Source organism: Canis lupus, chromosome 23 (genome assembly GCF_011100685.1).
Source record: "Canis lupus familiaris isolate Mischka breed German Shepherd chromosome 23, alternate assembly UU_Cfam_GSD_1.0, whole genome shotgun sequence".
In the NCBI taxonomy this organism is placed as follows: domain Eukaryota; kingdom Metazoa; phylum Chordata; class Mammalia; order Carnivora; family Canidae; genus Canis; species Canis lupus.
In genome coordinates this window covers 36,023,721-36,152,599 of record NC_049244.1, presented here as the reverse complement: position 1 = coordinate 36,152,599, position 128,879 = coordinate 36,023,721, and the positions used below count along the sequence as shown (strand labels likewise).

Here is a 128,879-nt window from a genome sequence, read left to right as displayed (position 1 = left end):
CTCTGGAGAGGAGGAGAGCCTCCTGAGGAGCTGCAGGCCCATCTCCTGGGGCAGACCAGGAACAAGTGCAGGGGCAAGTGAAGTGAACTCTTTGTCCTCAGCTCCCCTGGAGCTTCTTCAGGAGCCTCAGTTCCTCTTGTGATGCCCCCTGATTCCTGGTCTTGCCCTAGCCCACCACAGCCTCAAATCACCCTCTCCTTTGTTCTTCAAGAAAACCTTTGTGAATGAGATCCATCTGAAAGCCCATTGGGGACTAGCTATAAAGCCTGCTGTCCATGGCAGGGGTTCTAATAATAGGTAACTTCTGAGCCTTGGTTTTGCAAAGTGTATTCCAGGGGATGTTAGCCAACCACCACCACCTCCACCCATGATTCTGTGAAAAGGTTCCTGGTCAAATGAACTTTGGAAATGCTGAGAACTATATCGCCTTCTTAGAAATGCATAACAACAACAACAATAAAAAATAAAATAAAAAAAGAAATGCATAAAAAGAATTCCTGTTTTTAAAGCTCTGAAAAGTCCTGCAGCAAAGAAGCTGGACCTTAAACCCTGGGACCCTTTTACCCACAGCATTTCACTCCGGCACAGTGTTTTGGGAACGCTGACTTGTTGCCATACGTGTGCAGAGCATTTTTTCAATTACAGATAACAAACAATATAATTTAAAACTCCCATTTCCGAGCGGGATTTCTCGGTATATTTTTTCCACAAATGAAGAGTAACTGAATGGATTAGTTTACATGTGGCGTGCAAGACTGATAGTGACTATATTCATTCTACTGATCCTTCTTTTTCAACGAAGATGCACCTGTACTCAGAGGCTATTGAATTTGAGGTGCTCATTTCCAAACCCAGCAGATATTCTGGGCCAGGGCCTGTCTCCCGGGCCTGCACTCAGTGTGGGTGTGATGGGGCAAGTCGCCTGCTTCATATTTCTGTTCCCTCGGCCTATTTCAAGGCTAAGCCATGACAGGAATGTTACCCCCCAGCATGGACGAGGCTGTTTGGGAGCAGAATGGAAGAAAACTGATCTTACACAGAGGAGGGGTGGAGTTGCTGGGAAAGACTCTCAGAACCTCAGAAGGCAGCTTCTAGAGGTGTCATGAGAGAGGGCTGGCTAAGCTGTGAAGCGGGGAGGGGGCTGATCTTGAAACTTAAGGAAAGCTTGCCCTGTGAGAAATCCCAGTTCATAAATGGGAAGCATCGTGCAGTCACTCCAGCGGGGGCTTTGGCCTCAGTCCTTGGTTCAAATCCTGCTCCACCACACCCCAGCTGTGCGACTGCGCAGCCTCTATTTCTTCTTCTGCAGAGTGAGGAATGAGGGCTGTGAACCCGCGTCACAAGGAGTAGCTAGATGGAGCAGGATCTTAGCACAGGGCCTAACACCATAGGCAGTACTCGTTCTCCTCCCTAATTCCACGTATTTATACCTGCGTGTATGACGAGGTAATGATCCCTTCATTAAAACTCTTGCTTTCTAAGAGCTTGAACACTGACATCCCTCACACAGCCCTCAGATTTGAAGATCACAGGAGGACTGATTAAAAAATACAGATTCCCGGCCCCTCCCCCTTCAAGATTCTGGCTCCGAGGCCATGGGCAGGGCCAAGGAATCTGTATCGTTACAAGGTCCCCGGGTGAGTCACCTGCAGGTGTTTGGCAGGCACAGTGACAAGCCCTGCTTCTTTCATTTGAAGCAGGATCCATTTTAAATGTGTGTTCACCCACGTAGCCACACCTGCACACTCTCATGCAAAGCCCAATCCATCTCCACAGGTGGTCAAAGTGCAGGCGAACCACCTACACATCTCTCTGTGAGGCTGTGTTGGCCCATGCGTGCTGAGCCATGTAAGAGAGGTGTCATGTTCTCTGGAGCAGCTTCGTGGCAGCAGAGGCATTTGGGCTAAAAGATGGTAGGGAGTGAAGTGGGGGCGGGGGGGGGAGCATAACAGAGAAGTGACTGCCATGAGCAAAGGCGCTAGGCAGAAAATGGTACAGAAGGTTGGAGAAAGTGCCTGCTGACAGTGGAAGGAGGAGGCCAGGGAGGGAAGGTTGCTAGCTCAGACTAGAGTCTGTTGTGAATGCCTGGAAGGGCCCCAGCAAGAGGATCATGGGAGCCAGTGCAGGTTTCTGAGCACAGAGTGATGTGGCCTGAGACATGGGCCAGGGAAAAATTCAACAATACAGCTATTGTTGGCAGGACAGATGGAGGTGGGGAGGAGGACGCAGGTTCACCTGTTCAGAGGCTATTGTAATAAGGAGTTCTGGGGAGAAGCAGTGAGGGATGCGTGTCAGGGCCAGCGAGTGGCCATGGGATGGAAGGGGAGAATGTGAGAGGCACTTAAATTTAGGAGACCTTGCACTAGACAATGGTCGCGTGACACTCACAGAGGAGGTGAGGCAACAAAGATGGAAGTTTGGGGAAATGGGGGAAGGATGATCCTCAGCAGGGCTGGATGGAAGATTGTGGATTTGGCTTAGGCCTGTTGCATGTGAGGTGGCAATGCAATGACAGCCAAGGCCAGCAGGCCCTCTCCCCAGTTGCCCGCTGCCACCCTGCAATGGCTCGATGTTATCCGCTTCGTGAACCTACTAGCCCCCAGGTGCTGGGGAGGGAGGAAGGCCTGGGCTGGGGCTGGGACTTAAGGAGCACCAGGCTGCCACAGAAGCTTTTGAAGCAGGGAGTGCTGGTGCCCCCAGGAGGGAGGGGAGGGGAGGGGAGGGGAGGGGGTTCTCTCTAGTTTATCCTCCACCCCACACACTCCCCAAAGCACAGGAAGGTCTACATAAGTACAGCTAGGCAAGTCAACACAGAGGAAGCGTACTTCCCGCCACTCATGAGGCCAGGCCTGGGTCTTGAATCAAAGAGAGGATAATAGGCCTTTTGTCAAGTACCTCCTCTGTCCTGGAGCTCTTTCCAGTCTATGATGGAGAAACCCTTTATACACATGAGGAAACTGAGGTTTAGACCTGGTCAAACACTCAGCCAACCCCCTAGGGCTGGTATGAGCCCAGGAAGACTGAACCCGGGGAGGTCTGTCTCCAGAGTCTGAGACCTTCCAGCCAGGAGGTGGTTCCTGGTAGGGACCAGTGGCCCTCCCCATTCCTGGATGTCCAAACCTACCCAGCAGCCCCCAGACACCCAGTATATTTGGGAAACCTCTAATGCCATTTCTTCCCAGTCATCTGAAATCAGGCTTCATTTTTTTTTCTCAATTCAGCATTCACCCTAAGTTTCTCCCACTGCAGAGTGGATGTCACTGGAGGTGACTTGTTCCCATCCTCCCTGGCTGGGTGTGGGGCAGGGTGGTTAGTCCCATCTTTGTACAGAGCAGGACAGAACTGATGGACAGAGCAGACCTCCCAGCGCCAAATCTCCCTCTTGAACAAGCTCTTTTCACTCACAATTTGTGATTGATTAGAAATGCAGAAGTCGGGGTATTTAATTTTGGCTCACTGGGATGACACTTGTTATGTAAATGGACCCAACTGGAAGCTGGGGCTTGAGAAGATGAAATAGAATTGAACTGGACACAATTTGCAAGAACTTTAAAGATCTGGGTATAGATTTTCTGGGGTTGGCCCTCACTTTAGCTGTCTCCTCGTGCTTCTGGATCACTAAGGGTTTGGAGGGTGAGGGGGAAGCACTAGCAAGACCTGGGAAGGTGAACAAAAACCCCACCTTCTTTAGGATGTGACAACAGAAAATGCACTCGGCCAATCAGAGCTCCTGTCAAGGCTGAGGACACGGAATGCATCAGTCTGCTCCTGTCTGGAAACAACCGTGCTAGACATTTCATACGGAGGGAATTCAGTCCAGGGAACTGCTTATGCAGAAGCTGGGAGAGCCCAGAAGCCTGGTAGGGGATGGGGAAGCAACTTGGAGCTCAGCAACAGCAGGAAGCCGCCTGTACCACCTGGGATTCGGGAAGGACAATGGTGTTATCAGAAGCCAGGAGCCCGGATGGCCAGGTAGGGCGGGACCATGGCAGGAGATGCTATCAGAGGAGATGCAGGCCCCAAACAACCCCAAAATAGAAGAGGGAGGATGAGACAGAGAAGCACCCTGGCTCCTCCTTTCTTCCCACTTTCTGACCTCCGTCAGTGTTCCCACGGGTAGAAACTAGCTCGAGTCCTGCTGCCAGGGAGGCTGGGAAATGTTCCCTGCAGTGCAGCAGAACAGAGAAGGGTGAGGAGGGTGTCCCATAGCAATCGGGCCCTGAGGGGCACTCAGTCCCTGTGCTCCAGGAGCTCCTGGTCACACTCATATGGTTGCAAGGATGCATGAGAGTGAGAGTGCAGAGACTGAGGAAGCCCAGAGGAGGGCCCAACGGCAAGGTCTCCTGACCTCAGTGTGAAAGGCTGAATCTAAATTTGGAAAGGCTGGCTCTGAAGTGAAGGGAAGGGAGGGGGTCACCCTGAGCCAGCCCCCCTTGTACCCCACGGTGTACCAGGTGTACCTTTCCACAAGTGCCTTAGTTGCCTTCATCTCTAACCCAACCTTACACGGTAGTACCACCTCATCTTCACACATGAGGAAACTGAGTCTTGGTAGAATAGGGAGGCCGAACAGGTCTGGGGGGACAGCCAGGCCATGGCAGGGCCAGTGCTCGGGGCGCCTCGCAGAGCCCTGTCTCTTCCAGGCGCTCCCACTGCAAGTGGGTGCCTTCCTCCGCTCCTCCAGCCCTTGGGCAAATGTGGCCTCTTCCAGATGCAGACAAACCTGAATCCCAATCTTAACGGACAATGAAGTTAATAAAAGAAAGTGCTAATTGAATTGGAACAGAACAGACTATTTGATTAGTTTTAATTACTTTTAACTCCTATTAAGTGTTTAAAAGGTCAATGGAAATGTTTTCTTTTATTAAGGTTTATTGTTTTAAGCTTCAAAAGCAGTGAAAACCTCTCTAAAACTTCTCGATCCTTGGCTAACCACAAGCCCACAGGCTGGAGCACCGGGCACTTGCTCTCACCTGCCCATAGTTGGGTGTGCTTGGGTGTGAGTGTGTCTGGGTGAGTGTGTGGGTGACTCTGAACCTCCACTTCACAATAGTTTTGTGCCTTCAATTATTTAATAATTGTAATTCTTGTTCTTTGCTGTTCCCATCCTCCTAGATCACCAACTCCTCAGGGCAGAGGCGGTTCTGGGTTTTGTCCTGCTCATAGCATCTGATGCCTGCTGGTGCCTCTGACACACAGTCAGACAGGAAGTATTTATGGGACACACATCAGTACCAGTGCCTGTGATAGATGCCAGGCATTTTTCTTCATTGACCTATGCATTCAAGGAGCATTCATTGATCATCTACTATCTACGCACCAGGTCCAGTGGCCTGGCATTGAAGAGAGAGTGGTAAGCAAAGCAGGCATGCTCCTCCTCCTCACAAATTTGTTTCTGAGCCTCACAGCCTTGTAAGGCCTGTATTATTACCCTCATTTTGTAAATGAGGTTCCAAAAGAGTGACAGGGATATCTAAAAGCAGAACTGATACGTCCAGGACTCTACTCTTTTTCCCCAGCCCGACACTGCATAGGGCCGGAGGCAGAGTGAGAACCCATGAATTAACTAGAAAACCCAGACCTTGCTGCTTCATGTGTTTCTCATGATAAAAGAAGAAAATAAAAGGCCCTGTAACCCAGGAGCCACAGATAAACAGGATCCTGTCTCACCAAAGCCCTTAACACAGTGCCTGGCATGTAGCAGTCCACAGTAAAGACTGGCCAAAATGACAGTCTATGATTACTTTTTTTTCAAACCAAAATGGGATCATTTTGCCCCCTAGGGATATTTGGCAATGTCTAGAGACATTTTTGGTTTGGTAACTAGGGGTGGGGTGCTAGTGATGGTCGGAAACCAGAGGGGCTGCTAAATGACCTACAACACACAGGACAGCCCCACAACAAAGGGTAACCCAGCCCCAAATGTCAGTGGTGCAGAAGGTAGGAAACTCATCTAGTGGGAACTTTTCTTGTGTCATTAACATTTTCAGTGGATACAGAGCAATTGATGACATAGTTGATGATCTAGAATAAATTAGAAGACTCTTTTCTTCTTGTGACCCAAGTATAGGATTGATTTGCTTTACCCTGCCCCCCTGCCTTCCAGACTTCAGAAGATTTTCATTTGCCTGTGAGGTTTCCTTCATAGATCAGCTATGAGGTGTTGCCATATTGACTCATTCCACATCCCTCCCCATCACACTAGTTCTCTCAGGAAGCATGGAAGAGTTGGACAAAGCCTACATCTTTACAGAAAAAGTCAAAATTCCAGAGATTTAGTGAATATTTTTAAGTGATCATCCTCTCAAAGTTCCTTCTCTCTCCACCACAAGCCTGGAGTCTTCTTATGACCTTTGGGGAATGTTAACGCACTTCAGTAATGGGAGCCCTGGAAGCCAGTGCCATGTGACATGAGCCCAGCCAGATTAGAGCTACTTCAAGTCCTTTTAGACCTAAGGAACAACGGCCTTGTTGGAAATATCAGGATAATTAGGAAATAATTAGGGATAATTAGGGAAAAAAATGCAAAGTAAAAAAATAATTGTTTGGAATCTTTTATTTCTGTTCTCTTATTCTACTTAATAAGGTCACACTGTACCTTTTCTCTACAATGTGAGGATATAGAGGACCTACAAGAATCAAGGCTATTCCTTATTACTCCATCTTGACCAGAAGTGGATGTCCCAAGTTTATTGTTTGTGCCAGTTACACCTCCATAAACCCTTTTTCTTTTTTTTTTTTAAGTCAAGACTCCATAGTGGGAACCTGATTATAACTCAATAAAACTCATATATAACTGGACACATGAGGGGCCTTAGTAGTTATCCGAGCTGTTACTCAGCCACAGTACTCCTATTATGTTCCAGAGCTTTCTCCACTCCTCTGGCTCCCACATTTATTGCAGACACAGAAATTCTAAAAGGCAGGAAAAACCCCAGGGTCCCCAGATATCCCTGATGGGGCTTCTCCACGTTTGGGAGACTCCCTATGAAAAAGATTAGAGGGAGCCCTGGCAAAGAGCAGCAGATGCTGATGCCACTTGTGACATGTTGGCCTGGAGGGTGGGTATTTCAATGGCTAGAGGAGCCCATGGACTCTTCCTGGCACCTAGGAAGGGAAGCCTCCTTGTCAAAGGCACGAGGGTAGGATGGATATTCCTTGGCTCTAGTTCTCTCATTAAAATAGAATAAGAATGAGAAAAAGTCCACTTCTTCCTACAACCCCTTCAGGAGAAAATTAAGCCCTACCTGCCAACAAGTGGACTCTACTTCCTTGGCTCCTTTGAAAGCCAGATTGTCTGAAGTCCTGTTTCCAATCTCTTATTTTGTACCAAACATCAGCAGGGAAACTTAGAAGGAACCACATCTTCCAATGGACAAACACTTGCCTTAGGAGTCAACATTCTAGCAGGCAGCCGCTGGGCCCGTCTGCCCAGATCTGCTCAGATGGCCTTTGCCAAGGAGGGGAGCTGCCCCAGACTCTCTGCCCAGAAATGTCCTTTCTCTCTCCCTTCTCCTTGTCCCCTGCCTGTCACACCCACACTGGAAGGATATTGTCATTAGCTGATAGTAAGTAATCTTGGTACAAAGGGCACTAGAGGTGGGAAGGCAAAACATGAAAAAGCACAGCTTGTGGGTAGGAAGCAGGGATGGTGGCAGGGAAAAGCTGGGAGCCAGAGAGCAGTCAGTTGGCAGCTAAGAGCTGGGGGTGGGGAGGAGTCAAGCACCAAAGTCCTAGGATGCACAGGTTATGGAATTCTCTCTGAGAGAGTTGTTACATACCAGTAGTACACACAACAACCTTGCTCTCGGGCCATAGGATTCCAGACCATAAACAAGTGCTGAGTGGGCAGGGAAGGTAAAGAAAGTCCTGCTGCTGTTCCACCACCTGTGTGACCTTGTATTAACTTATTAACCCCTCGGAGCCCTTTTCTGGCAAGTAGGTAGACAAATCCTTGCTCACCTCTCAAGTTTGCCATGGATGTTTATAAACCTAGAGGACATCACAAGTCCTGAAAACCTGAGAATGCTTCCCGAATGCCAGTGTGAGGTATTTATTTGTTAGAAGATGTTAAGAAGTTGCTCGCCTATACCCAACCCATAGGTCCCCCCTGCCCCCTTTCCAAATGAGTCTCAGATTTGTTCTGGGATCTACCCATCTCTGGAGAGAAACTATTATTGGTTTGGGGCACCCTACATTGCCCAGTCAGGCTAAATGGAAAGGTTTACATTTCATAGTCAGGGGAGACTGAGCACTGACCCCCACCCTCATGAGGAGGCAGGTACTTGTCGGTTCCCCTGGCAACCATCTTGAGACTCTGAAGGAAACCATCTTAGGAGGACGTCCATGCAAGGATGGCAAAGCTGAGACATAAAGACAGCCTGCATTCTTGATAACATCATTGCACCACCAGTAGTCTCTCACCAGAGCCTGCCTTACCTTTGGACTTCTAGAAGGATAAGAAACACACCTGTTCGGGGGGTGGGAGTGAATGGGTGACAGGCACTGGGGGTTATTCTGTATGTTAGTAAATTGAACACCAATAAAAATACATTAAAAAAAAAAAAAAGAAACACACCTGTTGCTTGCAGCTTAAAGTGTCTTAACTGCCCATGGTGAGTTACCAGCTCACTTGGCTCTCTTACCAGCCACTGAATCCATCATGGAAGCTGCCACATTTGTCCTGATACACTAGGAAGCAAGACATACATACAAACAATGTCCTCTCACCACCCCAGGATCAACGGACACTCTCCAGCCCGGCTGTCATTATGTTGGATTCTTTCCAACATTTCCTACTGGCATCCAGAAATTCAAAAAGAGGACAGAGCCAGAGTACTCTTATTCCTCCTCTTCATTTTCATGGTATCTGGTTTCACGGGCTGACTCGCATGCCCACCCAGGGGCCATCTCTAGGGCATAGAAGAACCTTGGTTTTGGTCCTGAAATGCTGCCTCAAATCTGTTTCCATTCTGCTCCTGAGTCTTCCCTACACATGGACTGAACCCTGGGCCCTAGCCCATGCAAGACCTCAGAGCCTTCCCTGAGGGACAGAGTCCTCAGTTGGCCTGCTCACTTTGCCTCCGCTCAGACTTCTGCCCAGGCCCCCAGTGATTCAAAGGGACCCTCTGTCATGCAGGAAGCCCTGCCTATCTTCTGTGGTCAGCAGCAAACACTGAAGGGCTTCAAGTAGTACAAGAGATATGCCATAAAGCTCCATTTTTAGAAAGACTCTACTGGAGGCTGTGTGGAGAGTGGGCCCAGTCAGTCGGAGCCTTGGCTCCAGATTCTAGAGTCTGCACAAGACTGAGGGGTTGATGCATCCTCTCTGAGGTCCCAGCTTTGACAGTGAGCCACCATTTTGAAAGAAATTATAAGTATATAGTAACAAAGATTACCATTTTGGAGTATTTAGCAATGCTAGGCCCCTCTCATGCATTGGCTTATTTAGTCTTCATAGTAACTCAATAGGATAGGTACTGTTTTTCTCCCCATTTTACAGACAAGGCATCCTGACACTAAGTAACCTAAGTCCCCCTAGCTGAGAAGCAACAGAACCCACAGTAAACCCAGGTCCAAAAGCCCACCTTTCTCAGAAGTAAGTGCTGGTCCATGTCCTATAATATGACCATTATGAACACTACACTGTGCGGGAGAGCAGAAGTGCTGACTAGTGGGGCTTTCTCAGGAACTCCATGTCAAACAAGCTTGCATTTGTTCAGTGCTCACCGAGTGCAAAGCTATCCCTGTACTCTGGGATCTGAGCTGCCACCCAAGGTAAAAGAGGCCTATCCACGAGGAGGTCTCAGTGGCCTTCAAATTCTGATTCCCCTTGGGCCCTTCTTTCTGAACTCAGGGCAATGAAAAGGATACATGTGGGAACCATAGGTCCCCTTGTATTCAAGTCTGTGCTCTTTTTTCTGGGTGGGCAGTGGGCGGGGGTGCGGGGGGAGGGGAGGACGGGAGGACCGTAGACGTCATGATGTCAAAGAAAACTGAGGTCCTTATGTGACCTAGAGACAGTCCCTGGGAGGGCTTGGAGATCAGTCCATGAGACCAGATGCCATGAAAACAAATGGGAGGAAGAAGAGCATTCTGGTTCTGTCCCCTTCTTGCATTTCTGGAAGCCAGTAGGAAATGTTGGAAAAGAATCCAGCTGGACTTTGATCAGTCATGTTGAATCTCTAGATTCTGAGATTTTGCTCACATTCAGTTGTCTTTCATTTTGGCCCACACTGCTTTGGAAAGAGACCTTTAACTGATTGCACAATGCCTCTAATCAGCCAGTCTTCCCAGTCCTGCCCTGCATCACCACCCCCCACAACAATATTTCCTCAGATGCAAAGTTCAGACAGGCCACCCTCCAGCCTGAGAAATCACTGGAAAGGGAGTCTCGCCAAGCCGCCAGTTCCCAACCACAACCTTTCCCCTCCCTGGTTTCAATGTTGTTAATTAAGAAAGCAGACTGGGCTGGGTGTGAGGGAGACTATTATGCCTGCCTCTCCAAAGCAATGGCACCACTGTGAGAACCAGTTGGCATGGCGACTGAGCCAGGAGGACCCTTTCAAAATGGGCAATTTAATTTAAAATGATCATTGCGTTTTTCACTAAATGTCACATTCCCATAATTGTGAGGACAGCTAATTGGGCAGTTAATTGTTTGGAATCTTTTATTTCTGTTCTCTTATTCTACTTAATGTGTGAGCATGCATGCACACACATGCACACACACACACACACTTGTCTCTCTCTCTCTCTCTCTCACTCACAATATGGGGCAATTTACTAATCCCATGGCTACCAATGACGAAAATTATGAATAACTTGGTCTCAATGCTTGAATGTTTAGTGGTTGTGGATTAATTAGCGTCATCACTTCCTAACTGTGTTCAACCCAACACATAGCCCCTGGAAGCTCCCTCAGTCCTCTCCCTCCCACACGTGAGGGTCAAGTGAGGGTCAAGTAGTCCCATGCAAGTGCATGCCCGCTCTGCAGGTAAGATTTACATGATGAGGGGTTTCTGACTTGGGAAAGTTATGACATGGATCCTCATGCATTTTTCAATTCTGAAGCCCCTGGCTTAAGCACACACCTAGGTTCACTTGTATATCCATCTTTCCTAAACTTTAACCTCAGTATAAAATACAGACCTTGTCATCTGAGGCAGAAATTGCCTGGAATGCATGCAGATGTGTTATTTGCTCTGATTAATCCTGAATTCCATGGCCACATGCTTGATGTAGGAACTGGAACTCAGCTCTTTGATTTCACTGCTTTGACATGCTAGTTGCCATAAAATATTTTCTGTTTTAAACATTTTTTCCAAAACCAGGATCTAGTGAGCAATCCCATTTTGCTGGCTTCCTGTATTAAGCTGACTTCAGAGCGAATGTTTTCGCTGCACCCTAGGACAGTCTGTCCCTCTAAAGACAACATGTAAGCCTGGTTAACTCATCTTAATTATTTTTAAAATCCAAATTACTGTTCTGAATAAACTAGAAGTAACCAAATGTACTCCACTTGTGTGTCAGCCCAGGGCAACAGGCTGACTCTGCTGTTTAATTGAGCCGAAAGCCAGAGATGAAAAGCTGGAGACCCAGGGCCCCTCACCCTGCAGGGGGTGATGGAAACCTTATGTCCATCTCAGATGCCATTTTGACCTTTCGTTACTGATTGCAAGCCTTTTGAGCGCAAAGCCTTCCCTTTTGTTCTGATTTCCTGACAACTGTTTAATCATGTTCTATTCATAGATATTACAGTAAAATTCTCTTGTTTCCCACATATCAAAGAAGAGAACGCACAGGGAAGTCAAGTTCTGGAAACAAATAATTGAGTTGTAAGACTCCCACCAGTAGTGAAATCCGAAAAGTATATTGAAGGCTAGATTGCAGGTATAGACTAGAGGGCAGGGAGGGTGTTTATCCTTACATAAACATTTCCAAATAAATTGGCCCTCAATCCAAGATCCAATCATCAATAAAATGGAACATCTCATTTTAACAGCACCATGAAAAAACTTTCAAAAGGGAAATGGAAATGTATGGAGTAGCTTTCACATATATTCTTTTATCTGATGCCTACAATGACCATATAAGATAGGTTCCATTAACCCCATTTTATACAAGGAAACTGAGGATGGAGGGGAGAAATAAGATTGCCTGGCCAATAAGTTGGGGGTTCTCACTCTTTCATGGCTCCATTCTGCTTTCCAAAGCAATTTTTCTGCCACAAGTCTGGTGCTCCAGCAGGTATCTACTCAGCTGGTCATGGGGAACTCCAGGTCAAGCAGCTAATGCTAAGACACCCCAAGGGCCTGGGGCTGCAGAACCATCCAGAGGCCAGGCCAGCTACTCGTTACAAAGCAAATGTGACCTGGCCACATTCTATCTGGTCTATTTCCTCCCAGAGTACTTCAGGTAACTTGAAAGGCCCCTGAGCTCAAGAAAAGCAAAAGAGGGTATAGTTTAAAAAAAATAATAAAATAAAATCAATACATGTATTATGTGAAAGGAAAAGGTAAACTCAATAAAGAAAAGTGCAGAGAACAGGGAAAAATTAGAAATCCCACCGTGAGACATGAAAGCTATTGATAACATCTTGGGAAAACACCCTTGTGGGCACTTTTATGAACAGAAGCCCATGATCACAGGTTTGCAGAGCATCAAAGAGATTTTCCTTTATGTGTTGCTCCATAACCTAATTATTTTTACTCAGAAATAGGAAACATGGATCTCAGTCTCAATTCTCAACACTCCATGCAAATTCTATGGTATCAATTTCTACCATTTACTTAACCAATTTATGACTATATGAATCATTTTTGTTTACTCTTATAAACAGTAGTAGAACAAATATCCCTATTATATATGTTGTTTTGTTTGTTTGGGGCAGTTCTTTGATTTTTGCCTTGAGCATGAATTCCCCAAAGTAGAGAGTTAATCAGAAATCTAAGCCTTTTCTTTCTTTTCTTTTTCTTCCATTCCTATAAAAATCTGGTGAACAGCCAGCTGGACAGAAACAGCTGCCTCAAAATGACCAGAGGGAATTTTCTTTCATTTCTTGGGTTTTCTTCTAGCTAAGATTCTTCATCTATCCTTTGCCTTCTACATATTGCTTGCTTTCATACTTGTGATGCATTCTTTTTTTATTTTGCTCATTATAATGGAGGTAACTCTGAAAAGGCTTTCTTTATGAACTCTCACCTTCCATACCCAAAGCCATTTTTCTTCTCTAAGTTCCAGAGGCTAGGGTGATGCAAGTCTCTCCACTTTTTTATATCCTGATGGTGCAGTAGGGAGGAGAATTCATGTAGAAGTCATGTGGAACCCAGAGCCCATGTGGACTTTGGCTCTCTCTCTGCGGGGATTTTATTAAAGCCAGAGGCAGCTCCCAGAGTTGTTACAGCGGTATCCCTATTCAGAAAGGAGCCCATGAAATGGTGAGTCCAACTGTCAGTGAGACTCTAGAGTTGTTAGGGACTTCTGCTTGAGGGGTTTTTTGTTTGTTTTTCTAGTTTTGTCTTCGTGTTTGTTTGTTTTTAGTCTTCTACAGAATATCTGTTCATTACCTCAGTCTAGCATCGCCAGATTTAATCAAAATAATAATAACAATACAATACCAGGACTCCCAGTCAAATCTGAATTTCAGCAAATCAGTTTTAGTATAGGTATATCCTCCATATTGCATGGGGTGTGCACTAAAGAATTATTTATCATTTATCTGAAATTCAAATGTAACTAAGTATCCTGTATTTAAGCTGGCAGTCCTCCCTTAGTTCCTCTTGCTCTAGTCTGGGGCATAGTTTTGTGAGTTCTCGGAATTTTTTTCACTCACTTCCATCTGAGTGGCTTATGGGGAAAGTTTACAAGTCATGACACATCTAGCCAGACTTCTCAGTCTCATTTCCTGACCACTGTGTTTTGAACTGTATGGCACAAAGTTGCATCCTTTTCCTTGACTGGCTGCCACTAGGAGTGTCTGTTCCCTTGTTTGCTTTTGTTTTTGTTTTTGTTTTGGCAGAAGGAAGCTTGCTTTAGTTTTGTGATTCTTTCATTAACTATTCCAGGATGGTGAGTTAGTGATCCCACTTTATTCTCTCTCTAGAGCTCAGGAATTGCATTCTTACTTGAAGCTTTTGAAAAACATAAAGATAGATCTAATCTATACCACTAGTAAATCTCCTTGGAAGTTTCTTTTCTCTCTTGCCTAATTCTCTTACACTCTACTTGCTCTGAAGCCCCTCACCAGCCAAAAGGTCCTCAAAATTATGTCTCTCTACCTTCAGCCTTCTCAACCTTTTTTTTTCTCTCTCCTCTCTTCTTTCTCTGAACGCTTTATTCTGCAGACTGACCTCCTCCCCCAGAGGCCAAGTTCTCCCTCTCTTTCTTCCCCCCCCCCCATTGTCTTCTTTTGTCCTTCTCTACCCAATTAGTTCTACAGAAACAGTTTCAAACTCTCCTGGAGTGGAGGTGGGGTGGAGAAGGATTGAGGTAGGGACAGACTGGAGCCAAGTAGAGAATTAAGAGGAAGGGAGGGTATTCTCTTTGGTGGGCTGGGAAATGGGAATGGCTGAATATTTCCATGCCAACAATGGATATCCCATGATATAATTCAGTGGTGGACTTTACAGTTTAGTGATTCAGAGAGTCAGAGAGTCTGACCTTGCCCAAGGTCACATAGCTAGCTGGGGATACAGTTAAAGCTCAATCTTTGGATCCCAAAGCCTGGGCACTTTCTAGCTCATGGAACTGCTTGTCTCACATTTTAGGTGTATTTGAGGTAGAGATATTAGTACAACATTCCTTACCCGCAGGCGTAGTAGTGGTCATGGCAATTGACTCCCCAACACCTGGTCCACCACTTTTTTGGTTTGCTAGGGCTGCCATGACAAAGCACCACAAAGCAGGAGGCCTAAACAAAAGAAATGTATTGTCTCAAGTTCTAGAATGTAGGAGTCTCACATCAAGGTGTCTGCACGGTCAGTCCTTCTAAGGGTTGTAGGAAGAATCTGTTCCCTGCCTGTCTCTTAGATTCTGGTAGTTTGCTGGTGATTTTTTTGGCATCCCTTGGCTTCTGCTGCATCACCCCGGTCTCTGCCTTCAGCTTCACATGGCATTCACCATGTGTCCCTTTTTATAAGGACACCATTCGTATTGGACTAGGGGCCCTCCCTACTCCAAAAAGACCTCATCTTAACTAATTATGTCTCTGGTGACCCTATTTCCAAGTAAAGTCACATTCTGAAGTAATGGAAGTTAGGGCTTGAACAAGGAAATTTGATGGGCGGGGAGTGGGGACAATTCAACCAATAACAACACTCAAAGGTTGTTATAAACCAATTATTTTCTTCCCACCTTGTGGGTATGGGTTTAGAAGTGGCTGTATAGTTTAGGAATAGCCCATGAGATGAGGGGAAACCTTCCAGAATCTTGTAGGAAAGGCTTCTGGGTTCCTAAATAAAGATCCCAAGAATAGGCCCCTTCCTTGCAGTGTTGACAAGTCTTGAGTGTGACATCTAGGACTGCTGCATTCATAATACCCCTATCCTGGAGGCAAACCAACACATAGGGGCATGCAAACAGAATCGAAGAGCAGCCACATGACCCTGATGAACTGTTCCCAGATGTACCCACCTGCGGAATTCTTGTCATGTGAACGAATACATTTTCCTATTTCTAAAATCCATTTTAGTCAGGATTTTCTACTGCTGACAGCATCCTAAATGATACCAACTAAGATGGCACTACCAAGTATATATAGTATAAATGCTGTTCAAAATTCATTCACTTGCCAGCTTTGAAATGATGCAAATTGTGATGATATATTTATTCGGGGGGATTTGTATTATTTCAAACTTGATGCATAAAGTAAGACCACTTAATATATTGTATGACGCTATTTTAAATTCTCTATGCTCAAATTTGCAAAAAAAAAAAAAACAAAAAACAAAAAAAAGTACAACTGTTCTCAAACTTGAGCAGGCATCAGAATCACCTAGAGGGCTTATTAAAACAGCTCACTGGGCCTTTCTCTAGAGTTTCTGATTCAGAAGATCTGAGGTGAAGTCTGGAAATTTGCATTTCTAACTAGTTCTCAGATACTGCTGGTCAGGGTGCCACACTCTGAGAGCTACTGGCCTAGTAAAATAAACTAAGTTGTATCCAAAACACTCTGGGATATGTGATCTTTTCCTGTGCATGAGGTCCTAAAAACAACTGTAAGAATAATCATTATTTATGGAGCATCCACCATGTACAGAGCACTGCACTGGATGTTTTGCATTCCTGCTTATCCCCTTCCCCCATGACTCCACCAGGTAGGTTTATTAATCTCATTATTCAGATGAGAAAGTAAGAAACACAGAAGCTAAGTCACTTGTCTGAAGGAGAAGAACTGGGGTTTGAACCCAGGCCTAGGTGACTACATGGCTTGGGGGCTCTTTGCTTTTCGTTTTTTTTTTTTTTTGGAGTTTTTTTAGATTTTATTTATTTATTCATGAGAGACACAGAGAGGGAGGCAGAGGAAGAAGCAGGCTCCCCACAGGGAGCCCAATGCAAGACTGGATCCCAGGACCCCAGGATCATGACCTGAGCCAAAGGCAGACGTTTAACTGCTGAGCCAGCCAGGCATCCCCACTACATGGTTTTTTAACAAAGTATGTGACCATCAGAGACAAAATACTGGCCTACCTACAGCTCAGGGCTGATGCAGCTGGCCAATCTGGAAGCTACTATGTAGCAGGGCTTGAAGACAAGGGACTTGTCTGGTGGGATCAATCACCTTCAGCCCAGGGAACTCAATGGCTCTCATTTGGCTCTTTTCTCTGAGGCCACTCAGCACCTTAATTGAAGGATGGCTTCTCAGAGGCTGAGGTCACAAGCTCAATGGTGGTGTCTACCATTTACTCTTCATGCAGTGGGTGCTGCTGAGCTATGGGGGGCAGGAGCTGTATTGAACCTGTGCAACCAGTGACACCTCCTGAGCTAGCCTCACCCCTCACTTCCACAGGAGTAAGGGCTGGTGCCTCATTTTTCACTGCAGTGATCAGACTCAGTGCTGGAATCTACCGAGTCTGCTGTGCCAAGGAAGAGAACAGGCCAGCACCTCTGGTTTAGAACACTCAGTGACCCTGTTCTGAGAAATGATCTTCCTCCAAGAAAGGACAGTGCCTCCACCCACCTCATAACACTTTGCTGGATAGAGAGCTGAGCAGGAGGGGAAATAGGAACCACTCTGAACTTACCATCCTTCTCTAGACTCTAGACTGACTCTTCCCAAAGGCCCCCTTTCCACTCACAGCTGAACCACAAGCCCAGGCCCAACACCAAAAGAATCTCGCTGTTCCCTGAGACTTTCATAAGCAACTGCTTCTTGAGCTCTGCCGTTTCTTCATTCCTGGTCTAGAACCCTTAGAGTGAAGGAGCTGAAACTGGAGCCCAGAGCAATCACCTGGCCTAAGCCCTTCATTCTGAAGAAGACGTCCAGAGAAGGAAGGTGACTTGCCCAGGTCACGTAGGATGTCAGTGGCCAAGGTGTGCTGAACTGAGGGCTGGTGCTGGGGTGAAGCTGGCCAAAAGACACATTTTGACCCACCTTAGACACATTTGTGCTTACATTTCTTATATAAAAGCAGCAGAGAGAAGGGGCAAGACACATATCAATGAGAGGCAAAGGGAAAGAAACCAAGAGGGAAGGAAATTAATCTTCAAAGAGCTATGCTTCTATTCTGAGTATGAGACACTTTACCTATAACTCTAACTTCCAACTTTCCTTGGGAGTAGATTTTTAATCCCTGTTTTACAGATGAAAAAAAAAAAAAAAAAAAAACAAGGCCCAGAGAGGTTAAATGACATGCCCAATGGCACACAGCTCATCCCTAGCAGACCTAAGATGTGAAGCCAAGCCTCTGTTCATACTTGATGTTCATACTTTGTCTCTAATACCCCTGGCCCAGGGTCCCACAAGGTCAGGTCAAGGTTATAGCACCCACCTTCTTTTTTTTTTCTTTTAAGATTTTTTTTATTATTATTCATAGAGACACAGAGAGAGAGAGAGGCAGAGACACAGGCAGAGGGAGAGAAGCAGGCTCCATGCAGGGAGCCTGATGTGGGACTCGATCCAAGGTCTCCAGGATCATACCCTGGGCTGCAGGCGGCGCTAAACCGCTGCGCCACCGGGGCTGCCCAGCACCCACCTTCTAACATGTATACCACCCTGGGGATCTCTGCAAGTCAAGTCACCTCCACATCACCACTAGATTATCTTTCCCAGAACACCTCTTATGTGCCAAAATGCCATATAAGTGCAGTTACGTAATTATGTGTCTACCTTCTTTCACTTCACATGTTTTTGGGATTCACCCATGTTTTCCATATTTATTCCTTTTTTAATTGCAGCATAGCAGTGCATTATGTGGACATACCATAGTGTTTCATCCACTCACCAGCTAATAGGCATTTGGATTGCTGCTAGCTTGGGGCTATTATGAGTGAAGCTCAATGAACATTCACATACAAGCCTCTATGGAAACATATGCTTTCATTTCTCTTGGGTAAATACTTAGGGGTAGAATTTCCAGAATTTTGGGCAGCCCAGGTGGCTCAGTGGTTTAGCGCCACCTTTGGCCCAGGGTGTCATCCTGGAGACCCGGGTTCGAGTCCCATGTTGGGCTCCCTGTGTGGAGCCTGCTTCTCCCTCTGCCTGTCTCTCTCTCTGCATCTGTCATGAGTAAATAAATAAAATCTTTTAAGGGATCCCTGGGTGGCGCAGCGGTTTGGCGGGCAGGCGCCATCCTGGAGACCCGGGATCGAGTCCCACATGGGGCTCCCTGTGTGGGGCCTGCTTCTCCCTCTGCCTGTGTCTCTGCCTCTCTCTCTCTCTCTCTCTGTGTGACTATCATGAATAAATAAATAAAATCTTTAAAAAAAAATTTCCAGGAGTTCTGTTAAGTGTATGTTTCAGTTTATAAAAAATTGCCAACTGTTTTCCAAAGTAACCTTACTGTTTTGCATCAGCAGTGTATAAAGGTTTTAGTTGCTCCATATCCTTACCAACCAGCTCTTGGTACTGTCTCTTTAATTTTGGTCATCTAGTGGGCATGTGGTAGCAGCTCATTGTGTTTTTGACTGATGATGTTGAGCATCTTTTCATGTGCTTATTTGCCATCTGCTTAGCTTCTTTAGTAAAGTGTTCAAGTCTTTTGCCCATTTTTTTAAAGATTCCTTTATTTGAGAGAGAGAGAGAGAGAACGAGCAGGGGCAGGGGAAGAGGGAGAGAATCTCATGCAGAGTCCGCCCCTGAGCACAGAGTCTGACACAGGGCTCGATCCCATGACTCTGAGATCATGACCTGAGCCAAAACCAGGAGTTGGATGCTCAAGTGACTAGACTACCTAGGTGCCCCTCTTTTGTCCATTTTTTAAATTGGGTTGTTTATCTTCTCATTATTGAGTTGTAAGAAATCTGCCATGTATTCTAAATATAAGTCCTTTGTTAGACATGTGTTTTAAAAGCATTTTCTACCAATCAGGGGCTTGCTGTTTTACTTTTTTAATGGTGGCTTTTGAAGACACTGTCTTTTGATGAAGTCCAATTTAATACTTTTTCTTTTATGACTCATGCTTTTTGTGTCCTATTTAAGAAATCTTTGCCTAACCAAAGATTACTAAGGTTTTATTCTATATTTTCTTCTAGAAGATTTTTAGTTGGCTCTTACATTTAAGTCTATGATCTATTCAATTCCAATTCCTTTCGTGTAGCATCACATTAACAGTCAAGAATCATGTTTTTGCATAAAGATACCCAATTGTCAGCCCTCCTATTATCGAGGCTTCTGTATTCAAAAAAAAGAAAAAGCAGCAGCAGCAGCTATGTCAAACCAGAATTTTAAAATATTGTCAGATACTTTAAATGTTCGCATTTAATAAGCTAATCCCCCTAACCCAAAGGTACACTGTTTTGAAGGCACAGTGATTGCATACATAATCCCATTTGCTCAAATGATCTTGAGGTCCCTAAAGACAGACCCCTTTGCTATCTCGTCCCCAGTCCTGCTTTTATCAGCCAACATCTGATTCTCAGGGCCTGAGCTATCATCTTCACATTCCCTGCATACCCCTGGAGGACTGGACAGCCTGCAAAGCCTCACAAAATGGCCCTAACACAACAGCTGCTGTTTATGGTGGGTCTTACACTCTCCACTGTTGGTGGTGATACCCATACCCATATGATATGACATGCACAAATGGAACCCTTGGTTCTCGAAACAAATAATACATTACTATCCTCATTTTACAGTTGTGGAAACTGAGGCTCAGAAGTGTTATGTTCCTTAGCCTAGGTCACTGACCAAACAGCAGAGTAGCTGGGGTTTAAGACTAGATATGCAGAGACCAGAACTCTACTCCTCATTGCAACCATCTCTCCACAGATCCAGGCTTGATACCGGATCCTGTTAATGTGAGTTCCTGAATCCCTGGTTATGCGATCATTTCAGCAGGATGGAACTTACTTTTGTCATTTTAATGGGAATAGAAGGGAAGAGATGTTTTCTTAATAAACGGAGGATATAAAACAAGATTATAGGAGTAGTTTATCTTCAGGCTCTATTTTGAAAAAATTCAAGCATACAGAATACTGAAAGAGGAACACTGCTGTATTATACACCGACATTTGACAACTGGTAACATTTTGCCACATTTGCTTTACTCTGTGAATGTTTCTTTAGAATTATTTGAAATAAGGTACAGGTATCAAGACATTTCACCCCTAATACTTCAGTGCCTATAGAATGATACTACCATTATTACACCTAAGAGAAGTAATAATTTCCTGGTGTCTAATATCCAGTCCAAATTCAAATTTCAAGTGTCTCCAAATGATTTTCACAAACTTTTAACGTCAAGACCCCCATCGGAGATTGACACATTGTATTGGCTCTTATGTCTCTTTAGCTTCTTTTAAACTACAAAACTCCCACCACTTCTGTGTTATGACACTGCCTTTGTAAAAAATCCAGGCCAGGGATGCCTGGGTGGCTCAGTGGTTGACTGTTTGCCTTCGGTTCAGGTCGTAATCCTGGGGTCCTTGGATAGAGTCCTGCATCAGGTTCCCCGCATGGAGCCTGCTTCTCCCTCTGCCTGTGTCTCTGCCTCTCTCTGTGTGTCTCTCATGAATAAATAAATAAAAATCTTAAAAAAAAAAAAAGATTCCAAGCCAATTTTCTGGTAGAGCATCCACATTCTGGATATGTCTTGAAGTTTCCTAATGATATCCTTTTACTTATTCCTCTCTCTGTAGAGGAAACCATTCTCTACCTAACTGTCCTGGCGCCTTTTAACAAGCCTTGTTTGCATTCATTACTGTGGGAAGGAGAAATAAGTTGTGCCTACACTTTGGTAAAAAGCTCTGGATGACCACACTAGCTGAAAAGTGAGATGCTTTACTTTTAACAGTAGTAAAACTACAGCAGTAATCATAACCTAAAGATTTACCTTCCCAAACTAATCCTGACTGCCTGTAAGGGTGTTGGTGGCAGAGAGGTGACACAGAAGGCCACCCCTCCAAGACACGTGTCAGAAGCCTGGCCTCCCGCCCCACTTCCAGTGACTGGATGAGCCCCAGGAATCAGAGGGGGAAGGAAGGGTGGGGTTATGGGAATTTCATGGTAAACAAAGACCGAGAAGTGTGGAGAGACAGCCTGGTGCCTTGGCAGAGAGCAGGATAGGCATTCAAGAGAACTGGCTTCTAAGTCCAGCCAGCCCTAACAGTGGTTTGCCTCCTTGGACCTCATCCCCAGGGTACAATGGGGATAGTCTATGCCCAGGTGGTCTCTACAGTTACCAGATACGACCTCCTGGGAGGGTTCGAACAAGGATGGGGCATGTGACAAGACACACAGCCAAACTGAAGGCAACCCCCATGGCCAACACTGGAACAAATTGATAAATAAATAAACAAACATTGGATCATTATCCATAAAATAAAGTAAATATCCATGATTCCATACCAATAAACATTTTAATTGCATAAATAAATAAATGGGGAAGAAGGGACAGCCCTTCCTTGCAGAAGAATTCCAATAAATAAATGCAAAAGAAAGGAGGAAGATTTAAAAAAAAAATCACCATTCGGCAAACACTATAGTAATAATTATGGGCCAATCTACCAATGATGCTCAAATTAGTGTGGGAAAGTTTGAGGAGAAAGAGTATTTGCATAGTCTCCCTCAAGACATTTATTAATTTTAAAGGGAGAAATAACAATTTTACAGTGGAGAAACTCAGCAGACACCACCTTAACCAAGTGATCAAGGTTAATTATCACCAATAATAAGACATATTGACATCATGTACCCCCCGATATATATGCTGAGAAGGTCACATCACTCTGTGGTATTCCTGAAAAAAATCCATAACCTCAATCTAATAGTGAAAAACATCCAACAAACCCCAACTGACAGATATTCTACAATATAAGTGACCGGTATTTTTTCAAAATGGCAAGGTCACCAAAGACAAGGAAAGACTGAGGAACTGTCACAGATTGGAGGAGACTGGGAAGGCGTAGCAAGTAAATGCAATATGAGAGCCACATAAGTGGAAGAACTGGTGAAACTCAAATTAGGCCTATAGTTGCGTTCATGATAATTCACAGCACAGATAGTTACATTAACAGTGCCAACATTAATTTCATGGTTTTTATCACTGCACTATGTAAGATGTTAACATTCAGGATAAGCTGAGAAATAGGTACCCTTTTTTTTTTTTTTTTTTTTTGCAACTTTTCTGTAAGTCAAAATTCATTTCAAAATAAAAAGTAGGGGCACCTGGGTGGCTCAGTGGTTGAGCATCTGTCTTCAGCTCAAGTCATGATCCCGGGGTCCTGGGATGGAGTCCTGCATCAGGCTCCCTGAGGAGCCTGTGCTTATGTTTCTGCCTCTCTCTGTGTGTCTTTCATGAATAAATAAATTAATTAATTAATTAATTAAATAGTAAAAATCGAAAACAAAAATACCTGTATACGTAAATGAAGTAAGATGTCCCCTAGCCACTGTGGTCTCAGGGATCCTGCCTTCAACATTTTCCTCTTCAGTTGTCAAGATGTTGGAAATCCCACCATTCAGCATGCATTACTTTCAATGAAGGTTTTATGTTCCCACAGGTCCAGATAGTCATGCAACAGATGTTTATAGAGCACTTCCTATGTTCAGGCACCTCCTAAGTACTAGGGATAAAACAGATAACACTGCTGTCCCCTTGGAGCTTATATTCAGCCATTAGCATCACACTATGAATTAGTTGGGTTGCTCCATTTCCTATAGCGGCCAGAGGACTAAGGAGGGGTGAATCTGAGTACATAACAAAGAGGAGGCTATGCTTAGAGCATGGAGCAGGTGCCACGTGGAGAAGATCAGGCCTGCACAAGGGCTTCCAGAAGGTCCAGGGTCTGAGCATGGCACCAAGATAAGCAGGATAGGGTCCTGGGAGGCGATATAGCCCCTGCATTGGCTGTGAATACTGGCTAAGAACTAAACACAGGTGGGATCTGAATTGAACCTGCAATGATCATAGTAACCAACACTTGGAGAACTCTGACCATGTGGTGCATACTAATTTCATCACTCTCAAGGTGGTGACTCATTTGTCCCTCACAGCAGCCCTATCAGGTAAGGTGCTATTACTATCTTCTTTTACAGATAAAGAAACTGAGGCATTGAGGGTTTTTTTTTAAAGATTTATTTAGAGAGAAACAGAGAGAATGAGCAGGAGGGGCAGAGGGAGAGGGAGAGAGAATCTCAAGCAGACTCCAAGCACTGAGCACAAAGCCGGACACTGGGCTTGAGAAGACCCTGAGATCATGATCTGAGCTGAAATCAAGAGCTGGGCACTTAACTGATTGAGCCAGCAAGGCACCCCAAGGAGGCACTGAGCGTGTAAGATGCTTTCCCAGGTTTGTACAGCTGGTATGCACTAGAGCTGAGCCATGCACCAGGGCACCTTGGCTCCTGAGTCTGTGTACTTAACACCCACACTCTCGGGCTTCTCCTGGAGCCAAGGGAGAGCACCACAGAGCCAGGACCAAGGCCACCTTTGGGTCTAAACAAACCTTGACTCTCGTTTTCTATGAGTGCCTACTATGTGTCAGGCACGACGCTCAGTGATTTCCACATCTCAGTCACATGAAATTTATGCTTCTAAGGTACTATCATTCCCTTTTAAAGATGAGGAAGCTGAGACTTGGAGAGGTTAAGTATTTTGCCCAAGGTCACATAATTCTGGCAATAGCAAAGCCAGGGTTGAGCCAATTTGTGGAAAGCTTTGGACTTGGCTCCTGTCAGTCTCACCCCTGGCCAAGCACTAAATAAGGCTCCCCCCTCTCCCACTTTCTCACCTTCATCTCTCTCTCCCTCCCTGTCTCCCTTTCTCTCACACTAAATTTAATTATTTAATGCCCATAATATATATCTTGAGTATGGCATTTTGCAGCACTGAGCTTTAAACAGTGCATGTTTAAATACATTTAATCCAATGAATATTTCAAGGTAATTAATCTCCACAGGGTGAGAGAATGCTCAGGTTTCCCAGCACATCATAATACATCTGAATCAGCTGAGGAAATGATTTGCACACTCTGCAGTAGGTTGAGAAAGAAAGATTCGCTTAGACTTTTAGAGCTGACTCCCTGGTGGGAAATGCTGCGCTGAGAAGAATTGAGACACCACCTAGTGGCCGAAAGTATTTATGCAAGGAGAGACTATGGCCACCCCATGAAGGGCAAGATACGTGTTTCTTTTGGATTTGGAGGAAGGGGTGCCCTGCAGATGTGTGTAGTGTGTGCAAAACATATATACATATACACACATATATACGATTTTATGTATAAAATGCACACCACTATTTTTATGAGGATCATAGAAGAGTAAGAATAAGTGGATGACATGGGGATATACCCAAATGCCCCTGCCTGGACCCTCTAACCCTTCTATGAGGTGTTGAAATGACTGTGGAAGGATTCGTTTAAGGCCATGGGGCTCCATGGAGTTAATAGACCTTCAATGATTTCTAATCCATGACATGACGTTCATAGTAGTAATAGCTGCCATTAACTGAAGGTTTATGGCTGTGACCAGGGGTATATATAAGTATGTTATGTGCCAGAGGGAGATCGATCGATTTAATCCTCTTGTCGGTTTTAGGAGAATTATCATCATCCCATATTGCAGATAAGGAGACCGAGGCTCAAAACTGAAGCGCCTTAGGGAACAAACCAGAGGGGGAGTCGGGGGGAATGGGTGAAATAGGTGATGGGGATTAAGGAGAGCACTTGAGATGAGCACCGGGTGTTGTTTGGAAGTGCTGAATCACTGTATTGTACACTTGAAACTAATATGACACTAATTGGGTATGTTAACTAACTGAAATTTAAATGAAAACTTAAAAAGCCAAACAAAACAAAACCCTAAAGCAAACCTGCCCAAGTTTGGCAGCTTGCCAAAGATGGGCCTACTGACTCTTGAATCCATATTATTAGCCTTCATACAACACTCTTTTGTGTCACATAGTACACTGCAGGGAGCTTACGCTAGCAGCATCAAATCCACCAATGCTTATGATGTATCCACTTGATGCAAGCTACCATGCTGGTACTGTTGCAGGAACATACACGCAAACAAAATATGAAGCCTATGCTCAGGAATGAAATAGTTTTATTGGATAAGGTAATGTACAAAGGCTTAAAAAGTCAAGCAACAGCAAAAACAAAAACAAAAAACAATAAAAACAATATTTAAGCTGACAGAGCAACCTTAGAAGACATTAAGATAATACTTGTTTAATTGCCAACTACTAGTATTGACAAGAATTGCCATGGGGGAGTCCAGTTCATGAGATACGATGGGTAGGGGAGTTGAAAGCCGGATAGGAGTTAGGTGGGCCAGAGAGGCAGGTAATAGTTTCCTGGGGGGAGGCCATGAAACATGGTAAAGTAGGGACCCCTGGGTGGCTCAGAAGCTAAGCACCTGCCTTTGGCTCAGGTCGTGATCCTGGGGTCTTGGGACCGAGTCCCACATCAGGCTCCCCACGGGGAGCCTGTTTCTCCCTCTGCCTATGTCTCTGCCTCTGTGTGTGTGTGTCTCTCACGAATAAATAAATAAAATCTTTAAAAAAAAAAAAAAAAGAAACATGGTAAAGTAGCCACAAACACTGGCCTGGGAACCTGGAGCCCAGAGACTCAGTTACTGGCTTACTGGGCATGTTTACACAAGCAACCCTTCCCTCTTTGCAATTCACTCCCTTCTTTTGTAAATGAAGGGAGCTGGACCCTCTAGGAACCTCATTGGTCTAACATCCCATCATTCTGTAAGTCTAGAAATGTGAACAGATTCAGTCCTTAAAGGACTGCAGTGTGTTGGGGAGTTTTATTGGTGGTGGAATTGGTTGAGCTCTCACTTCACCTGCTTATCACCTGGAAGAAGAGGCAAGTCTTCCCACTTACACATGTAAACGTGCCATGGACTCCCCTTCATGGCCAATGGCAGTACACCCTCTGGGGTGGCCTGGAGAACCAAAGGCATGTGACCACCATTACTCCAAGGGTGGTTATGGCATTTCATAAATAGATGTATTTATGGTGTCACAACTTGGTACATTACACAGGTCACTGTGTAATAGAAGGAATGCAACACAGTATGGATGGGAACCCCCCTACCCCCATCCTGACAAGTAGAGCCAATTGGTTACTTTCCCATGAATGATCTGCAGTTCCCAAAGCACACATGCCAACTTCTATTTCTATACCTTTGAACATGCTGCTCTTCTCGAAACAAACACACACTCATACTCATCCACACATTTCTGTGCATATATACCATTATTCACAATATTCACTGTCATTTATTCAATTTTTACCAATGGGTATAAATTCCAGGCCACAGCTCAGAGGCTTAAGAAATGTGGTCTTTATTTTTGTAAAATCCAAAATACATTCTAGTCTGAGCTCCTATTCTACTAAGTGAAAAACCAGTTTGGAGGGTCTATCCAGCCTCTTGATTGCATCTAGATGTGGTGGCAGAATGAGGAGGATTCATGTAATACCTTTGATATTTCCTGTCCTTGCTGGGTGAGAGGTCCCCCGATCTGTCTGTCCAGGAAAGGGACACAGGTTCCTTTCACTCTTGAGCTGTCAGGTCTATTTGGGACTTCTGTGGTCTTTCTCCCAGGGACACATCAAAAAGTTCAGAAGAGAAAGGATCTTTTTTTCTTAGGACTTCTTCCCAACCCCTCCCTTTCCCTAGGAATCCTTCCTAATTTTAGAAGCTTTCAGATGGTTTCATAACACAAGAGCTCAGTCCAGTCACAAGAAGACACCAGACAGGTCGGTAATGAGAAACATTCAGCAAAACAACTAGTCTTTGGCAATGTCAAAGTTGTGAAAGACAAGTAAAGACTGAGTAACAGTTGGGCTGGTCACCAAACATGGGTAAATGATAACGAAATGCAATGTAGGATCCTGAGTGGGACACTGGAACACCAAGAAAAATCGAACATTAATGGAAAAACTGGTGAGGTTTGGAGTCTTGAATTTGGTTAATGATATTGATGATAATGATACCAATATGAATTTCCTAGTTCTGATATTATACTATGTTTATATATGATGTTAACAATTGGGAGTGTATATGTGAAGGATATATGGAAACTCTGTTCTATTTTGCAATTTTTCTTTAAGTCTAAAAGTAGTTCAAAATAAAAAGTTCGATAAATACTTGTTTAAACGCCTAGGACAATAGTTCACAACACAAGTTGTGTTATAAATAATAAAATACATTATTTGAACAAAGTATTGATATTCTTAATTGAATTTTTAATTATGATATCATTGTGAATTCATATGCAGTTGTAAGAAAGAATACAGAGATCTCATATACACTTTGACAGTTTTCCCAATGGTTATATCTTGCAAGACTATAGTGTAATATCACAACTAGGATATTAGCATTGATACAGTCAAGATACAGGACTTCACCACACCCAAACATTCATGATGCTGCCCTTTTAGCCACATCTACTTCCCTCTCAAGTAGATGTGGCATCTTGCCCTTGGCATCCTTAACCCCTTAACCCCTGGCAACTACTACTTTATTCTCCGTTTCTATAATCTTGTCATTTAATCCATGCATGCTGTATGAAGTCAAACAGTCTGTAACCTTTTGGAATTGGCTTTTTTCACTCAGCATCATCCTCTGAAGATTCATCCAGGTTGTCACATATATCAATTGTTCATCCTTTTTCAGTATTGAATAGTATTCCGCGGTGTATGTGCACCACAAATTCTTTAGCCATTCACCTGTCGAAGGACAACGGGATGGTTTCCAGTTTGGGCTATTACAAATAAAGCTGCTGTAAACATTTGTGTACAGACTTTTTTTTGTAGATATAAATTTCGTTTTCTAGGATAGAAGCCTAGTACAATGGCTAAGTTGTATAGTAGATGCAAGTTCCATTTTTTTTTTTTTTTTGAGAAATTGCCAAACCATTTTCCTAAGTGGTCTTTCTATTTTACATTCCCACCAGCAATGTATGAGTAGTCTATTTGTCCTGCATTCTCATCAGCATTTTAGCCATTCTGATTAGCGCACAGTGATCTCATGTGGTTTTAATTTGCATTTCCCTAATGTCTAATGATGAACATCTTTTTATGTGTTTATTTACTTTCTGTATATTCTTTTTGGTGAAATCTCCATGCTGTTTGCTCATGTTATAATTGAACTGTTTGTTTTACTGTTCAGTTTCGAGCAATCTTTATAAATCCTAGATAGTAGTCCTTTGTCAGATAATGTGATATATGAATATTTCTCCCAGTCTGTAGCTTGTCTTTTTTATTCTCTTATAGGGTTTTTCAGAGACCGAAAGTTTTCAGTTTTGATAAAGTCCCATTTGTCAACTTTTTCCTTTCATGGATTATGCTTTTGGTGTCAAGTCTAAGAATTCTTTGCCTACCTCTAGGTATGAAGGTTTTCTCCTATTTTTTCTGTAAAAACTACAGTTTTATGTTTTACTTTTAAGTCCATGATATACTTTGACTTTATTTTTTTAAAAAGAATGAGACTTAGAGTGAGGTTCTCTTCATTTTCTCCCATAAATATCCAACTGCTCCAGTATCATTTGCATTTCTTCTGTAGAATTATTCTTGCACTTTTATTACAATCAGATATATTTGTGTGCATCTATTTCTGGGTTCTCTATGCTGTTCCATTGACCTATGGGGATATCTCTCTTCCAATACCACAGTCTTTATTACTATAGCTATATATCAAGCTTCAACATGAAATATCTTATGTATGGATGAATTACATGTGCCATAATATATAATTATAATGAGGATTTTTGTGTCTCTAAGTTCATGAGGGATATTAGTCTATAGGGTGAGGGTTTTTTTTGTTTTTGTTTAGTTTTGGTATTAGGGTAATACTAGCTTTATAAAGTGAAGTGGAAAGTCTTCTCTTCTTTTTCCTAGAAGAGATTATGTAGCATTATTAATTCCTTTCTAAATATTTGATAGAACTTTCCAGTGAAACCATTTGGGCCTAGAGATTTCCTTTATGGGAGTTTCAAAACTATGAACTCAATTTCCTTAATAGTCATAAAGCTATTCAAATAGTCTATTCCATATTAGTTGCGAGACATGGTAATTTGTGTTTCTTTTAGAAATTGATCATTTCACCTAAGTGGTCATATTTATGCAGTTTTTTGTAATATTCTTTATTATCCTTTTGATTTCTGAAAAGTCTGTAATGATAGCCCCTGTTCATTTTTAATATTGGTAATTTGTGTCCACCCTCTTTTCTGTAAGTCTTACTAGAGATTTGTCTATTTTATTGAAATTTTCTAAGAATTAGCCCTTTATTTCTTTAATTTTTCTCTAGTATTTTTCTGTTTCAAATTCACAATCAGTTTTTACAGAACAGATTTTTTTTTTTGCCTTTCTGCTTGTTTTGGATTTATAATGTTCTTCATTTTCTAGGTTCTTGAGGTGAGAGCTTATATTATTGATTTGAGACTTTTCCCCTTTGCTAATGTAGGCATTTGGTGCTATAAATTTCCCTGTCAGCAATGCTTCCAAATTTTTGATACATTTTTTAATTTTCATTCCATTCAATGGATTTCTTTTCCCTTGAAACTTCCGTTGTGACTCATTGATTATTTGGATGTGTACTGTTTAGTTTTCAAGTGTTTGGAGATTTTCCTGTTATCTTTCAGTTATTGATTTCTAGTTTGATTCAATTGTTATCAGAGAACACACTGTATTATTTCAAATTCTTTTATATTTTTTTTAAAATTTATTCTATGGCCCAATATGCAGTTTATCTTGGTATATATTTTGTGGACATTTGGAAAGAATATGTATTCTAGAGTTGTTTGGTGGCATGGTCCATATTGATTAGATCCTGTTTGTTGTTGGTGGTGTTGAGTTCAGAGCTCTTTTATGGCCTTGGTGACATTCTGTCTAGTTGCTTCATCAATTATTGAGAAAGGGGTGTTGAAGTCTCCAACTATAATTGTGGATTTGTCTTATTCTCCTTTTAGTTCTATCACTTTTTGCTTCACATGTTGTGGCTCTATTTTTGGTGTATACCTATGTAGGATTGCTCTTTTTAGTGGATTGATCCTGTTAGCATCATATAATGTCTGTCTATCTCTGGAAATTTTCTTTGCTCTGGTCTATTTATCTGAAATAATATAACTACCTCTGCTTTCTTTTGACTTATGTGTATATAATATCCTTTTACTTTCAATCTGCCTATATCGTTTGAAATGAGTTTCTTCTAGATAACATATACTGGGTCAGTTTTTAACCCACTCTGCCAATCCTTGTCTTTTAATTCGTGTATTTAGATCATTTATATTTAATGTAACTATCTTTCCAATTTTAAGTTTGCCATTTTATTTTTTGTTTTCTGTTTGTTCTGTTTTTCACTTTTCTGTTTCCTTTTCCCTGCCTTCCTGTGGGTTAATTGAACTTTTTTAAGAATTCCATTTTGAGGGTGCCTGGCTGGCTCAGGCAGTAGAGCATGCAGCTCTTGATTTCAGGGTCATGAGTTCAAACCCCACTTTGAGCATACAGCTTACTTTGAAAAAAAAAAAAAAAAGGAATTTCATTTTGATTTAGCCATAATGATGGTTTTTTTTTTTTTTTATTTCCAAACTGTAGAATTTTATTTCTGTTCTTGAGAATTTCCTTGGCAATATTCCCCATATAATGCTGGAGAGAGTGCAAATTAAATATGCTTATATTGTTCCTAAACATTCATACTTCACCATTAAGTGGGAATTTATTTATGAGTTTTTTCATAGGTGCTCTTAAGTAGGTCTCAGAAATTTTTATTTACTAAAAACTTATTTGAGGTTTTTATCACAAACAGATTTTGGATTTGACAAATGTTTTCCTGGGTCTATAGAAATGATATTTTGGTTCTTTATTCTACTGTGTATTGCACTGATTGATTTTGGATATTAAGCAATCATTGCATTTATGAAATAATCCCACTTGGTCATAGTCTAATCATTTTTATATGTTGCTCAAATCAGGTTTGCTAGTATATTTTGAGGATTTCTGTATCGATATTCATTAGTTATATTGGTCCATAATCTTCTTTACTTGTGATAGTTTTCCCTGGCTTTGATATTAAGATAATGCTGGCCAAATTGGATGAATTAGCAAATATTTCCTTTTTCATTTTTTTTTCAAGGTGTCAGTGAAATTTTCATTTTCTTCTCATTAGATATTTGGTAAAATTTACCAGTTAAATTGTTTGGTCCAGGACTTATCTTTATGGAAAGATTTTTTAATTATTATTATTGAAGTATAGTTGATATGCAATGTCACATTAGTTTCAGGTGTACAAAATAGTGATTTGAAAACTCTGTTCATTATGGTATGCTCACCACAAGTGTAGCTACCATCTGTCACCATACAGCACTATTGCAATGCCATTTACTATATTCTCTATGCTGTACTTTTCATTCCAGTGACTCATACATTTGAGAAGCTTTTATCTCCCACTAGCCATCACCCATTTTGCCCATCCCTTACTTGCCTTCCCTTGAGTTGTTTCTATGTCTTAGCTATTATAAATAATATGGCAATAAACAGAGGTGCATATATCTTTTCATTTTCTTTGGTTAAATAGCCATTAGTGGATTGCTGGATCATGTAGTATTTCTATTTTTAATTTTGTGAGGAACCTCCATACCATTCTCCATAGTGGTTGCATCATTTTACATTCCTACCAACAGAGCATGAGGGTTCCTTTTTCTTTACACTCTCATCAACATTTGTTATTTCTTGACCTTATGATATTAGTCATTCTGAAAGGTGTGAGGTGATATCTCATGGTGGTTTTGATTTGTATTTCCCTGAAAACTTGTGATGATGAGCATCCTTTCATGTGTCTGTTGGCCATCTGTATGTCTTTGAAAAAAATGTCTGTTCAGGTCCTCCACTAATTTTTAATCAGATTATTTGTTTCTTTGGTGTTGAACTTTGTAAGTTCTTTATACACATTAGATATTAACCTCTTATCAGATATATTATATGCAAATATCTTCTCCCATTGAGTAGGTTGCTTTTTCATCTTGTTATGTTTCCTTTGCTGTGCAAAAGATTGTTTTATTTTGATGTAGTCTCAAAAGTATTTTTGCTTTTGTTTCCCTTGTATAAGGAGACATATCTAGAAAAATATTGCTATGATTGATGTCAAAGGGATTACTGCCTATGTTTTCTTCTAGGAGTTTTATGCTTTCACAGTTAGGTCTTTAATCCATTTTGAGCTTATCTTTGTGCATGGCATAAAAAATGGTTTGCTTTCATTCTTTTTGCAAATAGCTGTCCAGTTTTCCCAGAACCATTTATTGAAGCAGCTGTCTTTTCCCCTCATTGTATATTCCCACCTTCTTTGTCATAGATTAATTGACCAAATTAGCTGGCTCTCTATTATGTCACACCAATCTATGTGTCTATTTTTGTGCAAGTATCATACAATTTTGATTACTATAGCTTTGTAGTATATCTTGAAATCTGGCGGTACGATACTTCCAGCTTTGTTCTTTATCAAGGTTGCTATAGCTTCTATTATGTTTTTTTAGTATATCTCCTTGTATAGCTTTTTTAGTGGTTAATCTAGGTGTTATGCTATAAAAACATAACACCATGATCAACTGATATCACTTTACCAGTTCATGTGAAGTATAGAAACTTTATCTCCCTTCACATATTTTTACCCTCTCCCACCTATGATAAAGTTGCCTTAAATATTTCCTCCACATACATTTAGAACTATATAAGTGGTATAATTTTTACTTTAATTATCAAACATAATACAGAAAATATAGGAGAAAAGGAAAGTCTATTGTATTTACTCATATTTTTGCTTACCATGCTTTTTCACCCACTTCCTGATGTTTCACCTTTCCTTCTTTTATCATTGCCTTTCTGTTGTGAGAAATTCCTTTAGTCATTCTTATAGAGTAGGTCTGTTGGTGACAAATTTTCTAATTTTCCTTGTTCTGAGAATGTCTTGATTTTTCTCTTCAATTCTGAAGGTTATTTTTGCTAGATATAGGATTTGGAGTTGATAGTCTTTCTTTCAGCATATGAAAAATGTGCCTTCATTACCTCCATGGTTTCTGATGAGAAATCTGTCATTGAAATTTCTTTCCAGGGATGCCTGAGTGGCTCAGTGGTTGAGGGTCTGCCTTCAGCTCAAGGCATGATCCTGGAATCCAGGATCAAATCCCACATTGGGCTCCCTGCAAGGAGCCTGCTTCTCCCTCTGCCCATGTCTCTGCCTCGCTCTTTCTTTGTGTCTCTTGTGAATAAATAAATAAAATCTTTTTTAAAAAATTGTCTTTCCGCATAAGTATCATTTCTCTCTTACTGGTCTCAATTTTTTTTTCTTTGTCTTTAATTTTCCAAAGTTTGACTATAATGTACTCTTGGTATGGATTTCTTTTGGTCTATCATGTTGGGAGTTCTCTCAGCATCTCAAATCCGTTTATGTTTTATGTCTTTTGGCAAATTTGAGCCGTTGCCAGTCGTCATTTCTTTAAATTCTTTATCAGTCTCGTTCTGTTTTTCCTCTCCTTCCATAGGTGGGAGAGGGTAAAACAGAACAGGACACTGATGATGTGAATATTCTTCTTTTATTTCTTTGCTGAGACTTTCTTTTTACTTTTTACTTTTCATTTATTTCCAGTATGTTCATAATTGCTCATGAAACATTTTTATCATGGCTGCTTAAACTCTTTGTCACATAATTTCAACATTTCAGGCATCTTTGTGTTGACATCTATTGTCTTTTCCTTCATTTTGAAATGTTCCTTGTTCATAGTATGACAAGTGATTTCTTTTTTTATAAATAATTTTTATTTATTTTATTTTTTTAAGATTTTATTTATTTATTCATGAGATACACAGAGAGAGAGAGGCAGAGACATAGGCAGAGGGAGAAGCAGGCTCCCAGAGGGGAGACTGATGTGGGACTTGATCCCAGGACCCCAGGATCACACCCTGAGCTGAAGGCAGACACTCAATCACTAAGCACCCAGGTTCCATGATGAGTGATTTTCAATTGAAATATGGACACTTTGGGTAGTAAATTTGACTCTTGATCTTATTTGAACCTTTTGTCTTAGCTGACTTCCTCTAATACTTCTCTAGTGGTGGGGGTCAGAGGGAGAAGGGAATCTCATTATTGCCAGATACCACTAGAAGCCTGGTTCCCCACTTAACCTCCACTGATATCTGAAAGCAGGGTGGGAGGAGGTCCTTGTTACTGTTAGGTAGAGGTAGGAGTTCTAGTTTGCCTCTAGGCCTCTTCTAATACCTCTCTTGCTGGGAGGGGTAGGAGTGTCTCATTGGTATTCCCTACATGGCCTCCAATAAATTCATAAGGACGGAAGAGAGGGTGGCTTCCTTATTGCTAACTCTCCACTAGGCCTCCTCTGCTACCACCCCAGTGGGTAGGAGGAGTACTTCATTACTGATAGATCAAGGTGGAAGCCCAGGCTTCCATATGGTCTCTGCTGACACTGTGGAAGGGTGAGCCTCCTTATTATCCAGTGAGGATAAAGGTTCTAGCTCTCTACTGACCTTCTTTTGACACCACTTTAGCGAGAGAGTTGGGACATCTCATTACAGCTTGATGAAGGTGAAAGTCTAGAGAATCTACTTCATTTTTAAAGGGCATATTCAATATGCTTCCATGTTGAAAACTTCAAAAAATTGTAAGTTTAAAGAAAGTTAAACTTAACATCTACTCATGAAAGATATAATGTTTGAGGTGAAATGGTGTAATGGGGTGAAAGAATATTTTATCTTTAACCAAAGGGGGTATGAATGAATTGAAACAGATTGAAAAGCATGGTATCAGGAAGGGAGCACCTTGGGCACTCATAAGAGACACGATCTGTATCAGTCATGGTTCTTTAGAGAAACAAAACCAATAGGAGAGGGAGAGTGAGAAAGAGAGAGAGATAAAGAGATTTATTATAGGGAATTGGCTCATTTGATTATGGAGGCTGAGAAGGTCCCACAACCAGCCATCTGCAAGCCAGAGACCCAAGAAAGCCAGTGGTGTGATTTAATCCAAGTCCAAAGGCCTAAGAACCAGGGGAACTGATGGTGTAAGTCTCAGCCTGAGGGAGAAGAAGATGGATGTCTCTGCCCAAGCAGTCAGGCAGAAAGCAAATTTTCTTTTCCTCCACTTTTTTGTTTTATTCAGACTCAACAGATTGGATGGTACCCACCCATGTTGGTAAGGGAAATCTGTTTTACTTGATCCAATTCAAATGCTAATCTTATCTGGAAAAACCCTGTCTGGAGACACCCCCAGAAATAACATTTAGCCAAATAGCTGGGTATCTGTGATCTCATCAAGTTGACAGATAAAATGAATCATCACACTATCCAATACCCTGAAAGCTATTGGAATGCTAATAGCCACATACAGAGATGGGCTAGCCATCCTTTTTGTCAGGTTCGACTCATCTATGGAAAAAGTCCTGTTTAGAGTCAAGTTGCAAGGTCTAGAGTCAAGTTGCAAGCAGTCAGTAGTTTGGTAACAGTGTTATCTTTTCCTAAAGTGCAAGTTGCAAGGTGTCAGGAGTTTGGTGTCAGTGTTGTCTTTTCCTAAAGTGCAAGGGAGATTCATAGGGAGAGGGGGAAAGGGAGACAAATGCTGCCAACGACAGCCAGGGCTAGCTGACTTGCCTGGGCGTGTTTTCCCGCAGGGTCACTTGGCATACAGAGTAGTCAAGCTCAGGTAATTTGAGGAAAAGATCTTCCACTCCACATGATTGCTAATTGCCCAAGGAGCAAAGCACAGTAGAAATAACAGGGAGATATGAAACTCCAAATGTTGGTGATAACTGTTTTTAACCTTTCCTAAAGGAACATTAAGGAGGCTTTAATACTCTGGTAGGGGGAACACCAATGTGTGAAAAACGAAACAGCAGTTGCTGACAGAGTCACTTTCCACCTGAAGGAGCTGTGCCAGAATCAATTTCTAATAGGAGGGAAGGGTAATGAGAGTGCATTGTGGATTACAGTCACATTCTACATCACATTCTACATCTCTAAAAGCTTCTCTGGACAGATTGTAAATTACACTGACCTTAAAGAAAATGTTCACACTAAGGTTTTGGTTTTTATGAACATTCCACCTGGACAGTCTGACCTGGCTTTGGATAAAATAAGAAATGACCCAAGAAACCAACTGTACCACATAGAGTCAAGGGTCAGACCTAGTTTTATGATTGACTCTGGTTGTTTTGTTTTGTTTTTTTTTCTTGCTACCCATACATCTAGGGAGAAGGCAGTATTACTTCTATAAATGGTAACCTAACTGAAGGCCAATTTGGAATGGTTATTTGCTATTCCAAACTTGCTTTGGCTATTGTTAAAATCACTGTGATATTTGGAGGCTTTCTTTCAGGTTTCAAAAATTACTGTTGCGACCGTCATACCATCTTTTGTTTGTGGACAGGGTATTGAATACCACACTAAGCAGGGCTCTTTGTTGAAAACAATTCTAGGCATGTATCAGAAGTACATTGGCCAGGAAAGAAGGTCTAAACCACAACAGAATCTGTTTGCTCAACACAGTACCATAGCCTCTGCAGGTGCCATGATTATTAGGCCTCTGCATCCTCTCCATGGGCTCTGCTGCACTGGTCATGCCCTCTATGCTACTGGACTCCACCATGAATTATCACCAGCTGACCAGCCTCTCAAGATTTGGCATAGACAGGAGCACTGTATAAGTTGTACATGGCCATGCTTGAGCTCAGGCTGTCAGGGGATGGGGAATTCTCTCAAATAGAAAAGGTATACAGACAGCCAAAACAATGCCCACTGTACATGAGTTAGGGAAAAAAATGAAAGTAACTACTCCCATGTGGTATCCAAATTTAAATATATATATACACACACACACACATATATTAATATATACTATATCATATAATACCATATGTGTATATGAGTATTTTTTGGAAGTCAATCAACAAATATATACATATGGTAGGTTTGGATGTCCCAGCAAAGATCTTATTTTCAACTCTTCAGTAATAGAAGACTAGCTGGAAATCCTTTTTTCCCCCAAGCTTTCACTCCTTTTTATTGAGGTATAATTTATATACATTATATTAGTTTCAGGTGTATAACATAATGATACAATATCCATATATATTGTGAAATGATCACCACAGTAAGTCTAGTTAACATCCATTACTATACATAGTTACAGAATTTTTTCTTGTGATGAGAACTTTTAAGATCTACTTCCTTAGTAACTTTCAAATATATAATAGAGTATTATTAACTCTGGTCATGATGATACACATTAGAACCCCAAAATTTACTTATTTTATAACTGTAAGTTTGTACCTTTTTTTTTTTTTTAAAGATTTTATTTATTTATTCATAGAGACACAGCTAGAGAGAGAGTGGCAAAGACACAGGCAGAGGGAGAAGCAGGCTCCATGCAAGGAGCCCGACGTGGGACTCGATCCCGGGTCCCCAAGATCACACCCTGGGCTGCAGGCAGTGCTAAACCGCTGCGCCACTGGGGCTGCCCAAGTTTGTACCTTTTGATCCCCTTCACCATTTCTACACCCCACCCCATTCCCTGCCTCTGACAACCACCAATCTGTTCTCTGTATCTATGAGATTGAGCTGCTTTTTTTTTTTAATTCAACCTATAAGTGAGATCATATGGTATTTGTCTTTCTCTGACTTATTTCACTTAGCATAATCCTTTCAAGGTGCATCCATGCATACATGTTTTTTTTTTTTAAGATTTTATTTATTTATTCATGACAGACACAGAGAGAGAGGCAGAGACACAGGCAGAGGGAGAAGCAGGCTCCATGCAGGGAGCCTGACATGGGACTCGATCCTGGGGCTCCAGGATCACGCCCTGGGCCAAAGGCAGGCACTAAACCGCTGAGCCACCTGGGCTGCCCATACGTGTTATCGTAAATGGCAAGATTTTATTCTTTTTATGGTTGAATAATATTTCATTTTATATATACACACACATACACACCACAATCTTTTCATCCATTCATTTATTGTTGGACATTTGGGTTGTTTCCTTACCTTGGCTATTGTAAATAATGCTGCAATGAACATGGGGATGCATACATCTTTTTGAGTTAGTGTTTTCATTTTCTTTTTTTTTTTTTTAATTTTTTTTAACTTTTATTTATTTATGATAGTCACAGAGAGAGAGAGAGAGGCAGAGACACAGGCAGAGGGAGAAGCAGGCTCCATGCACCGGGAGCCCGACGTGGGATTCGATCCTGGGTCTCCAGGATCGTGCCCCGGGCCAAAGGCAGGCGCCAAACCGCTGCGCCACCCAGGGATCCCAGTGTTTTCATTTTCTTTGGATAAATACTCAGCAGTGGAATTGCTGGATCATATGGTATTTATATTTTTAATTTTTTGAGGAATCTTCATACTATTTTCTATAGTGGCTTCACCAAACTATGTTCCCACCAATAATGCAAAGGGTTTCTTTTTCTCCACATCCTCACCAATGCTGATAGTTTAATAATAGCCATTCTAAGAGGTGGAAGGTGGCATCTCATTATAGTTTTTGTTTGTGATGATTAGTAATGCTGAGCATCTTTTCATGTACCTGCTGGTCATCTGCATGTTGTCTTTGGAAAACTGGCTATTCATATCCTCTGCCCATTTTTAAATTGGATTGGGTTTTTTGTTTTTGTTTTGCTATTAAGTGGTATGGTTTGTTTATATATTTTGGATATTAACCTCTAATCGGATAGACGATTTGCAAATATTTTCTCCCATTTGGTAAGTTAACCTTTCAGTTTGTTGATGGTTTCCTTTGCTGTGCAGAAGGTTTTCAGTAGGATATAGTCCCACTTGTTCATTTTTGCTTTTGTTGCCTTTGCTTTTGGAGTCAAATCCAAAAAATTATCACCAAGATCAATGTCAAAGAGGTTATAGCCTGTGTTTTCTTCTAGGAGTTTCACGATTTCAGGTCTTACATTCAAGTCTTGAATCCATTTTGAATTATTTTGTGTGTGTGGTATAAGATGGTGGTCCAGTTTCATGGTTTTGCATGTGACCAGTTTGCTCAACAGCATTTATTAAAGAGATTGCCCTTTCTCCATTGTATGTTCTTGGCTCCTTTTTCATAAATTAATGTGTGGGTTTATTTCTGGGATTTCTATCCTGTTCCATTGATCTATGGCTCTGTTTTTATGCTAATACCATACTATTTTGATTAGTATAGCTTTGTAATATAGTTTCAAATTAAGAAATGTGATGCTTCAGCTTTGTTCTTCTTTCTCAATATTGCTTTGGTTAGTCAGGGTCTTTTGTTGTTCCATGAAAATTTTTGGATTATTCTATTTCTGTGAAAAGTGACACTGGAATTTTGATAGGGATTGCACTGAGCCTATAGATTGTTTTGGGTATTCTGGACATTTTGACAATATTAATTCTTCCAAATCATGAACACAGAATATCTTTCCATTTATTTGTGTCTTCTTCAATTTCTCTCACCAATGTCTTATAGTTTTCAGTGTGTAGGTCTTCCATCTTCTTGATTAAATTTATCCCTATGTATTTTATTCTTTTTGATGCAACTGTAGGTGGGATTGTTTCCTTAACTTCTCTTTGAATTTGTTATTACTGTATAGAAATGCAGATTTCTGTATATTGATTTTATTATATCCTTAGAAATCTTTACATGGGATTTGCCCTGGGTCCAGTGACAAGCCCCAGTGATTTGTATAATTTTTCCTGCTCTCACATCTCAACCCATCCTCCACCCCACTTTCTCTTGGCCCTTTTATTAAACATTTGCTTCTGAGCTAGGTGCTATAGAGGGATACAATATGGGCAGAAGGAAAGATAATTAATATTTACTGAGTGTTCACTTATTATTAAGAGTTCTAAGAACCTCATCAACTTAACATTATCCTTATAACAGGTAGGAATGTTACCTTACTGTATCCACCTGGTTTGGGGCCCAGCTCTACCACATATTGTGTGACCTTAAGCAAGTTATGTAGCCTTTGTGACTGCCAGATTTTTCACTTACAAAATAGAGTTGCTCTCAGAGTTGTTGGATGGAAGGCATCAAATTCTCTGTGATAGATGGTCAACTGTGAAATAATCTGGCTCATTCTTAAGTGTCTCCTTCTCCAGGAAGGCTTTTTAATCTCCCAAAGCTGATGGTATGCCACCTCCATCTTTTGTCTTAGTGCTCCTTTTGTCTTTGGTTTTCACTTTCTTCCTGGAGCTCAATGCAGGTAGTGAAGCCTATTGGACATCAAGGATCTTTACTGTATCAGTAGCAGCACCTAATAACCCAACATAGCCATTTTTCCCTTTGATCAGTGTTTCCTGGATTAGCTCTAGATAATAGATGGATCGTATTTAGAGGTGTGATATAGGAAATTACCTAGACTCATTCACTGAGGGAATGGTTCTCATCATGGGAGATACAGAGGAACTCGAGGGTTTTGAAGAAATAGCAGATTCACTTCTGGTTTGTGTTCTTTCCAGGAGAAAGAGAGAGGTACTGCTAGTATTATTTAAGCTATCTTTATTTCTGAGCCCAAATACCTGAATTTGCATAAATTGAAGTGTATGATGCAATTCCACTAGGTAGTTACAGGCTAACGAACTTACCCCATCATAGCTCTTTGGTGAATCTCACTGAGGGTGGGTACCATACGCCCTAACTTTTCAGTGAATTGCAAATGAGATCATTAGGGGATAAGACAAATGGAATATATCTGATCCGTGGAAAACATTCTAATGCTGCATTAAAATATTAAGAGCTCTATTCACAATGATCTTGACTGTTGGAAGATGTGGCTACATTTCTGGTGTTTCTGCCTACTTTCCTAATGCTGAAAGCAAAATTTATGTTCCTCCTTATCCAGGCAATGTGCCTGGTGGCAATGTGCATTTGCATTTCTCCTTGGCATCCCATGAATGCTCTCTTACCACTGCCATTGGCCCCAGCTTCTCATGGGAACATATCTTTCCATTCCAAGGGTGTAAGTGCTGCAGACACCTGCAGAATGATCGTTATATTGTGTCATTGATTGTTCACTTGTTTGACCATGTGGCTATAGGCGCTAAGATATTTGGCTAGGTCCCTGCTCCTTTTGCTGCAAATGGAATTTACAGTGCATCCAATCTTCCTGTTTTTGTTTTTTTTTTAAGCAGGCAAAATAATTTTATAAAGCCCCTTTGAAGAGAACTCACCCTGGAGATGTTTGTGAGGACAATGTTTTTATTGTATTATAATAAACTTAAGCAACTTTAGGGTAGGGATGGTGTCTTTTTTTATCTAGCTCTAGAACTCTTCATAATTCCAAATATATAAAAGATCATCAGGAAATGTTTGTTGAATTTAATTGCAATGTCTACATCATAGACTTGGAGCTTGGGTTTTAACATAGATTCCATTAAGTGTTGAAATTGTATGAAAAAGTATATGTGTATGTACTTTTTTTTTGCCCTTGAGAGATCCAAGATCCTGCTTTAACCTGGGAATACTGGTGACTGATGTGAATCTTTCTCTCATATTCTCCAGGTAAAGGAGATAGCAGTGGTGGAGAGAATGGAAGGAGAATTTGAGACAGATGATTGAACAGAGCCTGTAGAAGAGTCAAAGCTGAGAGATGCTGAGAGAAAATAGGCATATGAAGAAATATGAGGGAAATTCTTGCCAAATATGTCAATATGTTACCCTGTCACATCATGCATAGATGAGGTCAATTTTCAGAGGCTCTGGGAAAGGCTCTGTCTCACCACCTTTAAAAATGTAGCTTTGGATGTGATGTGATGATCACTGGGTGTTATACACAACTGATGAATTACTGAAATTTAAAAAAGGAAAAATAAAATAAAATTGCCCTCCTGTCAAAAAAACGTAGCTTTGGGGGGCACCTGGGTGGCTCAGTCAGTTGAGCGTCTGTGGACTCTTGATTTCCACTCAGGTCATGATCTCAGAATCATGAGATCAAGCCCTGATTCAAGTTCTGCACGAGCAGGGAACCTGCTTAGGATTCTCTCTCTCCCTCTACCTCTCCCCAAACCTCCCTCTACCCATCCCCACTCACACGCACACGCACACTCTCTGTCTAAAAAAAATTAAAATGGAAGAAAGAAAGAAAGAAAGAAAGAAAGAAAGAAGAAAGAAAAAGAAAGAAAGGAAGAAAGAAGAAAGAAAAGAAAGAAAGAAAGAAAGAAAGAAAGAAAGAAAGAAAGAAAGAAAGAAAGAAAGAAAGAAAGAAAGAAAGAAAGAAAGAGAAAGAAAGGTAGGTTGGCTTTGGTTGCTTTGGTGTTACTGTCTATATAGGTTTCAGGTAATAGCGAGCTAGGTTATTCAGATCAGCACTCTTACTGAGAACACAAACAAAAAATACTGCTCAAATGGATTTAAACAAACACTACAACCTTAAAATAGCTAAAGACCTGAAAACACAATAAGGTATTTTCATGTCAATATCTGTTCAATAGCATCCAGGCCAATATCTGGATGTTACCAAACAGTGAGAAGACTACTGGATAATCAAAACCCCTAAGAGTGTCTGCCAACACTGCTGTGGCCACTAGGGACTGGATGGATACCAGGTAAGACCTAGGGCCCTGCAGCAACTGGAGAGTATTGTAGGACAACTACCCCAAATTAATACATATGCAGATTAAGGATAAACCACATCTCAATCTGCTTCCCCTGCCCCTCAACCTCAGGAGGCTGCAGAAAAGCTTGCCTTGGCAATTAATAAGACAGGAGAATTTAAAAAGAAAAGGAACAAAAAGTCTTCGAGAAGTTATGGCCACAGACCACCCTCCTGTGGGTTTGTACAGTGTGGACACTCAGCCTGGATAAGCCAGAGACTCTGAAGCCATGAATTTTGTGTGAAGAGATCTCAGTTGTTATTGCTCCCAGGTGCCTGGTGAAACCAATATAAAGGTTCTAGGGGTGGAGGAGAGGCATATCCAAACTAGACTTCAGAGTACCCCCATAAATAATTTAGGATAGTGACCAGGTAATTCTCCAATCAAAGGTAACCAAGCAACTAAGGAATGAAGAAACAGCAAAACAAAAGAGAAGAAATAGACAATACAGAATTCAGCTGTTAGACTCAGGTTTAAAAACAATTATACCTATATGTTTCTGGAAATAAATAACAACCTTGAAATTAACTATAAGGAGGCAATAAAAAGTGACACCCCATATCTGAAAAAGAACCAAACTAAAAAAGATAGTAATTGAAATGAAAAACTCAATGATCACATTTGAAACATATTGACAATATAAGGGAGAAATAATGAACTGGAAGGTCAAGCAGAAGACCTTATATGGAAGGCAGTACTGAAAGAATGAAAAAGAAATCCATAAAAGCATATAGCAGACGTGGAGAATATGGTACAAAGTTCGAATGCTGCCATGCCAGGAACAGATGAAAGAGAAACTAGCATAGAAATTGAGAATTTCTCAGAACTGAGGAGAGATGCCTATTCACAGATTTAAGAAACTCAATGGATTCCAAGCAGAATAGAACAAAACCCATGCCTAGACAACTCATAATGAAACTGCAGAAAACCAAGACATAGAGAAAATCTGAAAGCAACCAGAGAAAGAAGTTATCTTCAAAAGAGCAACTGAAAAAAAAAAAAAAAAAAAGAGCAACTGATAATGGACTTTTCTTAAACAGCATATCAGAAAAGGGTAGATTGATCCAGTTTTGATGTGCTCAAGGAAAATTAGTGCTACTTGGAATTCAACCACCATTCAAAAGTGAATTTGATCCCTTTTCTTAGCCTATGGTCTCTTCTAAAATTCCTGGACACTCTGGGAGGGGCATGAAAACCTGTGTTGATCCATTGCACTTTAAAGTGAAGGACTAGGAGAGAAGTTTGTCAGACTGGTGTTTGAGAAAGTTACAGAACAAGGTCTGTAGTGGCCCACAGACTTGATGGAAAAGCAAGAAGGGGTACCTGAGAGGTTGAAAACAGCTATCAAAGATCAACCAAGCTTGCCTTATAATTTGCCCTACCATGAATTTAGCTTGTTGGTGGAAAACCACTCTTTCTCCTTTCAGTGATTCCTCATTTACTGATGCATCAAGGACCAGTTCTTTACCTTATCCTTACCTTACAGGCAGGATTGATACTTAAAATATGTGACAGGACTCAAAAGCACTGGTGCTCATCAAACAGAAAAGATTCCCAATATCAGACCAGGTGGTGGCTGTTGCACAAGACCAGGGTTCTGGTGCCCCCTGTGGTACAAGTTGTTACCCCTTAAGTGGCTAGAACATGGAGAAGCCCAAAGGAGGGGCCTGATGAGCTATGGCAGTGGAAACATTCAAAGTAGCAGCTCTCTAGCAACTGTACTTTAACACACGTATTGGGAGTACTAATACGTACCAGCTGAATACAAGCCCTGCTTACACCCCTTCCACTGGGCTACCATAAGCAGACCTTCCTCCCTCTTGATCCCTGCCTCATCTTACCCCCTTGCACAATTTATTTAAAAAAAAAAAAAACCTTTATTTTGAGAGAGAGAGACAGAGAGCATGAGCAGGAGGAGGGACAGAGGGACAAGCAGACTCCCCACTGAGGGAGCCTGATGCAGGGAGCCTGATGCAGGGTTCAATCCCAGGAACCTGGGATTATGGCCTGAGCAGACATCAGATGCTTAACCGACTGAGCCACCAAGCCCACCCTCCTCGCACGTTTAAATCTTCCAACACAGCTGCTGCTTGTCTAGTTCTATCAGGAATACATCTTAACAAAAAATCTATAGTATAACTTCCTTTGGCAAAGCCTGGTTCTTACGTTCCTTGGAACACTCAAACAGGAATTTCATATCTCTTTTGGCAAACTGTTCATTCCTGATATAACTATATCATTTTGTTGCACCTTAAATGGGCTTTATAAAATGAAAATCCAGGCTTATGCAGAAAATAAGAGGTATTTCTTTGCTTTATAGTCAGATTCAAAATAAGTTTCCCTTAAATGACAAGCTCCTTTGCTATATATTTGCATACAAATCTTATTACACGGTATGTTTATAACAGAAAAAAGTTAGAAAATATAAACCACCTGTAATATATATGTATGTGTGCAAATAAAATGTATATATGATCCAATTAGCTAACATTCACTTTATATATAAACTTTTTCAAGATAAAGTTATATCTGCATTCTTTGCCTGTGTAAGATATGCCAAGGCATAGCCATATTTAAGCAAAAGAAAAAATTTCTTCTTCCTAGCAACAGTACCTTTATTTGGATTTTAGTGATGGATCAAGCACTATCAATGTGAAGTTGTTTTGACATCAAATGAAAAGTCCTGTAGTAGTGCAGCTCAATATGATTTGGATTATCATCTTCAGGTACAAAAGCATATCAGGAGCTCAGAGCCCAAGGACTTCATTTTTTAAAACTTGGGCTTGAACTACATTTGAATTCAAATTCAGTAATGCCCTTAGATCAACTTGAGCTGACAAATTCTTTAGAAGAAAGTGGAATAAGGCAATTTGATGGAAATTATACTGTGCAGTGCCTTGTCACTCCAGATATTTCACTTTTACATTAAATTTTTTTCAATTAATTTAAAGGTAACTGCTACATGCCAGATATCCAGGCTATTTGTCATTATTATTCATTTATTTATATGCAGCACTGTCACTGTAAGTGGACATAATTCTTAAGGAAACATAATTGCTCTAAACCTATCAACGTGCTTATGTAAAACTTTGTAAAATCTTTTCTCTGGAAAGAAAGTTAAGCATCGGTTGTCAGAAAATGTTCACCAAGGACCTCTGCATACAATGTACACTTGGGCTTCTGCCCCTGGTCCCCTCACATGCATCAGGTTCCTTGCCCTAAGCCCTAGGACCCTCAGGTTTGTGTAGTATTGTTTAAAGGATAATGAACTTTCACCCAAAATTTGCTGATCAAAGATGGCTTCCAGAGAAAAAGAGCGATGCATGCTGTGAAATATGTGGGTAGAACTGCAGCATTGACATACGAAGTGAAAACAAAAGTCTACTAATACATGCTACATCCCTTTGCCCTCTTTATTTGACAAGCACACAGAATCACACTCAAAAGTTGAAAGAAACTTGGGGTAGGAAGGGATTTCAGAGTCATCTTGTCCAACATTTTTTTTGCAGGTAATGTAACTGAGACCAGGAAAAGTCACCCCACAAGACAACCCTGAGACAGAGAAGTCCCCAGAGCCTGTTAGTCAAGACCTAACATGGTGGTCTTAGCACTCCACCTGTGAAGAGTGGGGTATGGAATGCTCTGGCATGTGGAACACTATGGAGTTTACTAAATGACAAATTCCCAGAATTCTACTACTATACTTTCAATGTCTAGCAATTCCAATCTGTGCCATCACTTCCTCTAGTCTGTTCAAAGCTCACTTTAAACCCTGCCTCCTCTAAAAATTTGTATTAAACATGAAGTTAATGCAGTCTTTTAAATGGCAAAATTTATACCCATACCAAAAACGGGACTAAAAATTTAGATTTTTATGCCTTCAGGTAAACAAAAGTGAACATTCTCTCATCCTAAGCCCCACATCACATGTAATAAATTTATTTTAACAACTTTTAAATTCTTAGAAGGTAATCAGATGAAATGCACAGCACACTGTAGTTAATCAAATGCTTTCGCAATCAAAGCTTTTGCCTCTAGTGTCGGCATCCAAAAGCTTCATTCTTGGAAGACAGCTCAGTGGTTCTTCAACTCAATTTAGTCTGCTCATGGTTGGTATGTGATTATGTGGTCAAAACTCTCCTTATTCATTTCATGTAGAAATCTAGCTGATAACCTTAACATTTCCTCTAATAGGGAAAGTTACTGACATGAAATGATGAATCAGTAATGGAGCATGAAGATTACCCTACTTAACATTCTTCAATGGTTCCCTAGAGCCTTCTTGATAAAGTCCAGACTCCTTAAATTGGCAATCATGGACCTGCAAGATCTGAGCTTCACCTATCTTTCTACTCCCATTCTCAGTCCTCCCCCTTCTTACTACCTGCCCCAGACATACTAAACCACTTTTAGTTCTCTGGAAAAATCAAAGTTCTCTCTCTTCCCTTCATTTAAAATGCTCTGCATATGTCCTTTTGACATTTGTCTGGCTAGTTCCTTCTCACACTTCAAAGGTCTGTTTACTTGCATACACCCATTTAGAGTGTTATTATGAAGTAATGTCAACTACACCCTAAATACAGAAACAATCGATTCACTTTCAGCGAGACATCAACATTTGCCTTTCCATACTACTCTTTCGATAAAATAGATTATTCTTACTTCCACTTCCTTATCATCCAATCATTTCTTAATCCCTTGCAAACCTGCTTCCCTTAGCATTACTTAACTGAAAACACTTTTTTGAAGGCTGCTAGTGTCCTCATAATCATTTAATTCATTGGCAAGAGGTTTTTTTCCAAATACTAAACCTCTTTAAGTTTTCTAAAGCCATCTAAACTGCTGTTCACTTTATTAGTCTCCTCTCTTTTCCTTTTAGGCATACAGTTTTCCTAGATGTCTTATTCTGTTTCTTCTCTGTGTCATTTACTAGCTCCATTTCTCCTCTAATTAGAGGTGTTCCTCTAGGTTCATTAGATTCAAAACATTAGCATTAGGATGCCTCCCAACCCCTTAACTCATAACAAATGCAAATCATTTGTGTATCTTGTTCATTATAGCTTCTTAGTGAAAAAAAGGAAGAAAAAACAGTCCAGTAAAAAAAAAAAAAAAAAAAAGCATTTGTTTTGGAGATAAACTTGGATTCACATTCCAAGTCTGTCATTCATTCTTGAGCACTGGGGCATGGAGATTACTTAAGCAATTGGACCTCAGTTTCTCATCTATAAATTGGAGAAAATAATGTCTTTTAGTGTGGCTGTAGGAATTGCAGTAAGCAAAGTGCATATTCCAATGCTAGGTACACGATGGGCGCTCAAAATATATTCATAATTAATGTAATTTCCACACTTCCCTTAAACTTGTGCAGTATTTCACTGTCCCAATCCATTTCCTCATACACCTTAACAAAAGGTAAACCTTACAGAGTGCAGATATGAACAGGGTTTTTTTCTGGCCAGATGGTTCCAAATTGCTTACTAAATCAAAGCCCAATGCCTCCCTACTTAAGAATATTCATGTTCTAGCTCCATCCTTCCTCTCTAGCCTTCTCCCTCAATGCCCTTCTAAACATGCAAACTGGACTTTTTTGTGGTTCTCAAACATGTCACATACTCTTTACCTTAAAGTCCTGCTCAAGTTATGCCTCCTTTAGGAAACTGATACCCCTGGCTGAAAACTTTATTCTCATTATACTTGATTAGTACAGGGTACTCCTATTCGGTATGATCTCCCTTTGAAGAGACAAACTAGGTTATGATTCATTTGCCTACTCACGACTTTGCTAAGTGATCTCACACACACAGAGGGGAGGAAGGAGGGAGAGAGAGAGAGAGAGGGAGGCAGGCTTATTTATTTTTTAAAATATCAACTAGACTTTTCCTCAAGGAATTATTTTCATTTCCTCAATTGTTTATGAAGGGGTGGGAATCGAATAGGGAGAACAAGGTGTATACAGAGTACTGAAGGAGGCATTGCTGGCTGAACTACCATTTGGAATTCTCCCCCACAGCAGAAAAAAGGCAGGGTTGAAACAGTCATCCTAGAAACTGACCAGGTAAGACTTTAAGATCTGTTGATCAATTGCAATCAACCTCTTGGGAAACCCCTTACCAATTTGCTAGGCTTGTCCATATTTCTTTTCTTCCCCAGAGCTATTTTCCTAACCTTCCAGGCTCCTCTAAACTACAGAGTAAACAAAAGATTTTAAACCTGCAGTTGAAAACATAGAATATACACATATATATTTAATGTTATTTTATGCATTAGTTCATATGTGACAATTTTCTTTAAAATGTAATTTCTTTCAACCAAATCCAAGACTAAATTTTTATAGGTATAATTTTCAGGCAGCACCTGGTATAGTGCTTTGGGTATAGTACAAATTCAGTATATAATGGTTGAAAGAAAAATGAATTTATAGTATACAACAACTGCAGTGGGAAAAATGAGAAAAGATATAGTCAGAGTGAGTATGACACTTGGGGGCTCAACCCTCATCAATATCAGCTCAATAGGTCCTGGGTGCCTACTGGTATATAAGGATTTAAGTATCCCCCAACAGAGTGCCTTGAGAATAGAGATGATGTCATTTTATTTTGCATTACTTGGTAATGTACCAAGTCTGAAGATACTTTCCTCAACTGCGAGAGTACCCAGGAATCAGAAATATTGGTAGTTCCATGATTCAAACAAATTAGGTATGCCCTATATTTGTAAAATTTACAATTACAACTCCTGTGATCCTCAATCACTCCACGGAGTAAGCAAAGTATTCAATTATTAGTCTCAATTTACATTTTTAAAAAGATTTTGTTTATTTATTCATGAGAGAGAGAGAGAGAGAGACGCAGAGACACAGGCAGAGGGAGAAGCAGGCTCCCCATGGGGAACCTGATGTGAGACTGGATCCCAGGACCCAGGGATCACGCCCTGAGCCCAAGGCAAATGCTCAACCACTGAGCCACCCAGGCGTCCCTCAATATACACTTCATAAGATAAAACTGCTGCCCTCAAAATCCAGTTCCAGGTCTGCTCTTCTACTATTAAATACCACAGAAACACAGAATAGTAGAAATGGAAAGATCTTTAGAAATCACCCAACCTCATTTTTTTTAAATATGAGGAAGATGGGGATCCCTGGGTGGCTCGGCGGTTTGGCGCCTGCCTTCTGCCCAGGGTGTGATCCTGGAGTCCCGGGATCCAGTCCCGCGTCAGGCTCCTTGCATGGAGCCTGCTTCTCCAACTGAGCTACCCAGGTGCCCCCAGGGCCCTTCTTTGAGCCTTCGTTTTCTTATTAGCATCATAGAGAGAATTCAGATTTGATGTGGGGATTTGAAACTAGTTTGGCACAGAGCCAAAGATCCATAAATATTTGTTAAGTAAGTGAATGAGACCGGCGATGCTCAGTAAGTGATCACTTGGCGGGGTAGTCCTCATCTCCCGCGGCGGGCGGGGCTCCAGGCTGAAGGCTCTCGGCCTCCTTCCAACTCACAGGCCTGAAGCCCGAGCCGGGCCAGTTCTTCCCTGCCTCCCTCGGTGCTCCGGTGCTCCACAGCCTTCGCTCCGCAGCCTCCACAGCTCGGGTGCTCCAGGCCTCGCACAGAGCTCGCTGGGCCTCGTTCTCTAGCCCATGCGAGTACTGAGGCCTCGGAGCCTTGCTTCACCTCCCCTCATCCCTCCTCCCTGCATCTCTCCTCTCTCCACCATCCCTCCCCTCTCCATCATCCCTCCCCTCCCCATCCTCCCTATCATCCCTCTCCTCCCCGTCATCCCTCCTCTCCCCGTCATCCCTCCTCTCTCCGTCATCCCTCCCCTCCCCGTCATCCCTCCCCTCCCCATCCTCCCTCTTCTCCCCATCCTCCCTCTTCTCCCCCCATCCCTCCCCCCACCCCGAGCCCGACCGCGCTCCTCAAGCCACAACTCCACCAAGGGGGCCCTCCCCCCACCGCCGTCGGCGTCCAAGGGGACCAAGCATTTCGTTTTTCTCATCCTTTTTTCCTCCTTAGTTTTCCAGTTTTCTTCCACTTTCGGGAGCCGCAAGCCATTCCGCTCGGCGGTAAAGCCCACGCCCCACCTTCTTTAGCTGCCGGGGCGGGGAGAGGCGGGGAGGGGCGGGGGGGGGCGGGGCAAGCTCCCGGCGGCTTAGATGGCCGCGTCGCCTAGGAAACTGGGGAGGGCGTCGGAATACGGCGGGCCGTGTCGTGTCTGCGCAGGCGCCCCGGCCCCGGCCCCGGCCCCGCCCCGGCCCCGGCCTGCACTCTCGCGAGAACTGCCTCCCGGAAGTTCCACGTCAGTCAGTCGGCTGGGCTGCGGGTCGCTGGGTCTCTCGGGGTGTGTGTCGCCGGTGGCAAGCAAGTAAGGGCTCCCGGGCTCGCACCGACGGAGCGATGGTAGGTCCAGACCCTGCCGGAGGGAGCGGGGCCTGGTTGTGTGAGGCCCGCTCTTGGGCCTCTCCCCTGGGGGCCGCGGTAAGCAGCGGCCCCGGCTCCTGCTTGGGCCGCCCGCCGCCTCAGGCCTGGTGGGCTCCTGGTCCGGTTTGAGTTCTGTTGAGCGAGGCGGTGTGGAGAGGCGGTGCCTGGGCTTGGCCAGACCTAACTCATTCTGCTCTTAGAGCAGGGGCAGCCGATTTTACACTCCTGTTGGGCTTGTCCCTGCTCCCGCGGTGTGTGCTCCCCGCACGCTGCGGCCTTAGAGCAGAGAAGCTCCCCCTCTCAAATGAGGTGACATGTACGTGGAGTCAGAAGTGCAATTTCAGATGCTTTGGGAATCCCACATTAAGTTTCTAGGGGCCCAAGGAAGGGCTAGGATGCTGCTTCTAAAACTGACGTGCTTTTCTTTTTTTCAAAGATTTTATTTTTTATTCGTGAGAGACACAGGCAGAGGGAGAAGCAGGCTCCACGCAGGGAGCCCGACGTGGGACTCGATCCCGGGTCTCCAGGGTCACGCCCCGGGCCGAAGGCCGGTGCTAAACCGCTGGGCCACCCGGGCTGCCCTTGACGTTTTTTTCTGCATTTGCAAATATAGGGGCTGATAAGAATGGCAGTCGCGACAGGCAACACTTTTTTTTATTATCATTCTCACCTCCCTCCGCCTCCCCCAAATACCCTAAAGTTCTTTTGCTCGAGTGTTATAATAATAATTTTTAAAAAATACAATAGTATGAGAATATCCTTTATGAGGAAAAAATAATGTAAGAAAGTCAGGATTTTATGTTTAAACGTTTTCCCGCCCACTCCTTCTTTTTTACTTGTTAGGAAGCGTAGGTTCAAAGATTTTGGAGCTGGAAGACCTTCCGGGATGAGTAAGTCCCAAGTTCTGAATGTAGTCGTCTCAAACTTTTTAAGGCAGAGGTGGAATTAACAACCGAGGTTGAGTCCTTGGGGGAAACTGGTAAAAGTTATGGATACTTCTAGAAAAACGAGCAGAGAAGCACACAGTGTCGCAGGAACTTGGGTGGGTTCGCTCACAGGCACCACACCTTCCCTCCCATGAAGAAGTTCATGGGTAAGGATGTTGAGCTCCTCAGCAGGATCTAGGGTCTCTTAGTTGTACATCTCATGTTACCAGTGTTCTTTTCTGGTCTGGGATCTGTTGTGCTCTGAGTAATGGACATTTCGTAATGAAATGTCCTTCATTCTTTAATGCATTTAAGATTTTTTTGTATAAGATACAAAACATGAATTTACTTATTCACTTCTTTACCACACAGTGTCTACTGTGTGTCTGTGCACTTTGCTAAACATTTGCTTCCTAATTCTTAACAGCTGGGAGAATGAGTTATAAATAATGTTTATAGAGTGATTTTGATAGGCCAGGCACTATTGTAACTGCTTAACTTTTTTTTTTTTAAGATTTTATTTATTTATTCATGAGAGACACACAGAGAGAGAGAGAGAGAGGCAGAAGTACAGGCAGAGGGAGAAGCAGGCTCCATGCAGGGAGCCCAACGTGGGACTCGACCCCAGGACTCCAGGATCACACCCTGGCAGAAGGCAGGCGCCAAACCGCTGAGCCACCCAGGCATCCCATAACTGCTTAACTTTGAATTTAATTCTCATAACACTGGAACGTACATACAAATATTACCCCTCTTTTACTTATGTTGAATCTCAGAGAAGTTAGGTAACCTTGTCCAATATTGCATACTTAAAATGGGTGGTGGAACTGAAATTTGAATTCAGCATAATTCTGTAGACCTCAGTTACACCATCTGTCCTTAAACCCCCATATCCAAATATATAAGATGCTGTGGAGATAAAGACACGAGTAAGCAGTGACCCTGCCCTGAAGGAGCATCTACTCTATAAAGCAAAAAGAGACAATTATACAAATATGAGGAGTTAAAATTCACTTCTTTAAGATCCCTTAGGAAAAAAAAAAAAAAAGATCCCTTAGGAAAAGATAGTTCTGGCTAGGGTAATCCAAAAGATGATATTGGTGGCAGTGGCATTGAAGCTGAAACCTAAATGCCCCCAGCTTTTGGAAGATGAAGGAAGACATTTAGAATTAAGGGTACAATATAAATAATCTCACTCATAGTTGTATTCCAGAGGTGTCCTATACAATGTCTCATTCAAAGTAATCACACGTTGGGAGAAATATAGCAAAAGATCTTGGCTGTGCTTTTTAAAACTGGGATTTGTGAATTGAGGGTATTTGGAGCTACACTAGAATTGCTTAGTCTCCCAGCTCACCTTTCCATAGCATCACTTTTACTTAGTAATCATTAAACATCCATATGGTAAGTGATAGATTTTCTCATTTGCCAGAGGAAAAAAGATGAGATGTGTTGACCTTTTTGAAAGCTCCCACTGTGGTCCCTGGCACACAAAAGACACTTCATGTTTGTTCATGCTAAAGAGACCAGTTATAGGAGTTGAAATTTGTCATGCAAAATTAAGGATGAAGTAAAAGGCCCTGCTTCCCTGAATGGTCAAGGAATGTGACGATGATCGTTTGAAAGTAGGAAGTTTGAGGGGCGCCTGGGTGGCTCAGTTCATGATCCTGGGATTGAGCCCTGCATTGGGCTCTCTGCTCAATGGAGAGTGTGTTTCTTGTTTCTCCCTTTTCTTCTGCCTGCCCCTCTGCCTACTATGCTGTCTCTCTCTCTCTTTCTCTCTGTCAAATAAGTAAATGAAATCTTAAAAAAAAAAGAAAGAAAAGAAAAGAAAGTAAAGACTTTGGGATGGAGAGGAAGGCATGGCAGTAGAAATGTGGTTTTTTTTTTTTTTTTTTTTTTTGATAATTATAGAGAAGAACCAAAGATCTTTGATCTTTTAAAGTCAAGAGACCTAGGTTATTGTTAAAAGCAGAGGAGGCATGTATAGCAGTAATAACAAGGTTGAAAGTAGTAAATGAATAAAAACCTTGTGAGATGTTTGCTTTGTCTCAGGATATTTTACATGTTTTATATACATATATATGCATATAATACACATTATTTGCATATGTATTATTATATACACAGTGGAAAAAGATAAAAAAAAGCCTTGTGAAGTGTTTGCTTTGTCTCAGGAAATTATCTCTGCTGAAATTATTTAGTAATCTTCATCTTGTGTTGAAAAGTAACCTTAAATTTCTATTCCATTCATGATCATAATGGAAGATCACAAAAATAAAAGATCCAGTGGTAACTTGTCAAATAAACTTTTAAGTTGTATTTAAAACCTTTTCAAAGGGGAAACATAGTTTAAATCCATTTTACCCAGTCTCTGTCCAAGAGGAAATTAAGACTACTGAACTAAGGCATAATTTTTTATAATGAATTGGCTTTTCTCCAATTCATTGGTATGCTTGGGAGAATTGAGAAAATACTTATTCACGTCATTTTCTTGTCTGTTTAGATGAATCCAGGTTGAAAACTCCTCTTTTAAACGATTAGCATTGTCTGACTGGAGAGTTGTTTTTTTTTTTTTTAATTTTTAAAAAGATTTTATTTTTTTCATGAGAGATACAGAGAGAGAGGCATAGGCGGAGGGGGAAGTAGGCTTTGCTCTCCCTGGGGAGTCCGATGGGAAACTGGATCCTGGGACTCCGAGATCACTCCCTGATCCGAAGGCAGACGCTTAACCACTAAGCCACTCAGGCGTCCCTGGAGAGTATTTTAATTTTTGTTTAAAATTGTTCTAATTAAAGATGTCTGGATGGCTCAGTGGTTGAGCGTCTGCTTTGGCTCAGGGCATGATCCCAGAGTCCCAGGATTGAGTCCCACATCGGGCTCCCTGTATGGAGCTTTCTTCTCCCTCTCCTGCCTGTGTCTCTGCCTCTCTCTCTCTCCGTGTCTCTCATGAGTAAATAATATCTTCTAAAAAATTAAAAAATAAAATTGTTCTGATTAGAATTAGGTTCTGATATTAGATTACTAAGTAACTAGTTAGATTCCAGTAAAGTTACATTAGGTTCCTGTAACTTAAATCCATTAAAATGCTGTAAACATTCCCTTTTGTCTACAAAGACCTTCATGGACATGGATATAACCTGTATTGATCACACATCACATTCACCTACCATTTACTAATATTATTGCCAAAATACTTTTCTCCAAAGAAATCAATTTTTTTATTGAGGTGTAATTGACATGATGTTATATTAATAATGATTTAGTATTTGTAAATATTGTGAAAGGATCACAACAGTAAGTCTAGTTAACATCTATCACCATACATCGTTACAGTAATTTTTTTCTTGCATAACTTATAAGATCTACTCTTAGCAACTTTCAAATATGCAACACAGTATTAACTATACATTATATCCCCCATGACTTAATTATTTTATTGCTGGAAGTTTGTACCCTTTGACCTCTTTAATCCATTTTGCCCAGCCCCTGCTCCTGACAACCACCAGTCTGTTTTCTGCATGTATGAGCTTGAGCTGTTTTAAGATTCTACACATAAGTGAGGTCATGCAGTATTTGTCTTTCTCCAACTTATTTCACTTAGCATAATACCATCAAGGTCCATTCATGTTGTCACAAGTAGTAAGTTCATTCTTTTTTATGTCTGAATAATATTCATGTATGTGTGAGTATTTTTGTGATCTTCCACAATGATCATGAATGGAATAGAAATTTAAGGTTACTTTTCAACACAAGATGAAGATTACTAAATAATTTCAGCAGAGATAATTTCCTGAGACAAAGCAAACACTTCACAAGGCTTTTTTTTATCTTTTTCCACTGTGTATATAATAATACATATGCAAATAATGTGTATTATATGCATATATATGTATATAAAACATGTACAATGAAATATTGTGTAAAATGTATAATATGTATAATATACATTTTCTTTATGCATACATCTATCAGTGGACCTTTAGGTTGTTTTGATGTCTTGGCTATTGTCAATAATGCTGCAGTGATCATGGAGGTGCATATATCTTTTCAAGTTGTTGCTTTTGTTTTTCTTCAGATAAATACCCAGAAGTGGAATTGCTAGATTATATGCTAGTTCTGTTTTTAATTTTGAGGGGAACCTTCACACTGTTTTCTATAGTGGCTGCACCAATTTACATTCTAAACAATAGTGCACAAGGGTTCCCTTTTCTCCACATCCTCACTTGTTACTTCCTGTATTTATTTATTTATTTATTTGAAGATTTTATTTATTCACAAGAGAGACACACAGAGAGAGAGAGGGAGGCAGAGACAGGCAGAGGGAGAAGCAGGCTCCATGCAGGGAGCCTGACATGGGACTCGATCCTGGGTCCCCAGGATCATGCCCTGGGCTGAAGGCAGTGCTAAACTGCTGCGCCACCTGGGCTGCCCCCTGTCTTTTTAATAATAGCCATTCTAACAGGTGTGAGGTGATATCTCGTTGCGGTTTTGATTTGTGATGATTAGTGACATTGAACATTTTTCATCTATCTATTGGTCATCTGTAATCTTCTTTGAGAAAATGTCTGTTGAGAACTTCTGCCTATTTTTAAAATTGGATTAATTTCTTTTGCTATTGAGTTGTATGGGTTTTTTATATATTTTGAATATTATATATATATTTATATATTATACATTTTGAATATTAATTCCTTATCCAGATAGATGTTTTGCAGATATTTTCTCCCATTCAGTAGTTGCCTTTTCATTTTGTTGATAGTTTCCTTTTCTGTACAGAAGCTTTTTATTTGATGTAGACCCACTTGGTAATTGTCTTTACTTTTGGTGTCAATTCCAAAAACTCATCAAGACCAGTGTCAGTGAGTTTATTGCCTATGTTTTCTTTTAGGAGTTTTATGGTTTCAGGTTTTACATTCAAGTCTTTAATCCATTTTGAATTAATTTTTGTATAATTAACTATGGTGTAAGATAGTGGTCCAGTTTCATTGTCTTTCTGTCTTTTCTTTTTCTTTTTTCTTTTTGTTTTAGAGAAGGAGAGGGGTGGAAAGAGGGGAAAAGGGAGAGAGAATCTTAAGCAGGCTCCACACCCAGTACAAAGCCCAAGAAAGAGCTTGATCGGACAACCATGAGATCATGACTTGAGCTAAAATCAAGAGTCAAGACACTTAACTGAGCTGCCCAGGCACCCCTCATTTGCATATCATTGTCCAGTTGCCCAACACCATTTATTGAAAAGACCATCTGCTCCTCACTGTATATTCTTGGCTCCTTTTTTGTAGGCTAACTGACCATATATGCATGGGTTTATTTCTGGGTTTTCTATTGTGTTTCATTGATCTGTGTGTTTTTATGCCAATACCATACTGTTTTGTTTGATATTATAGTTTAGGATTACTAAGACTTCATGAATAACACGTCTTCAGAATATTTTCTCATAGGGCACTAATGACACGGACAGAACATTGTGATTTAGAAGATATTTTTTATTTAGTGACTAGATACTCTATAAACCAAGGATTCTCAAAGTGTGATCTCTAGTCTCCTAGGAGTCCCCCATACTGTTCCAGGAAGTGCGCTGTGTCGATCATTTGCACTGTTGCTGTAAAAGTAATGGAATGTAAAACAACTGCTGGTGGAAGGTCACCAGGTTGTACTGATGATATATTCTTTATTACCACACAATTTTTTTTAAAGCCAGTCTCACTTAAGAATGTCATTTGTGAAGCAGGAAAAAATATTAGTTTTATTACATCTCGATACTTGAGTATACATCTTTTAAATATTCTATGTAATGACAGAAGTATGCACAAAATACTTTTGTTGCAAGCTTACATGAAACGGTGACAAACTATGTTTATTTAGCAGACATTTTCTAAAAACTGAAAGAAGCTATCTGGTGCCTGACAGTATTTGTTTTCGATAATAAAATTGGTGCTTTTAAGTGAAAATTAGGATTTTAGAAAACTTCTGTCATTGAACTAGATAGATTTCTAATACTTGAAGACTTAGCAGTTGAGGTAGCTGGTGATATTAATGAATATGACTTTTTGCCACCATGTAATGAAATGTGTCAAATTTTGGAAATTCTGCTTTAGTCAGTAAACCAAAATTTTCCAGATGACCAATGCATGATGTTACAAAAGATGGTGAGTGAAAGATCCATTCAAAATACATAATAGACCAATATGTAACAAAGTACAAAAAGTTCATTTATGTAGTTTCAGATTTTACATTGCAGCTAAACTTTAAAAAACTACCACTTGTCAAGTTTTGGTGTGTATGAAAGAATAATATTCACAGCTATTTGAAAAAAGTTATTAAAATATTTTTCTCTTTCCAACTACCTGTGAGGCCAAGTTTGTTGTTTTTTTTTTTTTTTTTTTATGTACATTAACCAGAAAAACATCACAACATATTGAAGGCCAAAGCAGATATGAGAAACCAGCTATCTCCTATTAAGACAGAATGTGAAAGAGTTTTGCAAAAAATGTGAAACAGAGGGGTGCCTGGGTGGCTCAGTCTATTGGGCAACTGCCTTTGGCTCAGGTCATGGTCCTGGGATCTAGCCCTACATCAGGCTCCTTGCTTCGTAGAGAGCCTGCTTTTCCCTCTCCCTCTGCCTGCTGCTCCCCTGCTTGTGCTCTCTCTTCTCTGTCAAATGAGTAAAATCTTAAAAAAAAAAAAAAAAAAAAAAAGTGTTGCCACTCTTCTCACTAAATTTCTTTTGAAAATTTACTTATTTTTCATAAAATATTATTTAAGTCCACGTATAATGGGCTTATTTTTGTTATTTGAAGATGAATTAATACATAAATATTTTAAAGTCATTTCAGTTTTAATGTTTCACATTATAAATATCAATAAATATAACCTACATAAGCAAAAGCTTTTTAGGAAATTTTTTTGAGTGGAAAGTTTTGGTCCTGAGACCAAAAAGTTGGACAACCACTACTGTAAATTTAAATTTAAATACTCCTCTGGAGGGTATTATGCTGAGTGAAGTAAGTCAGTCGGAGAAGGACAAACATTATATGTTCTCATTCATGTGGGGAATATAAATAATAGTGAAAGGGAATATAAGGGAAGGGAGAAGAAATGTGTGGGAAATATCAGAAAGGGAGACAGAATGTAAAGACTGCGAACTCTGGGAAATGAACTAGGGGTGGTAGAAAGGGAGAAGGGCAGGGGGGGTGGGAGTGAATGGGTGACGGGCATTGGGGGTTATTCTGTATGTTGGTAAATTGAACACCAATAAAAAATAAATTTAAAAAAATTAAATAAATAAATTTAAATACTCCTATGTTTGTATGAGTGAAGTAGGTGCCTTAGGCTTGAAATTATGTCTACAGGTTAGCAAAGTAAAAACTGAATTGTTTTGTAGGCCTGTTAATGCATTGTTTTTTGTTAAGATCTCAAACATGTTTTATTTGGCGTAGCAATTTAATGTTATGAGGGTTTTTTATGTTGTTTCTCCTTAGCCTCTGCGACTTGATATAAAGAGAAAGTTAACTGCTCGATCGGATCGAGTTAAGAGTGTGGATTTGCATCCTACAGAGCCATGGATGTTGGCAAGTCTTTACAATGGCAGTGTGTGCGTTTGGAATCATGAAACACAGGTAGGACTTTTTAAGGACTTTTTAGAAACAATGTGTTAGACTGTGTTTATAATGAAAGAGAAGACACAGAGTCCGGTAGATATGCAGATTGCTTTCTTACTTGGTCCAAAACATTTTCAGTAAAGAGGAACTAACATTTATGGGGTTATAGCTTGTGGTGGGAGAAAACATTTGGGTCTTGCTATGTACAATAATTAAATGTTAAATTCTGATATAGGTAGTGTTACTCTTTCTTTGAAGTGAAGGAAACTGCCACCAATATAAGGTCACTTGCTCTAGATAAAGTATTTAATAGTACTTAATTTTTCATTCAGTGAATATTCTAATGGACTTAGGAATGGGATTTTTAATTTTATTTATTTTTTCCCAAGTGCTTGATAGGATGATATGTAGATAACTTTCAACCAACCATACAAATTATAGAGTATGTCAGAGAAATATTTGTAGTCACCTTTTGATTATACATACAAGAATGTGCTTTCTACAGATTATCTGTCTTAAATGCTTGTTTTGTTCTTTTCACCTGAGTAATTTATCCTTCAAATTGGTTTATCTCATATTTTACGGTTTTTCTTGATGGTTCTTAATCTTTTTTCCTTCAAAATACAGAACGTATAGTCAACACTATTCCATACAGTTACATGTCTATTTACACAATCAATATCTTCAACATCAGGGTTAAGTTCTTAATATCCAGACAAAATTCACATTGAGTAATTTAAGATGGCAAAAATAGGCTTAGGGAACCAAGGTCAGGAATAAACCTAAAAACAACCTTATAGTCTTAGGTCACTATAATGGCACCGAATGCACACTACACCAGGACTGCATCAGTGACATTTTATACACATTAACTCTTTGTTCTCTGGTTTATGCCAGTGCTGATAACATTGTCTGACACATAAGGCAATTATTTTTTGAGCTAATGAATAATATTCCATTTATCACTGTTGGACTGTATCAGGATTTCTGACCTCTGCAGTTTCACATCTTCATCTTATGAATCCATTTGTCTTAATGCAGATAGTATGCATTAATATGCATGCTAACTCCTCTTTTTTTTTTTTTTTTTTGGATCTACTTCTGCTTTCACAGGTTTAAAATCTTTGTGCTTTTATGCTTAACAGATACGTTGATGCCTTCTCCAACTCCCACCACACGGCCTAATTCTTCCTAGGGATCTCTTCTATCAACTCCATTTAGCCATTTCTCAGCACTACCATTTCACTATAGTATACTCTAAATCCCAGCTGTAGTTGCCTTACCTTTCTATGGGTTTTTCGTAACATAACTCTATTTTATCTGGTTTATCCACTTTGCCTGGTGTTTCTCTTTTGTTCCCTCCTGTGCCCTCTGGCAGGGCCATCTGCTTCTACTTTTATAATATATCTTGTTGGTGACTTCTAATTCTTTCTTTCCCTCAAGAATGGAGGTCCTGGGATGGACGGGGATTATCCTAGTCTAATTTTCCACTGTTTTTCCAACTGCATATCTGACAGCCAGACTTAGAGTAGATATTGAGTAAGTCTTTATTGAATCTTTGTTCTATTTTTGGTTCTCCCTCTTTTTTTCTCTCCATTTATCACCAACAGAAGTTACTTGCCATTCATGTATATTGAGAACAAAATTCTCAAAAAAGGCAAAAAGTTTTTGAAAGTAATTCAAATGTACTTGAATTTCAAATAAGTCTTCGAAGTGTGAGTTCAATGGTGAAAAATCAGTATGTTAGAATTTGAGGCCATTCTGCTAATTACATGATGTGGGCAAGCCTCTTAACCATGTTAAGGATCAGTTTACTTATTTAAAATGAAGATGGTATTGTTGCCTCCCTATATCATGAGATTGTCAAAAGGATTAAATCAAACTAGATAATATTAGGAGATCTATAAGGTACCATACAAGTGTTAGTCATTATCTTTCTAACTTAAGTGCATGCTGAGTGTGTAGCATTTCCTCCTCTTTAGATTGTTTAGCTTCTAGAATGTGGAGACATCTATCATGTCATTTCTATCAGCCACAGTACTTAACATGGACCTGAACTCTGTTCTGCAGCTGCTTTATTTGTACTGCTCAGCAGCCCACTGGATTTGTTGGCCCCTCAAGAGCTTTCATGGATTTGTCTGTCATCCTATAGATTGTTTGTTCTGTTTTCAGTGTCTGTATTGTAGTCAGCTGGGAGTGGTCTTATAAGTCGAGCTGATGTGCCCATTTATTCTGTTTGTGTGAAAAATCTCTTGAGGCCTGGCTTCAGAAACCACAGTAGGCTCAGCGGTTCTTATGAACCAGTCCCTTCTTTTTTTTTTTCTTTCTTTTATACCTTTTTTTTTTTTTTTTTTTTTTTTTTTTAGTATGGTTGACATACAATATAACATAGTTTCAGGTGTAAGTTTCTTTTATTTAGTGCATGTGGTTAATCGGTTAGTAAGATTGTGCTGTTTATCATTATTCTCTGGTACAAAAAGAGATTGCAAAATGATAGTTTGATTTTCAGAATTTTAAAAAAATAAGGCATCAAAGTGGGAGGACAAAGAGATGCATTTATCTGTTCTTCCTAGGATGGTCTCCTAGTTTTCTACTTTTATCCTGTATGTATTATTATTCCATTCTGAGCACCTTGAAGAGACATCTAAAATCACTGTGTTTCATGCTTCACTAAAGAGAGGTAAATAGGATTTATATGGAAACATATTGCTAAAGTGTACAAAAAATTGTATCTTGTTTGTGAGTTAATAGGTTTAGTTTTAAAAAGAAAAAAACTAAGAACCAATTCATTCAACAGATAGTTATTACAAATCAGTTGTTTGCCGGATACTGTTCTAGGCTTTGGGAACGCGGTGAACAAGATTCTTGCCTTTGGGGAGCTTAGCAGGAAAGATTGACATTAAACACAGAGTCATGAAGGTACTATATTATGGAAGGGGAGTATAAGGTTCTGTGCACCCAGGCTTATCAGTCAGAGAGAACAGGAGGAGCAAAGGTAAGGCTGGGAGTAGCCAAAGGTGAGGCTAGAGAGATAGGAAGGGCAGGCTGGAGCACAGAGGATCTGGAATTCCATCTTGTGGACATTTGCTGTCATTTATCCTTTATAATACTTTAATTTTGAAACTAGTAAAGAAAAGATAATCATCTTTTTTTCATTTGGTGGTTGAGCTTTCATGCTTCAGCCTGAGAATAGTTTTAAATTAGGAGTGACCTAAATAATTGGATGTTTTAAATATAAAACAATGGATTTTTCAGTTATTTTCTCATAACTAAAAGTGTATATTCTTATTAAATTTTAAAGACATTGGTGAAAACATTTGAAGTGTGTGATCTTCCTGTTCGAGCTGCAAAGTTTGTTGCAAGAAAGAATTGGGTTGTGACAGGAGCAGGTAAGTAATTATATGAATTTCTAATCCTTTCTTAATTGGTCAGTGATTATGTGAATAATTTTGATTCTTGATTTGCTAATTAGTGTACTGTTTTGAGGCATGTACTTAATACCTGGAGCCCCTAATACACTTGTTTTTCAAGATTTATTTATTTATTTTTAAAGAGAACGAGGGAGAGGGAGCCGAGGGAGGTGGGGTGGAGGGGGAGAGCTAGAGAAGGAGGCTCCTCACTGAGCAGGCCCGAGGCCGGGGTTGATCCCAGGACCTTGAGGTCATGACCTGAGCGGAAATCAAGAGTCAGACACTTAACCCACTGAGCCACCCAGGTACCCCTACATATTTTGCATAGTTTACTTCATAACAATAATAATGATTTCTAAATTTCCATTTCTAGGATGACATGCAGATTAGAGTGTTCAATTACAATACTTTGGAGAGAGTTCATATGTTTGAAGCACACTCAGACTATATTCGTTGTATTGCTGTTCATCCAACCCAGCCTTTCATTCTGACTAGCAGCGGTAAGAGAGGACTCCTTTTGGTCATGTGCATCTCTTTGAGTAATTAATTTTCATTCAGTGAGACATGCAATTTTTTCACTGCTGTTACATTTAGAGTTCTAATTCCAAGCAGCCTTTAAACTATTTAAATCCATTAACGTGCTATCAGTGCCGCTTGCTTTTGTATTTAATGAAATATCAACTCTACTTAGGATTTGTGTAGCAATTGCTCTGGTTCCTGTCAGGGAAGGCCTGAAGGTCTAGATGATTAAACATCTGCTGAACAGAAAGCTAATTTACATGCTGGTGGGTGAGTTTTTGCCAGATTGCCATATACCCTCGTCAGTTTTATCTTCATATTCAGACTGGTTTGCTCTCAGTATTAAATCTAAAACAGTAGACTTTTGGAGGCTAATTAAAACAAATTGCACTGATTTGGTAATGCTCTTTGAAACATTTTTAGGTTAAAACTGAGAAGTAATTCAAAGCTTTTTTTCACCATTCTTAGAAGAATGTTTATTCCCTAGTCACTGCCATCATTATTCAGTCATAATTAGATTCTAATCAAACTTGTATTACTCTTCTGTCATTCTGTAAAGCCCAGAGTCTTTCTAAATTTTTTCGTGAAAATTTTTTTTTTTTTTTAATTTTTATTTATTTATGATAGTCACAGAGAGAGAGAGAGAGGCGCAGAGACACAGGCAGAGGGAGAAGCAGGCTCCATGCACCGGGAGCCCGACGTGGGATTCGATCCCGGGTCTCCAGGATTGCGCCCTGGGCCAAAGGCAGGCGCCAAACCGCTGCGCCACCCAGGGATCCCTGAAATTTTTGTTTGTTAGTAGTTTTTCTCTCTTATCGCCACTCTTCCATAGAGAATTAAGTTTATTTATAGGATAAATAAGGATTTTGAAAAATGTGTTCAGTTCTGATTCTGTTTCTTTAAATCATGGAATGTATGATTTCTCTTAGATTTCCTGCCTTAAAAGGAACAAAGACTGCATCTTCTGAATGAAAGAAATATAAATTGCAACTAACTTGAGACTTTCTTTTGGCCTAGATGACATGCTTATTAAGCTCTGGGACTGGGATAAAAAATGGTCCTGCTCACAAGTGTTTGAAGGACACACTCATTATGTCATGCAGATTGTGATCAATCCCAAAGATAACAATCAGTTTGCCAGTGCATCTTTGGACAGGACCATCAAGGTAGGGTGTCTTATTATTTATATCCATTATGATGGTGAAATATCATTGTTTTAGGTATTGTGTTCCTGGCTGTGCCAGAAAATTATTCCTGCTTAGAAGTTTCTCTCAAGAGCTCATATTGAAGTCAAAATAGGAACTTCTCACTTTGGTCCGGAGGGACATAATTCTGTTTAGAAAAATATTATGACAACTTGTGCTCAGTGGGAGGAGTGTTTTTCCATGTCAAAGCAATCTATTATAAAACTTGTAAACCATTGCAAACCTAGAATAAGAAATATGCCAGTATCTCTTATTTCCTATTTCTTCTCCTTTTCGTGTATTCTGTTTCCTATTTCCTTTCAGTGTATTTGTTGTTGACCTCAGCTGAGTATTAATCTATTTTACTTTAAAATTTCATCTGCCTCCATTCTCTTTTTCTTATTTCTCCCTACTGCTGCCAAGTCTTTCTAAAACATGGGTTTGACCTTTCTGCTCCCAATCTAAGGATAAAGTCCCAGTACCTTAATGTGGAATACAAGGGTTTCCAGACTAGCCACAGCTAATATTATGAGACATCTCCTATAACCCTGACCTACCCACCATTTTCTAGAGAACTTTATTCAGCTGTTACCTCTACTTATGATACTCTTTATTTTTCCCTTTTGACTTTTTTTCCTCTGGAGAACTACTCATCTTTCAAGGCTTAGCACCGTTATTTACTCTGAGAGGCTCTCTTCAGACTTCCATTACATCCCCAGACAGAGCCAGCCATGCTCATCCCATTCCTTCCATTCCTTTTTGTTTCTATTATGGCCCTTATTTTGAATGATAACTAATGTGTCTTCAGAAATCTTTATCCTCCAAAATGTTGATGTTTGGGGTAGGAACTGGTATCACCCCCACTCCCTCAAACAGACACTCAGTAGCCAGCAACACAGTGCTTTGCTTGTACCAGACACTTAATACATGTTGCATGAGAGTAGTCATACTCCTTTTTCCATTACAGTATTTAAAATCTCTATATGCATAGATTTAAAATGATAATTGCATTAATTTTTGCTTTCATGTGTGCATGTATGTTTATATCTACGTAACATTTTTATTAATTTTCCTTTAACTTAGGTAAAATATTATGTTATTTGATGATAATTTATTATTAAATGATATCTGTCCAAATATCTTAGGGTTTTGACCTTTTTCCCCCTTTTGCTGGATTGTCCTTGTTTTTGACATAGGTTGGAAACTTTGAGAAATTAGTTTCAAATTTTCTTCAATAAAAGGTATATCTTGAGAACATAAACTGTCTTATCTTTGGTTCTAACAAAGTTTATTAAATGTATTCAGTGGTAAACATTTGTTTACGCATCTTTTATACCTCCTAGAGGGCCACTTATGTAGGAGGCTCTCAGTAATTATTTGTAAAGATAAAGCTCAATAGTAGTGCTATGGTAATGTTTGACTACTTTTCCATACTCTAAATTTTTTAGTTAAGTGGTAATTTTCTCTTTTTAATAAACCTTACTAAATTAAATCCACTTTTACTATCTTTATATTGAAATTCTCATAAAAACCACATCTTACCTTTAAAGAATTGTTCTTCAGACACAGCCTGTGGATTACTGGGGTATCTGTTAAAAAAAAAAAAATCTAGATTCCTGAAGAATCTGTAGGGATAGGGAAAAACTCTCTAGGGATAAAGCCTGGAAATTGGCATTTTCAGAGAACACTGTAGTTATTCTGCCCCCCCTGGAAATTCAAGTAAGGTGAGAAAGAATGGAAACAAATGGATGAAAAAAAATACATACATTCTTTAGTTTTTAGTTTTCCTCTCCTGGGCTTTGACACTTTATCTAATGTATTAGAAGTGTGGTGGAACTGCCTTCTGAAAAGCAAGGCCTCTTATTGACTGGCAGATGCTGTTGCTCTCTAAAGGTTTGGCAATTGGGTTCTTCCTCACCAAACTTCACTCTGGAAGGACATGAGAAAGGCGTGAATTGCATCGATTACTACAGTGGTGGTGATAAACCATACCTCATTTCAGGTGCAGATGACCGTCTTGTTAAAATATGGGACTATCAGGTACAGTTTTTTCATAATCTTGCTTTGCTGTATATTAGACATGGATTTCACTGTTTTCTTCAGAACGCTTAAAACTTTATTATTGAACTCCATTCATAGTAATAATGCTTCAGTATGTGCATCTAAATAGTGGTCTCAGAGTTCTCCATAAAAATGAAAACAAATACCTATCGAGATTTTAAAATAAAATGCCATTATGTTTACTTTTCATTCAACAGTAGAAATTATAATCATTTTGGTTAAAATGAAGTATTACATCCTCTAGTATCCTCACTGGTAGACTTCTGTTCATATTTGAAAACTAGCAGATCAACAAATAATACTATGACATAGCCATGGTATAGCCAGTTGTCACATAGGCTTTGTAAACCTAATTACGACTTCTTGTTACTATGCTTTTTATCTCTAAGAGACAGATTTTCTGTTTCTTAGATCAAAATTTCCATAAACAGTTATTAATAAAATGAGGCTTAGAAAGCCAGTGTTACTCAGCACCTTATTCAGATTTGTGTTTAAGTACAGAATAAAAATATTAAAGATATTATCTTAGAAGTTGCGGGGGGCGGAGGATATTCAGATGAAAATCAGATCTCTTCTTTAAATGTGATAGTTGCAATTACATTTCCCTATATTGTCAAAGAATTAGAAAAAAATATGCACATAAGATAATTGTGTTTCAAAAATTTCTATATATAAAAACTATTTAAATTGTCACAACCATTATCACTTATGTATCTGTGCACTGGAAAAATTAAGGATGAGTTATTTTTCATTAAAAAAATAGATATATTTAAAATATTTTTTTTTTTCTGTGTCTTGATTACAGAATAAGACATGTGTACAGACACTGGAGGGACATGCTCAAAATGTGTCTTGTGCCAGTTTTCATCCTGAGTTGCCAATCATCATCACAGGTTCAGAAGACGGTAAGTTAGAAATGTACGTTTGTTCCTGTGCTTATAATTACTAAGTGCATGGTTTTTGTTTTTTTTTTTTTTAAGATTTTATTTTATTTTTTTATTTATTCATGAGAGACAGAGAGAGAGGCCAAGTTACAGGTAGAGGGAGAAGCAGGCTCCACGCGGGGAGCCTGATGTGGGACTTGATCCCAGGACTCCAGGACCAGGGCCCTGGGCTGAAGGCAGGCGCTAAACTGCTGAGCCACCCAGGGATCCCTAAGTGCGTGTTTAAGCCAGGTAGTGCCCTGCATTGTAACTGGATGTTTCTGATAACTTCACTGTTTTTTATTAGAGAATACTTGAGCTTTAGGAGAGTGAAGGGACATTGTTGTCTTCACTCTCCTCCTCCTCCTAGTGTGTTTTGGCTCTCTTACTTAAGTAAAAGGATGCCCAGAAGTCCTAAAGAAAAACTGTGAAAAAGCCTGTCAGTACTTTGGAGTCTAAAAACCTGGGATCAAATTCAGGTGCTGCCACTTCATAGATAGTGGTTTGAGTAGATTATGAAATGAGAACAGACATATCTGCCCCATAGGATTATAGTGAAAAGAAAAGATCACATGTGTGTAAAGCATCTGCAGGTATATAGTAGGCAGTGTACCTAGGAAATTCATTATTTTACATGGAAAATCACATTTCTTAGTTTCTTAAAATTTTCTTCACTTATTTATGTTGCTTTATAAAATCACCTACAGACTAGACTATAGGTCAAAAAATTAAGCTACCAGGAAACTAATAAAGACTTCCCTGTGGCCGGTTCACCCAACACAGTTCATTGTTAGATGTTCAGATTAAAAGGGAGCATTCACATTGTTCTTTTTAGGAACCGTGCGTATTTGGCATTCCAGCACGTACCGCCTTGAGAGCACATTGAATTATGGAATGGAGAGGGTGTGGTGTGTGGCCAGTCTGAGAGGGTCCAACAATGTTGCTTTGGGCTATGATGAAGGGAGCATCATTGTGAAGGTAATCTCTAATTATACTCTCTGAATAAATGAACATAGTGGAAGAAGTTTTCCTTGTATTTTAGTACAATCATCTTCTAAGCCACCACTTTTATTAAACTGGCTCTTCTTTCATTAAGCATAAGAGAGTAAGTACTGGAGATTTATTTATTTATTTATTTTTTAATTTTTAAGGTATTTATTTATTTATGATAGTCACAGAGAGAGAGAGAGAGAGGCAGAGACACAGGCAGAGGGAGAAGCAGGCTCCATGCACCGGGAGCCCGACGTGGGATTCGATCCCGGGTCTCCAGGATCGCGCCCTGGGCCAAAGGCAGGCGCCAAACCGCTGCGCCATCCAGGGATCCCAGTACTGGAGATTTAAAGTGGAAAAAAGAAGCCTTCTGTTAAGTGAAAATAGAAATGTTTATTTTGTGGTTTTATCATTCTTCCAGCTTGGTCGGGAGGAACCTGCCATGTCCATGGATGCCAATGGAAAGATAATTTGGGCCAAGCATTCAGAAGTCCAGCAGGCCAACCTAAAAGCAATGGGAGATGCTGAAATTAAAGATGGAGAAAGACTGCCATTAGCAGTCAAGGACATGGGCAGTTGTGAAATATATCCCCAGACTATTCAGCACAATCCTAATGGACGGTAAGCCATAACCGGAATCTCCCTCTGAGCTTCTGTGTATGTTAGAGCAGTGTTTGCATATCCATAGTGTATACCACTCTTACTCTGTGGTGGGCATTCCTGATGAGCTTTGCCCTACCTAGCCTAACAATCCTCAACCCTCAACCCAGTTGGCAGGGAGCATGTCCATCGATCAAGTTGGCATGCAGGATGTAAGCATATTTACCTTCCTGGCTCTGTCCCACCACACAATTTTGAACAGTTAAATACTTTGTATTTATTCATTTTAAATGTGTGGGGTTTGTGTCTTTGTGCTCCTTCAAGGGCAGATACCATGTCTTCTCCTGAGACTCCTTAGGTGCTCTAAAAATTTGCTAACTTAGGAAGAAAAGCTGACTCTGAAGTATGTGTCCTTTGAAAAAATTGAGGGAATGGTAATAATTCTGCTTCTTATCTATACTTGAACCATCATTTTCATTTCTTATGATTTAGAAAGCACCGAACATCTTGTAAAAGAGTTTGAAGCATAGGTTTAAACCTGTGCGCCTTTAAAAGTTACTTTACAATAGATCTGGGTGTCTTATAATTCTGTGCTGGGTATTGAAAAAGATGAACTGTAAACCAAGTGTGCTGCCTTGTTCAGTAAATGGTATCCATCGTTACTTGTAATATAATTTTCTTAGGAAGATGAAAAACGCATTAAATTTTTTTCCCTTGATATCATAAAAAACACTTTTTTTTGTTCTAAGTTTTGCATTTTACCATTGGCAGTCTAATAGCAGCTAATACAATATTTTACAGAGAGTTTTATATCTTGAGAAAATTTCACTTGACTATATACAATATTCTATTTTCACTAATTAAATGTTAAAATATTCTGTTTATTTTGATGAACTTAACAGTCATTAAAAATGAGTATTTTTATTCATTCCAGTGATATGCTTTAAAATTAAGATAATCTTGCAACAAAGTAGCACCTTCTTATGGTATAAATGTAATGAATAAAGTGCTACTCATCTTGGTGCTCAACAAATATCAGTTGAGGGGTGACTGGGTGGCTCGGTCAGTTAAGTGTCTGACTTTGGACTTTGGCTCAGGTCACGATCTCAGGGTTGTGAGACTGGGCCCAAGTCGGGCTCTATATTGGGCATGGAGTCTGCTGAAGATTCTCCCTCTCCTGCCCTCCTGCCTCCCACCCCCAAATCTGCTGAATTATTAGAATCCTGGCCCCTGTGCATCTCCAGCCATTCTTTCTGCCTCAAGTCTCTTTTGTCTATATGAGAAGGCCACTGCAAGAAAGTTTTTAGCAAAACCTCATCTTCATAGTATGTTTTTGGATAGAATATGTATGGGTAGCTCTGTATTTGAAGAAATGCATAACTTTAAAAGATACCAGATTCAATAATAACAGTCAGCTGAAGTAGCATTTGTTATTAGAAGTATTTTATTATGAAGATGAAGCATTGTTTCATAACTTCCACATGTCACTGATCCTACTTCTCTCCCTGTCTTCCATAATTTGCAGGTTTGTTGTGGTGTGTGGCGATGGTGAGTATATTATCTACACAGCAATGGCGTTGAGAAACAAGAGCTTTGGATCTGCCCAGGAGTTTGCATGGGCCCATGATTCTTCAGAGTAAGTTTTGGCTTGGGGCTGTCCAGCTGGCACTGATTGCAGATGGGTGATTTGTGTGCGGCTATATGAAACATGTTCCAAAGCCTCGGTGTTGGCTATGCTTTTCCGTGTTCAAGGACAATTCTCATCAGAGCTGCCTTTGCCCTTTCTGTATTTGGTATTCAGCAAGCTCACTCAAGCTCATCTAATAATCCCATTAAACTGGGGGCCCAGCACCAGTTTCCTTAATAGAGCCTGTGGCAGGGCTTGGTGCTTCTGGGCTCAAGACAAAGTAGTCTCTCCTTGTGACCTGGCATCCTCAGGTACTGACTGTTAGGGTCCAGAGCTAGTTGGGAGAGACTACAATCTGATGTCATCTTGATGAGAACTTCATTGAATCTTTTTTCTGTGATGTTATCCAACCGCTGTTCTTAAAACAAATTCTGCCTGAATTTAGAGTACTTATAAAATATTCCCATTAAAAGCAGGAAAAATCTCTGAATTATCACACTAGGTACTAGTTATTTATAATTCTTTTTTTTTTTTTTTTTTTTTTATTTATGATAGTCACACACAGAGAGAGAGAGAGAGAGAGAGAGAGAGAGAGAGAGGCAGAAACACAGGCAGAAGGAGAAGCAGGCTCCATGCAGGGAGCCCAACGTGGGACTCGATCCCTGGTCCAGGATTTGGCCCAGGCTGAAGGCAGCGCTAAACCGCTGAGCCAACTGGGCCACCCGTGGCTTTGTTTTTTTCTGACGACACAACTGAATTACATCTTCAGTTTTCTTAGCTTTGTTTCCTCCATATTTTGTATTGCCCCTGTCCTCAACACCAAGTAACCTGAGCCTTAGTTTTACATATGAAGATATGTGTTTTTAAATTTTTTAACAATAAGATATACTGAGAAGTATGAATTTATTGTGCTCTTTTCATCAATTTCCTAAATATATTCATACACGCACAGTCCCATATACTAAAATGTACTTTGTTATCATCTTTAAAAAAAAATACTTACAGTTCATGGATTGCTTTATCTCTCTTTATATATCTCTTTTTTTTAAGGTTTATTTATTTATTTATTTATTTATGATAGACATAGAGAGAGGGAGAGAGAGGCAGAGACACAGGAGGAGGGAGAAGCAGGCTCCATGCCAGGAGCCTGACATGGGACTCGATCCCGGGACCCCAGGATCGTGCCCTGGGCCAGGCAGGCGCCCTCGGCCAGACAGGCGCCAAACCGCTGAGCCACCAGGGATCCCCTCTGTTTTGATAGTTTGCTTTTTGCCTTTTTTTTTTTTTTTTTAATTAGCTTTATCCAGCCAAGGCCCTACTTAACATCTTTCCTCTCTTGATAGGAATGCTTATCAGATCACTTCCTTCAGTACTCTTGAATATCCAGCAACAGCCACAGCCCCATCCCCTCTTTTCAAGAGGCTGGAATATACACACTGTTCTAAGTTGCCAAAAATGTCTACACCACTTATAAAAATTTTTCTTTATTTTTTAAGTCACCTTTATTGAGGTATAATTTATACAAAATTAAATGCACTATTTTAAATGTACATTTCAGTGAATTTAGACAAATGTATATAATCTAACCACCAGCACAATGAAAACAGAACATTTCTATCATTCCCAAATAATCCCCTTGTTTTCCCTTAACAGTCATTTCCCTGGCCCCAGGAAACACTGATTTGCTTTTTGTCACCATGTGGATTAGATTTGTCTTTTGTTTCATATAAATGGAATCATACAGTATCCACTCTTACATTTGGCTTCTTTTGCTCAGCATAATGTTTTTGAGATTCATCCAGGTTGTTGCATGAATTGGTTCCCATTTTTGCAGTGTTCCATTGCAGGAATATACCAGTTTAATCACTCACTTAGCGAGTGATGTTGGGTCTTAGTTTCTGAAATAGTCTGTATACCCTAATAATGTGTGTATTAGTGTAAAACCCATAATCATTACTCAAATATATCTGAAAAAATTTCTAACATTTGATGGAAGTATGATTGGGTATATAATATGCTATGTTTTTCTTCCTTTCTCCCTAAGATACGCAATAAGAGAGAGCAACAGTGTTGTAAAGATATTTAAGAACTTTAAGGAAAAAAAATCATTTAAACCAGATTTTGGAGCTGAAAGTGAGTGCTATTTATATATGACACATTTTTGAAGCTTTGCAATGGCTCAGAAACAGCTAAACAAAAGTCTTTTTTCTTTTCAGGTATCTATGGAGGCTTCTTATTGGGAGTCAGATCTGTAAATGGCTTAGCTTTCTATGACTGGGACAATACAGAACTCATACGCAGAATTGAAATTCAGCCCAAACACGTGAGTTTTCCCTCAGTTGTTACTTCTGGAACGTGTAGCTTTGTGAGGAGCTCTGGGTCCCTGAGGCAAAGAAATGTCCTTATACCCAGCTGTCCTGGTTCCATTGTGTTGGACTCAGTACCATTTACTTCAAAATTGCTTAGAAAATCAGAATTGTGGTATATGAATGAGGTAGTAGACAGTGGGTATTTTGAAAAGCATCAAAAGTTATACAAATGCCAAGTGCCATTCATATTTTAAATGGATTTGACAGTATAAAAAGCATGCTTTAAAGATAAGAAGTCAGGGAGCTCTTGACTTGGAAAGGCCTAGGAGCTCCCGTACCATTCAGGAAGCCTTTTCATACTTTACCTGATGATGGCTGTTTAAACTTCAGGTAAATGTCTCCAGTGGCAAAGTTTTCTGGAACTACCTGCTTCTTTGACACCTTTCATTGTCAGACAAAAATCTTTGGAGACAAATCCACCTCCCTAGGGTTCTGGTTGTGTCTTTTATAGCCTGCATTCTGAGTGGGCACTAGCACCCTGGTGGGGAAAAATTGGTTCTTGAGGGTGAAGAAAATTTGCACTTTATCTATAAAGGGTAGATACTTAGATGTATATATATGTTATGTGTGTGTATATATATATATACACACCATGTATGTATGTATATGCATTATATATGTATAAGCATATATAGTATCCGTGGTATTTTGTAGGGGGAGGTGAGGGAAAAAAATGTCTAAAAAGATTCCTGGGTATGTGGGTGAAGGTGATAATGGAAAAAAAAAAGGCTGAAAAACACTTTTTTAGAGCAATAGGGAATGGGCTGCTGCTTCTAAATGACAGCGTGTCCAGTGCTTCCTAACAGCTTTCCTTCCTGTCTCCCCTTGGTCTTTCCATTTCTCAGCTAAATAGCAAGGCACTATAAGAAAAATAAATAAATAAACAAACAAACAAACAAATAAATAAATAAATAGCAAGGCACTGCCCCATCTACCCTCCAAATATGGATATACACATGTACGTATATGTATATATGTGGTATATGTATCTGTACATATATGTACACACCATGCACTATATAAACTTGTCAAATGCGTATTTATTATCCTGATGTAAGAAAAACAAATCTTGTTAGAAACTAAGTGTATGCAGTTAGTCATACCACACAGAAATCCGAAACTGTCCGTGTGTCTGCTTGCCATGTTACAGATTTTCTGGTCTGACTCTGGAGAGCTGGTCTGTATTGCCACCGAGGAGTCATTTTTTATCTTGAAGTATCTGTCTGAAAAAGTCTTGGCTGCACAGGAAACACATGAGGGAGTTACTGAAGATGGCATTGAAGACGCCTTTGAGGTAATTCACCAACACAACTTTAGCTTTGTTTTTAAGTGATTTATATTTGTATAAACTTCACTGAGTTTGATATTTTATTAAGTTTTGGAGAAAGTGAACATATAAGGAATTCCAGTGAAATGTGAAAATTAAAGTCTTGACTCAAAGATCAGAGTTTGAAAGTATGTATGTTTAAAAGAAATTTGTACTTTGATTTTAGAAAATCATTAGATTCACTTTGATATCTTTCAGTAAGGAAATTAGAAGGTGTTTTGGTCTTAAGACAGTTCACCCAGAGTGATTTAAATGAGCTCTCAAATGGTAAAATTAAGTCATCTATTGTGGAGATGGTCCTGGAAGATTTTATGAAATACTTCCTTTTCCAGTTTCATGTGTGTGAGTTTAGATCACAGCTCTGATGCAGCAGTGAGATTCTGCGTTACAAATACTCATCCAGGAATCTGTTTTTAAATGGAGAAAGAAGATAGAAATTCCAAGAAAATATTTTCTTTCTTGAAGTAGGATTTTACTTTGCGTCCTTACTGTACCTTATCACCCCAGTCATACTCAGTTTTTATGATTGACAGGACTTCTAATTCTCAATAAGGTAATAATAGACTATTTTTCTCTCTGCAGGTTCTTGGTGAGATTCAGGAAATTGTGAAAACAGGGCTGTGGGTAGGCGATTGCTTCATTTACACAAGTTCTGTGAACAGATTAAATTATTATGTTGGAGGAGAAATAGTCACCATTGCCCACTTGGACAGGTAACTGAATATTGTTTTACTTTTGTGTCAAGCATTCTAAATCCAGAATTATGTTTTTTAAACAAAATCTATTGCTGGTTTGTAGCAGTGATAGGCTTGATTTTTCAGTGTGTAGCAGTTTTAGTAGGTTGGCTCTTGTTTATCAAAATTGCATCAGTCGAAGTGAAAAGATTCTGAGCAAGAGGCAGGTTGTGTGTGTGTGTGCGTGTGTGTGTGTGTGTGTGTGTGTATCATTCTACTGATTTGGGCCTACTCCTAATTAGTTTCTGTGTCTGTTACAGGACAATGTATCTCCTGGGCTATATTCCTAAAGACAACAGGCTTTATCTGGGTGATAAAGAACTGAACATTGTTAGCTATTCTCTGCTGGTTTCCGTGCTGGAATACCAGACAGCTGTCATGAGAAGGGACTTTAGCATGGCTGATAAGGTTCTTCCTACCATTCCAAAAGAACAGAGGACCAGAGTTGCACACTTTCTGGAAAAGCAAGTAAGAGGGATTTTTTTTTGTTGTTTGCTGGTTTTCTTTTTGGGTGTTTTTTTGTTTTTTTTTGTTTTTTTTTAAAGATTTTATTTATTTATACGTGAAAGACACAGAGAGAGAGGGAGAGGGGGCAGTTTGTGTAGTCTGGGAAGTTAAAACATTTTAAACATAATGATACAGCCTTCCTGGAGATCCAGCTGGACAGAACTTGGATAGCTGTCCAGCAACTCCCTCTTGGCCACCCCATAACCGAGCATTCTTCCTCATTCCAGGGGAGTCTCTTGAAGTCTCAGCTTGGTCTAATGCACCACATCCATAGAGCTGATGAACTTGCCCACAGTGCATACTCCCATCAGTACTCCTTGTCTTAGGGGAGAAGCTAATTTGATAATTACAGTAGTTGGTTTAAAAGCCTGTTTTGATGACTCTGTGGAATATGGAAGACAGTTTTAGATTTCCTGCCCTTTGATGAATCAAGTAGACATAAGACCAGCAGTCAAGTCCTGTAACCATACCCTATCAGTGTCAGGACCTGCAAGCAAAACGTTTGCTAAATGACCCACAGATTAGGAAAAATTGGAAGGAAGCTTTTACATTTAACTGCTTTTCTTTGAGGGACTGGATTACATGATCTCTGAGCCCAGCTTAGTGAGTAGGTTGTGAACAGCTAGGTCTACACCACTGAGCCTCTCTTTGTTCACTCAGCTTTCCAGAATCTTTGTCTTTTTGACATTTGCTTGCTTTTGCATTTTTAATTTACTAGTTTTACATGAGTTTGTTCAGCATCAGTCACCTTCCAGTGCTTAGAAAATAGCATTGCGGGACTGCATTTTGTCTGCTGGTTTGTTCTTAGCAATTAATTTAATGATTCCTTCGTTTTTCTGTCTTCTCATTAAAGAGTATTATTTATTATGTTTAGGCAGTGGGGTTTGTGTGTTAGCAAGGTAGCCTTAGTTCAAGAGAGAGCTAAATGGCTGACTTGCTGTGTGTGGTATACACATATAGACTGCACACACAGTTACATATGTTCTCTGTTTAGGGCTTCAAGCAGCAAGCTCTTACAGTATCCACAGATCCGGAGCATCGCTTTGAACTTGCTCTACAGCTTGGAGAACTGAAAATCGCATACCAATTAGCAGTAGAAGCAGAGGTATGTACTAAGTCATGATTTTCTGTAATTGATTCAAAGGTTAGTAGCTACTTCTTTGTGTTTAGTTTAAGTTCTCTTGTTAAATTTTTCTGAAATGCAAATTAGTAAATCTCTTTGGATGATTGCCTCTATTTGTTCACTTAAAAAATGCATTTTGTTAGTCTTTACATGAATGAATTTTATTGGAGATCTATTTTTAGCATTGTGAATTTGTTTAAGAAAAAGTGTTTTCAGTAGCTTATAGGAGATCTGTTTTGTAAAAGAAGATGTAAGATATTAGATATTGTAGTCTGGGAACTTAGAGTACAGACAGACAAAGCAGTAATTTGCCATTATCCCAAACTAGTGAGAAAGTTGTTGGTTTTAAAGATTTTAATATTTTGACACAATTTAATGATTTTAATGAACTGCTATGTATTAAGGGCCCCCAATTGTGGTTTAAGTCTAGCATTTATTGGTAAATTCATTTCAGATGTGCTAAATAAATTTCAACTACATTGAGATCATCCAAATGTGTAGCATTTTGATTTTTGAGAAGCTACAAATAACAGATAACATCATTGTTAAATATTTAAGAATATAAAAAACAATGCTCTAGACTTTCCAGAAATGGTACTAAATCACTCATTAAAATAACTGCAATCTAATTACCTTAAAACTCCAATTAGATAGTATTACTTTTAGTTTTACTGTGTAATTACAAAATTATAATGGGTTGATGATTATTCATGCATCATTAAAATTGATTTGTTTGAATTCATTTTGTATATGCGAATAACTTCCATTTTCTCATTATACATTTTGTCATTCCATTCTTACTTTGATTGATAGAACCAGCTTAATAAGCACAGCTCAGTATATGTATGAAATATCTCCCATTGGCAGCCCAGTAATAGGTTAACAGAAGACTGTTATGTTGAAAATTCAAATGTTTATTTCCATAGATGTTTTAACTTGGAAACTCTTTTTTTACAGTCAGAACAAAAGTGGAAACAACTTGCCGAACTTGCCATTAGTAAATGTCAGTTTGGCCTTGCCCAGGAGTGCCTGCACCATGCACAGGATTATGGAGGCCTGTTGCTCTTGGCCACTGCCTCTGGAAATGCTAGTATGGTGAACAAACTAGCAGAGGGTGCAGAGAGAGATGGCAAGAATAACGTGGCATTCATGAGCTACTTTTTACAGGGCAAGTAAGTATTAATCCAAGGTCTAAGAGTGGTGGGCATAGTAATTTAAAGCACTGGTTTCTGCAGTGACTATGAGGGTGGTTTACAGAGGAAGAATGAACCCTGGAGAGAGAACGGACAGGCACCTGGCCTAGCCCTGGCTAGTAGGGGTAGTCCTAGGAAGGACAGTGCTACCGTGGTGGTGTCCACCTTCAGCAAGGGATGCTCTTGACACATTTGGTCGAAATAAGCAAAATGTGCTGTTTAAGGAGGCTTGGACTGAGAGAAATGTTAAACACCTTTCTCAAAAGCCTGGCCTCTCCCTGGCTGAGCCATTTTATTTTACCACAGCAGGAAGCTATTGTGCTGTTCCTGTAGTACCCAAATGGCCAATAGTTTTACCCAAATTGGGTAATTCTGACCTGTCCATGGCAAGAATAAAGGGGGTTGAGGATGTCAGGTACTTCTAGAATTGAGTCCAGTTGTAAAGCATAAAAATACCATATACTTCTCAAAGTCTAGCAGTTAGTGCAAACCAAATCATCTCATCATTAGTTGACCATATTATGAAATAAAACACAAAATATTCAGTAACCTTGCCCTCCATAGTGACTTTTTTAAACCTCACACTTTATTATCAAAGCTTAGTGTATCCCAATGTGTTTTTATAATATATGTATTTATAAATTTGTATACCTGTAGGAATAGGTCCATAATTCAAAAACCAAAAACTGTCCTGAAAATAGTTTCCTATAATTTATTTGATGGCAAAACCTTAACTCTGAAGTATATTATTTTATGCTTTTATGCTACTTGTTCTTATTATCACATTTAGTATTCATGTGTTATTGCAGAATGTTGTTTGACTTTCATTTGATGCCGAGGTTATTAGGTAATATATATGTAGTGTATTACATTTCTAAAAGCCAAAAAACCCCTTTTCCCCCCCCAAAACCTGTGACTTCTACACATTGTCTACTTTACCAAACTTCGAAAAAAATTGAAATTAAAAAAGTAGACACTAGGACATTTTCCTGCTAGAGACCACTGGATTGTCCAGCACAGCCCACGTTGGAGACACTGCCCTCAATGTTCCCACTTGTGAAACCAAGTTTCTGCTCCTGTATCTCCTGAAAGCCTTTGAAAATGTGCTTGTCTAAGCTGCCTTAGCTGGCCTTGAAAAGCCCCCTTAGATTCTTCTTAGGAGTTGTTAAAACAGGTTGTCGAGAGAGCGAAAATGGTCACAAATCTGTCCTACCCTTCATGCTCTTGGAGTCCATTGATTATGTAAACACACTGATGATAAGTACATGACTCAGTGACAGAAATGAGGTGTGAGGTATATGTGTGGAAGTTGGGGAGAGAATGCTGACCTTGCAACACTACATTTGTCTCTTCTTGGTAATAGTGCCTCTCCTTTTTCATCTTTAGGCTAGATGCCTGCCTGGAACTCTTGATTAGAACAGGTCGATTGCCTGAAGCCGCCTTCCTAGCCCGGACTTACTTACCCAGTCAGGTTTCAAGGTACAGACTTTTAATTTTAGGAACAAATGTTTCAGATAAAAACTAGAGCACGCTTACTCAAGTTTCCCTTTGGTTCCTTGATCTGTACAATAGGGTGGTGAAACTCTGGAGAGAAAATCTTTCAAAAGTCAATCAGAAAGCAGCAGAATCCCTTGCAGATCCAACAGAATATGAAAACCTTTTTCCTGGATTAAAAGAAGCCTTTGTTGTAGAAGAATGGGTGAAGGAAACACATGCTGATCTGTGGCCAGCCAAGCAGTACCCACTTGTCACGGTGAGTCGCCAGGGAGCAGACCTCATTTAGTGTGACTAGAGTGTAGAAGTGTGTTCATACTTTACATACTTTATTGTTGGATTGAGAGCTGATAATTGAGATTTGGATCAAATTCATAAATGAATTATGACTTCAGAATATTTCATTATTACTTTATTCTGATAGCCAAATGAAGAAAGAAATGTTATGGAAGAGGCAAAAGGCTTTCAGCCCTCAAGATCTGCAGCTCAACAGGTCAGAATACTGCCTGAGATAATCTGGTTAAGATTTGTTCATTTTAAGTGTCATCTCCTATTTCCTAATCCTGAACAGCCTTCCACTGGGGGAAAATTACCTGAACAAATTCTCCATTTTTATATATGTATCTCCACTTGGCCTTTCAGGAACTTGATGGGAAACCTGCTTCTCCTACTCCAGTAATTGTCACCTCCCACACAGCCAACAAAGAAGAAAAGGTACAGACACCATACCCAGACTTTGCATGGGAACCCCAGGTGCACTCCTTTCTCCCCATGAACGGCTGCAGGATGGGCAGGCCTCTGCATTTCAAGTGACGTAATCACTTTCAGAGCAGGGGCTCTGAAATGAGAGAATGTCCCTTTTGACTATTGCTTTGGTTCTCTTTGGATCATGAATCAGAGGTAGCTTCAAAAGTTTATCAGAGATAACAAAGTGCTATATAACTCTTTTCTTTGCAGAGTTTAGTCGAACTGGAAGTAGATCTGGATAATTTAGAATTAGAAGATATTGACACAACAGACATCAACCTGGATGAAGATATTTTGGATGATTGAGTGTAATGTTTCTTGAGAACCCCACTACACAGATCATTATGATGGACAGGTATCGATCGCCACCCTGACCACAGTGCTTTAGACTCTTGAGAACCTCCTTAGATTTTATATGGAAAGGCTGTTTGTGGCCCACTGGGAGCACACTGCTCTTCTCATCTTAGGAGTCATTTATGTGCAGCATCTAAATCATTGTTTCCTCATTAAGTAAACCAAGTGTGGGCTTTGATTTTTTTTTCATACTGTCATTAGACTGTTATCTCATAAAATCTTTTGAATTAACAAAAATACTTGAAAGTTTCCTTTCTAAATAATGAAAATAAGCTCCTTGTTTTAGAAGGCTGAACCAAACTACACCTCACCTAGGGATCAGCCCACATTCTCTTAACCCTTTTTCTTGATCATGTTCCCACCAAGTTGGTATGCTTGGGTTTTTATGCCTCAACCCTAATTTTGTCTTGTAGTTAATTATCTGTTTCTCAAATCAGGATCTGAAACCCAGCTCCTCTGACCTCTTTAAGCTGGGCTCTGTTTAAACTGTTTAGTGATATAGAGAGATAGAAGTGCTTTTTTGTTGTTTACACTGCACATGATTAGAGAAATTCTAACCAGACACTCAAATATACTTCTCAATTATCATCCCCTCATAACCTAGGAAAATGAGTGGAGTATCAAAGATTTCTTTGTATTTCAGTAGAGGCACTGTTAAAAACATCAACAGAGAAAGCGAGTTACAATTAGTAAAATGAAATTTATTTTAAAAATGTTTTCAGGAAGCTGCAGAATGGCTAATGACGGTTTCTTGATAAGCCTGTAGTGTTAATTCTATATATGCTCCTTTCTGTGCTTCTGTTTTTGCAAAGACCTGTTTAAAAAAAAAAAAAAAAAAAAAAAAAAACTCTTTTAAGCAACATACACTAAAGTTTCCCATTCCTGCATTAGCAAAGGTCCAGTTTAAAAAGTCTTCCAAGGTTCACAATTGTTTTTCTGACTATGAAACAATAAGCCTACTACTACATGGACCAGACAAGCTACAGTAATTCTAAACACCAGAAGAATCCTGATATGGCTGCCATCTCCCTTAGCTTGTTTCCAGAAAAAAATTAAAACCTGACATTGTACTTCTTGCCAGATCATCAAGATAAATTTAGAGGATGAAAGTCAGCAAACTAATTTTTCACTTTAAAGAATATTTTCCCAAATATCACAGAAAACCAGAATTAGTACCACAGTTTCTCTCTGCTCCTCCTAGGGGGTGGGCTCATCACTGGTCATTTGTATCCTTAGAAATGTTTTTGCAGTATGCATAAAATAAGATTGGGAGAGAAGCCAGACCCACAAAACTATGTCTGTTCTGAGCATTAGGCAAAAATTATACAATGACATATATGTAGTAAACCCGTGGTTCTGCGAGGTATGCAGTTCAAGATGATAATGCAACCAAGGCTTAGTAATATACAAGCACCACCTTCTCCCATTCAGGACAGGAATGTGATCAGGAACATGGGCTGCCTTGTACTCCACCCTGCCCTCTGGTGACCTGATCACAAGGGAGCTGCTGCTCTACTATCTGAACTGCTTGGACTCCAGCTGCAGCTCCCACACCCCCATCCCATCTGTTTCTATTATCAGATGAAGAAATATGGGGCTCTAGTTACTATTTTAAGATCACAGATTTTCTGTATGTGTCAATCTGTTTAGTTACCATTAAATATGACCCACTTCAGAATCTTCCCAACTCCATTATCACCACAAAACAGCCAGTGTGGGAAAAATCCCTTTACCTTAATTAAATGTAATCCCTCAGCAGCCTGCTCCTTGGCCTCCTGAGCAGACTGGCCATCTGGATGGAGGATGTGATATAGCTGGACCAAGCTGGTGGCATCATCGACTCTAGAGTGAAAGGGTTTACTGCTATCAGTGGGTTTTCTTCATTTGCTTCACAGTCCTATAAATGTGTGCCAACTTTAAGTTACACTTGAGACTTTCCTCAGGCCAGAAATTTTTTAAGCCTTTAGTTTGATATTTTCAAACTTATTTTCAAAGGCATTTTCAGTAAACTGGCCAGTTTAATCTTTATATGTACTCTAAGGTAGGCAGGGCAGGAATCTGTACAGGCAGTGCCCAATTTATGAACCTGAATATAGTCTAAATGTGACTATATTCTTTTGGAAATGGAGCATCATTTCTCATAGAAACAGCATTCTTAATGGTAGATGGGTGGGTGCCAGGCCAACCCACCTCACCAGCAAATAATGTAATCTAACTCTGAGGGCAGGAATATCACCTTCATCCCACATAAGCTGGTGTGCAGGGGATGCTCAAAGCCACTAGCCTTCAAGTTCATTAGCATTGACCTCTCCTAACAAATTTTCATTAAGACTCCAAATTAATGAATAAATGCCTCTATGAAATGCCTGAGAATCCAAGGAAAGACTCCCAGGCCCCAGTCTATTCATAGAAACCCACTGGTTATAAAAATGAGTGTCCTAGTGAAGCAAATCTAAAATTTTGCTTCCTGCATCAGAAGCAATGTCAGGTTCTGCTTCAGCAATCTAGAATTCAGTTCTTCTGGCTTGTACTTACCTTTCTAGAAACTCTAAACAATTTTAATTAGCATAAGAATCTCCTTCACCTTCCCCCAAACCAATCACTATCTTCTCACATAGTCAACACTTGCCTGCCATCTGCCATCTCAAAGCTGAGGGGTAAATAAACTTTCTAAAATGCTTGTGCTTTTGAGGTTGTGATATGTATACTGAGTTTACTGGCTTCCAGTTGGGGTTGGAGCGGTGAAGATATCCTAATTCAGTGTTCCCCCAGCTAACTCACTAATTTTCCCCGTTTTCCTATTATATCTGCGCTGGGGGATAAAGAGTGGCCTGAGAGTGTGGAAAGAGATAAATAATTTTTCAAGCCATGGTGACCTGAGAGAAATCCTCTAGGCTTATCCCAAGGTCTGTCCACTCTCAAGGCCATCTTCTGGGAGAACTGAGAAACCAGCGCTGTTCATATAGTAAAATGTTTCAGGTAAAAAAAAAAAAAAAAAATATTCATTACAAATGCACTGTGCTTGTTATAATCTAACAGATTCTAATAAACATGGCAGCAAAATTCCCCAAATGATAACATTCTCTTTGGAGCGTAGGCATGTGGTCCTGTAAAGAGCTTAACTGGGTTTCTAGATTTAGATTCCTCTTTAGGGCTTCATTACATTCATGCTAAAGTATAATGCCTGCATCTTACTGAACAAGTTAGCTTAAAATCCAGCCTGTATTTGAAAATAAGAGCAAATCAATTTACATGTTCAAAAAAATTTTTAAAGACTCTCAAAACCAATAGTGGGACTTGAGTCTGAAATAAACTGCAGAATCCCGGTTCTGCCTTGGGTTCCATTCAGGAGGACGTGCACCCTCTACTGTCTAGTCTGGGGTTTGCAGCATGCTGTCCTGGGCAGAAAGCCCACAGGAATGGTTAAGTACTCAAAACTCACTCCCAGTATACAAGTAAACTGCTTCAGATGTAAAAGCTCATATGTGGTAATGAGTATTACTATAATAGCCTATATTAGTACACTTTAATAAAGAACTTTAATGTTCAATTACACATTTCTTACTCTAATTATCTACAAAAATATTACATGTCTTTATAATAAAATAATTTCAGAATGATTTGATCCAAAAAACTTCATAAGAAAATTCATTCACAGATGTCACTGCCGACTCACTTGAAAGTAGATCCCTTTTGAGTATCATCGTGAGTGCCAACCAGCCCCCTATTTATGTGGGATGAAGGTCTATTTCTGCCCACTGAATTGGATTATACTACACTTGCTGAAGTGGGCTGGCCTGAAGACATCTACCATTAAGAATGCTGCTTCTAGGCCGACCTCGTGGCGCAACGGTAGCGCGTCTGACTCCAAGAATGCTGCTTCTATGAGAAATGGTGCTGTTTCCAAATATGGGCTGTATTTCTTAGATTAATACCTATGGAACGGAACCTTCTATTTCCAAATGCCTTAGGACCTTTATGTGAATGGCTTTGATTAGATGACAGGGAGGATAAGCTGAGTCACAGCCCCCTATAGTCTGAAGGCAGCCATAATCACTAAACCCTCTTGCAGTTCAGACTTCTGAGTCAGTCAAGGACTTTCCATAGAAAGTTGACTTCCTTAGAGCTGTGCTGGTTTCTTTTCCTTGTCATTTTGGCATTTCTAATCCAACTGATACTCAAAAACAATTTTCTTTTCAGTTTCATCACAAGCTGTAAAATACACTATTGTTTCAGATAGAAACCCGGGAAGCACACCAGTTAAAATACAGTAGACGTTCCATGATTCATGCGACTTTGGAAAAAAAAATTGTAATTCTGTCAGTGCCTTAAAAATCTTGCAAAAGCAAGGAATATCAAAAACTAGTGTTTTCATAAATAATGACTTTTACTGAAAAGCCCCAGTTCCACTGGAAAACAAGCACCTGCCAGGGCTTATGTCTTACGTTGCCCATTTAATTCCCTTTGAGCGTCTGGAAAGTTCACGGATACCAAGGAACACCAGTGAGGCCAAGGTAAGTCAGTATTCAAGATCTATAATACAGAGCCACAGCCACTTACTCTTAAAGAATCTAGCCCTGTTTAACACAGAAGCAAAGGCTGAGAAAACTGGGTTACGCTGGAAGAACAAACACATAAATAAGTGAAGGGTATTTATCACTGGACAATACCCTGTCATCACTGGGAGAAAATAGCTTAAATACAGATTTACTGTAATAGTAAGAATTTCTTTTACTTACTAAGATCATACTTACAGATCTCTCTGAATCTGGTCAATCAGTAAACCATCAATCTTTTTCTTATTTACAAAATACCAAGCCATTCCACCAAAGTGTCTTGTTGAACGTAAAAGGTCATACTTCCCATGTTTATCTATGTCTTCGTAGGTCTGATGATGAATCTACCCACATAAAATGCAATTTTTTTCATAAACATGAAAATAAAAAGTGAGCATTACTGGATACACAATTATTTGACTAAGTGTTGCCCAAGAAAGTATCACTAAACCAGATCTACGTATACCTGCTTCTACTCTCTTTAACCAACAGGTATGGTTTAGATCAGCCCTCTACTGTAGAAGTGTGTGCAGCCTGGAACAAGTCTGCTGCACATTTACAGTCAAACCAATTACTTTTCAGCAGCCAAGCACTATTATGCAGCACCTATTACATATATGTAGACCACTAGAAATAATGGATCACCATTATCTTGGTCATTAGAGGATTTTAAAAAATCAGTATTTTTTCACTCCTCCCTTTTCTCCCTATCCCATCAATTACCCCGTTCCACCTTATTAACTAACGTTCCTTCAGTTCTTCCAGATTGATCTTGCAAACTGAGGACTAAGATAAGGGCATTCCTGTGTTCAAAAGGTTTCAAAGGCCTGACTGAAGTCCAGATTCTTGAGCCTTGCATCTGAAGTCACCTGTCACATGGCCCCATTTACTTTTCTAGCTTAACCTTGAACACCTCCCATACATTTATATTGCATGTAAAAGCAAACCAGATAACTGGCCATTTGCAAGCACACTTTGTTTCCTCTCCCTGCCTGAAACACCTCTTCTCACCCAACTTCACAATGTTCCTTGCCCTTCTAGAACCCTGTTCAAGACCCATATGAAACCTACACTGAGAGCACTTTCTAATCTTCTCTTAGCACCTAACATCTTAAACCTAAGGTGATAGTTATCTGCATACTTATCTAGCACCCTTCTCAATCATTTCTGGACTGCAAGCTTTGATAGTACATCCTATGCTAGTTCATGTCATCACCTATGCTATCCACAATACTATCTTATACATAGAGAGCACTACATGATTACTTATTAAATTGAATTGTAAAACAGATTTTGGCAAATTTTAGTAAATGACTGTTCCTGTATGATAAAATGAAAAGAGAAGCAGCTCTGCTATAAAGTTTGGATCCTTAATGCTATCACCTACTAGCTATGCAACTTGTACCAAGCTCCATAACTCTCCAAGCTTAAATTCTCCCATCTCTAATTCAAGGGCTGTTGTAAGGATAAAATATCTGGTATACATCAGGTAATCAACAGATGTTCAGTTATGATAGATGTTCTTCCCTTCTGCAAAAATCCTACTCATAACCATACTTAAGCCCATACTTTAGAAACTATAAAATATACTCACTTTGATATATTCAGCAGAATCTGGCTCAAACTGGGCAACACAGAGATTGAGGACATCAACATGTCGGTCCTGGCTGTACATGTTCTAAAACCACGAAGCATAGTTGGAATTAGATGAGAAAAATCAACACCTGCCCTGATGCCATGACAGATGTGCCCATCCACTTCTGTGCCCAGTAAGAGGCAGGCAGAAATCATACAGGCTTCATAATTGTTGTCACACCAAATTCAAATCCCAGCTAAGCCAATTGCAAGATAACAGTAGAGGAGTCATTAGAAACATGTATCTGTGTTTATCAAAGCAGAATGCCCTGCAGCACCAGAGCCAACTTGTTCCACAAAGAAACCATCACTACTGACTCTATGAAACTAAAATCACCTTACCCTAAGATTTTCTTCCTTGAAAATTACTGGTGTTAAAACTCTACGGCCTTCTTTTGGAAAATAAATTTGTATCATCCTGTCCCGTTCTTCCCAAGAAGCTTTGCGTAGTGTGCCACTTGGTTCTCTGACAACAATAAAACGCTCCTGAAATAGAACACAATTGAGGGTAAGTTTGTGGAGACTTATTTCTAGTTCCAATGTTCCACTAAGCACCATTATAATTTGCAATCAAAATATAAAATGTATCTGGGAGATAGAAAATGCAATCATATATGATAATTTTAAACCTCAAAGACTTGGCAAGATTTGATACTTCTTTCACTAATCACTGCCGTGCCTCTGACAATCAGAAATCTAAAATGAAAGTATTTACTAACTGCCAACTATGGTCCTATAGTGGGTTTAATACATAAAATGGTTCAAGGGAAAAAAGCTGGTCAGATTCATCTAAATCCATTTCAGAGGAAAGAAGTGCTATGAGATCTTTTAAATTGCTTCACTTTCCCATCCTATCCTAAAGTCTCACTGAAACAGACTTTACGACTTTGTGATCTACTTCTAAAGTCCCTGGGATAAAAGGAAAAAACCCAAGAATGTGGAGTCTTAATTCCACATCTCTATAATTCCTCGAATTGACATGAGACATAAATGTGTAAGAGACTGACTAGTCCACCTGCCTCTGGTCTCTTCACTCTTCCAACTACCAAGTCCTAGGCTATGAGATCACTTCCCTCAGAATTCTACCCACTGTTTGTGCCAGTTGACTGGCAATTTATCATGTGTAAGATTTTTTAAATTTTACTTATTTGACAGAGTGTGCAAACACAGGCAAGAAAGTGGCAGAGGGAGAGGGAGAAGCAGCTCTGCCGAGGAGGGAGCCTGATGCAGGGCTCGATCATGGGATCCTGGGATCATGACCTGAGCTGAAGTCAGACGCTCAACCAGCTGAGCCACCCAGGTGCCCCCATGTGCAAGATTCTTGACACTGCTCAGATACTGTCAGAGAGCTGAAAAGGGGCAGGAACTGCATATTACAATTCATTGCGATACCCAGTGATTACACAGAATTTTGCACATAGCAGGTAACTGATACACATCTGATTAACGTTTAAATTAACCAAATGGTACTTTCAAGTTTTCAGGTGTAAGAGTCTCTGAATGTGTTCTCAGGATAATATAATTAAAACTATCATCAAGTACTACAAATAAAACATAACAGATGTCTAAATAACATTCCTCAAAAGGAGTGTGGTAATTTGAATTCTAAGTCCTTTCTCCATTTCAGGTTATAAAATGTTCCATAAACAGCCTTCAAAGCACCCCAAAGCAAAAATTTTAATTAAAATGAAACTCTGTGATCTCTGTTCATCATGTCAGGTGTACAGGTGGCTGATATACAGACGTGGACATCGCTCAAATCATGTCTTCTAACCATAATCATAGATGACAAAAAGACTAATGTGGGGTGGCCCTTCTCCCAACCACAGCATTACACACTATTCTGCATTTTGTGGGCTACCTTGTAAATTGCTTGTTTCACCCTCAGTTGAAAAAATTCAATACAAAAGTGATCTATTTTATAAGTGCCGGAGTGTTCTTTTGGAACTGGCCATCAAGGGAAGAGGATCTAGGGATCCCTGGGTGGCGCAGCGGTTTAGCGCCTGCCTTTGGCCCAGGGCGCGATCCTGGAGACCCGGGATCGAATCCCACGTCGGGCTCCGGTGCATGGACCCTGCTTCTCCCTCTGCCTGTGTCTCTGCCTCTCTCTCTCTCTCTCTCTCCCTCCCTCTCTGTCGATCATAAATAAATAAAATATTTAAAAAAAAAAAAAAAAGGGAAGAGGATCTAGAGAATAAAATCCACAACAGAAGCAGCAGTGGTGTCTGAAAATTAGGGAAAACCTGTCATTCTTGCTGCAAATTCTAAAAAGTGAAATTCCTTTGGGAAGTCTGGGTATCAAGAATTTACAGGAAAGAAACCACTTTCTCAAAATGTTTCAGCTAAGGGGGTTAGCCTAACTTGGGTAGAAAGAATCCCCTTCTCCCATTGCCTTGAAGATTTCTGCCTATTTGTGGTCTGGAGATGGGTTTCTGTCTGTAAACCCCGAGTTCTGTCTTAGCACACCTGTCTCTGTCTCTGCAGTCAGTCTGGAATAAAGTGGGTCCATAATCTGTAAGGAAATGGTAACATGCTGATGTAGGGCTGGTCTGCATTTCTCTTCTTCCTTATGCTGGGCTGGATCTTCCAGAAGGGTCTCACCCAGTCACAGGAATTCTGGTTTGGAAGATTCAGAGATACCGGGTCACAATAATGTTGACCCTCATCCCTCGGGCCCATCTCCACATATTTCAAATAAAGATCATTTTGCAATTAGACATGTACTCACCCGGTGTGGTATGCTATATGATATATCAGTAAATACGTATTTGGCTGTTTCTGTTCCTTCCAATATCTTATCTTCAGCTAACACATCATTTATTGGCACTCGTTCTTCCAGAACTGGTGGCATTTTTAATCGTACTTTAGCTGCCTCAATTGCTTTTCTTGTAGCCTAAAAAAATAAAATATTTCTTAAGGAGAGCCACAGGGTTACAAACCAAAAGGATCTTTTGACAAAAGCAGATGCTGATTTAAAAAATGCCAAGAACTAAAGAGAGAAGAAGCTGTAGCCACTAAGTGAAAAGGCTCCCGGGCCCTGGCCTTTGCAAACTCTGTGGTGTGGCGGAGAGTACCACCTGCAGGTTCAACCATTCTCAACGTAGCAAAGGAATACTCTGAGACAGACCGAGGGCAACAAAAGCTGCCTGAAATAGAATAAAGGATTTCATTTATTGTGCATGTACTATGCACCATATATTGTTCAAATACTCTGAATGTATCCGCCTCATTTAATGCCTACAACTACCTTCTGAGCTAGGTGACACTTCATGGAAGAGAAAACTGAGGCATACACATGTTAAGTAAACTGCTACAAAGTTGCAGCACTGGGATTTGAGCCCTGGCAACCCAACTCCTGAGCCCATGTTCTTAACCACTGACCACACTGCTCCATGCCATACTGTTAGCAGTGATTACCTCTGAGAAGTGAAAATGGGACTTTTACTCTTCTTGGGATGTACTATTAGATATCTGAAATTTTTGCTATGACTGTAACTTACTTTTGAATTAGAAAAAGGAGAAATAATGCTTCACAGATTCATACATCAAAGCATGTTCCATAAACCACTCAAACCCATGACTCCAGGAGGACCCTGGTACCTAGAGTAGGATGTGGTTCAGCAATATCTCATAATCACACCAAAGCATTCAGCCTCAAAGAAGCTCACAGAAGAGGTTTCTTAGGAAGGAAGCTGAGCCAGGCAGGACAAAGGAAGGATGCTCAGCCAGGTTTGGGAGCAAAGGAGACTCTATGTGGACACATAGGCCTGACCCACATCCTCCAATCTGCCTATTTTCAGCCATGCTCCCTGCTTCTCCCTGCCTGCTCCCATTTCTTCTCTCAATCTGTGCCTGGAAGTCCCATCATGAGTGCTTATGGAAGAGCAGCTATCGCTCTGGAGGGGCCTCTGGAAATCTTGTGTATTAACCCTTTCAAGAAAGGCATTCTACCAATATTTCTACATTTACATACCTCCTCCAACTGTGCCTGGGTCATTAGCTTATAGGTTGGTGGCTTCAGTTCTTGTATAGCTGGCTTAAAAACCTTCTGCAAATTCAAGCCTGTCATCTTGATGAGTAGATTTTGGACTTCCTCATCCATAAATGTAGGTTTCTTGATCTCTGGACTACCAGATTCTGTTAACATGGATTTTAGTAAATAAGAAGATGATAAAAATGATAAGCCAATAAGATCTCTGAACAGAAAAGCTAACAACAGAAATGATTAACAAAATGTCTACCTCAATATGTATAATGTTAATACCTATAAAATCCATTCATTCATTCCTTGATAAAATTTACTGCACATTTACAAAAATAGTAATGAGAATACTACCAAAAAAGGCACTCAAAATCTAGTGCAGAAAGCAACACAAAAAAGTAATTAAGGGTTGTCAGGTGGCTCAGTTGGTTATGCGTCCACTCTTGGTTTCAGTTCAGGTTGTGATCTCAGTCATGAGACCAAGCTCCACATTGGGCTCAGCACTCAGCACAGAGGCAGCTTGAGACTCTCCTCCTTCTGCCCCTCTTGCTTTGCGGGTTTCTCTCTCTCTCTCTCTAAAATAAAAATTTTTAAAGTAATTAATGTGGGGCACCTGGAGTCAGTAGAGCATGTGGCTCTTGATCTCGAGGTGGTAAGTTTGAGCCCCATGTTGGATGTGGAGATTACTTAAAAACAAAATCTTAAAAATAAATTAATAAGGGGTGCCCAGGTGGCTCAGTCAGTAAGTATACACTCTTGGTTTCGGCTTGGGTGATGATCCCATGGGTTGTGGGATTGAGCCCCACGTTGGGCTGTAATCTTGGCAGGGAATCTGCTTGAGGACTGTTTCCCTCTCAAATACATAAATCAATCTTTAAAATAAAAAAGTAATGTAATAACGTTAATAATATTTACAGAGTTGTCTCCTAGATGCTAGGCATTACATACATTTTCAGGAAATGTTCTCAGGAGTATTTACAACTCACAAAATAAGATAAATAAGGATATTGAAGCCTGCCTAAAGACAACTAGCTGTTAAGTCACAGAGTCAGGATTTAAACCAAAGTTTGTTTCTAGAAACTAGAACAACTCTAGTCTATCTTGGTGCTCCCCAGTGCAAGTGCTACATACATATTCTCAGAGAAGAGAAGGCCATGGCAGGTCAAAGGTAGCTTCTCCAGGGGCCTGAACAGGACAGAGAAAAAAAGGGGAAGGAAATTCCAGATTAAGGGGCTGCAACTAGGAAACACAGGCTTGGATCACTGGACGTGAGACTGAAAAGGCCATGCGGTGTCACAGAAGAGCCATGGGCAGGAGAGGAGACCCGGATATCACTGCTGCCTTACACAGTTTACCCATCCGTTTATCTAACTTCCTCTATTTCCATCAGGAAAAAAAAAATGGGGGAAAAATACCATTCCTTCCCAGCCACTTCTTCCTCTGCTAGTCCTATAAATGTTGATGGCCCTAAAAATTCTGAACTATACTCTTCTCCTTTCTTACATTCTTGCTGTATGATATCCTCGCAACCTATAACTTTAATTACTTCTATATGCTGGGGACCCTAAAATCTGAATCTTCTTCCAGTCAAGATCATCTTCAATCCACCTACCCCGTGGACATCTCATGTGTACTTCAGTATTTCTTCTGTCTCAAATCTGCTTTTCCTATTTTTCCCTATTTTAGTAGCATCCAACAGGTCATGTGGGCCAGAAACCTTACAGACATTCCTGACTTTTCCTTTACCCTTCACATCTGGCCAACAGCAGTAGTAACAGTAACAGCAATGATCACTAACATTAGCAATGATATCTAATATAGTAGATATCTACTATATGTCACAACTTACTGAGCTAAATACCTTACATATTAAGCACATCAAATCCTCAAAACCACCCTGGAAATACTACAGTTATCCCCATTTTATAAAAAACATAAAACACTAATACAGAACATACTGCCTATTATACCTCATAAATCTCTCTTTAATATTCTATTTCCCACTGCCATTACTCTGATCGAGGCCATCCTCATCTCTTGGCTTAACCTCCTAACCAGTCTCCCTGGTCCATGGAACAACCAGAATAATCTCTTAAAAATGTAGCCAAAACAATAGAAAAAGTTAACAAAACTAAGAACTGGTTCTTTGAAAAGATAACAAAATTGACAAACTTTTAGCTAGGCTAAGCAAGAAAAGAGAGAGGATCCAAATCAAGAAAATTATAAATGAAAAAGGAAACAATACAACTCACGATACAGAAATACAAAGGATCCTAAGAAGCTAACGTGAATAATTATATAGCAACAAACTGGACAGCCTAGAAGAAACAGGAAAATTCTTAAAAACATGCAACCTATCAAGACTGAGAAAGAAACAAAAAATCTGAACACACCTATTACTACTAAGGAGTTTCAATTAGCAATAGTAAATCTCCCAACAAAGAAAACCAGCAGCAGATGACTTTACAGGTTAATTCTACCAAACATGTGAAGAAGAATTAATGCCAATCCTTTTTAAACTCCTCCAAAAAACTGAACAGGAGGGAACATCCCCGAACTCATTTTACTAGACTAGCATTATCTTGATACAAAAGCCAGATTCTACAGCCATACCACTTTGAATGCACCCAATCTAGTCTAATACTAAAGCTAAAAAAGGACACTATCAGAAACTATAGGCCAATAACCCTGATAACTATAGATGTAAAAGTTCTTAATAAAATACTTGTAAACCAAATTCAGCAGCACATTGAAAAGATCATTCACCATGATCAAGTGGAATTTATCCCTGGGATTCAAGGATAGTTTGACATATACAAGTCAATGTGATACATCACAATGAACAGAATGATAGAAAAATCATATATCATTTGAATAGATGCAGAAGAAGCATTTGACAAAGTTCTCCGTCAGTTCATGATAAAAGCTCTTAACAAATCAGGTACAGAAGAAACATACCTCAACATAATATATACCAAACCCACAGACTAAAGCCTTTCCTCTAAGTTTGGGAATAAGACAAGGATGTCTCCTATTGAAATAATGCTGCAAGGCTGCAAGTCCTAGCCAATCAATTAGGCAAGAAAAATAAATAAAAGATATCAGAATTTGGGAAGGAATAAGTAAAACTGTCTCCAATTAGTTGCAAACAATAGGATTTTATATGCAGAAAATGCTAAAAACTCCACCAAAAAACTCCCAGATCTAATCAACAAATTCAGTAAAGTTGCAGGATATAAAATAAACATTTAAAAATTGGTAGCATTTCTTTTTTTTTTTTTTTTTGGTAGCATTTCTATAGTAATAAGTTCTGTGACAAAGAAAGCAAGCAATCTCACTGAGAGTTGCATCAAAAACAATAAAATACTAAGGAATAAATTTAGCCAAGGAGGTAAAAGATCTCTATATACTAAAAACTAAAAGACACTGATGAAAATCAAAGAAGAGGAATGCAGGAAGGATGGTGGAGTGCGAGGATCCTGAGCTTACCTCATCCCATGGCACACTGAGGTAATAATTACATGCGTGGCAATTATGAAAATGAACTGAACACTGGCTAAACGGATCTTCCACAGCTAATTATAGAATTAAGGCCATAGTCAGGAACCAAACCCCTGGTTCAACAAAACAAAGAAAAGAACAGAGGAGCAAGATCAGACCTCAAGATGTAACTCCCCCAGCCCTGGGAGACCCATACTGGAAAAAGGAGCTCCGTCTGAAAATGAGTGGGGCTGATTTTAAACTCTGGGAGAGCCAGAAGTTAAAAAACTGAAACAATGCCCATAAAGACCCAGCATGCTAAATAACTCACCTCAGACACAGCAAAAAAATGTAGCAGTCTGAAAAGTGCCTGGGGCATATGTGAAAGAGACTTCCTGCCTAACCTAAGGACCTATGCCAAAAAGACAGGAATCTGCAGGAACTTCCAGGAACAAAACTGATGGTGGGCACCATTCTTCTTGCCCTCCCCAAGACTACACAGCCAGACACTTTTGGGAACCAGTTCTAACATACTCTCCATCTACCTTGCTAGCACCGAGTGCCTTGCTGTGGTGTTGCCCTGTGGACCTGTCCCATCCAACCCACCTACATTGACAGGCACCCTGCCAAAGAAACTCCTGTCATGGAGAGAGTAGGGGAGATAATACCACACACCAGCATGTGCTTGATTCCTGCAGCTAGGCCTCTTACCTGCCTACACAGGGAGCAAATCCCACCCTCTTCAGTGGGCCCACAGCTGTCACAGCAGCTAACTGCAGACAGCCAGACCACTTACCAGCAAGTCCACAGCAGCAGCAGCCAGACCTCTCAACAGTAAAGATAGCAAACGTTGTCCAGTGTACTTGCAGTTAACAAAGCAGGATACTGAGCCAGCTGAGCTCAGGTCCAGCCCCGACCACCAGTACAGCATGCCCACAACAATCAATATGAAGGTGCATACAGCTCACACAGCTGGTCTCGTGACAAGAGGGGATTGTGGTACAGGACACCACAGGACCTCTTCTACACAAAAACACTACTTTTGAAAAGTCTTGAAAGAATGAGACAAAATCACAGAAAAAGATCTAAACAAAATAGAGATAAAGAATATCCCTAATAAAAAGGTCAAAGTAACATTTATAAAGATACTCAACTGGACTTGAGAAAAGAACAGATGAATTCATAACTTTGACAAAGATAGAAAATATAATAAAATAGCCAGTCAGTGCTCAAGAATACAAAACTGGGAGGTCAAATATGCTAGAGGGAATCAACAGCAGATTACAAAATGCAGAAGAATGGATCAATGAGCTGGAATACAGTGTAATGGAAAGCAGCCAAGCTGAACAACAGGAAAAAAAAAGAAAGTGAGAATAGGGATCCCAGAAGAAAAAGTGAGAGACAAGGGGGCAGAAAACTTATTTGAAGAAATAATAGCTAAAATTCAGGAAACACAAAAATCCCAAAAAGGTCCATGCTCTGACACATAATAATTTAAAGTATTTAAAATTCAGAATTTAAGATAAAGAGAAAATATTACAAGCAGCAAGAGAAAAGCAAGCAGTTACACACAAGGGAAACCATGTAACGCTGTCACCTAATTTTTCAGCAAAAACTGAAGGTGAGAAAGGAATGGCAGAACATATTCAAAGTGCTGAAAGGAAAAAACTTACAACCAAGAATACTCTCCCCTGCAAGATTATCCACCATTCAGTATTGGAGAGACAGAGATACCTGGACAAACAAAAATTAAAGTTCATTACCACTAAACCATCCTTTAAAAAAAATGTTAAAGGAAATTCTTTAAGCAGGGAGAAAAAACTACAAGTCAGAAAATTGTGAAAGGAAAAAATTTCACTAGTAAAAGCAAACATATAATAAAAGTAGTAGGTTAATCACTTTATAAAGTCAGTATGGATGTTAAAACACAAAAGCAGTAAAATCAATTATACCTACTAAAATTAGGAAAAAATAGGAGATATATGAAATAAAAAGATGTAAAATATGACATCATATATATAAAAGATAAAGTAAATAGTAACCTAGTACTTTTATAATGTATTCAAGCTTAAGCAGCCATCAACTTAAAAGGGACTGCTATACCCCCATGATGTTATATATGAAACCCATGGTAACCACAAATCAAAAACCTATAGTACACAAAAGATAAAAAGAAAACCAAACATGACACTAAAGAAAGCCACCAAACAAGTGAAGAGAGCCAAAGAACAAAGGAACAGAGAACTACAGAGACCACCAGAAAACAACTAATGAAATAGCAATAAGTACAATACCTATCAATAATTACTTTAAATGTAAACGGAATAAATGCTCCAAACAAGAGACATAAGGTGGCAGAATAGATTTAAAAAACCACAAACACCCAAGACCTATCTATGTGTTGCCTACAAGAGACTCATGGCAGAACTAAAGACACACAGACACTGAAAGTGAAATGATGGGAAAAGATATTCCATGTAAATGGAAGGGGGGAAGAAAGCCAGAGTAGCAATACATGTATCAGACAAAACAGATTTGAAAACTAAGACTGCAGGGGTGCCTGGGTGATTCCGTCAGTTGAGCATCCAACTCTTGGTTTTGGCTCAGATTGTGGTTTTGCAGTCAAGGGATCAAGCCCCATATCCGGCTCCATACTCAGCAGGGAGTCTGCTTCAGATTCTCTCTCCCTCTCCTTCTGCCCCATGTAGTACATGCAAATGTGTGCAGAGGCTCTCTCAAATAAATAAATGAATGAATGAATGAATGAATGAATAACAAATAAATAAAATCTTTAAAAAAAATTAAAAAACTGTAGCAAGAAATAAAGAATGGTATTACATAATGATAAAGGTATTCAATCCAACAAGATGATATAACAATTGTAAATATCTATGTACCCAACAATGAGGCACCTAAATACATATAGCAAATATTATCAGACATAAGGGGAGAAACTGACAGCAATAAAAAAATAACAGGGCACTTTAACACCCTTACTCAAAGGATGGACCATCCAGGCAGAAAATCAATAAGGAAACAATGTCTTTGAATGACACATTAGATTAGATGAACTTAGTAGATATATACAGAACATCCCATCCAAAAACAAAAGAATACACACTATTTTCAAGTGTTCATGAAGAATCTCCAGGATAGATCACATATTAGACCATTTAGACCACAAGTCTCAATAAATTTAAGAAGACTGAATCATGTCATACATCTTTCCCAACCATAACAGTACAAAACTAGAAATCAATTACAAGGAAAAAGAAAGAAAAAACACAAACACATGGAGGCTAAACAACATGCTACTAAACAATCAATGGGCCAACAGAGAAATCAAAAGGGAAATAAAAAAATATTATGAGAACAAATGAAAATGGTAACACAACAGCCCCAAGTCTTTGGAGCACAGCAAAAAGTAGTTCTACGAGGGAAATTTATAGCAATACAGGCCTACCAAAGAATCAAAAAAACCTCAAATAAACAACCTAATCTTATATCTGAAGGAACTAGAAAAAGAACAACGCCCGACATCAGATAGAATAAAATAATAAAGTTTAGAGCAGAAATACATGAGACAATTTTAAAAAATGGAAAAGGTCATTGAAACCAAGATCTGGTTAGCTGATAAGATAAACAAAATTGATAAACCTATAGCCTGACTCATCAAGAAAAAGAGTACTCAAAATCAGAGATAAAAGAGGAGAGGTAACAACCAATATCACAGAAACATAAAGGATTATATGAGACTACTATAAAGAATTATATGACAACCTAGAAGAAATGGATAAATTCCCAGAAATATACAACGTTACAAAACTGAAGCAGGAAGAAACAGAAAATCTAAATAAACTCTTTATGAGTAATAAGGTTAAGTCAGTAATTTAAAAAATTCCCAACAAACACAAGTCAAGACTAGATGGATTCACAGGCTAAAACCCACCAAAAATGTAAAGAGTTAATACGTATTCTCCTCAAACTATTCTAAAAAGATAGAAGCAAGCTTCCAAATACATTCTATGAGGCCAGTATTACCCTGATACCAAAACCAGAAAGACACTTTAAAAAAGCAAGCAAGCAAGCAAACACAGACCAGTATCCCTGATGAATCCACATTCAATTAATCTAAGATAGAGGAGGCAAGAATATACGACAGAGAAAAAAACAGTCTCTTCAATAAATGGTGCTGGAAAAACTGAACACCTACATGCAAAAGAATAAAGGGGGACCACTTTCTTACACTATACACAGAAATTCAAAATGGATTGAAGACCTAAAATATGAGATCCAAAACCGTAAAACTCAGAGAAAAAAAACTGGCAGTAACTTCTCTGACATCAACCATGGCAACATTTGTCTAGATATATCTTCTCAGGAAAGGGAAACAAAAGCAAACATAAATTATTGGAACTACATCAAAATAAAAATTTTGCACAACAAACAAAACCATCAACAAATGAAAAGGCAACCTACTAAATGGGAGAAGATATTTGCAAATGATGTATCAGATTAAGGATTAATATCCAAAATATATATAAACGTAATACAACTCAACACCAAAAAAACCCCAAACGGTCTGATTAAAAATGGACTAAAGACCTAAACAGACATTTTTCCAAAGACATACAGATGGCAACAGACAACAGACACAAGAGAAGATGCTCAATATCACTCACTAATCATCAGGGAAATGCAAATCAAAACCACAGAATGGCAAAAAGACAAACCAGTGTTGGCAAGGACATGGAGGAAAAGAAACTCTAGTGCACTGCTGATGGGAATGTAAATTGGTGCAGTCACTGTGAAAACCAGTATGGAGGTTCCTCAAAAAACGAAAAACAGAAATATCATATAACTCAGTAATTCTACTCTACCGGGCATTTACCCTCTCCAAAACAAAAATACTGATTTGAGAAAATATATGCACCCCTATGTTCACTGCAGCATAATTTACAATAGGCAAGATATAAAAGCAACCCAAGTGTCCACTGATAGATGAATGAATAAAGAGGATGTGGTATGACACACACACACAAACACACAATGGAATATTACTCACCCCCCCCCAAAAAAAAAGAATGAGAGCTTGCCATTTGCAATAACATGGTTGGACCTAGAGAGTACAATACTAATTAAAATAAGTCAGAGAAAGACAAACGCTGTATATTTTCCCCATATGTGGAATCTAAAAATCAAAACAAATGAACAGGGGCACCTGAGTGGCTCTGTTGATTAAGCAACTGCCTTCAGCTCAGGTCTTGTGATCAAGCCCCACATCAGGCTCCCTGCTCAGCAGGGAGTCTGCTTCTCCCTCTCCTTCTGCCTCTCCCACCCCTCCCCACCTCTACCTCTCCCCCTGCTGGTGCACACTCTCTCTCTTTCTTAAATAAATAGAGGTAGATAACTATGCAATGATATTAAAACAAAAAAACCCAGAACAAATGATTAAACAAAGAGAAAGCAGAATCAGAGCCATGAATACAGAGAACAAACTGATGGTTGCCAGAGGGAAGATGGGTGCGTGGTCAAATGGGCCAAGGCCAGTGGGAGATACAGACTTCCAGTTATGGAAAGAATAAGTCTCAGGTATAAAAGGTACAGCCTAGGGAATATACTCAAAGGAACTGTAATAGCACTGTATGGTGACAGATGGTAGCTGAACTTGTGAGCACAGCATAAGGCACAGACTTATTGAATTACTATGCTATACACCTGAAATGTAACACTGTGTCAAGTATACTTCAATTAAAAAAAAAAGAGAGAGGGAGGGGGAGGAGCAAGATGGCGGAAGAGTAAGGTCTGCAAATCACCTGTCTCCACCAAATTACCTAGAAAACCTTCCAATCATCCTGAAAATCTATGAATTCGGCCTGAGAATTAAAGAGAGAACACCTGGAATGCAACAGTGAGAAGAGTTCGCGCTTCTATCAAGGTAGGAAGACGGGGAAAAAGAAGTAAAGAAACAAAGGCCTCCAAGGGGGAGGGGCCCCGCGAGGAGCCGGGCTGAGGCCGGGGCGAGTGTCCCCAGGACAGGAGAGCCCCGTCCCGGAGGAGCAGGAGCTGCACCGACCTTCCCGGGCGGAAAGGGGCTCGCGGGGAGTTAGAGCAGGACCCAGGAGGGCGGGGATGCCCACGGGATCCCCGGGACAGTAACAGAGCAACTGCGCGCCCAGGAGAGTGCGCCGAGCTCCCTAAGGGCTGCAGCGCACGGCGGGACCCGGCGGGACCCGGAGCAGCTCGGAGGGGCTCGGGCGGCGGCTCCGCGGAGGGGGCTGCGCGGCCCCGGGAGCAGCTTGGAGGGGCTCGGGCAGAGGAAGAGGCTCCGTGCGGAGGGGGCTGCGCGGTTCCAGGAGCAGCTCGGAGGGGCTTCGGCAGAGGAAGAGGCTCCGTGCGGAGGGGGCTGCGCGGTTCCAGGAGCAGCTCGGAGGGGCTCGGGCGGCAGCTCCGCGGAGGGGGTTGCGCGGCCCGGGAGCGCGAATCCACCAGCGCAGGCCCCGGAGCACAGCGCGCCGGGACACAGCCCAGGATCCGGCCTCCCCCGGGACAGGCAGAGGCCGGGAGGGCCCAGGACAGCAAGGACGCTCCTGCGCCGAGCTGAGCAGATCAGCGGCCCCGCCCCGGAGCCTCCAGGCCCTGCAGACTGAGAGCTCAGGAGTTCCTGCCGGAGCTGAATCCAGGTTTCCAGAACTGGCCCCGCCACTGGGGCTGTTCCTCCTGCGGCCTCACGGGGCAAACAACCCCCACTGAGCCCTGCACCAGGCAGGGGCACAGCAGCTCCCCCAACTGCTAACACCTGAAAATCAGCACAACAGGCCCCTCCCCCAGAACACCAGCTAGACGGACAACTTCCAGGAGAAGCCAAGGGACTTAAAGTACACAGAATCAGAAGATACTTCCCGGTGGTTCTTTTTTTTTTGTTTGTTTGTTTGTTTTTTTGTTTTGTTTTGTTTTGTTTTTTGATTTGCTTCCTTCCCCCACCCCCCTTTTTTTTCTCCTTTTTCTTTCTCTTTTTCTTCTCTTTTTTTTTTCGTTTTTATTTTCTTCCCTTTTTTTTCCTCTTTCTCTTTTCTTTCCTTCTTTCTCTCCTCTCTTTTTCTCTTTTTCCCAATACAACTTGCTATTGGCCACTCTGCACTGAGCAAAATGACTAGAAGGAAAACCTCACCTCAAAAGAAAGAATCAGAAACAGTCCTCTCTCCCACAGAGTTACAAAATCTGGATTACAATACAATGTCAGAAAGCCAATTCAGAAGCACTATTATACAGCTACTGGTGGCTCTAGAAAAAAGTATAAAAGACTCAAGAGACTTCATGACTGCAGAATTTAGAGCTAATCAGGCAGAAATTAAAAATCAACTGAATGAGATGCAATCCAAACTAGAAGTCCTAACGACGAGGGTTAACGAGGTGGAAGAACGAGTGAGTGACATAGAAGACAAGTTAATAGCAAAGAGGGAAACTGAGGAAAAAAGAGACAAACAATTAAAAGACCATGAGGATAGATTAAGGGAAATAAACGACAACCTGAGAAAGAAAAACCTACGTTTAATTGGGGTTCCCGAGGGCGCCGAAAGGGACAGAGGGCCAGAATATGTATTTGAACAAATTCTAGCTGAAAACTTTCCTAATCTGGGAAGGGAAACAGGCATTCAGATCCAGGAAATAGATCCCCCCCTAAAATCAATAAAAACCGTTCAACACCTCGACATTTAATAGTGAAGCTTGCAAATTCCAAAGATAAAGAGAAGATCCTTAAAGCAGCAAGAGACAAGAAATCCCTGACTTTTATGGGGAGGAGTATTAGAGTAACAGCAGACCTCTCCACAGAGACCTGGCAGGCCAGAAAGGGCTGGCAGGATATATTCAGGGTCCTAAATGAAAAGAACATGCAATCAAGAATACTTTATCCAGCAAGGCTCTCATTCAAAATGGAAGGAGAGATAAAGAGCTTCCAAGACAGGCAGCAACTAAAAGAATATGTGACCTCCAAACCAGCTCTGCAAGAAATTTTAAGGGGGACTCTTAAAATTCCCCTTTAAGAAGAAGTTCAGTGGAACAGTCCACAAAAACAAGGACTGAATAGATATCATGATGACACTAAACTCATATCTCTCAATAGTAACTCTGAATGTGAACGGGCTTAATGACCCCATCAAAAGGCGCAGGGTTTCACACTGGATAAAAAAGCAGGACCCATCTATTTGCTGTCTACAAGAGACTCATTTTAGACAGAAGGACACCTACAGCCTGAAAATAAAAGGTTGGAGAACCATTTACCATTCGAATGGTCCTCAAAAGAAAGCAGGGGTAGCCATCCTTATATCAGATAAACTAAAATTTACCCCAAAGACTGTAGTGAGAGATGAAGAGGGACACTATATCATACTTAAAGGATCTATTCAACAAGAGGACTTAACAATCCTCAATATATATGCCCCGAATGTGGGAGCTGCCAAATATATCAATCAATTATTAACCAAAGTGAAGAAATACTTAGATAATAATACACTTATACTTGGTGACTTCAATCTAGCGCTTTCTATACTCGATAGGTCTTCTAAGCACAACATCTCCAAAGAAACGAGAGCTTTAAATGATACACTGGACCAGATGGATTTCACAGACATCTACAGAACTTTACATCCAAACTCAACTGAATACACATTCTTCTCAAGCGCACATGGAACTTTCTCCAGAATAGACCACATATTGGGTCACAAAGCGGGTCTGAAGCGATACCAAAAGATTGGGATTGTCCCCTGCATATTCTCAGACCATAATGCCTTGAAATTAGAACTAAATCACAACAAGAAGTTTGGAAGGACCTCAAACACGTGGAGGTTAAGGACCATCCTGCTAAAAGATAAAAGGGTCAACCAGGAAATTAAGGAAGAATTAAAAAGATTCATGGAAACTAATGAGAATGAAGATACAACTGTTCAAAATCTTTGGGATGCAGCAAAAGCAGTCCTAAGGGGGAAATACATCGCAATACAAGCATCCATTCAAAAACTGGAAAGAACTCAAATACAAAAGCTAACCTTACACATAAAGGAGCTAGAGAAAAAACAGCAAATAGATCCTACACCCAAGAGAAGAAGGGAGTTAATAAAGATTCGAGCAGAACTCAACGAAATCGAGACCAGAAGAACTGTGGAACAGATCAACAAAACCAGGAGTTGGTTCTTTGAAAGAATTAATAAGATAGATAAACCATTAGCCAGCCTTATTAAAAAGAAGAGAGAGAAGACTCAAATTAATAAAATCATGAATGAGAAAGGAGAGATCACTACCAACACCAAGGAAATACAAACGATTTTAAAAACATATTATGAACAGCTATACGCCAATAAATTAGGCAATCTAGAAGAAATGGACGCATTCCTGGAAAGCCACAAACTACCAAAACTGGAACAGGAAGAAATAGAAAACCTGAACAGGCCAATAACCAGGGAGGAAATTGAAGCAGTCATCAAAAACCTCCCAAGGCACAAGAGTCCCGGGCCAGATGGCTTCCCAGGGGAATTTTATCAAACATTTAAAGAAGAAACCATACCTATTCTCCTAAAGCTGTTTGGAAAGATAGAAAGAGATGGAGTACTTCCAAATTCGTTCTATGAGGCCAGCATCACCTAATTCCAAAACCAGACAAAGTCCCCACCAAAAAGGAGAATTACAGACCAATATCCCTGATGAACATGGATGCAAAAATTCTCAACAAGATACTGGCCAATAGGATCCAACAATACATTAAGAAAATTATTCACCATGACCAAGTAGGATTTATCCCTGGGACACAAGGCTGGTTCAACACCCGTAAAACAATCAATGTGATTCATCATATCAGCAAGAGAAAAACCAAGAACCATATGATCCTCTCATTAGATGCAGAGAAAGCATTTGACAAAATACAGCATCCATTCCTGATCAAAACTCTTCAGAGTGTAGGGATAGAGGGAACATTCCTCGACATCTTAAAAGCCATCTATGAAAAGCCCACAGCAAATATCATTCTCAATGGGGAAGCACTGGGAGCCTTTCCCCTAAGATCAGGAACAAGACAGGGATGTCCACTCTCACCACTGCTGTTCAACATAGTACTGGAAGTCCTAGCCTCAGCAATCAGACAACAAAAAGACATTAAAGGCATTCAAATTGGCAAAGAAGAAGTCAAACTCTCCCTCTTCGCCGATGACATGATACTCTACATAGAAAACCCAAAAGTCTCCACCCCAAGATTGCTAGAACTCATACAGCAATTCGGTAGCGTGGCAGGATACAAAATCAATGCCCAGAAGTCAGTGGCATTTCTATACACTAACAATGAGAATGAAGAAAGAGAAATTAAGGAGTCAATCCCATTTACAATTGCACCCAAAAGCATAAGATACCTAGGAATAAACCTAACCAAAGATGTAAAGGATCTATACCCTCAAAACTATAGAACACTTCTGAAAGAAATTGAGGAAGACACAAAGAGATGGAAAAATATTCCATGCTCATGGATTGGCAGAATTAATATTGTGAAAATGTCAATGTTACCCAGGGCAATATACACGTTTAATGCAATCCCTATCAAAATACCATGGACTTTCTTCAGAGAGTTAGAACAAATTATTTTAAGATTTGTGTGGAATCAGAAAAGACCCCGAATAGCCAGGGGAATTTTAAAAAAGAAAACCATAGCTGGGGGCATCACAATGCCAGATTTCAGGTTGTACTACAAAGCTGTGGTCATCAAGACAGTGTGGTACTGGCACAAAAACAGACACATAGATCAGTGGAACAGAATAGAGAATCCAGAAGTGGACCCTGAACTTTATGGGCAACTAATATTCGATAAAGGAGGAAAGACTATCCATTGGAAGAAAGACAGTCTCTTCAATAAATGGTGCTGGGAAAATTGGACATCCACATGCAGAAGAATGAAACTAGACCACTCTCTTTCACCATACACAAAGATAAACTCAAAATGGATGAAAGATCTAAATGTGAGACAAGATTCCATCAAAATCCTAGAGAAGAACACAGGCAACACCCTTTTTGAACTCGGCCACAGTAACTTCTTGCAAGATACATCCACGAAGGCAAAAGAAACAAAAGCAAAAATGAACTATTGGGACTTGATCAAGATAAGAAGCTTTTGCACAGCAAAGGATACAGTCAACAAAACTCAAAGACAACCTACAGAATGGGAGAAGATATTTGCAAATGACATATCAGATAAAGGGCTAGTTTCCAAGATCTATAAAGAACTTATCAAACTCAACACCAAAGAAACAAACAATCCAATCATGAAATGGGCAAAAGACATTAAGAGAAATCTCACAGAGGAAGACATAGACATGGCCAACATGCACATGAGAAAATGCTCTGCATCACTTGCCATCAGGGAAATACAAATCAAAACCACAATGAGATACCACCTCACACCAGTGAGAATGGGGAAAATTAACAAGGCAGGAAACAACAAATGTTGGAGAGGATGCAGAGAAAAGGGAACCCTCTTACACTGTTGGTGGGAATGTGAACTGGTGCAGCCACTCTGGAAAACTGTGTGGAGGTTCCTCAAACAGTTAAAAATATACCTGCCCTACGACCCAGCAATTGCACTGTTGGGGATCTACCCCAAAGATACAAATGCAATGAAACGCCGGGACACCTGCACCCCGATGTTTATAGCAGCAATGGCCACAATAGCCAAACTGTGGAAGGAGCCTCGGTGTCCATCGAAAGATGAGTGGATAAAGAAGATGTGGTTTATGTATACAATGGAATATTACTCAGCCATTAGAAATGACAAATACCCACCATTTGCTTCAACGTGGATGGAACTGGAGGGTATTATGTTGAGTGAAGTAAGCCAGTCGGAGAAGGACAAACATTATATGTTCTCATTCATTTGGGGAATATAAATAATAGTGAAAAGGAATATAAGGGAAGGGGGAAGAAATGTGTGGGAAATATCAGAAAGGGAGACAGAACGTAAAGACTGCTAAATCTGGGAAACGAACTAGGGGTGGTAGAAGGGGAGGAGGGCGGGGGGTGGAAGTGAATGGGTGACGGGCACTGGGGGTTATTCTGTATGTTAGTAAATTGAACACCAATAAAAAATAAATTAAAAAAAAAAAAAAAGAGAGAAAGATCTTGCAATTTGTGACAACGTGGATGGACCATGGGGGCATTAAGTAAAATAAACCAAGAGAAAGACAAATATTGTATGATCTCAACTATATGTGGAATCTTAAAACAAACAAACAAGAACTCACAGAAAAAGAGATCAGACTTGTGGTCTTCTAGTTACCAGAGAATAGGGTATGAGGGGGAACTGGATCAAGGTGGTCAAAAGGTACAAACTTCCAGTTAAAAGAAGAACTAGGATGTAATATATTACATGATGGATACAGTTAACACTGCTGAATGATATCTATGAAAGTTGTTAAAGTAAATCCTAAGGGTTCTCATCACAGGAAAATTTTTTTTCTTTGTATCTACATGATAGGAAAGATGTAAACTAAACTTATAGTGGTAATAATTTCATGATATATGAAGTCAAGTCATTGTGTTGCACACTGTGAACTTATACAGTACTGTATGTTAAATATGTCTCAGTAAAACTGAAAATTAAAAAAAATGTAATCAAGATTCATGTTTAAAACTCTCAATGAAAAAATAAATAAATAAAATAAATAAAACTCACCAATGACTTCCAACTTCATTTAGAAAAAAAACTAAGGTAGTCTGCTTACTTCACGTGCTCCCCACTAAACAATGTGCTCCTCCAAAGGCCAGACATGGTCTTGAACTCACCTCTGGAACCCAGCGCTTCACAGACAGTATGTGCTCAGCACTGCTCTTTCCTCAATCTCACCATTTCCCCAGCTTGAATTACCACTTTTATTTAATTTTTAGATTTTATTTATTTATTCACGAGAGACACAGAGAGAGAGAAAGAGAGAGAGAGAGAGAGAGAGAGAGGCAGAGACAGGCGTTGGGAGAAGCAGGCTCCATGCGGGGAGCCGGATGTGGGACTGGATCCTGGGACTCCAGGGTCATGCCCTGAGCCGAAGACAGATGCTTAACTGCTGAGCCACCCAGGCGTTCCACTTTTACTTTAAAATAGGAAAAATTAGACTTTTTAGATTTAAATCTAAAATTAGATTTTTAAAAAAGATTTTATTTATTTATGTATTCATGAGAGACAGAGAGAGAGAGGCAGAGACACAGGCAGAGGGAGAAGCAGGCTCCGTGCAGGGAGCGCGACGTGGGAGTCGATCCTGGGTCTCCAGGATCCCGCCCTGGGCCGACGGCATGAGCCACCCGGGCGTCCCAGAGTTACCACTCTGACCCGACGCTTCTCACTTTAGATACAACCGTGTTTTGGGTCATACTGTGTAGCTACACTCAAATTTCAAAAGTACCTCAAATTTAATATGTGCAAACACAGACGCTTAATTCTGCCTCCTTTCCAGTCTCACCTCACCTACTGCCTTTGCATCCCTCACCCCTTCATTCCTCCCGCCAAAAAAAAAATAAAATTAAATTAAAAAATCTTACAATTAACGTTCTCTGTCTTGGTATAAATGGGAATACTTTGCACTCAAACGTTCAAGCCAGAAAGCTGAGACGCAAGGCTGACTTCTCCTTTCAGACCCGGAGCCACGCCACACCCAAGCCTTACCGATCAAGGAATCCCACCTCAAACACGGGTTTCCAGACTCCCTGTGTTCAGTCTCACGCCAGGACTTTGGCCTAGGCTGTCCCCGCTGCTTGAAATGCTTCCCCGGCACGGCCAGCCAGGTCTCAGCTCTGGTCCCAAGGTCCAGGGACCCCTCCCGGTCCTTCCGACCAAGCCCGCGCGCCGCTCTGGGTCGCGCTGCACTGCCCCTTCCCCACGGCGCCAGCGGCTCCCTCGAGGGCAGACTCGCGGGGTCGGCCGTGCCCCCTACGTGCAGCACGGCGCGCGCAGACCTCCGAGCTCGGCACTGCCGGCCGCCACAGACCCAGCCCCTACAAGGTGCAGGAGCCGGCAGGGCCTGCGCGCGCAGCTGGAAGAGCCGGCACGGACGGAGGGGCCGGCGGCCGCGTGCTGTCGCCAGCCGGAAGCGAGCGCTCCCGCGGACATCTGGCCGGTCACTTACCCGCCTCGGAAGCAAGCCGACGGCATGGCGGCCCCACCCCGCAGGGCCCGGGCGGCGGCTGGAGCAGGGCGCCGAGCTGGGGCCGAATTCGGGCCCGGAAGCAGCCCCGCTCCGAGTTCCGAGAACCTGTCAGGAGGCTCCACAGCGCCACAGACGTTCTGAGGGCCGCCATGACTATCCGGAGGTGGGGTGGGGAGGGGCACCTGCGCCGGAAGCAGCTGGAAGCAACCGGGCCTCGCGAGGTTCGCGCGGCATTCTGGGAAATGTAGTCTGGTTGAGGGAGGCGGGAGGCAAAACTGAGCAACTTTACGATTTCTTGTAAACCTCTCCTGCGCCTGTGGAAAAGATTAGTGTCCTCTGTCTTGTTGATTTTCACCATTCTCACTGATGTGAGGTGGTATCTCATTGTGGTTTTTTTTTTTTCTTTTTTCATTGTGGTTTTGATTTGTATTTCCCAGGTGGCCAGTGATGCAGAGCATTTTCTCCTGCGCTTGTTGGCCATGTGTATGCACAAGGCAGGGAACAACAAATGTTGGAGAGGATGTGGAGAAAGGGGACCCTCTAGCACTGTTGGTGGGACTGTGAACTGGTGCAGCCACTCTGGAAAACTGTGTGGAGGTTCCTCAAACAGTTAAAATAGATCTGCCCTATGACCCAGCAATTGCACTGCTGGGGATTTACCCCAAAGATACAGATGCAGTGAAACGCCGGGACACCTGCACCCCGATGTTTATAGCAGCAATGGCCACAATAGCCCAAATGTGGAAGGAGCCTCGGTGTCCACAAAAGATGAGTGGATAAAGAAGATGTGGTCTCTGTATACAATGGAATATTCCTCAGCCATTAGAAACGACAAATACCCACCATTTGCTTCGACGTGGATGGAACTGGAGGGTATTATGCTGAGTGAAGTAAGTCAATCCGAGAAGGACAAACATTATATGGTCTCATTCATTTGGGGAATATAAAAATTAGTGAAAGAGAATGAAGGGAAAGGAGAGAAAATGAGTGAAAATATCAGTGAGGAGGACAGAATATGAGAGAGTCCTAACTCTGGGAAACAAACAAGGGCTAGTGGAAAGGGAGGTGGGCAGGGGGTGGGGGTGACTGGGTGATGGACACTGGCGGGATGAGCACTGGGTGTTATGCTAAATGTTGGCAAATTGAACTCCAATAAAAAAAAAAAAAAGATTAGTGCCCTCTGTATGCATAGAACCAAAGGTAAAACCTACACCATCTCCCCCTCTTTTTCCTGGACCTTTCCTTCGTTTCCATGGCTCTAAAAAATTTCCATTTCCTGCCCAAACCTTTTTTCCCAGCTTCAGGTTTAAATCCAACTGCCTATTCGACTTATCCATTCAAACTTATCACAGTCCCTCCTGCACGCCAAATAAAGCTCCTGATTCCAAGGCCTGATTGCCGCCACCACCTTCATCCCCACCAACTCATACACCTCATTCTGTTTCAGAACCTTACTCCTTTACTGCATCACTCTTTTCTCATTTTATGATTATTTTCTTATTTTTTTCTCATCCCATGAAGATGATCGCTCTATATATTTTATTATACTGTGGCCTAACCTGGTATATCTCTATGCACAGCAGACATTTGTTGAATAAATGACAAAATGAATGACTTAATAATCCTATTGTTTTCTTACCAGCTGTCCAGGATGTGTTTCTCTTCCCTATAGTCTGGTGCCTGTGCTAAGAACTCATCTCAAGGCCTGGGTAAAAGAGGATGTTAATACTTGTCAAACAAACAAACGAAAAAAAAACAAAAAAATTTTTAAAAATTTAAAAAATTGTCAAGTATCCACACACACTGAGAAAGAAATGGGAAAAGGTGTATCTTGGCTGGGGACCCTCCCCATTTCCTTTCATTTAATGTCCTTTACTTAGGCCACACTAAGTTTTACTGACATGTATCAACCACAATGCCTGGTTCTAGCTGTAACCTTGGACAGATGTCCACATCTTTCAGAGTCTCAGTTCCTCGCCTACAAAAGAGGTTTGATGAGGGCACTTATCTTGCAGACTTTGAGGATAAAGGATTCTCAGGATTTGATGCCTGGTATTTCACAAATGGGATGGACGCAAGACAGTTGGGTGGCAGCAAGTCAGTTCCTTTCTGAACATCTTAAGAGAGAAAGTTATAGAGTTACTTTTTATCAATTAAGTTTATCTGGTTATAAGTGACAGAAATCTTTCCTGTCTAAAACTGAGATGGAAGTGATGGGAAGGATGTTGAATATCTCACAGAGTTAAAGGGAACGCTGAGCAGCCAAACCGCAGGAAGGCCTTGAACAGTGGAAGCTCCAGGGTCCCCAGAGGCAGGAACTCAAGAGAAATCTCTCCAGGAGGCTGCTGTCAGAATGCCTGGGTTCCAACTATATCCTTTCCATGAAATTCAAGTTCCTGGTGAGAGAAACTGATTGGCCTGGTAAGAGCAACTGAGGTCGTATTCACCAGTGCAATATTCTAACTGAGAGTCCCACAACACCCTGGATGCCTCTAGTGGTAGGATTCATCAGGTCAAATCTGGGATCTTCAGTTCTGTGGAGCAAGAATTGGTCTTATTAGTATTTTTTAAAGATCTTATTTATTTATTCATGAGAGACACACAGAGAGAAGAGAAGCTGAGACACAGACAGAGGGAGAAGCAGGCTCCATGCAAGGAGCCTGATGTGGGACTTGATCCCGGGTCCCCAGGATCACACCCTGGGCTGCAGGTGGCACTAAACCGCTTCGCCACTGCCACCAGGGCTGCCCATTCTTATTATTTGTAAAACAAAAGTGTAGCAACATTTCAAAGACTCAACTATCAGTGGTTTTACAGGGTCTAAACTTTTCATTGTTTTCCTAAAGGGATTGGGATTTTGCCCTGGGATTTTAAGAATTCTTCAAGATGAGGATCTGGGGGCAGAGGTCAGGAAGAGGGATGGAGAGAACAAAGACAGGGCCTGAGAAAGAAGAGTGACAGTCTGGAAAATTTAACCTCCAGCAACACCCTTGAAACTTCTACATAGTTTTCAAAACACCATCTTCCCCAAGGACCACATGTGCCCCATTTTTGTCTTCACCCAGAGTGGTTTTTCCATGCCTGTTTTAGCTCCAAATTCCCAACATGTTCCCACAGACACAAATTCCATGGCCAAAGCCTCTTTGTGCACTGAGAAGAGATGGGTAACGAGGCAAATAGTAAAATGAGAAGGGACAAGTAATGATGGGAGGTTCCCAAGGAAGCTGCAGAGTAAGAGGCCCTAAGTGGGAACACTGGCCACTGATGAAAAGCAGTCTTTGTACTAGGAAGCAAGAAGTGAAAAATGGGTTGAGTATGTATAGGTTTTTTTTTTTTTTTTAGATTTTATTTAATCTTATGAAAAGAGAAAGAGAGAGAGCACACAAGAGGAGCAGAGGGAGAAGCAGACTCCACATCCAGCAGGGAGCCCAATGTGGGGCTCAATTCCAGGACTGGAGCGGAAGGCAGATCCTTAACCAACTGAGCCACCCAAGTGCCTGAGTGTGGATGGGTTTTGAGGAAGGAATCAGAAGACCTTCCTGCCTCTCTGCCTCTTTTCTCCAAGCAACAGAAAGCAAAGCCATTGGCCGAGAAGAAGCAGGGTTGTGTTGGCAGCTGCAGGAACACGAAGTCTGATGGTGCTGCTGGGGGGTGGGATGGGGTTATGCACTTGGCTGTGATGCCAGAACCCGAAGAAACAGCACCCCTCTAGTGGTAGGGCACTCACAGCAGTGCAGGAGAAAAGGAACCAGGATCTGGAAGCCAGGAAGTTATTCTTGATAGTTCTAGAGGAAGATGGAAAACATTTGCCTGGAAGCCTGTGCAAGTCTAGATCTGAGCAGAGATACCCTGAGCAATGGTGAGCATGTTGAAAGATGTGACAAAGCACAGCCACTGTCCCTGTCCCTTGGAGTACACTCTTTTCATCAGTCCTGCTGGTCATGGCAAATTGGTGAAGCAGACAGGAGAGGCATCAATATGACCATCTTCTCTAGTGTCAGCTGGGGCTCCGAAGTTAAAGGTGTTACCCAAGGCCATCCAATTTATTCAAAGCAAAGGCGGGGCTACACTCTGGGGTCCCTGGCAACATTATGGTGGAAAAGCTGTTTCACATGTGTTTCATGGGGTAAGGAAAAACACTGAGACTTCCAGAAATGATACAGACTGTCTTCTGAGCCCAGAAAGGGGCCCAAAAAGAGCAAGCAAGAGGATTGTCCTCCACCGTGAGACAGTGGGGGCGGATGAGTCACTTCCTCCAACCCTGGAGTTAATCTGTTTATCTCCAATTTTCCGCATGACACTCTGGTCTCTTTATTTCTGACAGCACCCACTGAACTATAGTTCTACCCCAAACTGAACACTAGAAACAGAAAATGATAGCCAGAGGCCAAGGCTACATCTATCTCTGATGACAGGCAGACTCTCCGTCCGATAGCACAGGGACATAAATGTTAAAGGCACTTAGACTGGCTCCTCCCCACTATCCCAGGTGCCCCCACAATGACGGAGGCCCAGAGCAATCACCCCATGTCACAGCCATCATGGATATGATCTATAATAGCTGACACTTGGCTCCCTTGCTCCCGAGAGCCGGCTGCTGTCAGGTTTGGTATGTGGAACATTTTGTCAGAGGGACATGCTGGCCTGGGTTGAAAGTAATTCCCATCAGCTCAGAACCGGGTGGTCTGTCACAAGATTATTTTTCAGTTCGATCTGGACTCCGGAAGTCCTTTGGACAGAGAGCTGGTATTTTCAAAGGTTAATAAGCCTGTCAGAAATTTCTTTTATGAGAAAATGTGACGCATCTGATTGCCCTGACTTGCAGGCAGTCGCCAGATCAGGGACCTGAACATAATTTCACTTTTGATTCAGAACTGCAGCGTCCTGAAGATACTGGGAGAGGCTGGACCAGAACCAAAGACCAGAATATAAATTCTTAGGGTGTTCTAAGCGTGTGTGCCTATGTGTATGCGTACGCGCAAATGTGTATGTGTCTTCAGGGGATCTATATGTGTGCACGTGTATATGCATGGGTGGCCATGAATGTGCATATGTATTCAAATATATATGGACATGCACATAAGCAAATATTTTCTCCGTGCTTGCAGCTTGGCATTGTATTCTTTTAAAAACATCTTTAAGGGAAGTTTTTAATTTTGATGTTCAATTTATCAGTGTGTTCTTTCATGGGCCGTGCTTTGCCTAACCCAAGGTAACAAAGCTTTCTTCTATGTTCTCTTCTAGAAGTTTCACAGTTTTACATTGCACATTTAGGTATATGGTACATTTTGAGTTAATTTTTTATATTAACAGTATATTACTGTGAGGTATGGATTGAAGTATATTTTTGCAAATTTTTTTTTATATTTTTGCAAATTTATGCCAATCGTTCCAGAATCAGCCATCTATATCTGTGTGGGCACACTTTTGAAGTCTCTATTCTATTCTAGTGACCTATTTTTATATGTTTATGCCAATACTAGATTGCTTGTTTTATTATGTGGTTTTATAATAAATCTTGAAATCAAGTAGTGTTAGTTCTCCAATTTAGTTCTCTTTTCCTTTTTTTTCAAAGTTGTTTTGGCTATTTTATGTTCTTTGCATTTCCATTTAAATTTTAGAATCTGGTTTTCAGTTTCTATAAAAATCCTGCTGGAGGGGATCCCTGGGTGGCGCAGCGGTTTGGCGCCTGCCTTTGGCCCAGGGCGCGATCCTGGAGACCCGGGATCGAATCCCACATCAGGCTCCCGGTGCAGGGAGCCTGCTTCTCCCTCTGCCTATGTCTCTGCCTCTCTCTCTCTCTCTCTCTCTCTCTCTGTGACTATCATAAATAAATAAAAATTAAAAAAAAATCCTGCTGGAGGGGCATGTCCAGCATGCTGGGTGGCTTAGTTGGTTAAGCATCTGACTCTTGGTTTCCACTCAGGTCATGATCTCACAGATTGTGGGATCAGCCTTCGTGAGTGCCTCCTCCCCATGTTGGGCTTCCCACTCAGCAGGGATTCTCTTTCTCTGCCCCTCCCCACACTGGTACTTGTGTGCATGCATGTTTACTTGTGCTCTCTTTCTCTCTCAAATAAATAATCTTTTTAAAAAATTCTTTTGGAGTTTTGATTAAAATTATGTCAAATCTCAGATGAAATCTAAGATCTCTGACCAAATCAAATGGATTTATTTGGAGAGAATAGATATCTTTACAATACTGAGTCTTCTGACCCATGAACCCATGAATCTGTCCATTTATTTAGGTCTACTTTAGCTTCCCTAAGCAATGTTTGGTATATTTCAATGTACAGATCATATCTTTGGTCATATTTATTCCTAAGTGTTTCATATTCTTGATGCTATTATAAATGTTATTTTAGTTTTAATGTATGATTGTTGCTAGTTTAGAGATAGAACTGATTTTTGTGTATTGCTCTTGTATCCTATAAACTTGTTATACTGGCTTTTTAGTTCTAGTAGCTTCTTTGTAGATTCTATCAGATGTTTTACATAAATAATCACATTGTGAATAAAGATAGCTTTTAGTTCTTCAATCTGGATGACTTTTCCCCCCTTTTTTTCTTGCCTAATTATACTTGCTAGAACCTCCAGTACAATGTTGGAGAGCAGTGTCTTGTTCCTGATCTTAGAGGAGAGGCATTCAGTCTTTCACACTGTGATGCTGGCTGTAGATTTTTCATAGATGTCCTTTATCAGGTTGCAGAAATTCATTTTATTCCTAGTTTCCTGAGAAATTTCTCTCAGGAATGGATGTTTGATTTTCATCAAATGCTTTCTAAGAATCTGTTGAGATGATGATAGGGTTTTTCTTTTGCAGTTTGTTAATATAGTGAATTACACTGATTGCTTTTCATATGTTTAACCAATCCCATATGCCTGTAATAAACCCCATCTGATAAGCATGTCTCTTTTTAAAATACATATTGTTGGATTGATTTGGTAACATTTTTAGAAATTTTACTCTATCTTCATGAAGGATTTATCTGTAGTTACTTTTTCTGTAGTCTTTGTCCGGTTTTAGAATCAGAGTATTGTTGCTACATAGAGTCAGTTGGGAAATCTTTCATCCTCTTCCATTTTCTGAAAGAGTTTATGTAAAACTGGTATTGCTTCTCCCATAAATGTTTGGAAGAATTCACCCATCAAGCCATCTGAGCCTTGGGTTTTCACTGTGGGAAAGTTTTTAACTGAAGTTCGATTTCTTTAATAGATATAGGGCTATTCAGATTACCTTTTTATTTTTATTTTTAAGTGACCTTTCATAGTATCTTCTAAGGAATTTGTCCATTTAATCTAAGTTATTAAATTTATTGGCACATTGTTTATAATATTAACTAATTAGCCTTTTAAATCTGTATATTCTATAAATATATCACTTCTCTTATTCCTGATATTAATAATCTGTATATTCTCTTTTCTTTCTAATGAGTCTAACTAGAGGTTTATCAATTTGATTGATCATCTCAAAGAACCAGTTTTTTTCTCTGTTCTTGTGTTTTCTATTGATTTCTGTTTTGATCTTTATTATTTATTCCCTTTATTCTGCTTATTTTTCTAGTTTCTTTTTTTTAAGATTTTATTTATTTATTCATGAAAGAAAGAGAGAGAGAGAGGCAGAGGCACAGGCAGAGGGAGAAGCAGGCTCCATGCAGGGAGCCCGACGTGGGACTTGATCCTGGGTCTCTAGGATGACACCCCGGGCTGAAGGCAGCGCTAGACCACTGGGCCACCGGGGCTGCCCTTTTTCTAGTTTCTTAAGGTGAAAGCTGAGGTTATTGTTTTGGGATCTTTTGTTTCTCCAGTATAGGTGTTTCATGGTATAAATTTCCCCTTAAGATTTGCTTTAGCAACATCCCACAAATTTTCACATGTTGTGTTCTCATTTTCATTCAGATCATAATACTTTCAAATTTTCTTTGTTACTCCTTTTTTTAACCCATGGGCTATTTAATTCCTCCATATTTGAGGGTTTTCCAGACATCTTTGTTAATCACCTCTAATTTAATTCCATTTCAGTCAGAGACATACTTTGCATAACTTAAATGAGACTTGTATTATGGGCCAAAGTATAGTCTACCTTAGTAAATGTTCAGTGTGCACTTGGATATCTTCCTGTTATTGTTTTCTAGCTTAATTCCACTATGATCTGAGGGCAGACACTGTATGAGTTCTGTTCTTTCAAATTTGCTAATGTCTGTTTTATAATCCAGAACATAGTCTATCTTGGTGAATGTTCCATGTGAGCTTGAGAAGAATATATACTCTGATGTTATGGGATGAAGTGGTTGACAGATGTCAATCGTACTAGCTGATTGATGATGGTATTGAGTTCAACTGTCTCCTTACTGATTTTTTTTGCCTGATAAATCTGTCCATTTCTGTTAAAGGGCTGCTGAATTCTTCAACTATAATCACAGATTCATCTAGTCTCCTTGGAGTTCTAAGATGTTTTGCTTCACATATTTGATGTGCTTGTTAGGTACATACACATAAGGATTGTTATGTCTTCCTGGAGAACTGACCTCTTTGTTATTGTGTAATGTGCCTTTATCACTGATAACATCCCTGCTCTAAGGTCTGCTCTGTCTGAATACAGTAACTCTCTTTCTTTTGATTAGTAATGGTATTGTACGTTTTTCTCCATCCTTTTACTTTTAATATGTATGTGTCTTCCTATACTCAGAGATACTATCCTCAATCATGTCTAGACTACTAATGAGCCCATCAAAGGCATTCTTCATTCTCTTGATGTCAAATTTTTACATCTTTTTTTTTTGTCTGAAAAAAATATTTATTTTGCTTTCATTTTTTGAAAGATATTTTTTGCAAGGTATAAAATCCTAAATTGTCAATTTTTTCTTTTGGTACTTAAAGATGTGGCTCTAATGTATTCCATATTATGTTTTTATGACAAGAAATCTTCACTCATTTTTTTGTACCTCTGCACATAATGTGTCTTTTTATCTCTGGCAGTTAATATTTTTCTCATTATCTTAGGTTTTGAATACTTTATGATGTGCTTTAGTGTAATTTTATTCCCATATCTTATGCTCTAGCTCTATTGAACTTCTTGGATCAGTAGGTGTATAGTTCTCAGTGAATGTGGAAAATTTTTGTCCATAACTTCTACAAATATTTTCCTGTCCACTCCCTAACCCCTCACTCTCCTTCAGGGACTCTATTTACATATTTATAAGGCCACTTAAAGTTGTCACTCAGTTTACTCTATCCTTTTAAAAAATCCTCTATCCTTTTAAAAAAATCTTTTTCTCTGTTTCATTATGAATAATTTCTATTGATGTGACTACAAGTTCACTAATCTTTTCTTCTGCTGAGTCTAATCTGCTGTTAATCTAACTCAGTCTATTTTTTTAGTCTACTTTTAATTTCAGACATTGTACACTTCATCTCCAGAAGTTTGATTCAGGCCTTTTTTGGTTATGTTCTATGTCTCCACTTAACTTTTTGAATAGATGAACTAGTTATCATCACTGTTAATGTCTTTTTTCTGCTAATTCTAATATTTGTGTCAGTTCTGCATCAGTTTAGATTTATTATTCTTGTTATTAATCATGTTTTCATGCTTTTTTATGACAGTTAATATTTGTTAGATTGCTACAGTTTGTGAATTTTACTTTGTTGGGTGCTGGATATTTCAGTATTCCTATACATATTCTTGTGCCTTGGTCTGGGATTCTGTTAAGTGATTTGAAAACATCCTATCTTTTTGGATATTCTTTTATGATTTGTTAGGTGGGTCGGGAACAGTGCTCCACATAAGGCTAATTATTTCCATTACTCAGACAAGACCTTTCCAAATATTCTACATGATATCCCATAATTTATGAATTTTTCTTGCTGGTGGAAACTCACTATTTCCAGCCCTTTGTGTGTGCTGTCCACTGTTCTCTATTCCTTTCTGATGTCGCCTTTGCCTAAGCTTCAGGTAGTATCTCCATATACATTCTCTGACTAGTACTCTGCTGAAGGGAACACTTTGTGGATCTTCAGAGGTCCACATGTATCCCTCTGCTTCTTTGGTACTATACTTGGCAAACTCTAGCCACCTTGGTCTCCCTGGACTTTCAACTCCATCTCCTGAGCTCAGGGAGTTTTCTGGTCTCTGGCTGGGTTCCCCTTCTCTGTGCTATAGCCTGAAGAACTTCTCAAGTTAGTAACGTAAAAATTGTAGGACTCACCTCATTTGCTTCCTATCTCAGGCATCATTGCCCTTCAGAGCCTGGTGTCTAGTATTCTGAAAATCATCATTTTATATATTTTATATATTTTTTGTTTATTTCCTTCAGGTATATCTTAGTCCTTGTTCCTCTATCTCCAGTGGAAGGGGAGGTCCCCCTCAATGGAATTTGAAGGACACGAACGCATATATGATACCATTAGGGAGTAATTAGAACATGAATTTTCTAAACCTGGACTTTCAAGGAACATTTTTCTTCTGATTTAAAAATTATAATTCATGAAGACTCACAAGGTAATACAAACTCTGAGGCAACTCAAAGAAAGCAATGAAATCCCATGGAACTAGAAATGTCACTGAGTATCCAGGATGCAGGGCCCTGAGGCTGGAGGATTTCCTCTAGTGCAGTTAGTGTGGGCTGGAGCATATGAGGCTGGCTGCAGGGAAGGGAGCCTCTAGACTAAGGCAGGGTTCCATGACATGCTGTCATAGTATCCCAGTCCTGCCTTCAGAGCATTTATGAAGATTGTGGTCAAATGCTTGTTAGTTTACTTGGTTATTATCTATTTATCTTCCAGACTGCAGGCTTTGTGAGGGCAGGGCCTTTTGGCACTATTTCTTCAGTATTCATCACAATGCCTAACACATAATAGGATCTCATTAAATATATGAATGAATAAGCACATGAATAACAATAAGCAGAATTGAAGAGAAGAGTCCAGGCCTCCAGGCAGTTATGAGAAGAGCCCACCCCAATCAGAACCAGAGAATGGCAATCATGGTGACTTTGAGGGCACATAAGGGTCATGATTCACGCTGGCCTCCTGCAGTGACAGTGACAGCATTCATTATGTTTGTGGAATATGTGATGTCGATGATGGTGACAATAATGGTGCTCATTTTTATTAAGCCATGAAGAGAAAATGGATCTGAATTTGTAGAAAAATCACTACTGTTTTATTTTTTTTTCTTGTTGCCAATTTTTTCTTCCACCACAGCAAATTCCACCAATTTTGTAAGACAATGATGATAAGAGCAAGAGGTCCTTCCAGGGAACCAGGGATCTAAGGGCTTAAAGGTGTAAGTCTCAGTTTTGTTTTGTACAGCAGGATGAATTTGTGTGCATTACTCTGCTACGCTGAGATTCAGTCTCTCTTCTATAAAATAGGATTGATAATCCCTGCCTTTCAGTATGGCTATGGGACTTAGTGAGAATACTCAAAAAAGTATAAGCAGCCTCAGGCACAGGGCAGGTACTCAATGAGTGACACTTACTACTTCTCTTAAGACATTTTATATTTGCCCCCAAAATGACTTGGTGGGAGAAGGGTGCAGATAATCAATCATCCAGGAGGCAAGAGAGAATTCGGGGCACAGGTGGGACACAGGCGGTTGCAGGCTAAGGGCACTGGAGGGGGACATGAGCCACTGCTGGAAGTAGCTCTGACTTGTCCCAGCAAGGAACCAAGTTTTTCTAGGGCCACCTACTCTCTCTGAGCCTCGTCCCTTTCTCCTGCCAGGCAGAGTTGATGGGAGGATTAACAAGGTGATCCAGCCACTTACTGTGCAAAATTTCCTAGCCCAGGTTGTGGCACTTAGGAGGTGTTCTGGGTTCCTGCATAGAGCCCCACTCTGTGTGAGGACACGCGTGTACTCACTGGCTGCCACTAGATGGCGCTGTGGGACCGCCGTCGGGACCCAGACACTAGCGCCTGGACCTAGTCCTCCCAGATGATGTAGTCCTGGGGTGCCTTTCCCCTCCCCTGCCTCCCCCCCCAACCCTCCATGGTCAACATCACTGGAAAGGGAGAGTGTGTCCTCCCCTTTCATGCAGCCTTTTGGTTCCTTAAAAAGGACAGAGAACCAAAGAGACAGGGGATCTCCCAGGATGCAGGGGCAGTGGGGAGCAGAAGGCTGACAATAGGGGGAGAGAGAGCGACCTTGCTGCAAAGACCCCATCTACCTTGTAACTGCCAATAACCCACATCCAGGCACACAAACCCCTCTCATTCTGGAAGCTTGATGATAAAGTTCTGTAAACCCTGTCTTTGGGGAGACTTGCTTTAATAAAAGGGATTAATAGAGCCAGAAAGCCGAGTCCTCCTCCCATCTGGTACTGAGGAGCCCCATTTTTTGCCCACAGTCCTTTGCTGTGGAATTTTCAACGTGTGCAGAGGAGAGAGCACGAGTCAGGAAGAATCAGGCCTGGAAAGCAAGCCCATTTTTCACAAACAGATTTAGAATCAGAGTTCGCAGGTAACTTTTCTGAGGCTTATTTGCAAAGCAGGGTGAACGATCCCCGCTTTAGAGGGTTGCCATGAAGAATACATGAGTGTATCTTGTGAAAGTGCTTTGTCTGTTGGAAAGTTCTAGGCACCTGTGAGATGTGATTATCACAAAAAGATAATAAACTTGGACAGCCTTGGGACATGTACAAAATGGCTGTTATGGGCAGGGTCAGGGAAGCCAGAAGGGGGTGGAAGGGAGAGGGACCTTGAGCCAGGCCAACAGGATTAAGGGTGGAGGGGGAGTGGGTTTCACAGGCACACAGGGACTGGAAAGTGTCGGGTGAGTGGAGCCGGGAGCACAGGCTGGAATGAGAGGACATAGGCAGATGGGGGTGGGGAGGACGGGGCAGTAGGATGGTTTTAGTGCCTGGCTGCTGAATCTGAACTTGGTACCCCAGCCATCAGAGAAATTCCACCCACAAGGGGCAGCCCTTGGAGAGATCCCTCTAGTAGCAGTGAGAATGAAACAGTGAGAATCCAGCCTGGAGGCTGTTGTAATCAACGTGCATTTTACCCTGGTTTATTTTTTCTAAGATGTTTAAACAGCAACTATTTTATTACTTCTCACAATTTTGTAAGTTAGGAATTCAAGTAGGGCTCAGCTGGGTGATCCTTCTTTTCTATATGGCATCAGTTGAGATTCCTTGTGGTATTCAGCTGGTGCATAAGCTGGGTCTGAGGGATATACGGTGACTTTCCTTACATGCTGGCACCTTGGAGGTGATGTCCAGGCAGTGGGCTTAGCTGTCGATCAACACACCTACAGGCGGCCTTGTCATTGTGGTGGTTCTTAATGGTGACTCTGGATGGCTGCTCCTTCTCTAACTTTTCCTGACTACTGAAATGGGCCCAAGAGCAGAGGCTCACTTGTCCTTTCTGTCTCAGGGGGACAGGACTGTCTAGGTCACTGCATGCACGCGTGCACGCGCTCACAGACACACACACAGATGTGTTCCCATCTGCACTGATACCACAAATTGTGTTTCTGAGGCTTCACTTCCCACTTCCCAGGAAGGCAAGGAGCCCAGCTGAGGCCCGTCTCAAGGAGAGAAGCTGGTTACAGCACCCACGGCAGCACCACCCCCAACACACACACAGATATACTTGAGGAATGAAATGTGTGGAAGTCAGGACCCACCTCTGCTCTAGCCACAGGTTGTGACACATGGCCACGTGGGATGCTGATGGGGTTTATCCCCTCTGCCACACACCAGAAGAGAAGGTGCTGCAGCTGGGGGGCCCCTCCCATACAGCATGGTGCCTCCCCCCACAGCAATCTGATCACCAAGCCTTGGTTGGGACTGTCTGCCAGGAGACTCTGGTCGGCCAGAGGGTGGGGCAGGGGGTGCTTCTGTTAGGGAATAAAGTAGCACCCAAAATTGCTTCCCTTTCTCTGCCTGTGGCTGATAATCTCTCTGAAATATCAGTGTACACAGTTCCCACCACTGTTGGTGGCTTTGAATGTTAACTCTGAACCCCAGCAACAGAAAGCCCACAGGAGGAGGAGAAGAGCCAGACATTAGTGGGGGTTGACCTGTCCTGAAGACCTATGTGGGGACCACTTCTTCGGAGGAACATTCAAATCTTAGTTTATTTCCATGCCTCCTGAGACCGCCTCCTTCCCAGAAAAGGCAGAAGAAGAAGGCAAAATCTGGGATGACTTGGTTTGTTGGGTTCTGGCTCAGTGAGATTTACATTCTGAGACCCGGGAGCAAATCCACCTATCACATAATTTTCCCCTCCCTGTGGTGGCCTCACAAGACCTTTGAACCAGAGCCAGCCCTGTTCTGTGTGTCCTGGACAGCCCCCAGAGTGCTTCCTGTTCAATTACCCCATCTGTAATATGGGGACAACAGTCCATGAAGGCACTTCATAGGGTTGACGTGAGGATTAATGGATCCCTGTAAAAGGATTTGGAAAATGGCCACGTACCATTTAGTGAAGGTGGTATTTCCCCCCCAGTGGAAAAAAAAAAAAAAAAAAGAAGCAGCAATCTCTTCTCGGTACATACAAGTACAACCTCAGTCCCCAGAGCCAAGTGAGTCCAAGAAATGAAGCCAAATGCAAACCTGGAAGGCTGTAGCTGGAATCCTCAGCGACACGGCCTTTGAAGTTCCAGCTCTCCCTCCCTCCAAGGGCTCCGGCAGCTCCCCCGGCCCGGCCTGATGAAAGGGAAGACAGGCTCTGTTGTGGTCTGACACATGCCCCAGATGTCAGGTTGCAACTCTGTTCAGCAATTAGCTCTCAGAGGTGGCAGCTGCGTGCAGTGGAAAGGGCCTGGGCTTGGGATCGGGGTGCACGGTGCGGGTCCCAGCCATGCCCCACCCAACTTATCTGTGCCTCCCTTCCTTTCCAGGTGAAATGGGGATACCAGTCCAGGCCTCCTTCTTAAGGTTGCCAAACTTAGCAAAATGAAAATACAGGATGCCCAGATCGATTTGAATTTCAGATCATCAGCAAAGAGTCTTTTCCTACACGTATATTCCAGGCAATACTTGGGACACATTTCTACTAAAACATTATTTGACGCTTATCTGAAATTCAAATTTAACGGGCATCTTGTGTTTTATGTGGCAACTCTACTCCCTCAGACTTTATGAGGGGTCGTCTGGGTGAAAGGGCTTCAAAATGGTCCATACTTTGAAAAAGACTGGAAGGTATTCTAGAAAGATGGTGGACAGTAGCCTTAGCAACCAAAATGGTCTTTCACTTTGAATCCCCCAAATGTCCCCCACTCTCATAGAGTCTTCTCATCTCTCAAGGGCTCCCCTGCTCTTCCAACCCCACCCGCTGCATTCACACCTGTCCCCCCACACACACACCACCTACCTCCAAGCTCTGGAGAGGTTTGCTTGGTTCTTGGAGGCTGCTGGAGCCACTCTCTGTTCTGGGTCCTGCCCTCCATGGTTCACGAGGCTTAGGTTTGTTGTAGCTTTGCCTTCAAGGAGCATGTGCTGCAGTGCAAGGGTCTTAAGTCCACTCAACAGCCCTGGCTGGAGTGTGTGCCTGCAGAAGCAGAGCCCGCAAGACAAGCTGCTCCTAGTCTCTGAGCCTCAAAGTCCTGATCTGTATAATGGAGGACAGGATGCCAACCCTCGCTTTAAGATAGGAAAATAGGATGATGCAGTAAAGCACTTAATAGGATGCTAGGCATACAGTGGGCACTAAATAGTGCACCTGCTCGTTACCACCTGTTGGCTCCTCCCTCCACCAGGCCAGGCCGGCCCAGTGGCCATCACCCATGCATTCTGTCTGGGGGGAAGGCTCTCCCTCACTGCTGCCTCTCCCCTTGTTCCCACACTCAGGATTTCAGGCTACTGGCCTCCGTAGCTTCTGTCTCCCTAGTGCCCATCTGTCTGCCCCTCCCCAAGCCTCCCTGGATGGGAAATGACAGTCATTGTCATTGTTGCCCAAATGTGGCAGAGAAACAGACAAACACGGCTCACACTGCAGCTGTGTCTTGGTCACCCCACAGGCATATGCCCTCCCTCCCCAAGCAAGGCCTTCCAAAAAGCCAGCTACCTCAGGGAAGTAGGGTAGGTCCCCCCAACCTACCCACTGCTCCCCTGTTCGGACCCCAAGTGGCTTCCAGGACAAAGTGTATTTGGGAATGGGGGTGGATAGGGAACAATAAGAAGGAGGAGGACTCTAGGGTCTTTTTGTTCTTTCAGCCCAAGCAGCAGTGGGGTAATGGGGGAGGGCTGGGGTGTGGGTCCCATTGGGAAACACTGGGTTGAGAGTCCAGAGCCTCTGCTTGCCTCGCCATGGAGCTCTGAGCCTGTGCCTTACCCCACTGGGTGGGGCTGCAGTTTCTCCCCTTGTCAGAAGGAGAGGCTAACACATATGTAGATCCCCCCCACAATAGAATTATCCATTCATTCATCCAACACATGGTCTGCTGGTGAGATTGGAGGACACAGACACATCCCTCTTTGTGGGGCACCCAGTCAAGAGAAAGGGGGAACAGAAATGAGGCAGATACAACGCAGGCAGGGAGAGCTGAGTCAGAGGAAGTCTCTGATCACTGGGGAGAGCACACGGACAGGCTCCCCACAGTGTGCAGACTAATGAGTGTGAAGAGGAACAGAACATACACGCACGCAAAAGTTGACGAATGTTGAAAAATTGGTCATCTCAAAGGTTGGCAAAGATGTGAAACAATAGGAATGTTCACACCCTGCCAGCAGGAGGATAATTGAATACAACTAGTCAAAAAACAATGTCCATTCCTTATGACCCCTTGGAGAAATTCCACTCCCAGGTATGTGCTCTGGAGAAACACACACACACACACACACACACACACACACACACGTGTGCACCAGGAGAGCAGCAGCCGAAAGTGCCCAGAGGCCCTGCTCACCACAGCTGGACTGAAACAGCCTGGGGGCCATCAGTGCTAGAATGTAGAAGAGCAAAGTGTGGCGTGTTCACACGACAAAATGCTGCACAGCGATGAAAACGCCCGGCAGGCAGCTACACGCAGCGGTAGGAGCCATCCCATCCAGACTCAAGAGTACGAAATGTGTGAGTCCATTTCTACCAAGTTTCAGAACAAGCAAAACAAAGCCATGTTGCTTTAGGGATGTGCGCATGGGTGTTACAAATCTAAAAATCAAAGTCCTGACTGTCACCAAGTCACAATGGTGATTTTCTCCATGGGAGAGCTTCTCTACTGGGGTGATTTTGCCCCCCACCAAGAGATATTTGACAGTGTCTGAAGAAATATTTGATTGCCACAAATGTGGGGGGTAGGAGTGCTACTGGCCAGGGATGCTGCTGAATAGCCTACGATGCACAGACAGCCCCACGCACACTCCCCAGAGAATTATCCTGCCCCAAGTGTCATAGTGCTGCTCTTAAGGCACCCTAGTCTAAGGGACAATGGGGGGATGCTCACATAGGGCTTCTAAGATCCTGGCAATGTACAGGGTGGTCATTATATATACACATCCTCTAACCTCTACATAAATGTTTTATACGCTCCAAAAATAATTACAGCATGTGCAGTTGGGTGTTTGGGGGATCAGCAGGGAGGCCCATGAGACAAGATCAGCCTTGGTCACCACCAGCTGAAGGGGAACCTGGGGACCAGCGCTGTTGCTGGGACACACTTACAAGGTGTTTCAGAGCCGTGGGCAGCCCAACCCGTGTTATCAATGCCCCGCCATGACATCGGAACACAGAGGAGCTCCCCATGTCAAGGATGAGTGTCCTTTGCAACGAGGTGAGTTCTCTGGGCTCTGTTCCATTGTGGGTTATGATGGGGACCTGGGGTGTGGGGGGGATGCGGATGGAGAAATGGCCTGGCCAACTGCCTCCTCTCCTCTCAGCTCAGCAAGGCCTGGGGTCTGGGACTTCGTTGAAGCATTTTGGAGGGTGCCAGAAAATCGATCCTTTGGGTCCTTGGGTTTTACATGTGGAGGTACCACCAAACAAGCTATGAGCTTTTTTAAATCCCAAGATTAGCAAGGAAGGGCAGCAGCAGCAAGGTGTCCTAGGAGTCAGACCTGGGTTCGAAGCTGGGCTTGCCAGCTGTAAGCGGTGTGACCTTGGACAGGTTACCTGCTTTGGTTGAACCTCCATTTCATCACGTATAAGAAATGGAAACGGTAGTGTCTCAGCCAAGTGCTGGCATGAGGAAAAGATGAAATCACGTAGGAAAGGTGGCCACACTAACAGCGAGTGCACAGTAGCAGCCGTTAAGTGGCAGCCGCTGCGGCGGACTGAGCAGGCCGTGGTACAGCAGGCAGTGGCTGTTGTGTGCCACCGTCCTGTCTGCCACCCAGGCCTGGGTCAAGGCTCTGGAAGAGGACTGTGCCCCCTGGGGCCCGCTCCAGTGGGCCATGGCATCAGAGCTCGTACATTAATGGGAAATGTGGGACCCCTTAGGCCCTTCCTCTGCCACTTCCACCTGCATCCCAGGTTCTCCCACCAGGGTCAGAGCCTCTGTTTTATTTCACCAAAAAGATGGTGTGCTCTATCCATTGGGATCCCTGCAAGCAAGAGGTGGCCCATTTTTAAAAAATTTTATTTATTCATGAGAGACAGAGAGACACACACAGAGAGAGGCAGAGACACAGGCAGAGGGAGAAGCAGGCTCCATGCAGGGAGCCCGATGTGGGATTCGATCCCGGGTCTCCAGGATCATGCCCTGGGCTGAAGGCAGGCGGCTAAACTGCTGAGCTACCTGGGCTGCCTCAAGGTGGCACATTTGAATTAGGATATTTTGAAGAGGGTTTAACCAATGGACTGCTCAGTGTGTGTGTGCAAGTATAGGGCGCTGTGGGACGGTGCAGACTCAGAAAGGGTGGGACGACGGGAAGGCTCCCAGAACCCAGAAGGGAGAGGGATCCAGCAGGGCTGTCTTGAGGGGGGCTGTGACCTGAAGGTCCAGGGGCAGGAGCGGCCTGCAGCAACTCCCTTTCCTCTGCCCTCAGATCTCCTGCTGGTGCCTGCTGCTGGCAGATCTTAACAGGAAGACCGTGGGCAAGGGGCCATCCACGCAGTCCATTCCAGTCAGCCTCAGAGACAGGATGGAGGGGTGGGGGAGCAAACACAGATGCCCAGCACAGGGGGATGTGAAGGGGATGTAATCCACAGGGGGCTCCGGTGGTGTGTCCCGGCCTCATACGCCAGTCTTGTCAAGACCCTCTGCCTCATGTCTCAGTGATACCCCTGAAGTCAACTTTATTGAGGTATAAAGCCACTCAGTAAACTACACCCATGTTAAGTCTATGTTTTGATGATTCTTGACAATTTGCATACCCATGTAACCATCAGCACAATCAACATATAGAACATCCTCATCCCTCTGAAGCACTCCGGGCCCCCTCCTAGTCAATACTCCCTTCTACCTCTGGCTCTAAGCAACCACCAATCTGTTTTCCATCATTATATATTCCACTTGGCTTTTCTAGAGATTCATATACATGGAAAAATACAGTGTGTACTCTTCCGTGCCTGATGTCTTTCCCTCTGTAGAATTTTGACATTTATCCACGCTACTGTGTACACCAGGTGTTGGCCGATTTCATTGCTGAGTGAAATTAGTATTCCATTGCACTAATATGTCACAATTTATTCATTCCTTCCCTTGCTGATGCGCATTTAGGTTGTTTTTTAGGTTTTTGCTATTAGGAACAAAGCTTCTGTGAGTATTTGCATACGAGTCTTTGTAGAGAGATCGGTTTTTGTTTCTCTCAGGTAAACACCTGTGGGCGGGGTGGCTAT

At 41.1% G+C, this 128,879-nt stretch overlaps 2 protein-coding genes across 5 annotated transcripts; one reads left to right on the top strand and one right to left on the bottom strand.

The window, feature by feature from the left end:
- The first annotated feature begins 13,314 nt into the window (after positions 1 to 13,314).
- On the top strand, positions 13,315 to 82,048 carry COPB2 (COPI coat complex subunit beta 2). Of its 2 annotated transcripts, none has more exons than XM_038571034.1 (22): positions 13,315 to 13,439; positions 60,052 to 60,189; positions 63,473 to 63,558; positions 63,954 to 64,081; positions 65,118 to 65,266; positions 67,178 to 67,324; positions 68,151 to 68,250; positions 69,104 to 69,246; positions 69,680 to 69,879; positions 71,384 to 71,494; positions 73,530 to 73,618; positions 73,702 to 73,808; positions 75,005 to 75,148; positions 75,764 to 75,894; positions 76,176 to 76,383; positions 77,417 to 77,527; positions 78,503 to 78,717; positions 80,125 to 80,217; positions 80,311 to 80,491; positions 80,657 to 80,725; positions 80,875 to 80,946; positions 81,190 to 82,048. In XM_038571034.1, the coding sequence occupies exons 1-22, from the start codon at positions 13,437 to 13,439 to the stop codon at positions 81,283 to 81,285; spliced, it is 2,721 nt and encodes a 906-aa protein (XP_038426962.1). In that variant the 5' UTR covers positions 13,315 to 13,436; the 3' UTR covers positions 81,286 to 82,048. The 2 variants fall into 2 exon arrangements, with proteins under 2 accessions (XP_038426962.1, XP_038426961.1); XM_038571033.1 differs by lacking the exon at positions 13,315 to 13,439 and adding an exon at positions 51,478 to 51,623.
- MRPS22 (mitochondrial ribosomal protein S22) lies at positions 82,014 to 109,343 on the bottom strand. Of its 3 annotated transcripts, XM_038571036.1 has the most exons (9): positions 109,134 to 109,261; positions 92,638 to 92,691; positions 91,498 to 91,661; positions 90,253 to 90,417; positions 87,867 to 88,010; positions 87,484 to 87,567; positions 86,088 to 86,233; positions 83,067 to 83,175; positions 82,014 to 82,147 (listed from the first exon to the last, which is right to left on the bottom strand). In XM_038571036.1, exons 3-9 carry the CDS (start codon positions 91,624 to 91,626, stop codon positions 82,052 to 82,054), a joined length of 873 nt encoding a protein of 290 aa, XP_038426964.1. In that variant the 5' UTR covers positions 91,627 to 91,661; positions 92,638 to 92,691; positions 109,134 to 109,261; the 3' UTR covers positions 82,014 to 82,051. The 3 variants fall into 3 exon arrangements, with proteins under 3 accessions (XP_038426964.1, XP_038426963.1, XP_038426965.1); XM_038571035.1 differs by lacking the exon at positions 92,638 to 92,691 and having other exon boundaries at positions 109,134 to 109,343; XM_038571037.1 differs by lacking the exons at positions 92,638 to 92,691; positions 109,134 to 109,261 and adding an exon at positions 108,691 to 108,821.
- Positions 109,344 to 128,879: the final 19,536 nt, after the last annotated feature.

Bases quoted from the DNA above. Each gene is read 5' to 3' on its own strand.
- COPB2 (XM_038571034.1), top strand. The intron at 68,251-69,103 runs GTAAGTTAGAAA...TGTTCTTTTTAG, and splicing joins CATCACAGGTTCAGAAGACG to GAACCGTGCGTATTTGGCAT. The intron at 80,726-80,874 runs GTCAGAATACTG...TTGGCCTTTCAG, and splicing joins CAAGATCTGCAGCTCAACAG to GAACTTGATGGGAAACCTGC.
- MRPS22 (XM_038571035.1), bottom strand. From the start codon at position 109,305: ATGGCGGCCCTCAGAACGTCTGTGGCGCTGTGGAGCCTCCTGACAGGT. The intron at 86,234-87,483 runs GTGAGTATATTT...TTATGTGGGTAG, and splicing joins ATTCTGCTGAATATATCAAA to ATTCATCATCAGACCTACGA. The intron at 83,176-86,087 runs GTAAGTATGATC...CTTTCACTCTAG, and splicing joins GACCAGATTCAGAGAGATCT to AGTCGATGATGCCACCAGCT.